Raw genomic sequence first — 134329 nt, forward strand, 5'->3', positions numbered from 1 at the left:
CTTGTGATGTGGGCTAGTGCTAGAATTACACTCAACCTAAATAACTTAGTTTCCCCAATGGACTTCTTTCCTTTCAGACAGAACATAGCCAACATTTGGGAAAGGAGAGTATGGTTCTTTCTCCCTTGACTTTTGAGTGCTCAGAGGGGAAAAAAATACATGAAGTATCTGCCCTGGAGATAATTTTGCTACCCAGTTAATAAAAAAGGGGTGGCAGGATGCTGGTGTGATGCAAGTATCCCTTCCTTCCCAGTATGCTGACCAAAATCTTGTCACTTGATGCTGGTTGCAAAGCTATCTGACACTGTTAAAGTTGTGTTTCATGTTGCCTGTCATTACCTGGTGAAGTTGTTCCCCCAGTACCTGCTGTATTTCCTCACCTCTGCTAAGGGCCATCCTGTGCTCTTCATTTATTTTCCTGCCCACTCAGGGGTTTATAGGTTTGAATTATGTTTGCCTGTTATGGTAGAACAACAAAACCCTCTTGCCTGTACTGGATATAGGACTTGCTGGACCCATGCAGTGCTGTGTTTGTTACACCTTGTAATGGCCACATTATGTTGAAAGCTTCTTCATCAATGGCCTTTGGAAGCTTTTTCATCAAACCATTTAACTACCATCAACATTTTTCTGTGTGTGTGTCACTCTACTTTCCTTCAAAAGCAATTTCATTCTCTTTATAACAATAAATCACATTTCCTAAGCTCTCAGCAGCGCTGACTGATCTTGTGTCTCAGCTAAAAGGTTGCAGTTAGCCAACTGTTGACACTAAACAGCCATGCAGAGGTAAAGCCCAAAAGCAAAGTCACATCATTACCTTTTGGATGTGATCAGATGAGCCTATTGCCACAGCGATCTCTTGGCTTTTAAAAAGCCAGTCCTGTTTGAGGCACGCCATGGCAATCAAGGCCATGGCCATGGCAATCAAGCAGCATCGGCAACACAGTTGCAGTCCCATGAGGTCAGAATGGTTCGTGCAAACACTAAGAGGAGCATTCACACTGCTCCTGCGCTTCCATGGCACACCCAGGCTGATTACACATCCAGAAATGCTCCATGGAAGAGCTGCAACAACTTTGCCACCAGGAAGTTCCCAGTAGTTGTTTGATCCATCCCTGGGCTGTCCTACAGTTAGGTAAGGACAATCAGGCTGTAGGGAACAGATGTGTGTGTGTGATTGCACACATTAAATCCAAAGGTGGCTATGACAGGCCAAAAAAACCCCTGTCTCATTGCAACCTTTGTTAGGACCAACCAAGATGATACAAAACTATGTGCAAACTTTGAACAGCAGAAACAGTAGCAAGCTAGAGCAAAGTGGCAGATCTGGAGTAATGAAACCATGTTTATCATTTAAAAGACAACAAACCCCATTCAGTTGTTTCCTCCTACTGCTCCATATTGAAACACCAGAAACACAAATAACTCACCACTACTTCCTTCTTGCCACCCCTTCCTGTAGCAATGTCACCACAAATACAACACCTTTCTGATGCCTGAAACACCTAGGACTGCTAACTCTTTAGTGGGCTGACTTATATAGTCCTACGTATTTCTATTTTATATGTAGCACAATGAAGCCATATGCTAAAGCATTATGTACTTCACTAACTGCTAAAAGCCTTTTCAGTCAATAGGACATCACTTAGTTAGCTTACTCACCCTTCAGACTTTTCTCCCCTGCCTAGCTAAAAAGGTTGCCCACACCCCCAATTTCAATAATTTCCCCATTTATTAATAGTAACAACCTTCCAGGTATGACCCTCATGCTGTTTGTTCTTTAACTATGCTCCTTGTGGCAACTATAGTAACAAAAGAGCTTGTCCAGTCATTGAATATATCCATACCAGATATTTACCTTATGTAGACTTTCTCAGCTTGAGTCTTGGCAGGTCTCTTTTGAAAATCTAAATCATGTCCCTGGCTTTTTATAGGGACCGGTCCCTTTGCTCAGCTTTGCTATTTGTGGAGAGATGCACCTGTCAAAGACGCATCCTTCAATTCTCCAGGGCCCTTTCAAGGCGTTAATGGATGATCTTCGTGGGCTGTGGTATTATCAATTGTCAGTGGACACTCAGCATCAGATATCATACAGATCAGGATGAACATGCTCTCCACCCCACATACAGCCACATAAACAAATTTATCACTGTGCCGCAGAACTGTTTCTTGCCCAAGCTATGGGTTGGGAGGAGGAAGATACTGCTATGGCTTCTGTGGCCATCTTTTTCTCTACAACCAGCTCTTCAGAGGCTTGTGGTCTCTTCATACTTGAGGCAGTCCCCAGATATGGAGAAAAATATGATCTTATAAATTAATCAAAAGGAACCCTCCCAAAAGGGAGGGCATGTTGAGAACTACATCTGCTCCAGAAAGAACAGAATGTTGAGAGCCCAGCTGAGTATCAGTTAAGGGGTGTGGGGAAAGCCAATCCACATAAGCTTCTGGGAACTTAAAGAAGCCTGGAGTAGAGATTTAAGGGTGGGATTTCCAAATCATTCATCCCTTTTCCTCCAGCAATTCCTCACGAGCTCTCACCCTGGCATCTTAAGCAGCCAGCCCTATTATGGTAACAACGCCATGCTATACACAAACAAGGTAGTGGTACTTCCAGGTATATGGAGAAAACGAGGTATGCACTAGGTATGTGTAGGTTTAATGCAAAGTAGCTTGATGAGGACTGAAAATGCTTCAGAAAGGATGAAATATTGGCTGAGTGCCTGTTGAAATCTGGGGTGATGAAGAAATCAACCTGTTCAAGTCCCTGAGAGCTTGGTAGATTATGGAGGGGGAGGTTTGAGGAAATGGCAAGGGAATATCTAAACTGTCACTTCTCCATTACTCCATGGCAGCTCTCAGGCTTGTAACTCCAAGCTCAAATCTGGTTACCTACACGCAGGTGGTTTGCCTCCAGCTTGGGTGCTACTGGGAAGTAAGATTTTTTCCACCTTGTTTCCCCAAAGAATTGTAGTTTCCACACACCCCCTGTAATAGTTATCTTTCTTTCTTACTATTTTTAAGCAGAGCCCATCAGTTTCTTGTCATTACTATTTATAATAGCAAAAATCCAGGAATTGGCTTTGTTATGGTGGTAGTACTATTATCAGTAGCAGTGCAACTAGTAGTAGTACAATGAGTAATAGGAGAAATGTCAGCCAGTCAGTCAGTTTATTTATACGGCACCAAGCCAGTTTGGTGTAGTGGTTAAGTGTGCGGACTCTTATCTGGGAGAACCAGGTTTGATTCCCCTCTCCACCACTTGTACCTGCTAGCATGGCCTTGGGTCAGTCATAGCTCTGGCAGAGGTTGTCCTTGAAAGGGCAGCTGCTGTGAGAGCCCTCTCCAGCCCCACCCGCCTCACAGGGTGTCTGTTGTGGGGGAGGAAGGTAAAGGAGAGTATGAGCCGCTCTGAGACTCTTCATAGTGGAGGGTGGGATATAAATCCAATATCTTCTTCTTCAACAAGAAGCCTAATAATTAAGCAAATTTAAATATCAAATGGCAAAATTATTTGTGGTTAAAACAGAATAGTAAAATTAATAAAAGTATCAATAAAATCAAGAGATATATGCCTTTCTAATACAGAGACAAGCATTACAAAACTTAGTTACCTGTTTTGTGATATTCTGATTGGCATCTGAGAGGAGATAGATTACTTAAGCAGACTCTCTTCTGTTAGCCCTGGCTTAGCCTTAACCCAACGGAGAATATATTTAGCACGGGCTAAACTATACCAAGGAAATGTTTGTTTTATTTACTTACAAAATATGTATGATGGGTAAATTGATTAAAATAAAGGATATCTAAAGTGAATGAAATCACACAAAAAAGGCTGAAATAAAATACTTCCATTTATTTACATAAGTCCTAAAAGAAAGTACATAAGAAAGTACCTATGAGGACTGACAAGGGAGGAGAAATCATATTCCTGCCTCCAGCTCTGATTTCCTTCTTTCTCTTTGTGATAGCTCCTTTCCTTCCCCCTCCTCCCTGGTTCCAGCTCTGTTTACCTCCCTCCTCACCTCCTGCTCCTCCTCCTGGTGGTGGCTGTTTCCATAATATGATGCTATTTTGGACTCCTATGGCAACCCAATACCCCATCTGAACAAAGTTTGTTGTTGTTGTCTGCAGGCATTCATGGAGGGGGTCTTGCTCCAGACTTGTTTTTTCCTTCTTTAACCAATAAGATTTTTCTGCAAATGTGGCCTGTGGCTATTAAATATAAGGATACTGATTCAATGCTATAACCACAAAACATCTTTACAACTGAGTAGATTACTGATATAGCTTCAGAGACATGATGCACTATATAGTCGTTGAGTGTTTTAATTTAGTATATTTCCCCATGAGGGTACAAAAATGCCACCCTGGTGGCAGCAGCAGTGAACAGCATGGAAGGGAGCAGGAAGGACATCCACGGCCACCCCACCCCTCTTGTGTCACCACCTCCTCCCCCTCTCTTTCTCTCTGTTGCATCAGTGCAAAAGTGCCACTCTGACAACAACTGCTTGGGTTCTGTGCAGCCCACCAACCCCCTTCTATTTCCTTCTTGAGCCACGGTTTAAAGGTGCACTCAGAGGAGTGAAAAGTGGTGGAAGGGGAGGACAGAACTGCACCTTGCTCCCCACACTGTCTGCAGGTGAGGAGCAGATAGGTTTGCAACCAGCCACCCGAAGCTGGATTAAAGGTTTTCTTAAAATCTGGCTTGTCAAAGGAGAATACAGAAGCCACATGTGTAATTCCTGCACTGGGCATATCATGAGGATGCTCCCAAGTACAGCACCAGTTTCCTGCTGTTCCCATGTGGGAAAATCTCCATATGGAAGCAGTATTTTTTAATATTTTAGAAAATGATATGCACTCCATTACTTATTTCTAGAAAAAGCTCTCTTTTTTTGACACATAGCCATGGCAGTTATTGTCAATGTGTGCAGGCTGAACTCTTTATAGTATTCCTTTCTGCTGTAGTCTTCTGCCTCTTTCCTTTAATAACACCTTTGCCCCACACAACTAAATAATCTCAATCAGAAACAATAGCTGGTAATAGTTATTAGCCAGAGTACTGTTGTGTATGACACAATAAGTATTTTCATTTAGCCTAGAAGATGGTCTCCTACTTTGATTTGTCTGATCTGGCCACATGGATCTATACTTATGGTTACCTTGAGTCTAGACTACTGTAATGCAGTCTATATGGGTCTGTCCTTAAATTCAGTGTGAAAACTCCAGTTGGTTCAGAATACAACTGACTGTTTATTAGCATGTGCTAGGCAGAACATGCATGTTGCACCTTTCCTGCAGTCGCTCCAATGGCTACCAAGCAGTTACTGGTTTCAGTTCAAGGGACTGATTGTCACTCCCATTAACTAGGACCACCTGGAACCTGGGATTATCACTTCCATGGCCACATACCTGTGGGACAACCTCTCCTGCTATGCTTTGCCATGACAACTCTGCACATCTGAGCAAAGCCTTCTGAAGGTTCTTCCTGGCAAATAGGTAAGATCAGCAATTGCCTATTCATATGCATTCTCTGCAGTGGCTCCCACCCTGTGGAATGGCTTTCCAGAGACTGATAGGAAGGCCACCACACTACTATCATTCTGCAAAATAGAAATGTTCAAGAGGGCATTCTTATTACAGAATTAGAACTGCAATAAGATGGAACAGTCTGGTAGGATACCTTCATATGGGAATAGGTCAGTAGTCCACCATAATTATTATTGTTGGAATCATGTATTTCTGTAGGTATCATCTGACTTTATTCCATTGGTTTATACCTTGTAACCCCACAGTCTGCACTGCTCACATGATACTGTGCTTTAGGTGGTTTGCTGTTTTCACTGTTACTCACATCATCATTGAACTGTGTATTCCTAGTCCTATTGCAATGCTCATTGGATGTCCCATGCTGTAGGTTTTTATACCACCCAGATGGATTGTTTGACATCTGTGATGACAAGCTAATCCTTGGCCCCCATTATTAAACCATAATAATATAAGTATATTTTGCTACATGACGATAGACAAAGTTGTTCTCCCCACAATTCTTTCTTTGCAAAGAAGAGACATTCTTAAATTAATAATAGTGTCATAAATTTAATTTTACAAGAGCAAATCTTTGCATTAAATTCAGATGTCATTTTAATCCATGTTATTTTAAAAAAAAACTTTAAAATTATTAAAACTTGGCTTTTAATTTTTTAGAATCTTATGCTTATTTTGTTTTTTAAAAAATCTTTAGTTTTTATCTTTGTGTATGTTGTTATACAGGGCTTTTTTTGAGCAGGAACGCAATTCCAGCTGGCTTGGCATCAGGGTGTGTGGCCTAATATGCAAATTAGTTCCTGCTGGTTTTTTCCCTACAAAAAAAGCCCTGTGTGAAACTATGGTGACATCAAGGTTGTGTGGTCTAATATGCAAATGAGTTCCTGCTAGGCCTTTTCTGCAACCCCCCCCCCGGTTATCAAAATAAAAATGTACTCATGGCAATACAGAATTCATAAAAATTAAAAGAACTCATTAAAACCAGAACTTAGAAACAATGAAAACAACAGCAGCAAAGCCTCCAAGAATGTGACTCTTATCTAGGTATTAGGTAACATATTCCATCTACTTCCTAATCCTTCTAATGATACTCTGGATGAGTTCTCACAGACATACACACACTTTCACATTCAAACACATCTCAAATGAAGTGCCACATGCAGAACTTTCATATCACCTCACTTCACTTCAAGAGCAATGACTTGCAGCTGAATGTATGAACTGTCTCAATTGAAAGACATCAAGTGATATATGCATATGTGAATGAGTGCTCATGTACAGAAGGTCTTAGAGAGGATAAGTGGCGAAAAATGTGCCCTCGCACCCCATCCACTTTTGGCTCACATTGGAAGACATCTGCTTCCCAATGTTGGGAAGCAGCAGCCTCTTGCTTTGTAGCTTAGATAGATCTCTTCCCATCACTAAAAGGAAGCCGTTTGTACTCTGTGCATAAGGAAGACACACTTTGTTACAGGGTCATGGGAAGGTCAGCACACCAGAGCCAGAGACTGTCACTGCATTGTCAGGGCCAGAGCTTCTTGTGCATGAGGAGACAAGACGTTCCATTCAGCTAGGTGCTTCCTCCACTCCCCCAGCCTTATTATCTGTCATCCCCATTCTATTGACAAAACAGCTTAAAAGGGTTCTTTCTTCAGAAACATGATACGTAGCCAATGAATCCTTGTGCGTCTACTAGCAGGCTTCCAACCCCTAAGTGCCACCTCTCCCCTCTTCTTCTACCCAACAGAAAGGGTGGGGCCACTACCAGAGTGGGAATAGGAATAACCATTATCGGACACGCTCGTCACTCTCTTTCAGCTTAAGCCAACCTCACAATGTTAACGTTGTGAAGATAAAATGGAGGGCAGAATGATATTGCAAGCCATTCTAGTTCCCCACTGTGGAGAGAAATTGGGTATTCATAACCACGTGCTTCAGTCTTGATGCAAGATTATGTCAAAAATCACTGAATTACTGTTTATATGGCGACTTCATTGATTATATATACACATTACTTTATATATTTCCATAGCAATCACACTTATTTTACTGTGATTTGCATATTACTCTTAACATATATTTTGGTTTCATTTTCTGATGGGTTTTTCTCTGATCACTTTAATTTAAAATGTTACAAAGTAGTAATTTTATTCAATGAGTTATTCACTAAATTATGTCATTAAAATTTGGATAAGTAAAATTTAAATTTTACAGGTATCAAACTACAAGATCAAAGCAAATCTTTTAAATAAAGCTAAATGCCTCAAGAGCTGATTAATATTACCATAAGAGACTTGAAGGTGGGTTACATAGAATCAATACACGACATTCCCTTCCTTCACACTATTTATGTGACATTTTCGGGGTTCCTGGCTCAGAGATCCTAAAATATCAAAAACCAGATAGGCAGTCTTCTATTTAATTGGGAAATCAGCTTTAAAGGAGACAAAGCAAGAGTGTGTGACTGGGATTCTCCGCCAGTGTTTATAGGGATTTTTCCCTCAGGAGAACTCTTGAAATGGACCACCTTGGAATACCAGGAGTCAGGAGGTGGGAGCAGGTTTTTTTCAGCCACCTCTCTGAATATCTTCCATGCCCCCAGCAAGGGTCATTCACCAGAGGTTACTATAACTTCCATATGCACACATACTCAAACATACACACAAAGTACAAAAATACCAAAAAAGAGAGAACTCTTGAAATGAACCAGGCAGATGTTCCACCTGTAAGGTTTTTATTAAGAAGAAACAGCAATGAGCAAAACACACTTAAAACATGCAGGCCAGCTAAAGGAAATTAGGAAGGAGTGGGAGAAAGCAATTTCAGAGAAGGCTATACAGTTACCAGTCTTGAAGAAGGAGGTCCACAGAGGCAGTCATTAAACAACCAGTGCTTCATGGAGAAGAGAAGGCCCACACACAAGTGGGGATGTACATATTGGTCCCAGAACACACACAAACTGCTATGGAACAGTTTATAGGGGGAATTATGGGGGAAATGCTTCTGAGGGCAGTCTGATGTGTCTGCCCCCAAAACAATGGCTTGATGGGCTTTTTAGAGAGAGACAATTATTTGGGTGACGTATGATGGGATTTCTGGAGATGGACTATAGGTGTAAATGGTTTTTTGATGACTCTGTAAGTATCAGATGGGAAAAGCTACCAGGTTTGGTGAATAGTGCTAAGTGTTGCCTAATTAAGGTAAATAGTTGAAGGGAAGTAAGACTGGATGTTTGTCAGGATTAGTCCAGTGTGAGGCAATAGGTTCTTGAGACACTCATCATTGCTAATTTATGCATCTCCTCAGGGTGTGGAAAGGGTTTGTTAGCTAGCCAGCTGCTCCTTTTCACAATTCTAGGTTATGTCCAGGCTTCTCTCTGGCTGGCATCCATTTCTGTGTCACTTTAGGCCAGGCAGTGCTTTGCATTTATGATAGTTGGGATGGTATTTTACGAAGGTTATTTATGATTTTCTAGCACCTGCTAGCATGGCCTTGGGTCAGCCATAGCTCTGGCAGAGGTTGTCCTTGAAAGGACAGCTGCTGTGAGAGCCCTCTCCAGCCCCACCCACCTCACAGGGTGTCTGTTGTGGGGGAGGAAGGTAAAGGAGATTGTGAGCCACTCTGAGACTCTTCGGCGTGGAGGGCGGGATATAAATCCAATATCATCATCATCATCATCATCATCATCATCATCATCATCATCATCATCATCATCATCATCATCATCATCATCATCATCATCATCATCATCATCATCATCATCATCATCATCGCCAGCACAGTAAGTCAGCAATGTATGTTTGGGCCTTTTAAAATCTGAGGGGCCATGGTGGAGGCTGGGTCTATCTGACTATCAGCTATTTCTTTCTCTTCCCAAGCTATCTTTGAGCCAGTTTTTTGTCTCCCCACTATCTCTCTCACACACACACCTGTACCTCCCTGAAATCTTAAAAACACTTCTGAAAATTTAGGAGATAATTCTTTGTTACTCCTGAGATTTGGGTTTGTGTCCTTTGGCGTGACCCTGAGCCAGTCTGAAACAGCTAATTTCTGGTTTAATTTTGGTTTTGGTGTATCTGAATGTGCATCCTTATGCAATTATCCATGTAGGGCTGACACAGCAGAGCGGAACAAAAAGATGTGTACATTCTGCTATGTATTTAAGGTTGCCACCTGGCCAGGAAAATATCTCCTGGCCCTTTAACGAAGGTTTAATATGCAGAAATGGGCAGTTAAAGCTTTTCATGGCATGGAGCTAAATAATATCAACCCTCAAGCACTCAACTGAGTCACTTGTACACACAGCCTACCATGTGATCAAAAATTTGCTCCTGGAGAGGACTTCTCTCCAGTAAAATCGGCATGCAATATGATTTAGTGTTTCTAGGATATGGGGTAGGTCTCATGCTTTCCTTTGGTGTCACTATCTTGCAGTTGCAAGATGAGATTAAGAGAGGCCCTCAGCTGTGAACAGCTGGTGGGTTGCTCTGCTCAGCATGCTGTTAACAGCTGGAGTCTCTGGTTCCTCTTGAGCAATTCCATTCCTCAGCACCAGGAGGTACCTTGATTTTTAAAACAATCTCCATTGGATTCCTCACTGTTACCAGATCAAAATTCTTAGCGGGCTGTTTAGCAGGAAATCTGGAAAGGCGAGTTTGGTGTTTGGTAGCAGGATGAAGATGAATATGTGATTCAGTAGTAATGTTAGAGATAAACAATCTTGGAAGTCAAGACCCAGGCCCTTGCTACTAGCTTACAAGTCATCTACAGAGACTAAACATCTCTTCCTATAGACTGCAGATCATTATGAATCATTCTTTACCTTATATCCTGACATGGATAGCCCAGGCTAGCCTCATCCTGGCAGATCTCAGAAGCTAAGCAGGATCGGCCTTGGGTAGTATTTGGAAAGATGAGCTCCATGGAACATCAGGGTCATGACACAGAGGCAGGCAATGGCAAACCACCTCTGAAATGTCTCTTGCCTTAAAAACAACCTAGTAATGCATAGCACTAAAAGAACTAGAACTTCTGGCCGCCAGACAATCTTAGGATCTCATTACTATACCACATGCAGAAGCAGACAACGACAATGATTACGATGATGATAACCCTTACCTTATATTTCAATAATGGTTGTAACATAATTGTAGAATTGTCTCTCCTGGAAATACCAGACAGAACCACTAAGCCTGTCATAATGCAAGTGTTCCAGTACTTTCTCATTTAGACAAACCCAAGTGTGATGCAAAGAGGAAGGGAGGTATATCAGCTGTGATTCTTTATGGTTTCACTTTGTGAAGAACATGCAGTCAAACTATGTTTTTAAGTGTGCACTTAAAACATCTTAGGGGGTCATCTAAAAATGTAATGTGGAAAGTAGCACATTGCAGCCTTGTAATGGCCAACATTAATCATGCTTTAATAAGGCTTTGCAACAAACAGAACGATACCTAGTATGTATACTTTTTCAAGCAAGATTTGGCACATTGTCTCAGGAATGTAGTGATGCCAATTAAACTCCTTGGGATAATAACTCCTGAGTTAATTTCAATTCCCTATTTGTTTGCATACTCTGGGGTAAACCAGAGATTGAAGTGAGTAGAAATGTCAGCAATACTTGACAAGATTAAGGGGTTCAGAGTTATCTTTCTTTCATCTCAGAATAAGAGCCACTTCTAGGGTTGCCAAGTCCAATTTAAGAAATATCTGGGGACTTTGGGGGTGGAGCCAGGAGACATTAGGGGTGGAGCCAAGATCAAGGCTGTGACAAGCATAATTGAACTCCAAAGAGAGTTCTGGCCATCATTTTTAAAGGGACAGCACACCTTTTCAATGCCTTCCTTCCATAGGAAATAATGAAGGATTGGGGCACCTTCTTTTGGGGCTCATAGAATTGGACCCCCGCTAATTAAGATACCAAAATGGGCGTTTGAGAGAGAACTTGGCTGGAAGTTTCAGTTGGCTTACAAGGAAGCTGCAGGAGCAGCGGAACGCAATCAAAGCCGGAGTTTGCGTGAAGGCAAGAATTTTTCCTTCAGAAGTCAACAAGCAACGGAGGGACTCCTGTGGAACTTTATTATTGAGTCTTAGTACTCTGTTTGGAATATTAAGAGACTGTGTGGGGTCCTCCCTGTAATACTGTATTTGAGACTCTTGTTTGTCTTTCATGTCTATTTTATGAATGCATGCCCACCTGTGTAGGCTGTTCATTATATGATATAATATAATTTTCTTAATTTTGTATATATTAGTCAAGAGTGTGTGTTTTTGCACAATATTTTTGATATTTTTGTATTCTATATATTGTGCTGCCACTGTTCTTTTACATGTGACTCCCGAGGCACAGTTTGGCTGCTCTTGGAATACACTTATGTGTAAGAAGAAGTGTAAACTTGTCCACTAATTGAGCTTGCTCAGTTTGAGACCCACAGATCCAAATTCAGCTTTAGCCATCTAGAGGGCAATCGACATAACTTGGCTGCATCTACATACCCTTGATTATTTGCTATAGCTATCATTTTTAGTAGCTCAGCTTGTCTACACAGGATAATCTAATTGTGAATGGTTTGTATACTGAAAAGCTAGTGATGTGTGCATGCAACCCTTTTGCTTTTTTCTGCATACCAGAAGTAAGTATCTGAAAAGCCATAATACATTGCAAATGGGCTTCATTTGCCTTGGTGGGCCATAGATTGTATAGGGCTAGTCATGTGATGATCACATCTATCTATATTTTACTATGTGATTTTCTCCAGACCCACTTTCCCTAAAACCTCATACAAGCTTCAGGGATCAGCTTTTAAAAAGCCACAAGTACATTGGTTTAGTTTGAGACTGCAAGCATGTAAAGGAAGGGTTCCTGCTTTGCCCCATGCCATTTTCCCAAACCAAAATGACCGTGGGGGGAGGGATTTGCCCCATTTAGGAGCTGCACATGAACAGACAATAACTCTGCCCCAGAACCTAGTTCTGGCTTTTAAAGAACATACTGTGTAGTTTAGCCTTCAATGTGGCTGTAAATGTAGGAAGAATCCAGGGCTTTTCTTTGAGCAGGAATGCACAGGAATGCAGTTCCAGCTGGCTTGGTGTCAGGGGGTGTGGTCTAATATGCAAATGAGTCCCTGCTGGGCTTTTTCAACAGATTTTACTAATGAAGCTGACATATATACCATGGTCACATATGAGTGTTTACATGTAGATTTCATGCTTACACATTAAATATACAAAAATGTATAATTTTTAAAGGACGCTTAATTGTTATTTATATATTTATTTAGACAATTCTTATGCCACCTCTTCAGGTGTCCCTGGCAGCCTGCAGTGAAAACATAAAACAAAACCATTCAGGAGGAATCATGTAAGCAATAATGGAACAGTCACTTTGCATTTCCCTAGAAAAACAGAAAGACACATGAATGACCTTCCAGACAGTTAAAAAGAGGATTGTTTATGAAATGGCCTTTGAAATGGTAGTTCTATTTTACTGCACAAAACAGGTTTGTTGTTTACAACTCTTTTTAAAAAAGTATTTTGTGTGTTTGTGAGTGTGTGTATGCCTGGAAGTATAGTGATTTCTGGCAATCCTAATGAAGCTAGGACGTTTTTCAGAAAGGTGGCTTGTATTGCCTGATTCTGTGTCCTGGTCCTGGTCTTCCTTGGAGGTTTCCCTTCCAAGTACTTGCCAGAGTCAGCCCTGATTAGCTTCCAAGATCTGGCAAGATCAAGCTTTCCTTGGCTATCCAGGTCAGAGCTAGGACAGGATTGTTCTAGGGACACTTCATTGTCCCAGCACTCAAATGGCAATGGGGAGAATGCTGATTCCCCACCATTTTTGTGATTTGGAATGCAGTGTGGAATTGGCTCTGCTAGTATCATGAGTAACAATTGGCTAATATTTGTGACATCTTTGGTGATGACCCCTGAGCTTTAAAAAGAATGTGTTTTTTTAGTAGTTATGTTCTGAGCTTCTTTTGACTACTCAATACTTTATCATCCCAGTGCAAGAGAGTCCATAAAATTATTTTGTAAAAAAAAAAACCTGAGACACCTTCAAGACTATCTTATCTTCCTTAGCAATACCCTACCATTTTAAAAGTTATTATTTACAGTTCTAGGCAGTGTTCTTCCTCCCTCCAGTTCTGCATATCATAGTCTCTCGTCCTTAATGCACACACCCATGACAAACAAGTTAGCCCCTCAGCAACAAGGCTACCCCATCCCTTTGCATGAGGATGAGAATATCCTGTGACATTCTTGCTAGATCAAGGCAACATATAGTACTGTGCAAAATTTAAAAACAAAAAAAAAGAGCATGAAGGAACATGGGCAAAAATGGAAGCATTTTTCTCCAAGGGACTGCAGTTCTCTGAGATTCACACCCAGTTCTTCCAGCTGGGGTCTTGTCTCAAAGCAGCATGATATTCACCTCTCTTAACTTGGAAGAGGTTGCTGTCTCCCTGCTGTTTGAAAGAAATATTACTTGAAACAGATTGTGTTCTTATGTATTTCTGCTCCCACTTAGACTAACTACCTCTGTAACCACACATTAAGAGTTCTGCAATTAGGTTTTACAAGCACGGATTGTAGCTGCATACAATGCAATATTATCTTGAGCCCCAGGAAGGAAAAGAACAAGCTTGAAAGACATCAGGGGCGGCTTCTGAGAGAACATTTATTCACAAGGAGACCTTTTGGGTTTTTTCCCCATCCTTCTCTCCCAATAGAAGATCTATTTATGGAAGGATGGCATCTGCAGCACCGTGTTCTTTGCAAGCTTGGCTCTTCTGAAAAATTAATAGTGTATGCAAATTCAGCTTTAAATATTAACATGGACTGTGGGAAAAAAATCTGTCTCATGTTAGAAATTGAGATATTTCTGGATGCTTGCTGCTGTGCAACAGCACTGAAGGTACCTTCCATTGTTAAAAAATTTCACTCACCATGGAGGAGAGTGAGAGCTTTAATTGAGCCCCAGAGAGCACTGAGGTCAGCTGGTAAGCACCAGCTGAATATCCCTGGGCCAAGGGAGGCCAGATTAAAGACCACCCGGGATCGGGCCTTTTCCATTGTGGCCCCACTGCTGTGGAATCAACTCCCGGAGGAGGTACGGGCCCTGCGATGTTTAGACCAATTTCGCAGGGCCTGTAAGACATACCTCTTCAAAATAGCCTTCGCCCATACCGAGCTAAGATAATGTCGCTGTGTATGTTTTCTTTTTCTTCCCACTGAACTTATGAAGACCTATTTAGCACCTTAATGTTAATTTTAATGTAACTGTATATTGATTTATGATGATTTTATTGCTATGTATGATTTTATTGTATTGTATTGCATTTATACATTGTGAGCCGCCCTGAGCCTGCTTGTGCGGGGAGGGCGGGATACAAATAAAAAGTATTATTATTATTATTATAAAATGGCAGGGTTTTCAGCATAAGATGTCTTTGCCAGCTGTTGTCTATGCTTGGTCCCAACCTCCAGTATTACATATTTAAAACAGTGGTATGCTATAACCTGTAATATGTGACAGAGCTGGTAGGCATCTGCTCCTGGGGCCCTGCTCTGATTTCAGAATGCCACCCAAGCCAAAGGGGGAGAGAAGGCAAGGTGTGGCACTGCTCTTTGCCATCATGTGTGGCTCCTCTAAAAGCATCCCAATTCTTTGCTACAGGAGGTTCAAAGATAGGGGTTGACAGCATTGTCGGTAAATCAGAAATGTTGAATGTTGACAGCAGCTTGTATGTGCAATACATTACATTACATCACTGAATTTGTAGTACTTGAATAGTGTTGTCTCAATTTTAATGCACTTCATTTCCAAATCACAGCCTGACACATATCAGAGTTATTTTTACATTCCACAGACGTAACTACTTATTTTAGGATAATTTCAGGAAAGGCAAAGAGGGGAAGGCACAACCACTGCAGCCAACAGGATCTACTTAAATATACTTCAGAAGAAGATAAAGAGATCGGATGTATACTCCGCCCTTCACTCAGAGACCAGTTTCCCACTAGGCTTGTTCTGGGCGGAGAGTCCTTTTGTTCCCAGTGCTTCTCTTGGTTTTCGGACAAGCTGCCCTGAAGCTGTGAGTTGGCGCGCCACTTTTCTGCAGCAAACAAGATCCTCTTACAAGTGGTTTCTGCTTGCCCCGGAAAAGCGGTGTGCCAACTCACAGCTTTGGGGCAGCTTGTGCGAAAACCAAGAGAAGTGCTGGGGGCAAAAGGGCTCTCCACCAGAACAAGCCTTAGTGTGAAATCAGTCAGAGTCTCAGAGCGGCTTACAATCGCCTTTCCCTTCTTCTCCCCACAACAGACGCTCTGTGTGGTAGGTGGGCCTGAGAGAGCTCTGAGAGAATGGAGTAATTGGCTTTTTTGTTTTTTCCACACTGTGTTGCTCATTGATTTGTTTAGCTCCAGGTGGGACTTGGAGATCTCCTGGAATTACAGCTCATCTGCAGACTACAGAGATCACCTCCTCTGGATAAATTGGTTACTTTGGAGGGTGGATTTCATGGCATTGTACCTTACTGCATCCTCCTCAGGCTCTATCCTCAAATTTCCAGGAGTTTCCCAACCTTCATCTGGCAACCCTGACTGTTCATCCCCCTGCTGGTGACCAGGGGGGATCTGACAACCCTACTCTTAGCCACTGCACCAAACTGGGTCTCTCAGATGTCTGTGACAGAAGAAAGAGTGGACAGCATGTCAAAGACTAACAAAATTATGCTCCAGCTTACATTTCCATTGACTAAAGCCTGCTCCTTCAAATGCAAAGGGTAGATCCTCACTAAACTGCCATTTATGTAGGTGGCATAGGAATAAATTGCAAGAAGATCAAATCAATCAGTCCTAAGGGAAATCAACCCAGACTGTTCCCTGGAAGGTCAGATGCTGAAGCTGAATACTTTGGCCACCAAATGAGAAGGGAGCACTCACTGGAGAAGATCCTGATGCCGGGAAAGGCAGAAGGCAAAAGATGAGATGGCTGGACAGCGTTACTGATGTAACAAATATGAATTTGAGCAGACTTCGGAGGATGGTGGAAGACAGGAGGGCCTGGCGTGACTTTGTCCATGGGGTTGCAAAGAGTCGGACTCGATTGTGCAACTGAACAACAGCAATAGGAATAAAACAAACAGCAGGAAGTACTAGGTGAAATGTTATATAAAACAAGTGGGAACCCACAACGATTTGTGGAAGACATTTCATTTCTCCCTCCCCAATTTTTTCTCTTTCCGTTTCCTGAAAACCCCCATATCCTCTCCGCCTTTCCTTCTCTCCTTCCCACTCAACAGCCAACCTATATCTATCTGCTCCTCTGTCTTCGCCCCCAGTAGCCTCTACCTAACTATAGCCCAGTTGTGTACTGCAGGTCACTGGCCAGGCCCACTTTCATGGTAGGGAGTCCTCCACGACTTGAAGGGAAGCACCTTGCTTTCCCCTAGATCCCCTTCCCTGTACTATTTCCTCTTTCCCTCCTCCCAGCAACCCCCATATCCTCTCCCTTCCTCATTTTCTCCTTCTCAGACTTTCAGCAACTTACCTTTCATCTACCAATAGGGTTGGCAAGTCCTACCTCACTGCCAGTGGGGGGATCCTGGAGCCTCTCCAGGAGTCTTCTGCCACACACACAAAGCAATGACATCACTCAGAAGTGACATCATTGCATTGCTGACATCTCGCGCGACATCTCAGGAGTATGCCAAATGCTTTCCCAATTAGTAGGTGATAATGTTATGCTGCAGATGTCAGCAATGCAATGTTATGCTGCAGTCTCTTTGCCAACAGTTTTGAGAAGCATACTTCACTGTATCTGCCACTAACAATAAGATGTTAACAGGGGTGTCAAACGTGCAGTCTGAGGGCCATATCAGACCCCCAGAGAGCTTTTATCAGGCCTGCAAGCAACTCACTGTCATCTGCTTCCTTCTCCCTCTTTTGCTTCCTTCTGTATCACAGCTTGCTTTGATTCAAAAAGGAGACAAAGGCAACACTAATTTTAGGCAACACTATAATAGTCAGGAGCTAATTTTGCTCTTTTTTTAGTCCCAAATATGGAAAATATTAGTTAACAAAATATTTTGATGTGGAGAATTGGATCTCATAAGGCGCTTATTCTAGATAATATCCCAGAACCTATAAGGGCTAATGCTTCTCAAAACTGTTGGCAAAGAGACTGCTTCAACGGGGAGGGCGGGATATACAGTAAATCCAAAGAATAAAATAAATAAATAAATAAATTTGTTGTTCCATCCACTTCCAATCTAGTTTAAGTTCTGAGTCTAATAACATAAATTCTTTACTTGGGAGGCTTCATAATATAGTTGTTGATCAGGGATATCTAGACCCCCTAATTTTGCAGGCTTTCGTAGAATATGAAAGTCAATTCTTGGGTGCTTGTATGACCAATTAAAATTGTTTAGCTCTTTTTGCCACCCTTGGATATCATTTTTGGGAACCGGAAATGGCAAGGATCTAAATAAAAATAAAAATTGTAGGAAGATTATGGATTTTATTAAAATGATTCTTTCTAACCAGCACAATGTTAAGATGTTCCAGTCTTTGGGTATTCATCATGTCGAATGGGATCTTTATGCTTACCTATTGCCAATTTGATTTGACCCATTTGTAGTGAAAATTTGCCTGAATAAAAGCTTTGGATTCTTGGATTCTTGTTTTATATTTATAGGATATAGTTCTGTTTTTGAATTATTTACTTTTAATTCTGATATACTGCCAAAATTCCTTAAAGTATGTTCTGTTGCATGAAGTCACACATTTAATTCCATAAAGAACCAATGCTCTCTACATGGGGCTGCCTTTGTGCCGGACCCGGAAGCTACAGCTAGTGCAGAATGCCGCGGCCCGGCTGTTGTTAGGACTCCCAAGAAGGGAGCACATCCGGCCAGGGCTCCGGGATCTGCACTGGCTGCCAGTAGCTTACCGAGTCCGGTACAAGGTGCTGGTTATTACCTTTAAAGTCCTATATGGCCTAGGACCTGCCTACCTGAAGGACCGTCTCTCCCCACATGTGCCCCAGAGAGTACTGAGATCGGGAACTCGAAATCTCCTAGTTATCCCCGGGCCAAAAGAAGCCCACTTAAAATCCACCAGGGACCGGGCCTTTTCTGTGGCGGCCCCCTCCTGGTGGAACCAGTTGCCGGAGGAGGTGAGGGCCCTGCGGGACCTTGCCCAGTTCCGCAGGGCCTGTAAGACAACCCTCTTCCGGCTGGCCTATGACTAGCTGGTACAAGAAATCCAGGTGTAGTTATATTAGAAGTTGCTGTCCCTAATGTTTTAAATGGTTTAACTGTCTTATAATTTTAAATATTGTATAATTTTAAATGTATTAATTAATTTTAACTGTTTTATGCTTAAATGTTATTATGTGGAATTTTATGCTGTGAGCCGCCCTGAGCCACTTGTTGGGAAGGGCGGGATATAAATTAATAAATAAATAAATAAATAAATCAGCAAAGAGAGATAATTTATATTAATTATCCTTATTTTTAAGGATAGCCAGTTTGGTGTAGTGGTTAAGTGGTTAAGTGTGCGGACTCTTATCTGGGAGAACCGGGTTTGATTCCTCACTCCTCCACTTGCACCTGCTAGCATGGCCTTGGGTCAGCCATAGCTCTGGCAGAGGTTGTCCTTGAAAGGGCAGCTGCTGTGAGAGCCCTCTCCAGTCCCACCCACCTCACAGGGTGTCTGTTGTGGGGGAGGAAGATAAAGGAGATTGTGAGCCGCTCTGAGACTCTTCGGAGTGGAGGGCGGGATATAAATCCAATATCTTCTTCTTCTTCTTCTTCTTCTTCTTCTTCTTCTTCTTCTTCTTCTTCTTCTTCTTCTTCTTCAATACCTTTAATTGCTGGGTCACATCTTAATGTCTCTGCCAATGGTGAAACTGTGATAGCAAAAAGGAGAAGAGAGAGTGGGCAGCCCTGTCGGGTTCCCTTAGACAAAAGAAAATCACTGAGGTTTAACCATTAACTTTGACTTGGGTTTTGGAGGCAATTTATAACAACTGAATCACTTGTAAAAAAGTTTTTGTCAAAACCCATGGTTCTTAATGACATTTTTAAATATCTGGTTTCTAACCTATCAAAGGCCTTTTGGATATTCAAGGCTAGGACAGCAATTTCAATCTTGTTAGTCCTGGAATAATTAATTATATTAAAGGACTTCCTAATATTATCTGTCAGATTCCTATTGGAGATTAAACCAGTTTGGTCTGTGTGAATGTATTCAAAACTAAAATTATTAAGTCTTTTGGTAAAAATTGTAGCAATTTTTTTTTGCATCCTGATTTAAAAGAGAGATGGGGTGATATGACTCAGTACAAGCAAGGCCTTTACCTTTTTAGGCAACACTATAATATCCCCATAGGCCAGGTGGAACTCTAGGCAGCTGCCTACCTGGCCTTCTCCCACACGCCAGCCATTCACATGTTCAATGGACGCCTGCTTACAGACCAATGCACTAGCAAGGGAGCCCCTAAGGGTTCTGTGACTAAACCAGCCTCCAATATGCTCAACAAATTCTCATTAAAGTTTATAACAGAAACATAAACAAACACTTAGAGCAATAAATTGTGCATAAGATGTGGAATCCTGTACACACAGATAAAAGATCCTGATTAAGCCAGGTGCCCACCCGACAATTCCCCAACCTCAGTTTTGAGGGCATTTTGGCTTACACTTGACCCTGGTCAACCCAGGTCAAGGCTTCTTTTCCTTTTGTCGCCAGGAAGCCACATCCTTGGCCTCTCTAGAATCTTACATTCCCAGCTCTCTGTTCCTGGCTAAGAGAAGAGAGGAGGGAGAAGGGGGAAGTTTGACCATTCCAAACAAGTGGAGGTAGGGCAAGTGGCAACTTTCCCACCAGGGCCACTTGCCCCGCCCCCAAGCAGCCTCCAGCTGGCTCCATACCTGTGTGCCTTCTTTGGTTTTATAAGTGCAGAGGAGCGGTGGCAGATTGTGTGCTTAGCTTGGGTTTTGGAGCTTTTCACAAGTCAAGTTTCTATCCCTTCCCCTCCCAGAGAGGCCCCCAATTCCTTCCCCTCCATCAGTGCCTCCTTCAGGAGGAGAAGGGGAATCACAGCAAAGGAGAAGCAGCTTGAACATGGTATGGGGGAAAGGGGGTGGGGTGGAGGCACCCCTAATTCAAAAAGGGCACCACCCTCTGTGCACCACCGCTGGTTATGGCCCTGATGACCATAAGGGCTGGACCTCGGCTTTTAGTGGCATTCACATTCAGGGAATCACCATGTGGGTGCTCCTTCATAAATCCAAATCAGAAGGAACACAGATCCCATCTTTTACTTAGATGTGCTGGGATCAGTCAGCCTTGCCCTGTTTCTGTCACTGGAGAATATCTTGCCATACACCCTTCTGGGCAAGGTCCTTTCTTCTTGCACGCTGATAGTTCCTTTCTTGCCTGCTTTCAATTTGCCAGCATACTTAGGACTGGGATGGCTTCCATGGGGCTTTTTTTCCTGGGGATTTTGGCACACATTGCTTTGGGATTGGCGCTGCCACCTCTGTCACTGAATGTAGGCTGTCCCCAACACTATTTGCTCAGTGGGCAACTGAAGGTTCTCGGCTTACTGTACCTAAGTCCACCCTTTCATTGGTTTTTCCCCATTTTAAAATTTATTTTATATTTATTTTCCAATTTTTATTTTCTTCAGGCTTTATCAGGATGTTAGTTGTAGATTTTCCAGGCTGTATAGCCATGGTCTTGGCACTGTGAGACCTAACATTTCGCCAGCAACTGTGACTGGCGTTCTCAGAGGTATAACCCAGAAAACTGGAGTTCTCTCTGGGTCAAAGTGAGAAGAAGATGGTAGGCAGGTAATTTATATCTACTCAGGATGGTTTGGATTGCTGGGTGGAGCATCATACACTGGGCTGCAGCCCTAGGAACTTTTGACAGGAGCAGGTAAGCTTGCCAATCCCCAGGTTCCAGCGGGGGTTCTCCTGCTTTCCCAGGCTCCTTCCCACCCCCAGTCAGCTGGCCGGCAGGGAGAAGCCCCGCCCCCACAGCCACCATGTGACTTTCCACCTCCGGAGGCTTCAGTCTCCGATTTAAAGGCTTCCTCTTGGGATGGTGTGTCTGTGTTACTCTGAATAAGTTGGAAGCAACTCGTGAGTAGAGATGCCAATCCCTCACTTCAGAGTTGCCAGAAAGCGGGGGGAGGAAAATGTCTGCTGGGCACTTCGTTATTCCCTATGTGGAGATCGATTCTTATAGGGTATAATGGGGAATTGATCTGGAGGTATCAGGGGCTCTGGGGGGGCTGGTTTTTTAGGTAGAGGCACCAAATTTTCAGTATAGCATCTAATGTCTCCCCCCAAAATACCCCCAAGTTTTAAAACGATTGGACCAGGGGGTCCAATTCTATGAGCCCCAAAAGAAGGTGCCCCTATCCTTCATTATTTCCTATGGAAGGAAGGCATTGAAAAAGTGTGCTGTCTCTTTAAATGTGATGGCCAGAACTCCCTTGGAGTTCAATTATGCTTGTCACACCCTTGCTCCTGGCTCCACCCCCAAAGTCCCCAGATATTTCTTGAATTGGACTTGGCAACCCTAGGAGCAGGGCATATGCCCAGCTCTTGTGACAATTTTAGACATTGTTCCAGATCCATTTTGTGGGGAATGTGCACCTGCATGACCATCTTCCCGGATGGGGACCTCCTTACAGCATGTCCAGCTCAGGGGCAGCTCCACTCCCAGGTGGCAAGGATTCCATGCATGGGCTTCTTGTCACTCCTGGTTTTCCCCAGCATGTGGGCTGTTATGTGGTTCATCAGCCAACAGTTTGATCCTGCCCTATGCTGCGCCAAAGGCTTTGATTGCAGTCATCAATAAAAGCTGTGGCCTGTCTTTGCTCCAATTGTTTGGTGCCCACTGCCAAGACAGACAGGAAGAAAGTTGATTCATTTGAAATGCGATGTTGGAGGAGAGTTTTACAGATACCATGGAGTTGCTAAAAGATAAATGGGTCCCAATTCAAATCAAGCATGAAGTCTCCCTAGAAGCTAAAATGACCAAACTGAGGTCATTGTACTTTGGCCATATTATGAAAAGGCAAGACTCAGTGGAAAAGACAATAATGCTAGGAAAAGTTGAAGGCAGAAGGAAAAGTGGAAGACCCAACATGAGATGGATTGACTCAACCAAGGAAGCCACAGCCCCCAGTTTGGAAGACTTGAGCAAGTCTGTTAGCAACAGGATGTTTTGGAAGTCATTAATTCACAGGGTCACCATAAATCAGAAGCAACGTGATGGCACTTAATGCACACACTCATTTTGCTCTGAATACATAAGGCAGTGAAGCTTCTGAGCTCCTGCACTAGCTGTGATGTGATATGCACAAGTGTGCTGGCACAAGTGTCTGCAGATTTCTCCCACTAGAGCAGGGGTGGGGAACAGTTGCTCTCTAGATGTTTTTTGCCTACAACTCCCATCAGCCCCAGCCAGCACAGCCAATTGGATTTGTAGGCAAAAAAAAAATCTGGAGAACCACTGTTCCCCACCCTTGCGCTAGAGTAATATTGTTATCTGGGGAAAAAGTATAATTGGTGGCATTGTGGACTATGAGTATTAACCATGGGCATTCCCTTAATCCATAACACCAGTGAAATGACAATACATAATCTATCACATTACTTTTACCTACAGGGAAACTGACTGGTTGTGGCTCCTCCATACACATATGATGTGTTAAACCCACTGATTTCCCACAGCTTCATTCACGTGCTGCATCAGAACAGTTAAGTGGCTGCCTCAAATATATCAGGGTATGCCTGCACCACCGGTTCATGTGCAGAATGGGGAGCATAGATGTTGTGCACACCAGCGTTTTTGCGGGAAACAGAACTGGTCTGTGTGGAAAGACACCCACATAGAAAATATAGGTGTAAGTCTGCACTTGAGCGAAGATATTCACTGAGCACCAACCATTTACTTTAGAACTCAGACTTTGGTTTCTTGATGCTTAGCCAAAGTAGACCCCTGACATTCTTAGCCAGTGCGAGAACTTGCCTGTAAGGCATCCAAGACCGAAGGGCGGGGAAGGTGTTCCTTGCAGTGAAGACTGCTGCGGGAGCCCCCCTTCGCCAGCTGTGAGTGCCTTAAACTCTAGCGTGGCTACCCGCCCGCGTAGATTTGTGCGCGCGCAACCTTCCTCAAGCGAAGCGCCTTCAGCTTGTGTGCGCGTGAGCTCCCCCGGCTCACACTTGGCTGCACGTGCAGCAACGCCCCTTCTTCACCCTTGCGCGCGTCAGGCCGTGCGACCTGGACGAGCGCTGCCCGGATCCTTCCTCCACCCCCCCTCCCCTTCCCTCTCTTTCCTTGCTGCTTACTGCAGTGTTAGGGGGAGGGCAAAGCTACAGCAAGATGGCGTTGCTTTTTCTCCTAGGGTCAGCACTGGAACAGCTCCTTCCTTTGCACTCCCACTAGGACCGGCAGCTGCTCTTGAATGGTGCACCAGCTCTGCAGCCTCCTATCTTACCCTGGTATTATCGCTGCCGTGAACGACCCCCGCCCTCTCCCTTCAGCGGCTTTTGTTTTGGTGCAAAGCTTTCCCTCCCCGTGTGACTGCCGGGGAGGGGGGGCCGGGGAGTGTGTGATAACATTTCCCCCCCAAGAAAACACTCACTAGGATGAATCTAGGCTGGACCCTGCACCGCGTCAGGTGCAATTCGATTTTGCAGGCAGCTTCTTAACAGTTTTTTGTATTAGGTTTTGGGTTTTTTTTAATTTTGCATTTGGCGCCTCGAGTGCCAGGGTGTTTGCAGTTAAAAGGGGGGGGGGCAGCTTTCTTATGTTACCACTTGCAGCTGCGGCAATTACAGCCTGAACCCCTTAATCTTCCCATGGAGGATCTAATCTGCTAAAAAAAAAAATACCTGAAGGAGACGCATTGGAATAATAACATGGAGGAAGAGGAGGAGCTGCAGTACTGAATTCCCCGGCTGCGCGATCCAGAGGAGAGATGGTGGTTTTTAATGTGGCACCAGTGCAAGTTCTGGAGTTGTGAGAGCTTTGAAAGCCCCCCTTTCCCACCGCCTCACCTGCCCAGTGCCTGCCGCCTCTGTCATTTATTTTTGATTCCTTTTCTCTCTTCCTCTCATCCCCCATAACCCCCACCCCCCTTTTCTGCTTTGCCATGGGAATGGTGGCAGATCTCTTGGCTATTGTCATGTCGGCTTCATTTTTCAACCCCAGCTTTGCCTTCAGTTCGCACTTCGACCCCGGTAAGTTGATTTATTTCTGTAGCTTTGGGGCAAAACCAGCCAGCTAATGATTCCTTTCTCCTCCCCAGTGGGGAACCCCCCCCCCTACTCTTTCCCGTTTCTTCTCCGGCTTTGATTCCCTTTCCTCCTTCCCCCTCCCCCCATCACAGAAGTGGTTTGATTATGGAGCATGTTATTCTTTCCCCTTGGAGGCACCTAACGCCCCCCCCCTCGCGCTGCGCTTTTGCATTGTTTAACCCTTTGCGTACCACATCCCTTGTGTGGAACTGTTTGGTAGTGCGCTAACACAAACGAACCGTTCATTCTCCCTGAACAGCTGGATTTGTGTTTTAAGAAAGAATCCAGAGGAATAGATTCCTACGGCAAAGTTACACCACCATTTGACAGCTCTTCCGCCTTTCCCTTCCCACCATCCTTTGTGGAAATGTAGGGGTATGTGGAAAGAGTTCCTGCCTGGGCATCTTGAGACGCTTCAAAGCCTGACTCTTACTGATGTTTGACTTCCTTGGAGCCGGGTGTTGCACCACACTCCCAGTAGTCGCTGTGTAAAGGTGGCCTGTGTGTGTGTATGTTAAGGTATGAGCCATTGCCTGGAATTTGCCAAAAGAAGCAATTGCATAAGGTTTATGATGACCCTTTCTGGGCCTTCCCTCTGCATTCTGGAAACCTTTGCTTTGGGTAAAGTCCAACCAAAGTGGGGCTGTCAGTAACAGTTTGCCTTGCGCAGGGCCTTTTCTGCCTATGGGATTACCCTCCCTTGGCTAGGAGATGATTGATAAACCTTTTGAATGGGTAATTGCTAGTCTTTGGATTTGTGGAGGGGCAGCATGTTGTCTTTGCAAGGTAGAATTGCATCCCTGAGGAACTTGGATTTCCTGGTGACAGGTTTCACCGCTTTTCTCAGCCAGAAGTTCTGAAAGGTAGAAACAAAAGCTCTTTGTTGATATCTTGGTTTGTTCCTGAAGTGGTTTTTATGTCCATTGTCTTACTGGCTTGTGCTTTATGGTTGAAATCACTTTGAGTGCCCGTGGGGGTGCTGTGTATGAAACTGCCACCTCATCTCTTTCCATGGGGTTGTGCATCCCCGGTCTTTACCTGCACGCTGGTGGAAAACGGATTCAATTAACTATGAATGAAACGTGAAATTGTCCTTGATATCGCCAAATGTCACAGTTCCAGTTTCCTGCTGGGATTGTTATGTAAAAGCAAACAGGCCAAGATCTGCACTGATTTTTTTTTTTTTTAAGATAGTGGCATAATTTTCTGGATTCCACTGCAGTTGCATCTTGTGGGCCTTGAGTGATGTACTGGACTCAGCTATGGGCTGAATTTTATCTATCTGATGAAAACTGTGTCAGAGAAATAGGGAAAGATAAACCAGCTAAATTCATCCCACATTAAACTTAGTTAGTTGGTTATACCTGGTTGATTTGGTGCTTTTTTTTCTGTGTTATACAACCTTCTGCAAAGACAATGAATGGTTCAATGCTAGTTTGCTAGATTACTGGTTTAGCATATGAGATAACTCACAAGTTCATCATGCAGGAAATAAGAAGCAGTGTGTTATATAAGTAGATATTTTGCAGCTTTTATGTTACAACTATAACACATGCCCAAAATGAATATAAGTCTAGTCCCTTATTTAAATTACTGTTGAAGTAGAGGTCCTGATCTTACATTTACCAATCTGGCCACAGATAGAGATTGATAAATAGAAGAGGATATGCATACTTCTTTGCTTTCATTGTAGTTCAATTCCATATGCAAAGATTATTTAGATTTTTGAAAAAAACCTTGTCAGTGTCCCTTTCCTAAAAGCAACAGAGACATCTAGTAATAATAGGTGTAAAGGAATGTACACTTGGAAAAGATTCATATTTTGCTAACATAGTGTTAACTATTACCACTCAGGGAAAAGATTTTGATGCAATTTGTGGTTCGCATCCTGCAAACATTGACTTAACACATGCAACCACCAAAATAGCAAACATTGTTAGATGCACTTAGGAAAAGAATAAGAAATTATTCAGAAAGAATCAGAATATATCTATATTAATCATTGGGTGTGCTGCATGTTTATATTGCAAATAGTGCATGAATTTCTGGTTACTTATCTTAAAAAGTATGTAGGAGAACCTGAAGGGGTATGGATAACAGCTGCAGAACTTCCATGGGGGTAAGGCAAAAAGACTTCTTTTTCAGTTTAGAAAAAAAAAATGGAGAAGAGAGCCTAAAATATGTATTCACTTGAAGGAAAGATGACCCCGAGTGTAAGATAACACCCCCCCCCATGTTATGTCCCAAAATATTATTATTGGTTATAGCTGTAATTTCTTTGTGAATTAAAACAGTGCCCCTTTTTTAATGGCATATTTTGAAAAAAGAGAGTTTTCCATTTGAGTAAATACAGTAGCATATGGATTGAAGAAAGTAGATAGGGAGCCATTGCTTAATTTTATATAATGCTGAAACTAAGGGAAACACACAGTGAAATGACAAAAATGTGTCCGTGGGAGGCATTGAACAGTTCTTTGCCATCAGAAATGGCAAATGGTCAGTTGTATGGAGCTGTGACTTTGGGCACAATTTTCCGGTTTAGTTTTATGTTGACAATGCACAGCTGTTCTGCATGATCTTCAATATGTCTGGGCTTCATCAATTCTCAAGTGTGCCAGGGGATCTGCATCACAATAGTGGTATAGTTGCTTCCCTGATGTTTTCTTGGCTTCAGTAATAGGGTTGCTCTGGGTCATCCCATACAACATCATTCCAGATTTTGGCATAAGTGTGCAGAGTAGGGTAGACTTAAATTTTCCATAGGGAGACTTAGTGGATGGATTTTGCAGATGCATAGAGTCTGAAAGTCCCCCCCCCCCCCTAAAATCAGATTATCAAGAGTTCTTGTTTGTTGTTTGCTTTCCCCTTGCTTGATCCATCTTTCCATCTTAAACAAAATAGCAAAAGAGTTTTAAGCATGTTTGTATTTTAAGTAAAAAAATCATTAAGAACATAAAAGAAGCCATGTTGGATCAGGCCAGTGACCCATCCAGTCCAACACTCTGTCACTAGGTGTCATCAGGAGATTCACCAGTGGGGCTCTCCCACTGTTGCCCGCTCCAAGCACCAAGAATACAGAGCATCACATGTCCCAGACAGAGAGTTCCATCAATACCCTGTGCCTAATAGCCACTGATAGACCTCTGCTCCATATGTTTATCCAATCCCCTTCTGCAGCCATCTATGCATGTAGCTGCCACCACGTTCTGTGGCAGTGACTTCCATACGTGAATCACCCTTTGGGTGAAGAAGTACTTCCTTTTATCCATTCTAGCCTGACTGCTCAGCAATTTCATTGAATGCCCACGAGTTCTTGTATTGTGAGAAAGGGAGAAAAGTACTTCTTTCTCTACCTTCTCTGTCCCATGCATAATCTTGTAAATCTTGATCATGTCACTCTTCAGTCGACGTTTCTCCAAGCTAAAGAGCTCCAAGCATTTTAACTTTTCTTCATAGGGAAAGCGCTCCAACCCTTTCATCATTCTAGTTGCCCTTTTCTGGACTTTTTCCAATGCTATAATATCTTTTTTGAGGTGTGGTGACCAGAACTGTACACAGCACTCCAAATAAGGCCACACCATTGATTTATACAGGGGCATTACGATACTGGCTTATTTGTTTTCAGTGCCTTTCCTAATAACTCTCAGCATAGTGTTGGCCTTTTTTATTGCAGTTGCACACTGTCTAGACATTTTCAGTGGGTTATCCACCACAACTCCAAGATCTCTCTCTTGGTCAGTCTTTGCCAAGTTCACACCCCATCAATGTGTATTTATAGTTGGATTTTTGGCCCCAATGTGCATTACTTTGCCACACTGAACCTCATTTGTCACGTTGACACCCACTTTCCCAGCCTCAGCAGATCCCTTTGGAATGCTTCACAATCCTCTCTTGTTCTTACCACTCTGGACAATTTAGTGTCATCCACAAACTTAGCCACTTCACTGCTTACTCCCAACTCCAAATAATTGATGATTATTAATCATTAAGATCCATAACTATGAATATTTTTATTTCCATTATTTCTTTAGATTAAGGCAACTTCTTCTGTGGTGGCTAGATTTACCTCCATGGAGAGCATGGGCTTTGGCATTACATGACTCTCCAAGATACAAGGTCTTTGTCATACCATCATTCGTCCAGGTAGAAGTCCACTGATGAATTACATGGTCATAGTATTGTTCCTTGGGATTATAGTTGTTTCTCAACTAACTCATGTGGGCTTCAAACATGAGTGCAGAAGTTTCATGGGTATTCCAGCAGAAGGAAAAATGGAGAGGCCTGCCCATTGTACATGCAGAATTTTTAGGGCTGACTGGATTTTGCCTGTCACCTCACTAGAGTGTGAGCTCCTCAGTGAGGCTTGGCACAATGACCATTCAGTAAATAAGACGAGTTCAAGATATTGATCTTATTGAAAGGAGTTTTTGTAATATCATCTTAAGGCAGCATGGGAAATGGGTTGTGCATAAGACTGCAGAAGGCCGTATGCATATCATGAGTCTTGAATATATTGGAAAAAAAGAGAAAGCAGTCAGTGTAGATCTTACTGAATAATGCAATGTTAACATTTTAAACATAGTTCCTAAAAACAGTAAAAGGCTGCAATTCTATTCCACAGAGGACTGCCAAAGCCCTCTCAGGGGTAGGTTAGGCCTTGTAGAAAAGAGTATTCCATAATAAGGGTGCTGTCACCAAATAGGCCCTGTTCCTTGTAGGTGCCGACCTCACCTCAGCTAGAGAAGGCTCCCATGACAGGACTCCACTGGCAGATCTTACTCCCCCCCCCAAAAAAAAAAAATTAGCCATCATAAATTGCTCTGGTCCTAGCCATGTAGGACTTTTAAGGTGAACATCTTAAATTTAACCTGGAGACAAATTGGTGGCAAGTGCAATGTTATTCATGTTAGCAATCTGTCATCCATTTGATTATCAAGAAGAAGAGGAAGGAGAAGACGACTGCTGATTTATACCCTGCCCTTCTCTCTGAATCTCAGAGTCTCAGAGCGGCTTACAATCGCCTTTATCTTCTTCCCCTGCAACAGACACCCTGTGAGGTGGGGGGGGGGGCTGAAAGAGCTCTCCCAGAAGCTGCCCCTTCGAGGACAGTTCTGTGAGAGCTATGGCTGACCCAAGGCATTCCAGGGGCTGCAAGTTGAGGAGTGGGTAATCAAACCTGGCTCTCCCAGATAAGAGTCCACACACTTAACCACTACACCAAACTGGACAGCTGCATTTTAGACCAATTGAAGAGTCTGAATAACCTTGAAGGCATTAAGTAGTCTAAATCTGGACATTACAAAGGCAGGTGTGATCAGGCCCAATTGGGGGGGCGCATGTCAGCAGCTGCATTGCACCAAGAGCTCTTGGGCCCAGAAGTGGCCCAAAGAGACCCAAAACAAGCCTGAGAGTTTCCTGAAGTACCAGGATGAAGTCTAGTATTTATATCTTACGTTGTTAGCCTACATAGCAGTTTTATCCTTTACATTGTTGTTACATTGAATTCTCAAGAGTTCTCAAGATCTTCCACTAGCTTCTGCAGAGACATCATTTAGCAAACTCAAGCTGATTAAGAATTTTTTAAAGTCTACAGTGTCTCAGTAATGTCTTGTAGGTTTGGCGAGGCTGAGTGTTGAATCAAACCTTGCCAGAATAGTTAATGTTGATGCTGTAATTACATTTTTTTCACACAAAAATGCAAGTAAATGCAAAGACTTTTAAAAACCCCTTTTTAAAAACCTTATGCCTAAAACCATTGTGGATTTTTGTTTTTTTTTTAAAAAGATGACTAAGGCAGCAGGAAAGGGGCCATGAGAATTTATGTTTTGCAGCACCTTAAAAAATTCCTCTGTGATGGTTGCATGGTCACTTTCCAACAGAGAGCATGGCTGGTGAATCACCAAAGATAGAAAAAGTCATTCCAAGCAACAGCTGTCTCCTGAATGACTAGGAAAGCACTGAATTCATGAGCATCCCCAAAACTGTTTTCTTGGTCTTACAGATGCCTCCATTCGGAGCAGCCAGTACATGTACTTAATTGCTCTCTCTATGCTTAAAATCAAGTGTACAGCTTTTATAAAATTCAGCTCTGCAGTGGCTGCTCATGTGTCATCAATGGCACAAAATACCTTTAACCAACATTGGATGGTATGTCAGTTGTGACCCTTCCTGAAAAACATTAATGGATCATGGTTATCCATGCTATGGTAACGTCCAGGCTACACACTATGACTTGGATCCCATGAAACATTTCCATTGATGGGAGAGAATTCTGGCAGTTGAGCAGCCCTTACTTGCCACTTCCTTCTTGCAGCAGTCCAAAATGCTCCTCTGAAATAATGCTCCTGGGTGGACAGGGAACCCCAAAGAACAATGGTGGTAGATGTGTGTGTGGGGAAGGGGGAAGCCAGAGGTCTGCATTGAGAGGAGGCAAACGGTATAATTTGCCCTTCTTCCGTTAGTAGAAATCCTTCATGAGATCCAACTCTATATGTGGAATTTCCTGTGCAAATTATTAGAAATTTCTGTTTGGTTCAGATACAGCTGTGAAGTGATTGCTTGAAGTGCTTAAAGGACTTTACTGGCTATGGAATGCTTCTTGGGCATAGTTGAAAGTGCTGTTTTTTAACCTGCAAATCCTTAAGTCTCCTTCATCTTTGGGCTTTATTATTACCATGTCTGTCAAGCTAGCCAATGATTTGCATAAATTACGCAAACTAAGTTCATTGGTGTACATGTTCTTAAGTTGCATAATTTATTTTGTTTCTGCTAGCAATGCAAATGAACAAGCTGTGTAGAAACGGCATTTCCCAATGGCAGGGTTGTGACCTGGCACCGGGCCACCTGGGCCTTGATCCCGGGTTGCGAGGCCTCCCGCTGATGTCCCCCCCCGCCTCCCCCCGCAGCATTGCGCTGGCCCCCGCCCCTCCTCCTCCCTCCCTTCCCCACCCCAGGACAATTTCGGGCTGTGTAAAGCCCTCCATCTCCCTCTCCCCTCCAACTACCCCATCAGCGGGGAAAATGATGCGCTCCAAGCGCTGACTCGTTGCTCAGGCAGGCCAGCAGCAGACGGAAGGGACGCGTCTAAAAAGGGCGCCACAACTGTTCCTGTCCCCACACTTCGAAGTGTGCTCCAAGCACTGACTTGTTGCTCAGGCAGACCAATGGCAGATAGAAGAGACGACGTTCGAAAAGGGTGCCACGATTGTTCCCGCCCCCACACTTTTCGGATGCTGTCTCTTCCATCTGCCACTGGCCTGCCTGAGCAATGCTGTGCCACGGGGTGGGGGCCAAACTTGGCCTGATTTCCCCCTGGCCAGAGTCAGCGGTTTAAAAGGTAAGTTGCTCCCATCCCGTTTCTTTCCATTTTTTCTTTTCCTTTCCTTTCTTCCTTTTGTCCCTCCTTTCTTTCACTCCTTCCCTCCCTTTTCCTTCCTTATTTCCTTTCTCTTTCTTTTTTCTTTTTTTCTCTATTTGTTTCCAACCCTCTCCTCCTCCTTCCCTCCCTCCCTCCCTTTCATTCATTCTTTCTATCTGTCTTTTTTCCCTATTTGCTTAATTTCCCACTCCGCTTCCTCTCTGTCAGTCTTTCCCCCTGTCTCCTTTCTTCCTTCCTTGCTTGCAATGCTAATCTGAGTAAAGTGTGTGGGGGGGGAAGAAGCTTGAAATGCCCTGCTATTTCATGTATCCCCAGTGCTGCCATTTCCCTTCCTTCCTTCCTTCCTTCCTTCCTTCCTTCCTTCCTTCCTTCCTTCCTTCCTTCCTTCCTTCCTTCCTTCCTTCCTTCCTTCCTTCCTTCCTTCCTTCCTTCCTTCCTTCCTTCCTTCCTTCCTCCCTCCCTCCCTCCCTCCCTCCCTCCCTCTCTCCCTTCCTTCCGGGGTGGGGAGAGAAGCTTGAAATGCCCTGCCATTTCATGTTTTCCCATGCTGCCATTTCATGTTTTCCCAGGCTGAGAGCATATATTTTTAGTTTTCTGCTGTGTGATCCTTGTGCTTTTTCTTGATGTTTTATTTTTAAAATTGCATTGCAAAATCCCACTATTCTCCTACCTTTCCTAAACAAAATATTGTAAGAGTTTTAGGCTTGTTTGTACATCATTTCCTGTCTCCCGGCTCCACCCCCAAATTTTAGTGGGCCACGAAGAAGTGTAAAAATAACTGGGCCACGCGGGGAGAAAGTTTGGGAATCCCCAGACTATTGGAAATTGTATTACACTTCCTTCTGGCTTACATGCACCAGTGAAGGCTCCCACTGCAGTTTTTAGAAAGGAATATATCTTGAGACAAGGAAAATGTCCAGAAATATTTAGTATTTCTGTTTGTTATAGCTTATAAGGATGCAGTTGTAGCAAAACCACAGTTTCTTTTAGGTATCATCTGACTTTATTACTTAAATAGGGTTACAAGCATCAGGTTTTCTGTAGGCATTATTTGATGGTAGGTTGTATTTTAGTAGATAGTAACATGTAAGGAAGTGAGAAGCTGAGAAGTTGAGAACAAGGAAGCTAGAAGATTTCACACTAACCCTTTACACACACAACCACCTGTTCTTTGGTGGTGATGTGATGGTGAATCAATGTCAATAAGTCCTTTCTGGCATTCCCACCCCCTGCCTTCCTGCCAGGCCAGTGACACCATTGGGAAAAATTTAATGCCATCTTCTGGTTACTGTTGTGTTTTATTGGTTTAATTTGTTTGGAATTATGTTTATATGATATGTTGTACATTGCCCGGAGCCTGGTTTCTCTGGGGGATGGTGATCTAAAATCAAATTGAATGAATGAATGAAACCAATGTGCCTGGAGTAGGTGGGCATGAGAGCAGTAGCTAGGTTTACGGTCTCCGGGTTGGTAAATTGGTGCAGATTCGGCAGTGGAACCTGGGGAAGATGGGGTTTGGAGAGGGAAAGGTCTTGGCTTGGCTTCGCAAACGAAGATTTAAGAAGGGTGCAATAGTCCACGTCTGCTGCAGGCTCGCTGGTGGCTGACAAGACCAATGCGGGACAGGCAGGTCCGGCCACTGTGGCTGCAGGGAAAAGTCTGATTTAGGGTTGGTGCTGTAGCAGTGCGATTCTTCCTCAATCTCCTTTTGTCCTCAAGACCAGCTATGCGTGCGTTCTCAAAGGAAGAGACAGCCTGGTGGATGGTGTGCCTCCATGCTTTGCGATCTGAGGCTAGGTCAGACCACTGGTGATGGTTGATGCGACAGGTGCCAAGGGATTTCTTCAAGGAGTCCTTGTACCTCTTCTTTGGTGCCCCTCTATATCGATGGCCGGTGGAGAGTTCGCCATACAGGGCAATCTTGGGAAGGCGGTGGTTTTCCATCCTAGAAATATGCCCTGCCCAGCGCAGCTGCGTCTTCAACAGCAGTGCCTCGATGCTGGTAACCTCCGCCCGCTTGAGGACTTCAGTGTTGGTCACAAAGTCACTCCAGTGGATGTTGAGGATGGTGCGAAGGCAGCGCTGATGAAAGCGCTCGAGGAGTCGCAGGTGATGACGGTATAAAACCCACGATTCGGAGCCATAGATGAGGGTTGTCATCACAACCGCTTTGTAAACATTGATCTTTGTGCCTTTTTTCAGATGCTTGTTGCTCCACACTCTTTTGTGCAGTCGGCCAAATGCACAGTTTGCCTTTGCCAGCCTGTTGTCAATCTCCTTGTCGATCTTGGCATCTGAGGAGATGATGCACCCCAGGTAGCTGAACTGCTGGACTGTCTTCAGAACTGATTCGCCCACAGTGATGCAGGGAGGGTGATAATCTTCCTGGGCTGCAGGCTGGTGGAGAACTTCTGTCTTCTTCAGACTAACTTCTAGGCCGAATAGCTTGGCAGCCTCTGCAAAGCAGGACGTCATATGCTGCAGAGCTGATACCGAGTGGGAGACGAGTGCAGCATCATCAGCAAACAGTAGCTCTCGGATGAGTTTTTCCATTGTCTTGGAGTGGGCCTTTAGTCGCCTCAGGTTGAACAGGCTGCCATCGGTGCGATAGCGGATGTAGACACCATCGTCATCATCTAGGTCTACTGCGGCTCTTTGAAGCATCATGCTAAAGAAGATCGTAAAGAGAGTTGGCGCGAGAACGCAGCCTTGCTTTACACCTGTGCCTATTGGGAAGGTCTCCGAGAGGTCGTTGCAGTGTCTGACTTGGCCTCGCTGGTCTTCGTGTAGCTGGATGATCATGCTGAGGAACCTTGGGGGACATCCTAAACGTTCCAAGATTTGCCACAGGCCTTTCCTGCTAACAGTATCGAAAGCTTTGGTAAGGTCGACAAAAGTCACATACAGAGCCTTGTTCTGTTCCCTGCATTTCTCTTGGAGCTGCCTGAGAACAAATACCATGTCGGTGGTGCTCCTGTTAGCTCTGAAGCCGCACTGGCTCTCTGGGAGGAGTTCTTCTGCAGTGGTGGGCACCAGTCTGTTCAGGAGTATTCTGGCAAGGATTTTGCCTGCAATGGAGAGCAGGGTTATCCCCCGGTAGTTGGAGCAGTCTGACTTTTCCCCTTTCTTCTTGTACAGGGTGATGATGATTGCATCGCGAAAGTCCTGTGGTAATTTGTCTTGTTCCCAGCAGGTGACAAGTACTTTGTGAAGTGAGCTATGTAGTACTGTGCCCCCATGCTTCCAGATCTCTGGTGGAATTCCATCAACTCCTGCTGCCTTGCCACTTTTCAGTTGCTTGATGGCTTTAACAGTCTCTTCTAGGGTGGGGATCTCATCCAACTCTGTTTTCACTGGTTGAAGTGGGGTGAGGTGGATTGCTGAATCTTGAACTACACGGTTGGCACTGAAGAGAACCTGAAAATACTCCGACCACCGGTTCAGTATGGATGCCTTGTCTGTGAGGAGCACTTGGCCGTCTGCACTACGCAAGGGACTCTGAGCCTGATATGATGGACCATATACTGCCTTCAGGGCTTCAAAGAACCCTCTTAAATCACCAGTGTCTGCACACAGCTGGGTTCTCTCTGCAAGCTTGGTCCACCAATCGTTCTGAATGTCTCGAAGCTTGCGCTGGAGGTTGCTACATGCAGCGCGAAAGGTTGCTTTTTTCCCAGGACAGGAAAAAAGGTTGCTTTTTTCCCAGGACAGAGGGAAAGGACCTCAGGACATAAAGCCATGGACTCCACTCTTCAAAGCAGCCATATTCTCCAAGAGAACTGATCTCTGCAGTCTGCTCCAAGAGAAATGATATTTTCCATATTCTCCAAGAGATCTCTGCAGTCTGGTTGTAGTTTCCAGAAACCTCCAGGCCCCACCTGGAGGCTGGCAACCTAACACAGGCCTTGTTTTTCAGCAGTGTGGACTCACCAGCTCCTAAGGCTTGATCTGAAAGAGTGAAGTTATTGTAGAGGACTGTAGGTTCTTGTTGCTCTCTGTTCCATTGTTACTATTTTGCCTATTCAACCACTGAATCTAGGAAATACATGCATTTCTCTATTCACACAAAATGGCAACAGCATTAATTGGAACAATAGCGGGTAATAAGTTCTATCATGACATTAGGCTGGAGCACCCAAACTGTAATGACTGAACCAAGCTACGCACTCATATCTGGTGTTTTTGAAACCCTCAACGAGGTTGTTATATCTTTTTAAGTGGGCAAAAGACAAGTCCACCTTCCTTATGGAAAAAAGGCAAGGCAATTTCTTTTCAGAGAAGTTGACATAAAATACTCTATAATATGTTATGCCCAGTCTAATCCACTGTTTCCATAGCAGTGTTGCACTTTGCAGTGTATAAAAACATTTCCCTAAAGTACAAGAATGTCTTTGTGCAGTCACATATGCTGATAGGCTAAGATATGTAAAGGCCGCTGTAATGTAAAATCTGCATTTTACCATCTAAGGCAGTTGGCTCCATACCTAGAGCGCAGTGACAGCCATAGTAATTCATGCAACAGTCACCTCAAGAATAGACTACTGCAGTGCCCTCTACATGGGGCTGCCCTTGACTTGGACCCAGAAGCTGCAACTGGTGCAGAATGCTGCAGCCAAGTTGGTACCAGAGCTGCCTTTACGGGTGCATATCCAACCTGTGCTGGAGATGCTGCACTGGGTGCCTGTGGCATTCTGAGCCCAGTTCAAGGTGCTGGTCATGACCTTCGAAGCCCTTTGTGGCATGGGACCTGTCTACCTCCGGGACCGCCTTCCCCACATGAGCCCCAGAGAGCACTACGATCAAGTTCCCAAAATCTTTTAAAGATCCCTGGGCCAAAGGATGCTCGCCTGTCCACCACAAGGGCAAGAGCCTTCTCAGTGGCTGCTCCTGCCCTCTGGAAACTATAACAGGGCATAGAAATTAATCAGCTGTACCAACTGTTGAATAGGGAAGCATATTCTGTCAGCAGTAATAGCTGAAAGGATCCTTCGTGTTCATTCATTTCCTGCAGGCAGTGGGCAATGAGCTGTTCACAGAGGGGGTAGCTTGCATCTTGGGAGGGGGGAAAGGATGCTGGCCGCATTGATGGTTGTGACTCTGGCTGTCCACCACCTTCATGAATGCTGTCCCCTTTTTCTGCAGGGCCAGGCCAGCTGCAGATGGAATGGTATCCCCTCCTGCCCTTACCTCCCATGCTTGGGGTGTGCCACATACACTAGCTACCAGTGCTTTACATCTGGGTGGCACAGCGATGGTGGAGGTGAAGAAGGCACTGTGCCCACTGGTATCAGGCTTGCATCAGCATTCTCTGTCTTTTGAACATTATCTGCTTTGATTGGTTTTGCCTAGACAGAGACTCCATCCAGGTCCTGTGTGAGGAGCTTGGGCCATCCCTCCAGGGCCAAGCTCCTATTCCCCTTGCCATCCACATATTGCAGAAAATACTTCTCTCCCTGAGGTTTCTGGTCACCATATCCTTCCAGGGGGTTGTTGCAGAGGGGCTTAAGGTATCACAGTTCTCAGCTAGCCGCTGCCCACACAGCTTTCTGGATGCCATGTTGGCACCCCTCTGGGGGCATGTGCACTTCCCCACTAAGGAAGGCAACCTTGAACTCATCAAGGCAGGGTTTCCATCATTCAGAGGCTTCCCCAGATAGCCCTTATTGCCCCACAGATATACTGTAATCATCACCACTTTTACAGCCTGGGCATGGTCTCCTGTGACCACCAGGGCATCTTTATGGACCTTGTGGAGAAGTTCCTGGTCAGCGTCCATGACACCCAGATCTTTGCTGCAGATGGCTGAGGTGTAACTTCTGCAAGCAAAATGGAGAAGGGCAAGGTTTCATGGATGGGGCTGTACATTTGTGTGAATTACTAACCCCTCCATGGTGCAGGCAACAAGTGGATGCCCCTGGCTCTGTGGGTGCTAGTGAGTTTCTAGAACCTCCCAACGAGCAGTGATGGCATTTACCATCATGGTTGCTGTGCTGCTAGAGGGCCATCTTGAAAGGGTGACATGCTTGTCATTCGCAGTGCTCATTGCTAGTGCCGCAGGAAGCTGACATTCCCCAGTTACCACTGTTGTTTGCTGTTAGAGCCCCTTATATTCATATTCCCTGGGGTGGCTGGGATCTGGATTGCCCTAGTGAGGCTCTGCAGGGCTATGCCCTCTGAAATTGACCATATCTGCTCTGCAGTGCTTTCAGATGTCGGTCCAACCTTTATGCCAATGGCTTTGTTCCAACAACAGGTCCAGCACTCTTAGTTGGGCCATGCCAGCCCACCATAATAATAATAATAATAATAATAAATTTTATTTATTTATATCCCGCCCTCCCCGCCTAGGCAGGCTCAGGGCGGCTAACAACAGTTCTGCCGGAGCAGGAACTCCCTGAGGGTCATGGTCTTATCACCAGGGCCATCCACCTCCCTCAGGGCCACTCCAGAAGTGCCCACCTATGGCATTGCTTCCATGGAACCCTGCCATCCCAGTACGCCTCCCCCTCTTGTTCCACAAGGTGAGTTGGCTGACCTGCCAACTTCTCCTCCCCTCAGCCCCATCTGCTGTGGATAAGGAAGTGGTGGCCTGTCCCCTTGCCTTACTGTCCCACCCATCTGTGTCTGTTTCTCTGCAGTCTTGCCAGGATAAGGCCCCTGGCCATGTTGTGTCCACCGAATCCTTGTTGCTTCCTCAACATCCTCCTGCAGCTGCCTCCCCCATGGTTCCCACACAGACACCAACAACTCAGAGCGGCACAATGATTCAATTTTATTAAAAGGATCCAGGAACAATGGAGTGGTTCTGGTGGTATCACAACCCCTGCAACCTCTCAGCCCTTTGCTGCTAGGGGTGCCTCTTTGATAGAAGTGGGGAGAGAATGGCCAAGATGCTGGATGTGTCTGGGTGCTTACAAGGAGTGGTTTCTGCTGCAGTGTGAGCAGTTGATAGTGTTTTGGCTGTGGAGTTGGGGTGTTGCCTCTCCCCATTGGATTGGCACATGTATATGGGCCAAAACAGATGTGGGAGTGGCTCACAATGTTCTGTTGTGGCAGAATACAGGGTCTTCTTGAGGCAAAAGGGGCACGGGGCCCCCTGGGTGGTGGCAGAATGCAGGGTTCAGCACTCTCCTCTCCTGAGTTGCTGTCCTGGAAGAGAAATGGCATGAGCACCTTCAGGGCATACTGCTCCTGGACAGGAAAGTGTGTAGCCATTATGCAGAAATGCTCAGGGCGTAGGTTGGTGGTGCTTGCTGGCTGCTGCAGGATTTTGGCCAGGGTATGTGCGTTGCCACCTGCCAGTCTAGTCCATGGCCATCACAGTGGCCCCCCTCCCTCAGCAGTTGCCTCAAAGTGGGCTCTGACACCCCTAACTACCTGATATGAGACATCCATGTGCATCTGGGGGCCAGCTGTTTGCCCCCATAGCTTCTGGGTTCAGGAGGGGGACACTCTGTCTAGTGTGGCTTGGTGCCACCATGGTAGGCCCAGGGGAAGTAGGGGACTGAGAGCCTTGCTTACTTCTTCACATGTGGCTGCCCCTCGGGATTCCAGTGGAGGGCCTGGTGTATGTGTGAGGTTGGCCATAAAGTGTGGGAGAGGTTGGCCACAAAGTGTGGACTTTGCTCTCCCTGTGGTAGTTTCTCAAGATACATGTAAGTGCCCTGTTTGTGTTGTGCCTGTCACTAGGGTACATGTATGCTTGCTCTAAGTCCACATATCAGGGAGCTGTCAGATTGCATTTCCTGTCATATGTCTTACCTCTGGAATTCCAAGGCAACCTCCTGGAACCATTTGTAAGGCAGGGGGCAGGATTGAGTCCCAAGGAGGGGCACGACTGCAGTGGGGGAGTGTGCTGATTGGGTTTACCCTTAGTATCCTGAGCTGCTTGGGGTCCAGTGGGCATGGCTGTGGCTGCATGTAGGGAAGTGGATTTGAAGTTACCATGGCTGTCAATGGGCTATGACACTATTTTTGCCAGTGCAGCTTTGCAACTCCTTTGGGAGGGGGGTGTTTCCCATGTTGAAAACACCTTAGAAGCTGCTTAAATGTCACCACATCCTCTGGAATGCCCACATCTATGCTGGTGGTGTGTTTTGTGCTGTTGCTCCAATGGCGTGTGTCTGTGGTGTTGCTGCAGTGATGGGACTCAGTGGCACGGCACTACTAGTGCCCTGTGCCAGCATAACTCTGAGTTACACCAGTGTAGGGATCAGTTGGGTCAGTATTCTAATTTGCCTCCCCCTTAGGATTGCTCTCTTTGTGTGAAAGTAACCTTGTTTTAAAAAGTATTTCACTCATTAAAGAAGAGAAAATATTTCATAGGAGTTTTTTTCAGTGCTTTCCAAAATTTCCATCAAAATTTTTTTTTGGGGGGGGGAACCTCAGGGAAAGACCTGAGAGAAAAACATTTTCCCCTAGGTTTCTTTTGGGTTCCCCCCCCCCCGGGCTTTTACATTTCTAGTTTTTCGTTCTTCTCTTTCCTTATCATTACTTTTTTTGTGGAGAAGGAACTGTAAAGACAGCATCAAGACTATTCCTTGGATGTTAGAAACAACACCCGCAGTTAAGAAGCTATAGGGTGGTCACCCATTTTCTGCATGGTTACTTGTCTTTCTGTTTAGACATAGAACAACTCCAGGCCTCACATAGCTTTGATCATTCTTAGAAGTTAGCTCTTCCTTCCACAGCCTTGGTCACTTCTTGATGTTGACTGGGATAGTAGATGCCATTCAGTTGTAAAAGTAGGTTTGCCAGCCTCCAGGTGGGTCCTGGAGATCTCCTATACCGTTTTCGCACACAGCTTACCTCGCAGTCACAATCCTGTTCCCTCCGCAGCGTCCGGTCGGATTTCCCACCATCTGCGCCGGAGTTACAGGAAGTGCCGCATCTTCTGCGTAGCAAACGTAAACTGGGTTTTAGCGGTTTACGTTTGCTACGCAAAAGCCGCAGCACTTCCTGTAACTCTGGCACAGATGGTGCGAAATCCGACCGGACGCTGCGGAGGGAACAGGATTGTGACTGTGAGGTTAGCTGTGTGCAAAAACGGTCCTACTTGAACAACTGATTTCCAGCTGGCAGAGATCAGCTCCCCTGAAGAAAATGTCTGCTTTGAAGGGTGGACTCTATGGCATTGTACCATGCTGAGGCTCCTCCCCTGCCCAAACCCCACCCTCTCCCAGATCCACCCCCAAAGTCTCCAGGTATTTTCCAACACAGACCTGGTAACCCTATGTAAAAGGCATATGTGATGTTGAGAATTATAAAGAGTTGTATGGTAGCAGTTAGTATAAAGCATGGGAGCCAGAGGCCACAACCTCCTTAGAAAAGGAGCAATTTCACACTATCAAAACTGGTTTCTGATAAGACAGGCCTGAGGGTGATTTTTAAAGGTATTTTTAAGCAAAACAAAATTTTGTGATTTCTTATGAGATTCACTGAAGTATAAGCTTTCATGGGCTACAACTCAATTGAATAGTATGTTAGTGATCAGATCATAGAGCTTTTATTATCATAGAATCATAGAGTTGGAAGGGACCTCTAGCATCATCTAGTCCAACCCCCTGCACAGGAAACTCACAAACACCTCCCCCTAAATTCACAGGATTGTCATTGCTGTCACTTGGTCATCTAGCCTGTTTAAAAACCTCCAAGGAAGGAGAGCCCACCACCTCCCAAGGAAGCCTGTTCCACTGAGGAATCGCTCTAACGGTCAGAAGGTTCTTCCTAATGTTCAGCCAGAAAATCTTTTGATTTAATTTCAACCCATTGGTTCTGGTTCTACCTTCCGGGGCCACAGAAAACAATTCCACACCACCCTCTATATGACAGACCTTCAAGTACTTGAAGATGGTGATCATATCACCTCTCAGCCGCCTCCTCTCCAGGCTAAACATCCCCAGCTCCTTCAACATTTCCTCATAGGACTTGGTCTCCAGACCCCTCACCATCTTTGTTGCCCTCCTCGTGACCCGTTCCAGCTTGTCTATATCCTTCTTAAAATGTGGTGCCCAAAACTGAACACAATACTCCAAGTGAGGTCTTACCAGAGCAGAGTAAAGCGATACCATCACATCACGTGATCTGGACACTATACTTCTGTTGATACAGCCCCAAATTGCAATTGCCTTTTTAGCCACCGCATCACACTGTTGACTCAAGTTCAGCGTATGATCCACTAAGACCCCTAGATGCTTTCCGCATATACTACTGCTAAGACAAGTCTCCCCCATCTTATAACCATGCATTGGATTTTTCCTACCTAAATGCAGAACTTTACATTTATCCCTGTTAAAATTCATTTTATTGATTTTAGCCCAGTTTTCCAGCCTGTCAGGGTCATCCTGTATCCTGTTTCTGTCTTCTACTGTATTTGCAACCCCTCCCAATTTAGTAGCATTTGCAAATTTAATAAGCATTCCCTCTATTCCTTCATCCAAATCATTGATAAAGATGTTGAACAAAACAGGTCCCAGGACAGATCCTTGAGGCACTCCACTTGTCACTCCTCTCCAAGAGGATGAGGAACCATTCACAAGCACTCTTTGTGTGCGATCTGTCAACGAATTACAAATCCACCTAACGGTAACAGGATCCAAACCACATTTTACCAACTTGTCAACAAGGATAGTGTGTGGAACCTTATCAAAAGCCTTACTGAAATCAAGATAAGCAATGTCTACAGCATTCTCGTAATCCAGCAAGGTAGTCACTTTCTCAAAAAAAGAGGTAATGTTAACTTGCAGGCTTGTACGGAAACTAATTCCTCGGGATGCATAAAACGTGGATTCCGATGTCTCTACACTAATGCACAGAGTATGGGAAACAAACAGGAGGAACTAATAAAGGAAGGAGACTATGTCCTAATAAAGGAAGGAGACTATGACATAATAGGCCTTACTGAAACTTGGTGGGATGACACTCACAACTGGAATATTAGGATTCAGGGTACAACTTATTTAAAAGGGACAGGCAAATGAGAAAGGGCGGAGGTGTAGCAGTATATGTGAAGGAGGTATATACTTGTGAGGAAATATGTGAATCTGAGCATGGCAGCTCAGTTGACTCAGTTGAGAGTCTCTGGGTAAAAATAAAAGGAATAAGAAATAGCAGATTGCAAAGTTCTCCAAGAGAAGGGATACAGTGATCATCAGAGATTTCAATTACCCGGACATCTGTTGGAAGTCCAACTCTGCTAAAAATAAAAGGTCAAATAGATTGCTGACTTTTCTTGCTGACAACTTCCTTTTCCAGAAAGTGAAGAAGGAAACAAGGGGGTCTGCTATCTTGGATTTGATTATCACCAACAAGGAAGAATTGATCGAAGAAGTGGAAATAGTGGCCACCCTGGGCAGTAGTGACCATGTGATTTTGGAATTTACAGTCTTAGGGAAGGGGAAAGCTATACGTAGTCAGACTTCTAGGCTGGACTTCAAAAAAGCAAACTTTGATAAACTTAGAACTATGCTGGGTAAAATTCTGTGGTCAGAAATACTTAGGAGGAAGGGGGTTCTGGAGGTGTGGGGGTTTCTGAAAAGCGAAATACTGAAAGCGCAATCACAGACGATTCCTATGAGTAGAAAAAATGGAAAAAACCTAAAGAAGCTGAAGTGGCTCCATAAACAGCTCTCGAAAGACTTGAGGAATAAAAAAGACTCCTTTCGGAATTGTAAGGAGGGCCTTATAACCAAGGATGAATAGAGAAAAGTGCTTGTAGAGAAAAAGTTAGGAAAGCTAAAGCTCAGTATGAGTTTAGGCTGGCCAAAGATGCTAAAAACAACAAAAAAGGGTTCTTTTCTTATGTTCAGAGTAAGAAAAAGAGCAAGGACATGGTAGGCCCATTGTGAGGGCAAGAAAGTGAAATTGTAATAGGTAATGAAGAGAGGGCGAAACTGCTCAATTCCTACTTTTCCTCAGTCTTCTCTTCTGAGGGAAACGGTGCTCAACATGGCAAAAACAGAACATATAAGGAGCGTATGATGTTCCAACCTAGGATCAGCATAGGGGTAGTACATAAACACCTAGTTTCTTTAAATAAAACTAAGTCCTCGGGATCAGATGAATTGCATCCAAGGGTTCTAAAAGAGCTTGCAGATGTAATTTCTGAGCCTCTGGCTATTATTTTTGAGAATTCTTGGAGAACAGGATAGGTGCCGGAAGATTGGAGGTGGGCGAATGTTGTCCCCATCTTCAAGAAGGGGAAAAAAGACAATCCGGGTAACTCCTGACTGTCAGCTTGACGTCTATACCTGGAAAAGTTTTAGAACAAATAATCAAACAGTCAGTCCTGGAACATTTAGAAAGAATTGATGTGATTACAAAGAACCAGCATGGTTTTCTCAAGAACAAGTCATGTCAGACTAACCTAATCTCTTTTTTTGAGAAAGTGACTACCTTGTTGGATCAGGGGATGATGGAAGGGTGCGAATTGTAGCATCATATGTCTGGATGCTGAAGTTCAAATAGTTTGGCCATCAAATGAGAAGGGAGGACTCACTGGAGAAGACCCTGATGCTGGGAAAGACAGAAGGCAAAAGAAGAAGGGGATGGCAAAAGATGAGATGGCTGGACAGTGTTATTGATGTAACTAACATGAATTTGAGCAGACTTCGGAGGGTGTCTGCTAAACTGGAGGGCCTGGCATGACTTGGTCTATGGAGTTGCAAAGAGTCGGATTCGACTGTGCGACTGACAGGGATGGGATTCTAGCAGGAGCTCCTTTGCATATTAGGCCACACCCCCTGATGTAACCAATTCTCCAAGAGCTTACAAAAAAGAACCTTGTAAGCTCTTGGAGGACTGGCTACATCAGGGGTGTGTGGCCTAATATGCAAAGGAGCTCCTGCTAGAATTCCACCCCTGGCGACTGAACAACAAAAATGTCTGCAAAGCACCGAACTATCATTCTCAGCTATCAGCTGCTCATCGTCCTATATGACTGAAGAGTATTGATTGCATGAAGTGCGTTCCAGGGTAATTATGTGTGGTGTTCATTCATAGTCAGTTTTAGCCTTATAAGCTACTCACTGGAACTGATAATCATGCACATCCCTGCACATATCAAGAGCTGGTATTTGTCCCCTACTGTGCTATCAACTGTCCTGAATGAAGAGAGAAACAGAATTTAACATTTGAAGGTTCTGATGCTCTTATTGTTCATGTTGATCATAGATATAGTATCTGTAGTCTCACAATTAGGCTTGGCTTAGAGCTCTAGAAATAACATTCTTTGGTCATTGCTAGTTTATTTCTCCTAGAAGAAAATGATAATTGGAACATTAGAGCATCAGCAAGGCATTGATTAAGCCAGGAAGGATTTTGAGCATTTGGCTGTTATGTGACAAGTTAGCCATTATGGCTACATTGACCATTTACCTTAAATAGGTACTTTACAGGAGGAGCTTGAATATGGGCTAGAAATAATTGGCAACATTTGTGTGTCGCAGGACAGGTTGTGTTCTTTAAGCAAGAGGGTTTTCCTGCATGTAAAAGTTGCAGGTTGGTTGCATGGGTGGGGTGTTTGGGGAAGAGGCAGAGAATATTCCCTGTTGCTAGCATTTTTTATACTGGGGGAGGGGGGTGCATTACAAAATCCCAAACTAATGAACCAGAAATGCCATGTTGCTTTTAAAAAGAGATGTGAATGAGCTTGTTCTGTCAAATTTTTGCAGCTGCAGGTACTAAATAAAGGCTGAAATACTGATTGTGCTTGGAGGATGTATGCCTTGTGTCAATTTAGGCTTCAAAAATATATTCTCTTAGTAGAATACAGTTAGGAGAGAGCTGAAAGTCAGAGTATATGTACTTGTGTTGCAGCTTGCCTAGCACGTCAGTGAGGGTTAGCTTGAATGAGCATTTTAATGTTTATACTCCCAATCAGGTTAAATATGAGTAACATGAGTATGTAACCCCCCCACACACACACACACACATACGTTTTCAATGCTTGACTGTAACTATGGCAACATCCCTCTAACTGGGGTGGTCTTTCCTGTGCGTAGATATACCCACAAACCCTGGAAAACCTTCTGAAGCTCCTAAAAGTACAGCAACCCAAAAAGCCAGACTTGGCATGAGAGATGACATGCAAGGAGACAAGGAGACATCTTTGGTCCTGACAGAGCTAGATATAGGCTTAATGACATGGCCAACACTGTTGCCAAATTCCTCCAAACAGTCCCCCTCCCTTCTTGCCTCTTCTCTATGTGAAACAAAAGGGTGAGCAATCACTGCCTCTGCCCCCAAGGTTCCAGAACCCAGGGCTTTTTTGTAGACAAAGTCCAGCAGGAATTCATTTGCATATTAGGCCACACCCCTGACACCAAGCCAGCCAGAACTGTGTTCCTGTGCATTCCTGCTCAAAAAAAGCCCTGCCAGAACCTATGGCTAAGATGCTGCCTATTGTCTGCCAATTATGCAGATAAGGAGATCATGCCTTAGCCCATTTTCTCTGGCATGGATGTATTATGTTTGTAATCTGATTTCCTGTCCCAACTCCTGTCATACTATAGTATCCATGGAATGTCCCACTTCTGAGTAATCACTTCATTTCTAAACACGACTCTTCCAGTTGTTTGTCCTATACCTGCATTTCTTCCTTTTTATGCCAAACTAACAAGAAAAACATTAACTTTCCAGATGTAGTGAACAGCCACCATCTAGCCTTATTCTGACACCTATTTGGAAACATCCCACCATTTATCTGGATACTTGGGAAACTCTGGACACCTCTTTTGTCCAGCGACTCAGATCCCATCACACTATGGTCGCCCTATCCCTCCTATTTTATCTGCTACTTCATTTTATTCCAATATTTTGTGTGTATGCTCTCCAATCTGTGTATATTTAAATTCTGCTATTTTTCTACAATAAAATTCATTTCTTTTTATATTGGCCTGGTTCTTGGTGCCAAAAAAAGAGTATAAAGGGAAAGATCTCCATAAACATGGGTAGCAGATCCTGTTTACATCCTACCTCTCTTTAGCGTTGCCTTTTTGCTAATTTCCCCAATATATAAAATCAAAGGCAACATCTTGAAATAAAACCATTAAGGGTAACAACTGGACTAGAGTGGGGCTTCTAATCTGCATTTGCCCTTTTCACTTGTTTGGCACTCCTGCCTTGGTTGCTGGAAGAGTGTGCTACATGCAGTTGTCTGGATATACATGTCTGCCATTTTGTATAATTTGGGCAATGAACACAGTTTTCACTTTTCAGTATGCATGAATACATATTAAAATTTCTGGCTTTCTAATTGTGTATTAGGGTTGCCAAGTCCAATTCAAGAAATATCTGGGGACTTTGGGGGAGGAGCCAGGAGACTTTGGGGGTGGAGCCAGGAGACATTGGGGCGGAGCCAAGAACAAGGGTGTGACAAGCATAATTGAACTCCAAGAGAGTTCTGGCCATCACATTTAAAGGGACAGCACACTTTTTAAAATGTCTTCCTTCTATAGGAAATAACAAAGAATAGGGGCACCTTCTTTTGGGGCTCATAGAATTGGACCCCCTGGTCCAATCGTTTTGAAACTTGGAGGGTACTTTGGGGAGAGGCACTAGATACTATATTGAAAATTTGGTGCCTCTACCTCAAAAAACAGCTCCCCCAGAGCCCCCAAAACCTCCAGATTAATTCCCCATTATACCCTATGAGAATTGATCTCCACATAGGGAATAATGAAGACGTTTCCCTCTCCTCCTCCCTCCCCCCCCCCCTTTCTGGCAACTGAAGCGAGGGACTGGCCTTTCTACTCACGAGTTGCTGCCAGCTTCTTTACAGCAGCAGTCACACCATCCCAAAGTGGAGCCTTGCAATCAAGCCTCCGGAGGTGCAAAGGCACATGGTCCTTTGCAGGCGGGGCTTCTCTCCTCCCCCCCCCCAGCCAGCTGACTGGGCGCGGGAAGCAGCTTGCGAAAAGGAAGAACGGCTGCTGCAACGGGGCTGGGTGGGAAGGGAAGGGAGGAGGAGAAGCATCGGGCATTGGAGTCCGTCAAGACCCGCCTGCGTTCGGCAGCCACCTCCACCCGCTCGCTGGCGAGCCAGCCTCCCTTCTCAAGATTTCCCTTGCCAGGCTCAGCACCTCCTCCCCGGAAGACGCAAATGCTCCTTGGCGCCATTCCCCCCTCCTCCCCCCGCTTCCAGAGTTATGGAAAGCGGGAAAAGAGGCTGAAAATCCAGTATTCTCCCGCCAGGGCGGGAGGCTTGGGAAGGCTATTGTGTATAGCAAAGCTGGAAATAGGGTTGCCAGGTCTGTGTTGGAAAATACCTGAAGACTTTGGGATGGATCTGGGAGAGGGTGGGGTTTGGAGAGGGGCTTCAGCAGGGTGCAGTACCATAGAGACTACCCTTCTAAGCAGCCATTTTATCCAGGGGAGCTGATCTCTGCCATCAGTTGTAAAAGCAGGAGACCTGGAGGCTGGCAACTTTAGCTGGAAATATTCATCTTCAGGACTTTTTTTTTTTTTTTTAGCAAGAACTGACAGGAACACAGTTCCAGCTGGCTTGTTGGGGGTGTGGCTTAATATGCAAATGAGTTATTGCATGAAACAATGGTGATGTCAGGGGGTATAGCCTAATATACAAATGAGTTCCTGCTGGGCTTTTTCTACCCAAAAGCCCTGTGCATCTGTAATGGACAATAAATGAATAATGTGTTAACCTGGTCTGAGAACCTTGAGTGACAGTGGATTCATATTGAATTCTACAGTTGAGAGTGGCAATTTGGAGTAGTAGTTAAGAATGACAATTGACAGTGAAGGGGAATTAAGCAAAGAGGGACTATCAAGAAGGATCCTTAGTTTGGAAAGTGAGACGAGTGGCCCTTCTCTGAGGAAAATAGCTCCTAGTAAAGCAGGGTGGTTGCTATCAAGTGGTTAAGAAGGCATATTGGAACTTGTGTGAATGTTCCTTGCCTTCACCAATTTAAGTACTTCAAAACAAGGAAGCTTATGCTTGTTTATTTAAGCAGAAACTGCCAAAAAATCTCTTTTCTCAGTTTTAAAGATCTGTCTGTAAAACTAAACAGCTACTTGAACAAAATGTTAGTCCAGCGGCACCTCTAAGACCAACAAAGTTTTATTCAAGATGTGAGCTTTCATGTGAACACACACTTCCTCAGACACATCGGAATAGAGGTTAACAGTTCATATATAGAGATAGATGCCTCTACATAAGTGAACAACAAATTAGTATACCACTTAATGATGATGCAAAGGCCAAACAGTAATAACAAGCTAAGTTCATAGTGTCACCGTTTGTTTGGATTTAATTAGGGCTGCCGTTCTGGATCTAAACAGCTACTTGTTTGTTACAAACTATTTATTGTTTATATTTATACAAAGTTACCTATTCCTGTTGCCTGTTCATCTTCTGAGTCTTAAATCTTACACACAGGGGTCATTTTGTAGAAAAAGAGGTGCCGGAGCTCATTAGCACAACTCATTTGCATGTGCTACACACCCCTGACATCACCGGAAGGTGTACTAAATTATATCAGCTCAGCATTTGCCTTAAAATGCTTCTTGAATTTTAATTAACATAATAAAACCTTACTCCCCTCATACTTTTAAAATTACTTTTTCCTATGCGGCCACAGTGGCATGATGAAGATTTCCATCTGTCTGCTTTATTCTCCAATTTTTTGCGGGGGGAAATATTAGAAAGTTTGTCAGATTTTAGAGTTCAGCAAAATTCTGACAGAGGGTTTGAACAATGGAGCCCAGAAGCAAGGGTTTTTTTGGGAGGGGGGGAGGCAAGAAAGAAAGAGCACAATAAAATTTAGAGGTTCCAGAGCTCTGCTCCTGTGAGCTCTTGCCCAAAATGAGGCCTACTGATACCTACCTGACCATTTCCCTTCAAAAATGACATAAAGCCATTTGTTAGTTTTGAATTACCATCTGCCTTTCACACACCATAATCAGCCAAAGACAAAAGAAGGGTTTTAGTCAGTTCCGTAGGCGGGGTCAACATATATCTGTATTATATTTAAACAATATAGTGCGTGTCTATATATATATATATATTTTAACAATGGGGTGGGACAGACAGAGAAACAAGGAAGAAGAAAAAATGGGCTGTTCAGCCAAGACAAAGAAAAAGAGAACTTGGGAAGTGGGGGAATCATTATAGCATCTTACCCTGTTCACACAAAATTGTAGAAGTGCCTGAAGAGGATATGAACATGATGGAACTGGGGTTGGCTGGCTGGCTATATTAGGGATGATCATTCAGATATCAGTAAATCAGATGAGTGCCAATGTGGACTATTGATCTGAAAATTGAACTAGACCTGGGAAGATTCACGTTCATATATCTACTCATCATTAACATGCTGGGTGACAGTTTGGGATGGATGTGGACTTGCAGTGGTTTCTTAGTTTCAGTAGAAGAACAAAGATTTGACAACATGGACTCAATTTAGCTTCCCAAAGAATGCATTATAAGGCGACAGCACATCAGCAATAAATTAAGCTAATTACCTGCTTGTATTCCTTAGAGGATGCATACAAGGTTGGACCTTAGCGCATGAACTGACGAATCTGTTTTCCATCCTTCTAAATTTTATAACATCCAGCCTGATAAAGAGTTCTGGTGAGCTTACAATCTTGTACAAAAGTATCACCTGGATTGCGTTCTTGTTTTTGGCCTTGGGCCAGTCATCCTCCTCTTAGGCTACCCTAACTCATGGTTATTGCAAGAATAACGAGGAGATGGTTGTTCATGCTGCCCCATATATCCTCAGCTGAAGGATGTGATAACAATGAAACAACCTTCAAATATGGTTTATCAAGGTTTTTTAAAACAGTAGTACTCACCAGTACTGAGCATTGGCCCCTTCAGGGGAGTCAGTCCCCTTTAGGAGAGGCTGAGGGGGGAAATGGTGGAAGTCAGGGCAACTTTATATATAAGTACTGATGCTATTTAGGTTTTTTTTAAAAAAAAGTAGAAAAGTGTTATGCTTTATTCTGACTCTGTGTACAGTTACTTGAAGCCAAGTCCCCATAGATTTCAGCAGCACTCACTTCCAAGCCAACGTGTTTAGGCTGTCAACCATAATCCCTTGTTTTGTAATGATTGATGCTTTCTTCATATGAACAAAGGCAAACAGCGCTGAGTATTGAACTGGTTATTTAGTACAATTTCTGTACAGTTTGTTGTGAGAACAGCAGACATAATATGAGAAATCTCTGTGTTTAAGCAAGGAAATATTGATCTACAACAACTTCCTTGGAAGTTACAGGGCAGAATTTGACCGGTGCAATCAACAGCAAAATGTATATCTCATTCCTGCTTGCCTTTTGGGGCTAGCTCCTCTTGTGTCATTACTCTTGAAAGCAATGTGCATTTTACTTACAATCTTTTTTTAAAAAATTGCTACAAAACAGCTGTAAGCTACACTGCTGAAAAGTACACAAAAACGACAACATGGTTTGTGTGCTCTTTATTTACAAGAATATTTTTTTCACAAGGAGGGTCAAGTTTATTTTAAGTTACCGTAAGTTGTTCTGGACTTCATCTCTGCTGGAGAGCCAGTTTGGTGTAGTGGTTAAGTGTGTACTCTTATCTGGGAGAACCGGGTTTGGTTCCGCACTCCTCCACTTGCACCTGCTAGAATGGCCTTGGGTCAGCCATAGCTCTGGCAGAGGTTGTGCTTGAAAGGGCAGCTGCTGTGAGAGCCCTCTCCAGCCCCACCCACCTCACAGGGTGTCTGTTGTGGGGGAGAAAGGTAAAGGAGATTGTGAGCCGCTCTGAGATTCTTCGGAGTGGAGTGCGGGATATAAATCCAATATCTTCTTCTTCTTCTTCTTCTTCTTCTTCTTCTTCTTCTTCTTCTTCTTTTCTTCTTCTTCTTCTTCTTCTTCTTCTTCTTCTTCTTCTTCTTCTTCTTCTTCACTGAGGAATCCAAGGAAGATGTGGAGCTAGTCAGGTTCTCCTAATCAGGGCCAGCCCTCCCATTAGGCAAGCTAGGTGATTACCTAGGGCACCAACCTTCTGGGGGTGCTGAACTGGGTTCCCCTCATATGACTTAATGACATTATCAGTCTGGGGGGAGTGTGTGTGCCAGAAGTTAGCCTTGTCTAGTGTGCCAGAAAGTCCAGGGCAGGCCCTGCTGCTAATGGTCTTCACTAAGAACAGATAAGGAAGGGCATAGGATACTGAGATTTCTCATAATTTGAATAAACAGTCCAAACTAAAATGGAGCCTCCGTTTGTTAGTCTACGTGAATGCTATTCTTCCATCATCACAGCTACTCCCCCCCACCACCACATAATTCTAAACCTGGATTATTAAGCCTGTGTTTAGAACTCTGGTTTGTGTGTGCGTGTGCAAGGGGGGGGGACCTGTTTCCATTCAACTCATGTGGTCCCATTGGTATATCACAGCAGTTAGTTTGTAATTACAGTTGTCTACACAAAAAGGGTAGCGGGGGTTAAGGTGTGAGGTGCATGTGCGAGCCTGGCAACGTACTTGGCTATGCTTAAGTAAGGAGAGCCAGTTTGGTGTAGTGGTTAAGTGTGTGGACTCTTATCTGGGAGAACCGGGATTGATTCCCCACTCCTCCACTTGCACCTGCTGGCATGGCCTTGGGTCAGCCATAGCTCTGGCAGAGGTTGTCCTTGAAAGGGCAGCTGCTGTGAGAGCCCTCTCCAGCCCCACCCACCTCACAGGGTGCCTGTTGTGGGGGAGGAAGGGAAAGGAGATTGTGAGCCGCTCTGAGACTCTTCGGAGTGGAGGGCGGGATATAAATCCAATATCTTCTTCTTCTTCTTAAGTAAAGTGCCTCAGTGCAGCCTGTGTTCATGAGAATGTTATCTGCGTGTCTCCAGCTGCTTCTGTTTTCCCTGCCTTGGCTTCCAAACCGGAACACTGTATTTCGGAGCATACACACAATGTCATTCTATTACTGTCCACTTTTCAGGTTTTCTCTGTCCTTGGTACACTCTTCTCAAACCCATTTTACTGTGATCTTTCCAGAAAGAAAGCAGTCCAAGCATGTTAGTGTGTCATCTGAATGAAAAAGTTTGCATTTTTAGGTCCCACCGACATCTGCTTGATTTTCCTTTGGTCAGTGTATCATGGCCAACATTTTCCTTGCCATGACACTAGAGAGCTTTTTGAGGGCTTTTTTTTTTTTTTTTTTAAAGCAGTAATTGCTAAAACATTGTAGTACAGTAATGAGTTTGGGGGGGTGGATACAGGGCAAATGGTGGATGATGGAGGGAAATGTGCAAAAACTCATGTTTGGATGCTCTGTTGCTAGTGTGAATGCCTGTAAGTTTTTTGGGGCAGTGAGTACAAAAGAGACAACTCTCACTCTGTGAATGCAGTCTTTTTCTGCGTGAGAGAGTGTGACTGTTTCCGAGCTAGGAGCACAGCAGAGAACTCTGGGCTATTATGAGCTTCCTTATGGGGGTACTTCATCATGTAAAGTATGTTTGAGCAGTACTCTAAAAAGGTTTGTGAATGAAGCTTAAGAAGAATATGACCATAATCTGACAGTAGGTTTAGCTTGGCAAATCAGTTCTGTGGAGCCACACATCCTGCTGCAGAACTGAGTATTTCCTATTCTTTCAGATCTTAGTAGCAAGAAACTGTCTTTAGAGTAGAATATGTGCAGTCTTGCCTCAGTGCTCTTATATATTTCAGCACCTGCTTACTAACTAAAGTCTTGCAGTGAATACTGCAGAGAATGTGACTGATCAGAGGCAGAGGTGGAAAAACTGCAGGAGGATGCTTGGCCACTTGGTGGTTTTTGCTAGTGGGCAACAGGGGCAGCAACTCAAGCCCCCTGCCTTGGGAGCCTGATCACCCATGGCTCTGCTCCCTGACAGAGGGGGGGAAAGGAGAAAAGGAAAAAGCTCAGATGTTGCCCCTCACAATTCCCACCTGTCTTGCATAGGGTGAAGGATTCCCCTTGCTTCACCCCAGTGGAGATGATAGTGGGGGGTGGCTATGTTTCTGCCCCCCCTATCTGGGGCCCAGGGCCCTAGAATCACCAGGAAAGGAAAGGTCCCCTGTGCAAGCACCAGTCGTTTCTGACTCTGGGGTGACGTTGCTTTCACAACGTTTTCACAGCAGACTTTTTATGGGGTGGTTCGCCATTGCCTTCCCCAGTCATCTACACTTTTCCCCCAGCAAACTCTGGGTACTCATTTTACCAACCTCGGAAGGATGGAAGGCGGAGTCAACTGGCTACCTGAAAACCCAGCTTCCGCTGAGGATTGAACTCAGGTTGTGAGCAGAGCTTAGAACTGAAGTACCACAGCTTTAACCCTCTGCACCACGGCGCTCTTAGAATCACCAAGGTCACCTTTATTTCTTAGTGCAAACTAAGCCTGGTGTTTGTAGATCAGTTGGACTTCTCTGGATGTACGCATATAACATCTCTTTGATAATATTACCAGAGTGGAGGAGATATGGATAGCACTGAGAAAAAAGGACCCAACCCAGCTGACACTTCCATCCTGCCCCATCCCATCATCAGTGCTACATTTCTGCTGTAGTAGGGCAGGTTGTCCTGTGTTGTTCTTCTCTAGGGTCTTTTGTGAGTTAACGAAATATTAAAAATCTGCTGAGCTGTCAAAATACAGGGCTGATTTCCAAAGCCATGCTGAGCGAGCACATGCTGAGTCCTGTTGAGTTCCAAAGGCTTCCTTGTGGCAATGGGTAACTGGGAATAGAGTTGCGCCGGAAATGTAACTAGTCTCTTTTTAAAAGCTGGTGAAATTCTGATGGGGTTTGGGATGTTGCAAAAATGTTTTTGTAAAGGAATGAAGAAAACTAGGGAGGATGGGCGAGTGTGCACGTTAAAAATGGTTTCTGGGATCATCCTTCAAATGTGTATTGCAGGAGCCATAGCGTAGCTAGTAGCACAATGAGGGATGAATCTCTACTTCTAAGCAGATTCTTGCTGCAGTGCTAGGAATGGTATGCTTTGCAAGCACTGCACTGCAGCAACAGAAGGCTGATGCCTCCAGACTATTCACAGCCTTAAAGATTAAAGTGGAGATTGGTGAAAAGAAGAAGAAAAAAAGTCTACAGTGGCTGCTTAAAAAACACACACACCTTAGTTTGTCCGTGCTTTTGGTGATCTTTTTCTCTTCTCCCACCCGCCCTCCTTTGCCTGGCACGGATGATTACGTTTTGGATGATGACAATACAAATTCCTGTCAAAGCAAATTAAGAGACATTAATATGTGGGGTTTGAAAAGGCTCAGATCTCTGGAACTGTTCAGAGTACGAATTATGAGTCATGCAATCTTGCCTTTCCCTGGCTATTTGGGATGCAATGAGCTGAAAAGCCCTGGGTGCTGGAGGGAGTAAAGGATTGCTTGCATTTTGCATTTCACTGGCAGCTATGTTAGCAGGAAAGGCTCTTGACTTGCAGATACTGCCATGGAGAAAGAGGATAACTTAATTGTAAGTGTGGATATATTACTCACTTTTGTTCAAACAAAGAGGCTAAAAAAGCCTCTCTAGCTGCTGTGTCTACATGCTTCCCCTTTCTTGCCTGGCTTATGCATAGATTAAGCTTTGCATACTATTGCACACATCTTTGCAAAGCATCCACACGTATTTGTCCTGTGTTCTGTGTAGAATCTATTTCTTTGTTGCTAAAGGAATGTTTCACTTCTAATCTTTGGCCTTTTGTTGACTGGCTGGAAAGGGGAAACAAAATTTGAAGGTCATGAGTAGGGATAAGCATAAACTGGGAAAATGGAAGTTTGTCCTGGTTCATGGAGTCTCATGAACCTTCACAAATCTTCCCATTTACCAAACCGGTTCATTTCATGAGGTTCATGATGAGGTAGAATGGCCCCCTGTGGGCTAGAGACACAAAACTCACGGTGACTCTCTTCTACCAAAGGGAGATCGCCTCCCACCCTTTTCTTCCTGACCCTGCAATCTTCCACTTCCTGAGGTCCCCCTTTTTGGTTTGACCTCATCTGCTGGCTTCCTTCTGTCTGCCCCACAGGCCAGTTTTTCAGAACTCCTGCTGCTTCTATCAAAAGAAGACCCCCCCTTTCTTTTTGACCCTGCAATCCTTGACTTCTGAGTGTCTGGCCTGGTCTAGGCTAGCCCAATCTCATCAGATCTTGAAAGCCAAGCAGGGTTGACTCTGGCTAGTATTTGGATGGGGGACCTCCAAGGAATACAAGGGTCATGATGTGGAGGCAGGCAATGAACATATGAAGCTGCCTTATACTGAATCAGACCCTTGGTCCATCAAAGTCAGTATTGTCTTCTCAGACTGGCAGTGGCTCTCCAGGGTCTCAAGCTGAGGTTTTTCACACCTCTTTGCCTGGACCCTTTTTTAGTGGAGATGCCGGGGATTGAACCTGGGACCTTCTGCTTCCCAAGCAGATACTCTCCCACTGAGCCACCATCCCTCCCATGGGAAATTACCGCTGAACATCTCTTGCCTTGAAACCCCTATGAGGATCATCTGTGACTTGACAGTACTATTCAACACCAGAACAGTTATTGTCAATGTCAATTGAAGTAACCAACTGTGCTGGAATTATAGCAGTTAATTATCACTGTGGAATACCACGAGGTTACAATAAAGTATTCTTGATCATGAGAATGCTTTATGATCATGAAGAGTTCAGTGGCACCTGAAAGACTCTCAGATATATTGTAGCACAAGCTTTTATGAAGCAGAGCCCACTTTGTCTGATGCACAAAATATAACTTCAGCTATATGCATGGATACAGATAAGAAAAAACAAATGTGGCGCCAAAGGCCATGCAAGCCAAGATTAGGTCTGTAACATTTTTATCCAGATCCTGTAATGGGAGGGGTGGTCCTATAAGTATGAGGGTCCCAGACCATTAAGGGTTTAAAGGTTACCACCAACACCTTGAATTGGATCTAAAGACTAACTGGTAGCCAGTGCAGCTGCTGCAGAATTGGAGTAATATGAGCTAACCATGATGTTCCAGTCAGCAACCTAGCGGTTGCAATCTAGACCACCTTCAGTCTCTGAAGCATTTTCAGTGGTAGCCCTGCATAGAGCAAATTGCAGTAGTCAAGTAGAGGTGACCATTGCATGGATCAATGAAGCAAGTTCTGACTCAGACAAACAAGGACCCAGCTGGCAGGCCGAGTGTAGGTGAAAAAACACAGAATGTTACTAGGGACACTTGTTTGTCTAATGATATCACAGAATCCAACTACACACCGAGGCTATTTACAGAGTCTACACCTGTATCCTTCCTCCTACCAAGAAGAACCTGCAGCAGTCTGATTCCACCCCACTAGGCATGCTATGGTGACAGCCACACTGTGTGGCTGGACACTTTCCTTCCCTTGACCCATGGTGCTGTCCTATCAAGGAGGGAAACAAGCAGGACAGTTACCCATGAGCCCTTGGGTAGAGCTGGCTCCCAACAACTTGAGGCAGGCTGAGAGGAAAGGAGGCAAGGATAATGTCAGCTGGCAGTGCCTCTGGTTAGAAGCCCAGCAACAGCTGAATGCATCAACCTGGCTGGCTGGAGAGGTGTAAGTGGGGCATGACTGAAGGTGCAGGGGTGTGGTGGCTGAGGAGGAGGAAGAGCTTGCCCTCTGGGCACTGCCAGTGAGCATTCTGGACACTCAAGTGCTGGATCAAGGCCTTCACTGTATGTACAAGATAAGAACAGAATAACCCATTCACAACAGACGGAGGTGGGATAAACAGGAGTCTTGCTTCACTTTTGTTCCTAGCATAAACTTTAATGGATTAGATAAATCTGATTAAATGGGCTGTAGTCTGGGAAAATTTATGGCAGAATTTAAAAAAGTATTAAAATGTCTGTAAGACACTGCAAGATTCTTGTTCGGGTTTTGCTGCAACAAACCTGCGTGGTTACCCCCTCAAATTATTACCATGGGATGATAAAGCCTTTCTAGCTATGTTTTTCATCTGTGGTAAGGAAGGAAGAAACCTTGATTTCTAGTTCAGTTTCAGTAAACAGAATGAAAACATCGATTTACTTGCAGCCTGTTATACTGCAGTGAATACTTAGTTATTGTAAGCATAAATATTTGGTGATGTTCTTCTATGTACTACTGCAGTGGAGTGATGTGCAAAAGAGGACATAGATTAAAGAACTGCACAGAAGGGTTTCGTCAAGTGTCTCTTTCTTGACTATCAAGCCACACCTGATGAAATTCCCTGTTCTGAATACCTGTTAAAGGTACTTTTCAACATCTCATGTGCATCAGATACCTGATAAAAGTGTGCATGCACACAAAATCATATTCCCAGAATGAAACTTTGCTGGTCTTAAAGGTGCCACTGGACTCAAACTTTATTCTATCACTTCAGACCAACACGGCTGCCCGCCTGAATCTATTTTCAGCATCTCATGAGCATAACCTAAAGTCCTCAGTAGTTCCAGTAATTACAGTGATCTAAAATAACTGAGTCACATGTCAGAGGGTACAGGTTGGATCCAGGTTCCTCACTCTGTGTAACTGTCACACATGAGTTGCAAATTCTTCTCAGTTCCTGTGTATGCAGTGCCAGATCTGTATCAAGACCATGGCGTACAGTGGTCTGGGGCAAAATAGTCCTCTCATAGTAGCTGGCCAGACAAGGATTTGGGGGTCCCAGGTTAATATTCCCATTCTGCCATGGAAGCCTGCTGGGGGACCTTGGGCCAGGCACACTTTTGCAGCCTAAGCTACCTCACAGGGTTGTTTTGAGAATAAAATGGAGAGGAATGCCTCTGTATAAATCGATGGTGCGGTCTCATTTGGAGTACTGTGTGCAGTTCTGGTCGCCGCACCTCAAAAAGGATATTATAGCATTGGAGAAAGTTCAGAAAAGGGCAACTAAAATGATTAAAGGGCTGGAACACCTTCCCTATGAAGAAAGGTTGAAACGCTTAGGGCTCTTTAGCTTGGAGAAACGTCGACTGAGGGGTGACATGATAGAAGTTTACAAGATAATGCATGGGATGGAGAAAGTAGAGAAAGAAGTACTTTTCTCCCTTTCTCACAATACAAGAACTCGTGGGCATTCGATGAAATTGCTGAGCAGACAGGTTAAAACGGATAAAAGGAAGTACTTCTTCACCCAAAGGGTGATTAACATGTGGAATTCACTGCCACAGGAGGTGGTGGCGTCCACAAGCATAGCCACCTTCAAGAAGGGGTTAGATAAAAATATGGAGCAGAGGTCCATCAGTGGCTATTAGCCACAGTGTGTGTGTGTGTATATATATATATATATATTTGGCCGCTGTGTGACACAGAATGTTGGACTGGATGGGCCATTGGCCTGATCTAACATGGCTTCTCTTATGTTCTTATGTTCTTATGGAGAAAGATGTAAGCAACTTGGGTCTACATAGGGGAGAAAGACAGGAAGTAAATGAAGTGAATAAATATATATTGTTCATGTCAGGAAGATGGTGCTGAGGGATGGGAGAAGATTGTGAATCCCCTTCTCCATGTGTTCTGCATTCACAATCCAAATCGGGCAATGAGCATGTGGAATCTGAGGAGAAGCTACAACTCACATGTGATTATTACACACCTCATTCCAACCTGTGTACTCTGTAATGTGTGAATCAGAAATATTCAGGTGTATTTGATATCACTGGTAACATACTAGCAGGATTTTTTAACTGATGCCATTATTAAGCATAAATATGTGATTGTTGACAGGGAAATAAATTTTAGTTTTGTTCAAAGAAGGGGTCCGAATCACTACTAATAACTAGAGTAGAAAACATTTTCTTTATTGTTTGATCATAATCAAGGAAAGTATCTATTCCTAAGAAACTTCAAGATGTTGACAACTTTACGGACAAAAGTGTAAATATATATAAGCAAATTGATATCAGGGTCTTGGACAACTTGTACACCAATTGCACAATGACAACATTGCACCAAACTGTAACCAACAGAAAAGCACTCTATACTTCCTTCTTAACATACTTTCTGTTGTACATTACAAACATAACATGAATTGCTAACTAAGCTATCTGCTAAAGGTTCGTTTGCCATATATATTTTGTATAATGTCTATGAGATCACCCTTGTCCATGTGTTGGTAAACCCTTTCAAAGCACTTAAGAAGGCTGGTGAGACACTACTCATGTTTACCTGTTTAGCTGGAACAGACATAAGACTATTTCCTAATTCTCAGAATCTCTCTTGGATCATTTTTAAACAATGGTTACATATGCTACTTTTCCATTTTCTACAAGGAAGGCCAATTTTAGCAACACTTTGCAATTTGAGGGTTATGGGATCATCAGTTTTGCATTTGAGTTCCTTCAGAACCCCCAGGTGTATGCCATCAGACCTGGTAACTTGTTAGTTTGTAATTTGTCCATCAACCCCAGAACTTTGCCTTTCACCACCTCTGTTTGACTCAGTTCTTTCAACACTCATCCTGAAACAACAGCTACAGTGTGGGCAACTGTCCCACATTTTCTGCAGGGAAAGCCAACTCAAATAATTTATTTTCTCTGCAGTTTCCCCATCTTTTTTTCTGCAGTGTTTTTGCCCTTTTGCAACAAAAACTGTCACAATGAATTCACTCAGCTTCTCTGCTCTCCCCATCTTCCTGCTCTCTCCCCATGCTTCTCTGCTCTCCCCACCTTCCTTTAGCAATCTTTTCACCCAAGGGCCTGTCATTTTCCTTGCTGGTTTTTTGCTTTTGATATATTTAAATAAATTCTTATTATTTGTCTTGCTGTTTTATACTCTTTCTTTATATATATATATATATATATTCTCTGTTTTATATTATCAACTTATATTTGCTTTGCCAGAATCAGTGCTCCTTCCTGTTCATTTCATTTGGGTGAGATTTTGACTTCTTGAAGGAGTCCTTCTGGCTCTTTATGGCTCTCTTGACATTTCTCCCTAATCACAATGACATGCTGTTAGGTTTGGTGGTATCCTTCTTAACCTGTGGTACACATGAGCTTCCATAATATGGATTTAAATCCTTTCCAAGCACCCTGGAAGGGTTTGACCCTCTTTCCTTTTTAGCTTGCTTTTAAATTACGCCCTGTATTTTTTGATGTTTCCTTTTCTGAAATCAAATGTGTTCTGTTGAACTCTTTGGACAACTTGCCATTTACATAAATGCTGAACCTAAATGCCCTGTGATCATCTAGTAGCACTGTAATCACTCTTCCCAGTTGAAGCTGCAACACTTAACACCAGGTCCAGTGTCCTGCTATTTGGCTCCTTGGTCACTGCTTCAAGGTCCTATAATTTATGGTATCTAGATACTCTATTCAGATAATGATACGCATTTATATATGGGTGGATATAATTAATTACGATATTGGGATGAATATACTTAAATTCTGTCTCTCTTGCAGACAATCTAGGGCAGATGTTACACAGCATGTTTGAACATATGGACATATGAAGCTGCCTTATACTGAATCAGACTCTCGATCCATCAAAGTCAGTATTGTCTTCTCAGACTGGCAGCGGCTCTCCAGGGTCTCAAGCTGAGGTTTTTCACACATATTTGCCTGGACCCTTTTTTGGAGATACCAGGGATCGAACCTGGGACCTTCTGCTTCCCAAGCAGATGCTCTACCACTGAGCCACCGTCCCTCCCCTTAAAGTTTATAGTTTGCATAATCCATAAACAGTATTGTGCAACAGAATCTTCACAATGGTTATAATTTTGACATCTTGACATCAGGGATGATATGGATAATATGGTGCAAATCTACTCCTGGAAAAGTGCAGATATATCAACAGTTTGGTTCTCCATAGGGTATGTGGCTTATACTAAACAACAGGTTGTTGTTGTTTTACAGCTACAGTAGGTAGGAGTGCAAAACAAATAAAAAGTAATGCTTTAGAATTCATTATGACCAGTGAGGCCAATACTCTGTTGCCGAAGGATCCCTTACCTATGCGTTTGAAGGTCTTGCTGGCCTGACTCCATTGTGTCTGTTATCAGTTCCCTCTTGACTTCAACCCAATTGGGATGAGCAGTCTGTAGTGTTTAGAGAGGGCTGAAGTTGGTTATCTGTCTCCCTCCACAATAGCGTAACTCCTCCTGCAATTAGAACAAAAGTGCCATACAGCTTCAGGAAGGTGCAGTCCTGAGTTGCTGAAATCTTGTCTGATATTCAGCAGTCTTTAAAACTCATCCATGGCACAAATGATTAGACTCTGAGGAGGGGTGTGAGCAAAAGTATCTGCTGTGTTCAGGTCATGAGAAGAAACATAACGATGGGTGGTTTAAAAATGTTTTTGCTAAGGAAGCTTTCCTCCCTGGCACCACAGCTCCAAATACTATTTTCTGCCACCCCTACAGCTGTACTATCCCTCTGGTCTCTGGGATCCCAAAGGTCAGCCATCCAGCCCCATCAAGCCCTGTGGTTGCCTTAACTTCTCTTTGGGCGATGGTGCTATGCATAACTATTGCTGCATCACAGGAATACCAGCATCAGACTGGGCTTTTTCTCACAGTGAAAGTACAAAATGTGGAAATAAATTATTCATCCTGTGAATAACTGCAAGGGAGGACAAAGTAGGAGTCAAGTGGCACTTTTAAGACCAACGAAGTCACTGTATCCCATCCCCTCATCTGAAGAAGTATGCATGCATACGAAAGCTTACATTCTGAATAAAACGTTGTTGTCTTAAAGGTGATACTTGACTCCTACTTTGTTCTGCCACTTCAGACCAACATGGCTGCGCGCCTGGATCTGCCTAGGATCTGTGCGCATGAGAAAGAAAATATTACATGATCTGCCTGAACTGGCAGCATTGTCATTTATCTGATTGTTTTATTGTTTTAATATTGCTTTTGTTTACTGTCTGTTTTGTGATGTCAACCGCCTTGAGTCTGTATAGAATGGGTGGGATATAAATATAATGTAAATAAATAAATGTTCTGATCAGTGTGGATGAGAGGTTGAGTTTGAGAGAACAGCAGCTTGCCTAAGAACACCTAGTGCATTTATTGCTGTGGTGAGATATAAACCAATGTCTTCTTGGCGTATAGCTTGAGCTGTTGGCTAAAAACTGCAGATACTTATGTTGGTTCACCAAAAGGAATCCAAAAAGCAATCAGAGTGTAGCAACTTTTGTTATAATCAACCACAAGCCACCACAAGGGGGCAAGCAAGCTTTTGAGTGTGATAAAACTCTTCTGGTAAAGCTGAAAGCTTGTTTTGGGATGTTTGAGTTGGTTTTAATAAAAGATATTTTATTCTTAACTAGTATATTTTGCCACCGTTATGCAAGGTGGAGACAATAACAGGTATTCTGTTGTTTGGCAGGCAGTGGGGGCAGGGTTGGTTGGTTATTTGAATATTTTTCCAGTGTTATGTCAGCAGAGCAGTGTGGTCAACCTCTACTGAAAGTTTCAGCTCTGTGAATCAAAGCAGGATGGTAAAAGAAACTGGAACAGCATATAGATCAGGGTTCATTTGCTTGCTTTGTTGTTTGTTGGTGTTCTTTCTAGCACAGTCTTTTGTTTGGCAAAGTTAGCAAAGTAGAACAAAGTGCTGTGCAGTCCTACTGACTGATTTCAGTATTAACTTCATCCTGCCTTTCTTTCTACACTAAATTGGGAAAGTACATTTGTCACTTTTCCATGCAAAGTATATTATTTTGCACCAAAACTTTTTTCAAACTTTGTGCAGACTTTTGTTGAGATCAGCAAACAGACTGGGGAAGATGAACATTCAGTTTTAAGAGGTGGGGTCATTATCTGTCCAAAGCATTGCTTCTGGAAGTTTTTAAAATATTTGAGTGTGACATGGAATGTGATAAAATATTTGCTGAGTGCCTTCCTGGATCTGTTCTTCTACATATCACTGTGAGGTAGGTTAGGCTGAGAGTGTGTGGCTATCCCAAAATCACCCTGCAGGCTTCCATAGCAGAGTAAGGGTTTAAATCTCAGCCACCAGATTCTTGTCTGACACTCCATACACTATGGGGGGTGGGGTGGGACTATTTGGCCAACAGGCAAAATATTGCATCCCCTGGATGGCTGCAGGCCACAGTGATGATATAGATTTGGCACTGTACATGCAAGAACTGAGAATAACCTGGAAATCATGTGTGACTGTCTCCCAGATCCTAGTCCTACACTCTAGCACCCATACCACACTGGCTGTTGTATGCTGACTTATGCCTTGGGTCAGTAAAGGATTCAGCATCTCCCAAAGTGACTCTGCTGCTGTCCAGTGATAACCCCCTTCAGTGATGGGTAGGGCATATGTGCCTTTTCATTTTACTTATTTTTTTTACTGGTATTCTTAGTTTTTAAAGTTTCTTTTATATCCTTTTTACACAGTTTATAAGTAATATGCTATTTATGTGTAGCTGCTACTGATCCAGGGTGTGTTATGAGACTTCTTCTTCCATCTTTGTTCTTTAAAAATAAAGTCCCATTTATGACAGACCGTAATAGTCCCCTTTATGTCAGATCTGGCCCTCATAGCAAATGAGTTGAACACTCCTGGTTTAGGCCCTTGAAGATTAATACCAGAACCTTTAACTTGATCTGGTATTCAACCTGGAGCCAGTGCTGCTGGCAAAGCATTGTTTGAATATGTGCTGTCAATAGGGTTCCGGGAAGAACTGAAACCACTGCTTTCTGGACCAGTTTTAGTTTCCAGATCAGTCTCAAGGATAGCTCTGCATAATGCAAGTTATTGTAGTCTAGCCTGGCAAAAAAAATTATACACACACACACTGATGGACCTCTGCTCCATATTTTTATCTAAGTGGCTAATAGCCACTGATGGACCTCTGCTCCATATTTTTATCTAAACCCCTCTTGAAGGTGGCTATGCTTGTGGCCACCACCACCTCCTGTGGCAGTGAATTCCACATGTTAATCACCCTTTGGGTGAAGAAGTACTTCCTTTTATCCGTTTTAACCTGACTGCTCAGCAATTTCATCGAATGCCCATGAGTTCTTGTATTGTGAGAAAGGGAGAAAAGTACTTCTTTCTCTACTTTTTCCATCCCATGCATAATCTTGTAAACCTCTATCATGTCACCCTGCAGTTGACATTTCTCCAAGCTATAGAGCCCCAAGCATTTTAACCTTTCTTCGTAGGAAAAGTGTCCCAAACCTTTAAATGTTCTAGTTGCCCTTTTCTGGACTTTTTCCAATGCTATAATATCCTTTTTGAGGTGCAGTGACCAGAATTGTACACAGTATTCCAAATGAGACCGCACCATCGATTTATACAGGGGCATTGTGATACTGGCTGATTTGTTTTCAATTCCCTTCCTAATAATTCCCAGCATGGCATTAGCCTTTTTTTATTGCAATCGCACACTGTCTTGACATTTTCAGTGAGTTATCTACCACAACCCCAAGATCTCTCTCTTGGTCGGTCTGTGCCAGTTCACAACCCATCAACTTGTATTTGTAGCTGGGATTCTTGACCCCAATGTGCATTACTTTGCACTTGGCCACACTGAACCTCATCTGCCACATTGACCCCCACTCACCCAGCCTCAACAGGTCCCTTTGGAGTGCCTCACAATCCTCTCTGGTTCTCACCACCCTGAAAAATTTAATGTCATCTCCAAACTTGGCCACTTCACTGCTTACTCGCAACTCCAGATCATTAATGAACAAGTTAAAGAGCATGGGACCCAGTACTGAGCTCTGTGGCACCCCACTGCTTACCGTCCTCCACTGTGAAGACTGCCCATTTATACTCACTCTCTACTTCCTATTAATTAGCCAGTTTTTGATCCACAAGAGGACCTGTCCTTTTACTCCATGACTCTCGAGCTTTCTAAGGAGCCTTTGATGAGGAACTTTATCAAAAGCTTTCTGGAAGTCAAGGTAAGCAACATCTATTGGACCCCCTTTGTCCACATGTTTGTTCACCCCCTCAAAGAACTGTAACAGGTTAGTGAGGCAAGATCTTCCCTTACAGAACCTATGCTGAGTATTCCTCAATAACTTGTGTTCATCAGTGTGCCTACTCATTCTGTCCTTGATAATGGTTTCTACCAACTTTCCTGGTATTGAAGTCAGACTGACTGGCCTGTAATTTCCCGGATCTCCTCTGGAACCCTTTTTAAAGATGGGGGTGACATTTGCTACCTTCCAGTCCTCAGGAATGGAGGCAGATTTCAATGAAAGATTACATATTTTTGTCAGGAGATCCACAAGTTCAACTTTGAGTTCTTTCAGAACTCTTGGATGTATGCCATCCGGACCTGGTGACTTATTAGTTCTTAATTCATCAATCAGTTGTAGGACCTCCTCTCTTGTCACCTCAATTTGACTCAGGTCTTTCAACACCCCTTCCAAAATTAATGGTTCTGGAGCAGGCAAACACTTCTCATCTTCCACAGTGAAGACGGAGGCAAAAAATGCATTCAGCTTCTCAGCCATTTCCCTATCCTCCTTCAGTAATCCTTTTACCCCTTGGTCATCCAAGGGGCCCACTGCCTCCCTGGCTGGTTTCCTGCTTCTAATATATTTGAAGAAATTTTTATTGTTGGTCTTTATGTTTTTTGCAATATGCTCCTCATAGTCCCTTTTTGCCTGCCTGATGACAATCTTGCATTTGATTTGCCACAGGCTGTGTTCCCTTTTATTAATCTCACTTGGACTAGCTTTCCACCGCTTAAAGGAGTCCTTCTTACCTTTTACAGCTTCCATTACTTTGTTTGTTAACCATGCAGGCCCTTTCTTATACCTGTTTGTGCCTTTACTAAGTTGTGGTATATATTTTATCTGAGCTTGTAGGATTGTAGTTTTAAATAGCCTCCAAGCTTCCCCAAGGGTTTTGACTGTATTTACCTTTCCTTTCAGTTTCCTCTTCACATGCCTCCTCATCTCAGAGAATTTACCCCTTTTAAAGTTAAACATGGTTGTGCTGGTCTTTTGGGGCAACTCCCTATTTATACAAATGGTGAAATCAATAACGTTATCAGTGCCATCTCTGTCCTGTGGCCAGGGCAGAAGCTGGACTAGAATGGATTGAGGGCTAATGTGTATTTTAGGTATACATCTTATCTGAGCTTCCAGGATTGTAGTTTCAGATACTCTCCAAGCTTCCTGAAGAGATTTGTCCCACCTTACCTTTCCTATCAGTTCACAGTCCTCCTCATTTGAGAGAAATTACATCTTCTAAAGTTAAATGTGGTTGTGTTGGTTTTGGGGGGCAACTCCCTGTTTACCTAAATGCAAAACTTAATAGCATTTCTAATAGGCCGTTTCTAAGCTGATGCTGAAACCCTGACTCCTGTGATAAATATGCTTGAAAACTGTTGTTGGGTGCAGAACTGCCCAGTCATTCTTCAGAGGGAGGCTGGGTAAGATTCTCCTTAGGGGTAGCAGAAACCCATCTATGAAAGGGTTTGAAAACCCCAATATCATGATGAGTTGTTTCCCTATAAGATATAGTGCATACATAAATACATGAAGCAACATCATACTGAATCAGACCATTAATCCATCAAACTCAGCATTGCCCACTTTGACTGACAACAACTCTCCAGGGTCTCAAGTAAAGGTTTTTCACATCATTTTCTTCCTGATCCTTTTAACAGGATATGTGAGGATGGGACCTGGGACATTCTGCATGCCAAGCAGATGCTCTACCACTGAGCTGTGACTGCTCTGTTGTGGATAGAAGCAGTTACAATCACAAAGCAACCATCATGTATAGACTGCAGTTGTATATATTAAAGTGATAGAGCAACTGTGAAGTCTCTTAAAGTAGTATTACACCAGCAATCAGAATATGCAGCATAAAAAAGATTCTTGCATACCAGCTTAAATAAGCTTAACATTATACAAAACATCCAATGCTTGCGTGTCCCCAAAGGACCCTGGAACAGATCCCTGTATCAAAAGTAATTTAGTTCCTGACATGTGCTGTACTGCAAAGGTATGCTGTGTCCTGCTGGGCTGATTTATGATTTCCTTCATGGAATCCTCAAATTCTTCTTTATAGGTCCTGGTGGCATCCTGTTTCTCAAAACAATCTTCAATTTCACCTCTTAAAGGGAGCAGTCAAAGGAGAAACAAATCCATTTAATAGGAAAGCATTGCTCCAGTCTTCAAAAAGAGGCATACATATGTTTTTGCATATAGGCATCTCAGGTTCATCTTTGCACATAGGCAACTTTGGCCTCTCTAGATTTCACTGTCTGAGTCTTTTGAAACCTATGACCAGTTCAGTCAGACCACAGTGAGCTAAGTTGGCCAGTAGTCTGACTCACACAAGATGCATTCGGCTGTTCTTGTTTGATTTTATGGTTCTTTAAAATTTATTATGTTGGTTGGGTTTATCTATGATATTTTTCTTCTGCACCCTGATAAGTAATTGATTAAAAACCGAAGTGGTAAAATGTGGGCTGGGCATAGCAGGGGAGGAAGTAAAAAGAAACTGAGCATAGTCCCAGCTGTCAGTCAGTGTAAAGTAAATGAAAGATTGGATCTCTTTTCCTGGCAGTATTCATGCCAGCGGAGTGACTGCCCTGTGAGGTGTAAAATTACTGTTCTGGGAGCTGCACACACATTTTGGCTCTTTGCCTCTGTGGGGATTAAGATATTTATGTGTCTGTGTTCATTTTAGAGAGGGAACCGATAATGGTCAGAACCTATGAATTGGAAGTGACAACCTGATTTTGGTTCTCTGAGTTTATGCAGTCACCATATTTAGTAATGAGCAGATGCTGAAGATTTTCCTATTTTGATATAGTAATCTGGAAAATAGAGGAACATTATGAGTTTAGATCTCTTATGCTGAATATGAATCCACAACGGCATAAAAGATCAAGGCAGGCAGATGTCAAACCAATGAATGAATATAACAGTTTGGCTGAATGCAAAGGTTGACTAGTGTAATCTGGCATAGGTGTTGTGCTCAGACGGGAACCCTTGGTTAGGAGTAAGGAAGCCGCTGCCTTTTGACAGTTCTTGTATGTATCTAGGTAATAGGACCATTTCCTGAAGGTGAGTGATAGCTTTCCCTGTTGATCTAGCTAAGCAGGTAGTAAAGTATTTAGGAACCAAACCTTTTAAAGCTTCTCCCCTTAGTCACTATATGTCGCTATAATGAAGCACCTCCTCTCCCCCAAGAAAATTTGTGGTGCGTATTATGTCACTTTTATAACTTTTAGGAATATGAATGAGAGGAGGCAAGGATTAAATCGAATATAAAAAGAGAGTAAGTAAGGGAAAGGAAGAAAATGTACCTGTGTATTTTAAAAGTGTGTAGAAGCAAATACTGAAGCATTAAATAGAGTTACCAAGATTAAATTTTAGGACTAATGGAGATATTACTACTTAACAAGTCATCAGGTCTGGACTGTAAGTACCCAAGAGACTGTAATGAACATGAATTGGTTGATCTTTTAACAAAAATGTGCAATTTGTCACTAAAATTTGTTTCATTACTCAAGGACTGAAGCTTGTCAATTTATTACCAAATTTAACAAATAGATCTGAAGGAGCCAGGAAGAAAAAGGCCCCTTAGCCTGCCCCAGCTAAATGGGCAGAAAGCAAAAATATGTAGATGAACAGGCTTTGATAAGGGAATCTGAAAAAAGGTAGTCCTACTCCACAATTTTTTAAAAAATACTTTGCAATTGTTAGCGAACACATAGATGGGGGTAATTCTGTAGACACAATCCAGCTGGGTTTTCTTTTTTGAAGACTTTGGACAAGTTCTTTCAACAAAGACTCCTAGATAAACCTATAAGTCACAGAGTAAGAGAACATGAAAGTTGGTTAAAGGGGGCAGAGGATACAAATAAATGAATAATTCTGACAACAAAGGGAAGGACCTGTATTGGGACTAGTACAATTTAACATTCATAAATGGTAGGTTTAGGGATGAGCAGTGCCCTTGTTTGCAAAAAACAGCAAATTATTTATGATGATGGAAACCAAAGTAGACTGTAGAAAGTTTTGAAAGGACCTCACCAAATAGTAAATGTAATTCAATGTGAAAAGGTGTAAAGTGATGCAGACTTGGGGCACACACACCCCCCCCCCACACACACATACACAACTTCACATGCATAATGATTCTGGTCTAAGCTTCAAGAAAGACATCTTGAGGACATGATGACAGCTTAATTAAAATATCAGCTCAGTTGTGAAAAGGGCACATTTTGTTAGGGATGAAGTGGAAAATATCAATAACAGCCCACCCAATCCTGAGGGTTGCTATGGCAGAGTTGGCAATCCATTAGCACAACAGCAGTGCTTCTGGACCGTATCCTAAAGGGACCAGGAAAACACCTCTGCAGTGGGCCTCCATGGACTCCAACTGTGTCCCCAGCAAGTGCACTGTCACACCCAAAAGTTGTCACAGTGGTGTGACAATGTAGTTGTGACAGATGAGGGGGAACCAGCCAACCACAACCAGAGGATAGCAACCATTGGGAGCCAGCCCTGGGGACATATGAGGAGGAATGGCTGCACACAATGCTGGGCCATGTCTGTGGCCTTCACTGTGCGTCCTTAAAGGTACAGATCTCCACTCAGTTGCATGGAGGCAGCAACATCCCCACACTCCATCACTGAAAGCATGCTCTCGCCCCTCCACCTGTCTGGGCCCAGCCCACCAAGTACCATCCCAGAAACCTAGGGCAAGCTACAGGCACCTGGTGATCATTGGTGGGGTCCCTCTCAGCATAACAGACATGTTGTGGCCACAGACTCTGGCTGAGACAGGATGTGGCTGGGAGAGGAGCAGGGTGTGGATGGGGCCTGAAGCCGTGGGGGCTATTGCACCTTTCTCCATGCTGGGGCTACTTGTACTGTGGCTGCTGGCTGGCCCAGAGTTTTGCTCTTGAGGGTCTGGCTGCTGCCTTGGCTGGTTCGGGTTGGCATGCCTGTGGAATGATCCTGGGGACTGAGGTGTGCCCATGCAGTAGGATTTTCGCATAGGCATGCTGATCTGGACCAGCCAAGGTTGCAGCTGCCCACCAAGAGCAAAACCCTGGGACAGCAGCAATGGCATAGATGCCCTAGCACGAAGTCCAATGGTTCTTCTATCTGTAGGGGGAGGATGAGGTCCGTGGGAGTTTGCTGGCCCTCTGTGCTGACTTCCACCCACAGTTCCAGCCCTGTTGGCTGTAGCTAATGGGAATTCTGTATTCAGAGGTACTATACTTCTGAATATCAATTGGTGCAGGACAATTAACAGGGGAGAGCTGTTGCTTTCATGCCTTATTTGTTGACTTCCCAAGTTGGTCACTTTTGGCAACAAGATTCTGGATACTTCCCTAATCCAGCAGGGCTTTAAAAAGATTCTATACCAGCACCCACCCTTTTGCCTAGTCATTTCAATATTGCGTCATCTCTTTTCCACTTGACGTGTGACTACTTCATGAATAATCCCAGCCTATGTAATTTATGAATTTTTTCCTGGACATGTTTTCATGTTGTGTACTGATGTCAGGTATTGGGTGCTGGAATTGTGATGTCCCAAAAATTTTTTACCTGATTTTGTGGGTCTGTTTACAAACAGTTTCTATTCACAAATGTTTCATATCTCAACCAGGAATACTAAAGGTGTTGCCTTCACTAGACTTGATATGCAAAAGATGCCTGTATTGATGTTGTGAAAATGGAGGCATAGGATAATCATGCTTTCTTATCTGCTCTCTCTTTATCATTGGCTAGATCTTTAGAAACTTTCACTTTAATACCTTTAAAGAAGTTGCAGTGAAACTGGAGAAATTTAAAAGAAACAGGGCGAACTCAATGAAAAAATGACAGGCTTTTGTACACATTTATTCTCTATAGATGATTATGGTTCAGAAACTGTATCATGCCGTTACTTACCTTTAGTATTGTGATCCTGTGTTTTAGAAGACTGGAAATAGCCAAGTGTTAATTAAATTGGGCTTACATTAAAAAAAACATTCAGATTATAAGGATAGCTTTGCAATGAATGAAGTCAAGGTTTCTCATTGTTCATGTTTTTAACATTCAGAAAGCAGAGCAGGTAAACCTAAATGATCTAGACACCATTCATTCTTTAATGTATAGAGTGGAAACCCTCAAGTTTTTTCTGTTCTACCAATGATTCTCAAAAACACCAGCAGTTATGAGGATGGATCCCTCTATCGAATGTATTTCAAGCTCTTCTTTCTAGGGTCTACAGAACATTCAATGCACTTAAAAGTTTGTACAAAGAAGGTTTTTGAGGGTTGTAATAGGCATTCACAAACTGGTATTATATATCTAAGCCTGCAGGGCTAAAAACATAAGTATGGCTTGAGAAAGAGAGGTTTTTTTGTTTTGTTATTTTTTTAAACCAGGACAATGAACTACAAGAACAAATTCCTTCTGCGGCTGCAAGTTGGCAAGGAAGTAGGTGGGAATGGCTCCGCACGCTGCTGTTACTTCCTTTCCCCCTTTTCCTTCATTAGATTGGTGCAAAAGTGTCCTTGTGCTGATAATCATACTGCTTACCCTGAATGCCAGAATCCCCATGTCCACTTTCCCAGTCAAGTTGAACTTTAGCTACAGCATCCCTTAAGTAGACTAAAAGGGAATGGGGAATGTGGCACTTAGCTCCACCATTTTCAAGGTGAAGCTTAGCTCTGCCTCCTCCCTGTATTGGCTGGACGCAATGTGGCTGTCTTCATAGATATAGATCTGCAACCACCCTAAAATTATCCTTTCAACTAGGTCAAAGGAGGGTTATATTTTAGAGGAGAAAGACTTGGGAGCCCCATGAGTAGTGCTCAGTTGAGTACACCATTGCATGAACATAAGAACATAAGAGAAGCCATGTTGGATCAGGCCAATGGCCCATCCAGTCCAACACTCTGTGTCACACAGTGGCCAAAAAACAAGGCGCCATCAGGAGGTCTATCAGCGGGGCCAGGACACTAGAAGCCCTCCCACTCTGCTCCCCCCCAAGCACCAAGAATACAGAGTATCACTGCCCCAGACAGAGAGTTCCAATAATACGCTGTGGCTAATAGCCACTGATGAACCTGCTCCATATGTTTATCCAATCCCCTCTTGAAGCCGTCTATGCTGGTAGCCATCACCACCTCATGTGGCAGTGAATTCCATGTGTTAATCACCCGTTGGGTGAAGAAGTACTTTCTTTTATCAGTTTAGCCTGGAGAGAGATGACTGAAATATGATCACCATCTTCAGGTATTTGAAGGGCTGTTATACAGAGGTTGGTGCAGAGTTGTATTCTATGGCCCCAGAAGGTTGGAACATGGATGCTCCCTTAAAATGCAGGAGTATGCTGTTTTCCCCTTTGGAGGAAGGGGGGAAATGTGTGGAAGCAGCCAAGGTTGAATTTTAAGTTGTGCTGTCTTTCTGAAGGTCACAGTGAAGTAATCAAACAAGTGTGCTGCACCATATCACTTCTGACATAGTCCATGAATAAGATGTGGAAGGGGGAGAGGAGGAGAGTCCAATGAGTCTTAGCCTTTGGGGGAGGTCAGGTTGGGGCTTTTGTCATTAAATGGCCCTTAAGTGTAGAATCTGCAGAGCAGCTGTTATGCTGCAGGCTTTCCCACTTTCAGTTGCTGACTGGCAGGCTCTTCTTGCCTTGCCCATTACATTTACATCTAGAACTTTTCTGTTTCTCTGTTGTGCTGCTTCCACACTCTGTCTTTGTCTTTTGTTGTTTGCTCATCTGTTGTTCAGCACTGCACGTGTTGGGCTCAATAGGAGACTTAGAACACAGGCAGCTGTAATGGGGAAGAAAATGGTGCATGGGGATTGTCAGAGTCTTTAAGGAGCTGCTTGCAGGAGGTTAGGCAGGGGTGTTTTCCAGAGAATAGTGGTACTGAGGATACTGCTTAACTGCTCGTGTCATGTTCCATTGTAACAATGCTCTGGCAAGTAACACACAAAATGTTACAGAGAGGTATCTAATTTGAAGAAGAAACCATGAACTCCCCAGCTGCTTTCAAAATTTTCATGAGGTAAACATATTACATATCTCACTTGTGAGACATGCAGTAAAGAGCCGTCTCTTAACTGTAGGTAATCGGAAAGACATCTGGTGCCAGCCTGGGAGCAGCAGGAAGGTGATGGGATAACAAGTGTGGTAATTTCAGCCTTCTCTGAGGGAGCATTCAGTCCTTATGACTCAGGCTGGCAGGGTGGTGGTGATGTAATACAAACGATCACACTGTTTCTGTATTGTAGTGAATGTCTACAATCAGAAAGTCAACAATGGGAGTGTAGACAATCCCAGATCATCAGATTTTGCGAAAACTCAGAAATGCACCAAAGTATAATAATAATAATAATAAACAACTTTTATTTATACCCCGCCCTCCCCGCCGAGGCAGGCTCAGGGCGGCTAACAGGACATGGTGAAAACCATGATACAAATAGACAATAAATAATACAGTTAATAATTTAAAAATAAAACAGTAAAACAGACATTAAAATACAGTCGAATAATGTATAAGGTGGCTCGGTATTACTGGTCTTATCAAGAGTTCTGTCTTAAAAAGCTAGCTGGAAGAGGGCAGTTTTGCAGGCCCTACGGAACTGGTTAAGATACCGTAGGGCCCGCACCTCTTCCGGTTGCTGCAATTCACAAAATGTGTCTGAGAGACTTCCCAAATTTTGGGCTTTTCCTGTCTCATGCACTCTTTGTTGTGGACTCATATCATTTTATTGGAAGTACTGGGAAGGCCAATGGCTGTAATAGTAAAATAAAAACAGGGTATATCCAACTGTTCCATTCAGTAACATATAGAAACCTTCTTCTTTCTTAAGGAGCCTCCTAAATTGGAGGGAGAATCCAAACTTTACTAAGTGGAATGACCAAGCCTTGAATTCAACAGGAGCTCATGGGAGCACAGCTCCTGAACCCCTCCTCATCCCCATCTACCTTGTTCATTGAATAGTAGGTGCAGCTGCATAACAATCCCTGGATTAGGAGAGCGGGCAGCCAGCCAGCCACCAGGAGCTTTGCCACACCTCCAGCAGCCCTCATTAACCTCTGGAGAAGTCCACGGCACCCTTTCTCCACTTCTTATGTGATTTTGGGCAGTGGGTGGCTTGCTGGCCTTTTGACTGTGGGGGAGGGTGGCCAAGGAGAGCTTCAGATGAGTGAGGCCTGCTTGGGCTGGCTGGATCTCTAGCCAGCCCAAGCAGGCCTCGCTCACCCGGGGCTCTCTTTTCTTGTGTCATGTTGCTTTTGGCTGGTGGGGGGGGGGGCGGCATATGCTAATGAGTTATGCTAATAAGCTCCACCACCTATTTTTCTACAAAATGACCCCTGGAAATGACTGGTTACAGACAATGATTTTACTAAGGATCAAGCCAGTTATGGCTCCTGCTGAAGGTGCTCCCAGTTCACACCCCACAACATCAAATATAATTTTACCTTCTGTTGTGGTATTGTGGCATTCTGAAATTCCCTACCTTCACTGTGAACAGCCAGTGATGTGAACCTGGACAAAGGAAACTGCGCAGTGTTGTGAAGTCCAGTGAGGTCTCCTATGTCAGCTCTGTGACTATCTTAAATGCAGTACACTTCTCATTTCCAAGAGAGGTTGACTTTATTGATGGATAGGTAACAGAAGCATAAAGGCTTGTGTCAGATCTGGCTCAATTGGGGAAGAGCCAGATTTTATACCCTGAATGGGCTGTTAGTTAACCCACCAAAAGAGTCAACAAAAAGCTTGCGAAGAGCAGTACAGATTATTTCTCACCCAGCCCCCTTCAAGCAGTCTCTGCCTTGTGACATAGGCACCAGTGTACACCGCAGTGCAGAATGGTTAAATGTGATGTAAGGATAGTGAAGAAGGCATAGCTATACTCCCCCGACATTCCCAGAGCAAAGAATACAAGTATGGACAACATAGTACAGAGTGAAAAGTAACTAACAGGGGAAAAACATTATGGCAAGGGCCCTTGGCATCCTAGGCATTACAGACTGGGAGGGCGGATGTGTGTGACTGCATTTTCTGGCAGCAGCCCTGTGTTTAATCACATGTCTATTATCTCTCAGAGAGCTAGTCCAATATGTCAACTGGAGTGTTGGACATGGCCTGGGGAGACCTGGGTCCACTCCCCTGCTTGGATCATGAAGTTTCCAGGTAACCCTGGGCCAGTCATTCTAACATGACATACAGGGTTGTTGTGCCATTAGTGTATGTGGAGTTGAGCAACTGAACAACAGTGACCCATATATCTGTCATTGCAACTGTGAGAGGTGCATCTGCCCCTTAACACTGGGCTGTGGAAGCCCAGCTCATAACCAATGTCTGCATCTCTCCTCCTTTCTAAGAACATAAGAGAAGCCATGTTGGATCAGGCCAATGGCCCATCCAGTCCAACACTCTGTGTCACACAGTGGCAAAAAAATTTTTATATATACACACACACTTCTAAAACTGAAGTGGCTGTGAAGGAAGCCATAAGGGGAGCAGCTACTTGTAGCACTAAAAACGTTGCTCTATTCACAATTCTCTTGTCGATTTTCTGGCTCTCTTCTCGCCTCCTGTTATGTCATGAGTACTTAACTGGTTAATAATATAGGGCTTATATCTAGTTTATTCTTTCCGTTGCTGTTTTGGAAAAGTGTACTTTCCTGGATGAGAGGCAGAATTTTTGGAAATACTCAAGCCATAGAATGGGGGGCGGAATCCCTGTGTTTGTTTGTTTGTTTTTGTGGGGTGAGGCAGACATTTTGGGGAGAATGGAAATATATGCCATTCTTTTTTAATGGAACTGTTTTTACTGCATAAAATGAATGATGTACCAGTTAGGTTATAAAGTGTACCATCTGGCATATTTATAAAATGCAAAAGTACCTTAGTATTCTACAAGCAAATATGCTCCATAGTAGAGTTTTACACTGTCTCTTAGTTTTAAAGGGCACTAGAAGTACATGTATCTTAGTTTTAAAGGTCTCTAGAAGAAGGCAGGCAGCAATCCACAAGCAAAGGTATCTCCTTTCATGAAGATAGCAGCATCTTATGGGCACAGAAATGCATCTTGGATTTGAGCATTTTATTGGTCTATAGTATACTTATCCAGTGCTCTGTGGATTGCTTTAAATGCTAAAAACCCATTCATGTTATACATTACAAGTAAGTTAGACCTTGTTTTAAAATGGATTTCACACATTCCAAAACATAAAAATATTTCACACAAGTCCCCCCTCCCCCACTGTTCCCCCAAATTACTAGTTTTTCTGTTGAAATAAGGAGGGAGGTGGTTTGGAAAACACACCCTCCCCTCAGTGTTTATCATTTCTCCCTCAGGTCTTTAAATGTCTACCTGGTGATGAGAGCTTCTGGAGTGTATTTGTGAGAAGGAAATGAAGCATTATTATTGAATGTTATGAAATACAGCCTTAATATACAGCAAGAGGGGGAAATCTTGGAATTTGATATGCAAAGTGTTTTAATAGACTCAGCTGGGCTGCTTCTCTTACAAAAAGGTTGGTGCTTGCTTCATTATCACATTGTTTATGGCAGAGCACTTGATAAAAAGATGAAAGAGTATTTCATCTCTGCATACAGAAAAAGTTGAGTAGAATCTTTCTACTCCTGCTATTGTAAGTAGCTATCTTTCTTTGCCTAATCTGAGTGAAGAGCATTGAACTATGTGTTGGGGAACAATTCAAAACATCTGTTAAGCCTCTCCACTTCCCAGAAGAAGAGTATTCTGTCTCAAACAACCATATATGGAAAAAAAAACCCACTAAAGAGCTTGTCTTACCGTTAGGCATTTGAAGGTGGGCATAGTCAAAGCTGCATATACTCTATTTTTTTTTAAAGGCACAGGAAATCAATATTCTGCGAAAAGCTGAATTTTGCAAGCTGCCTAAATTATTTACATTAAGAATACCTTTTTATTTTACATATTTGATCACACAGTGTTTGGCATTCTACATAATTTAGTTTGACTTTGCTAGTTGTGGGGAAGGAGCAAGACAGGAGAATTTCAGCTTCTGGAGTGTGGCTTTCTTGCTTCCCCCTCTCATTACAGTCCACAATTTCTTCTGAAATACTGCTTTTGGAACTCCCCTGTCCTCCAGGAGCAGTATGTTGGAGCCATTTGGGCAATAGTGGCAGGAGGAGGCACGAAAATCACACTCCGCAAGTAGAAATCCATCCACAGGAACCACTGCAGTTGCTCCAAGCCAGTAAACGGCCCATAATGTGTGAACAGCTGCCTTGTCCATGGTGCTGATTTTGTCTTTGCACATTCTTAACTGTTATACAAAAAGGACAATGGAATGTGTCCCATCCTTTTTGGATTGTACTGCTCTATGCATGTAGTATCCCATGAAACTGTCTACTCATCAAGTAACTCAGAAATTAAAGCCTCTGAGTTGTGTATCCCCTGTCCACTACCTTTTTTTTTAAAATCACATCGAGTGTTGTGTTTTTATCCTTGATGGATATCATAGGGGTATAGTCTGTATTTCATTCTATTGTAATCTCATATCTTAAACCTGTTGAATTACTTGGTGGAGCGCTACACACAACATTGTAGAATGGCCTCAAAAAAACCCCTAATGCTTACATTGAAAAATAAGGCAGAATAGTTGGGAGGTCCTTCAGTCAAAATGTTCTTATTATATGATGCAGCCTTCATCTAATAACCTAGATTACTGTTTGGGCCCAGAAGAGCCATTGAAGCAAATGGATGCTTTTTGACTGATGGAGATGGATCCTCAGCTCCCACTAATGGAGCATCATTGGAGAGGAAGGAGGCAATGTACCAGTGCAACTGTGCACTGGGCAATGAATTGCACTTGCTGTAGAGAAATAGCTAAGCTTAGTTTCTTCCAGGGATGGTGTTGATGAAGCGAATTTAAAAAGTGCTTCTCTTGAGAGCAATTCTGCAGTCATTTAAACTCTCAGCTTGCAAATGTTTACTCGACTTTCCATTTCTAGTATTTATTTCTGTTTGTGTTGGAAGCAAAGTCACTGAGATAGCGCTCTCTGTTTTGGAGGATGAGCTACCATTGTTCTGTGACATTACCTCATTGCATGTGTTTGTCCCTTTAAAGAAAGCTTGGTCCTGCAACAGGAAAACCCAAGGCATTTGTTCATAGCAAATTTTGCGTATCTTGTGTATCTTCATGCTTGCTTGGAGTTGTGTGTTTTGTTCTTATTGCTGTATTGGGATTTTTACAGTGCTGAATATTTTGGCAAATGTTCATTGTGCAGCAGAGATCACAGCCATTGGAAGATGAATAGACTTGACAATAGGCACATTAGCCCCATTCTTTGTAAGGCTACAATAACTTATAGTATGACATCATTATGTATTTCCAACCTATCTTTGTATCTGTGTGGATTAGAGGCCTGTCTGCTTGGTTTATTAAAATGAGAACTGAAATGCTCACAAAGCCAAATTTCACTTTGCACACTGCATGGTGAAATGTGCCAAATAATCTATAGCCATGTGATTCAGTTTACCTGCTTTATTAATTTGATGTATTTCTAAGGAAAAATGAAGTGGTAGCTTCTTTGTGCTCTCTGTGAGTCCTTGTGGGTTACCAGCTTTTGTTATTGTGCCATTTAACAGCTTTGCAAAAGGCGATGACTGCACAAAACTGAGACTACAATTCAGTGACATATTCTTACTGTTAAAAGGCATTAGCCATTAGGAAAACAGGTCATATATACATGTGTATGTGTGTTTGTTTGTGTGTACAGATTGTTATCTGAACATTTGCTCATGATTTAAGTCTGCTTTATATTCTGTATGGATTATTCTTGATTTCAGTAGAAACTCACAAAAATCTAAAATAAATTTGGTGGTACAATTTAAAATGCAAATTATCTTTCTTTTGGTCTTATCATCATTATTCAAAGCCTAGGAATAAAAAAAACCCCTGGCCCTGTTCACACAATGTGTTGAGTCCATGTTAAACTGTTCCGAATATTTTTGTTCCGGATATTATCGATCAGACTGCCATACTGCAATTTGAATCACTCTGCGGTAAAACCGTCTTCTTCCATCCACATAACGGCACCATACAGTTCTTTTTTGTTTATTCCCTTCACCATTAGGTGCATAAGAGCATAATGCACATGTGCACATTATGTGCATATGCGCATAAGTAAACCATTATGTGATTATACGCATATCGCTAAGTAGTAAAAAAAATGGCAACCGTAAACCAGATGTCTGAGGCTCCTTTTGCTTTGGGACAGCCTTCAGACATCCAGAAGTTGGTTAATATTGCAGCAGAACTATCCAGATGGAGAAAACTATGAGGTGAAACCGGACAACTCAAAAAACACCACAAAGGAGCAGGTAACAAAATAATCCAGTTTGGAGAAGGATTGGAGGGGGGCAACAACGATTGACTACCGGGTGGCAAATGTTGCTTTCTGATCTTTTAATCTGGTAGGAAACAGCAGCGACAACTGATTAAACTGTGTGTCTGAACAGGCTCCCTGTGTACTTTGAACTGGACAATATCTTCATTTGGACTGCTTCTTATATTCTGGGCTAAGTAAATCTATAAAGGACACTGGCAAGGTGGAGAGCAAATACAGTTAAGAGAAATAAAAAAAAATTGTACCTGGACAGCCTAGCAAAATGGGAAAGTGTGCAAAGAGATGTCTATACAAGTAGTATGTTTAGATGTAAATGAAGCTCTTGTGAAAGATGGGGGTGGAACTAGATTTCAAAGAAAGGTGTCAGATATGAAGAAGCACTTCCTGACAAGCACCCCCATGATTTTCTACTCTCTCAATCCCACCTTCAGAAACAGCACTCACAGAAGTCTTCTCTCCGTAACAGGCAACGAAAGTCTCATGAGGGTGCTCTTACCTCCTAGCAATGTAAATTATAGCAATATGGTGCCAATGAGTAATTATCTGTGTGTTACTGCCATTGAGACTAGTGAATTCCTTCTGTGTATCATTACCTTAAGCCTTTTGAGACTTCTCATAATCATCTGTTTTTTGGTTATAAAGAAAGGATGAGTTGCTTTTGTTTCCTTATGTTAGACATTCTCTATCATTCTTCAGTTCCTCGCTTCTTCCTCAGTTCTGCCATTCTTTGAACATTGTCTGTACTGATCTATTGCAGAAACATACTCAATAAGGGAGCAGTTTGGTACTCAAATAACAGGGAATGGGATGCCAGAGCTTTGGAACCCACAAGACAAAGCTCAAGAGAGTTATTAAACAGGAAAGATTTATTCTGAGGGGTAGGGAAATAAAGCATGTAAAATCAAGGATATGGGGGGGAAATGGCAAGGAACAGCATGTTTGTGAATTACATTGTCATACCATAGATTGTCCCATAGCTTTGTACATGTGGGTACCACAGTGCAGCTGGATCCATGTAGTATTTTTACCCTTTAGGTCACTGATGTACTGAATGTATGCCAGTGGGTGAATAAAGCAATTTCTGCTGAATAGCACTTTGCTCTCATGGGGTTTTCTCCCTACCAAATTGTATCCCACAAATTGCCCAGAACACTAGGTATGTGCCTAATTAATTCCCTGTAGATAAAATCAGGTACCAGTTAACAGTGCAAAGTTGCTATGCAAGGCGTGGCTTGGCAAAAAACCAGAACAGAACAAACAAGCTTACAACCCAATGTTAAAATCTCAAAATCTATTTGTCTAAGTGCAACCATGCTGCAGCTTATGTGACAGATAACCAAAGTGCTTTGAAAACTAACCGCTGAAGGACCAAAAGGAGACTAGCTACAGTTTTGTGTAGACAGAATGAGGGGCAGGGAAGGATCTATGTCTCTGCTTCTCAGTTTAGCTTAGTTTACTTTTTCTATCACTTTAGCAGTAACAGAGAATAAGAAGACATACATGCATATGGCTTTATCCCAAATTCAGTGCAATTTTGTGCTTTGAAGCAGGTGAGAGATTTCTCAACAAACAACTGGAGACTAATCTTTAACTACCTTAGTGAAGATGGGAACTTGCACCTAGGTTCTTCCTCAGGCAGTTTATATTGTAACAATTTCATTACTATAGAACTGCTAGAATACTGATATGACAGTTGATGCTTCAGTAATTACCTTTCCCTACATTTAGTGATGCTGTTAGAAAATAATTCAGTGATTTGAATTCCACTAGCCACTTTTGAATGTATGTAGCACCTGTGAAAACCTAAACAGATCTAGATTTTTTTCTCTACAGGGTTTTTTGGGGGGTAATTGTCACCAACTGGTTTAATTCTGTCATTTAATACATAAACCTAAGTCCGTTTGAGCGTATTGGCATTAACTAGTGTCAGAAAGGGTTCTGGTGAATTTTGCACTGTAGCAGTTATGTTATTTTTGTAATTGCACAGTTTGGTGTTCTCTGTCCTGATGGTGATGAACAGTAGAGTCTTCTTGACCTGTTTCATCTTCATCGAAAAGATCAGTTGCTGCTATGGTCTCTAGGGGGGTGGAGGCAAAGTAAAATGCCCTTTCCTCCTAAATCATCATTAGTGAGAGTGTTGTTAGTTTCCCTTGGCTGGGCAGCAGTAGTACACTCCCCTCCCCTGAATTCCCCCAACTTGGGAAAATTCAGTTTCATGACAAATATTACACCAGTTCTCATTAGCATAAGCCGAAGAAGTTTTGTTCCTCTGTTCAGAAGCCCGGCAAGTGGTTCTGTTCCCATGTATATGGAGTCACATCTAGAGATTATTTATTAACTATCTAGATTGTTTATTCACAGCATCCTAGGTGGCTCACACCCCCCAAGTCAACAATGCAGTGACAGTCTTGAAGCCCAATGAAACATTTATCAGTAAGAGCAGAAATAACAGCTGCAATAAAAATGTGAGCAGCAGTATAAAGCCAGCACTAAAATAATCTGGTAGCAATTAAAAACATAGCAAGTGGGGAAATAAGAACAATAATGCAGCATCTGTGGTGAGTTGATTAAAATCACCATGAGAGCTATACTTTAAAAGTATAACATTAATTAAGACTGAGTTAGGTAAATATCTAATATTAATAAAAACACCCCAGCACAACGTGATAAAACCACATTGTAATAAAACATTAGCAAAACATCAAAGCAGCAGAAGTACAGAGGTGGTGAAAGGAGAAAAACCCAGTAATGAATAGTTCAACAAGTTTATACATAACTTCTGTTTAGCCATCCAATAAAACTATCGATAAGCCTGGTTAATACAAATGTCTATTTATTTAGGAATTTATACCTTGCCTTTTTACTTCCTGGAGCACCCAAGGTGGTTTACAATAATAAATAATCACAAATCCTAGCTACACTAAATTACTATCAAACATAAAAGCAGATCAATGCTAAAAGCAGGAATATTGTTAATCAGGGTTTAAATAAAGACAAAGCTTTCACCTCCCAGTGTGATGTTAATACAGTCTTCCTAGTTTGCCTAAACCGCTTCTCACAAATTAGCACTATTTTGAATGACCACTAACACTATTCTAATCTTCTAGGTCTGAGTTTTGCATAGAAGTGCCACAGCTTGTACCTTATATTTTGTGGCCTTTTGACTCTACTGTTCACAATTTTCTGTGTGTGTATCTGCCTGAAGATGTACTTGATGCTTCTGAAACATGTCTATAATATGCCATTATATTTTCCTTTTGTTTTTGTTGCAACAAAGTAGTACAGCTCCTTCTCCCAAAGTAGAATCCAGTCCAGTATGAGACCAACAACATTTTTGGAGTATACCTTTTTGAGAGTTATGGCTCCCTTAGTCAGATACCTGATCTTGTTGGTCTCTAAAATGCTGCGGGACTCGATTCTGCTGTTCTGCTGGAGGCTGACACAGCTACGCTCTGAAACATCTCCCAAAGTAGTGTACAAGTAATAGGTCATTTAGATTTAATTTGTTCAGAATTTCAGGTTTTTGCTTCACCTCCACAACTAAAGTCCATATACCACTTAAATTGGAATTATTTGCTCTTGCAATCTCACATTGGTGGCTGTTCATAAACCCTTGGCTCTTAGGAGATGTACCAACATATTTTGTGCTTTGAAGGTCCTTAGAATAAAACTTGCTCTTTCGAAAAAACCCAGCTTGTACTTCTCTATTGTTCCTTTCCAATAAGTTCGTAATGACTTGCTTCTATTCTTTGGGCTTTAAAGGTGGCATTTTGCTCTCTCCCTCTTCTGTTCCTCCTTTACACATTTGATTTTTAAGTGGATTTAAGATTATGTTAGATTGTTTTATATCATCCTGTGCACCATTTGGCAGGGGTTCTCATTCTCGCTGTTAATTGTATAAAGTTCTTAATAATCTTAAGAACTCTGCACTCTGTAGGATTATTCCATATAATTCCTGTGTCATAAGTGGTTTGATGGATGTAGTTTGGACATTCAGCCCTCTGATTCTACAAAGGGCCTTAAAGACTGCAATAAAATGACTCCCTTTAACTCCTTAACAGATTGGTGAGCTGGACAGCTTCCCTTCAACAGTGCATTCATATGTTTCCCACCCTTTATTCCTTCTTGATTCTACCATGTCCATTTCCTTCTGTGATACCATCTTTGTAGCTCAGGCCCCACCCATCCTGTTTGCCTTCAGCAGCCTTTGTAGCTTAGGCTCCCAGTCTCCATGATATATATATTTGACACCTGGAGAGCCCTCAGTTTGCTTTAGGGAGCCAATATCCATATACTCTCTCCCTGGCTACATTAAAGAGTGGGGAATTGGGTTTAATGGCGAGCAGGAGGACCACTTCTCCATTTGCTGATGCTTTTATAGAGCTCAAACTGGCAGTGCTCAGAGTATTTTTATTTAGTTAGGTAGTTAGTTGCTCCCTTCCCCCCCACCCCGCTTCCTCCCACTCTGAACACTCCATTTGTTGTGAGAAATTCTGGAACTAGAACAGCATAGTGATAGCCCAGCTGCAGCTTCTAAGGCAGAGGAAGCTGCCCAATCAAGAGCTCACAAAGCAAACTCACAGCTGAGCAATAAAAGCCATGAGCTGCTCTCACTGCAGGTGCCCCACAAACATGGTGCATGAAGGCCCTTTTTGTCAGGAATCTGTGCTGTGCTCTGTGCTGGCAGCTCTGCTTTCCTCCTTACAGGACAGGTCCCTTCTGCAATGCCTAGCAGTTTAATGTATATCAATAAGCGCTGCAACCCCCCCCCCCCCCCCAGATATTAAGGCTATCTATAAGATGGGTTTTATAGCACAAGAAATGTGCAGCATATATAAGATTGAGGCACCCCCTTCCTTCTGTTTTGAAGAGATTGTCTTCTCTCAGTTACTCAAATATCATATAATATTGGTGGAAAAATCTGATTATTTTTACACCTCCTTGTGTGGCCATTGCAGTATGTAGCAAACTCACAGTAATCAGTAATGATGAGCAGCATAACCCTGTCCTTTCCCTGACTGTATGTTGTGTTGATATCTGCAAATGGTCAGCAGAAATGGGGCCTGTATGAAATCCATTCCTCTTCAGTAAGTGTGGGGAAGCCTCCTTGGAGAATAGCTTTGTGAAATAAATGCATGAGTTGTTTACACATTCACTTCTCCTATTGCAAAGATGAAATAGCACATGCTCCTCCCCCATTATGGGATGCATGATTTACCCCTTGTTCCTGTTGCCCATGCACTTTGCCAAATGGGAGATGTACTACAAATGTTCCAATGAAAATAGTAAAAAGTAAACTCAAGTTGATGTAATTCACACAAATGGTCCATGGTTTCCTTCCTTCCTTCCTTCCTTCCTTCCTTCCTTCCTTCCTTCCTTCCTTCCTTCCTTCCTTCCTTTCTTTCTTTCTTTCTTTCTTTCTTTCTTTCTTTCTTTCTTTCTTTCTTTCTTTCTTTCTTTCTTTCTTTCTTTCTTTCTGTGGACCAGTTCTTAGCTTCTCTCACTGCACCAACTTTTCATATTTGTCTTTGAGACTTCAGCTGATGAGGGGAGATACTATGGAAATAATATTGTGATATTGTACATGCTTTAATGTGGATTTAATGTCTTATAGGGTGTTTATGCCAATAAAGGTATTTGGATTTGGGTGTTTGCTTATATAAAGGCTGCATTGCATTAAAAACACTTCCAGTAAAGTATTAACTGAAGGACAGAGTGGGAGGGAGCAGAAGTTGATTGTTCTTCAACACATACACATGCACATAAATAGCAAGGTTCTGCCACAGTCCATTATGTGTACACTGATATTTTATGCCTTTGAATGCAAGCTTGTAGAACTATCCTGTAAAGGCTGAAATATGATAACCACTATTAACGCAGGTCCGTGCCAGGAGAGGTATATTATGCCTAGTGCAATCATCTATCCATCTCATCGTTATCCAGCCCAGAGGGATGTTTCTACAGAATCTCTGCATCTGCTATTTCATACTGTATTAGTGCTACTGCTATTCATGTTGCATTGTTGTAGGGCTAAAGATTATAAATAACGTTGACAATTGCCACTTGTCTTACCCTATGGTTCATCCTAATCAGACCAAGAGAAGGTGATGGGGAAATAGTAGAGGGGTGTGAGGTTTAGAGATCACACACAAAGGAAAAGTGGAAAAGGAAACTTGAGCTTTCTTCCTGAAATGCAATGTGCTAACCTGGGACACTGTACCCATTCATATAGCAAGTGCAGTTGAGAATAAAGGACACAGGCTTGGAGAATTTTCTGCTTTACATGCAGTACAATCCACCAGGGACTTTTTCTGTGCTAACCCCACTCAAATAAGTGGCACACTTCTGCCCAATAATCTTCCTAAGCATCACAGGGACAAGGCACTTTTTCTGATGCTAATAGATACAGAGCTGATAGAGAGCTCAAAGAACTGCCTTAGGCAGTGCAGTGCTGGTATAAAGACATGCAGCAGATAGAAACAGTTGGAAGGAAAGACAAGAGGGGCCTTCCACCTGGATTATCTGCCTTAAATTCAATACTTTGGGGAAGTGTCTCCCCACCTCCGCTTTTGTGCAGCATTGTGGTGCATTCATGAACCTCTGGCTTTTCCTCTGGCTTTTCTCCAGTCTTTCACAAACCTAGTTTACTCTGAAGCTTTGGGAAGGATCACAATATAGCCTGGATGGCTGCTATATGCGTGCAGGGGAGGGAATTTGGATTTCTGGCCCACATGGCAGCCATTTCCCCCAACCCTGTTTCCATGGCAACTATTTCCATCACCGGGGCAGCTTTTTATTTTTAAAAATTAGCACCTGAAAATCATTATGTCAGTATATCATTATAACAATAGTTGTAGCAGGTTTTCTGAATTTCCATCTTTCACTTTTAAAGAAGTGAATCTCTAGTAAACCCTCTCTCCTTGTAGAGATATAAGGGAAAAATGCATATCTTTGCAATGCCTTGCAAGGAGAAGGCAAAAGACTTTCTTTTAAAAAAAGAAAGCTGGGAATTCAGAGAATCTGTTATACCTATCAATACAATAGTAGACATAACCAGGTCTTTTTTTTCTGGAAAAAGAGGTGCAGGAACTCTCAGGGATATGAAGGAGAGACACATGGGTGCCCCTTAAGACCCTTTAAACATTTTTTGAGAATTCTGTTTCCACAAAGAGGTTCTGAAACTCTTCCCCTGCATCCCTCCAGGAGAAAAGCCCTGGATATAACAAAATCTATGTGCTGATTTTTTAAAAAAATAAAAATAAAAACCTAGGTGGCTCGGGAAGAAGGGGTGGTTACTTCTGGGGGATTGGTGCCAGGAAACTGTGTGGAAAGCCACCATGTAGAAGCCTTGTTGCTGGGGTGCTTTATCTGCAGTGGCACCCGTGATGGGGAAACCACAAAATCCTGTTTCTTTGTGGATTCACCAAAGATAAAGGTTGCTTCTGCATGGAGGCTTCATTCTGGTTTCATATCTAAACTGGAATGTCTTTGGGGGGAAAGCATTGTCCCTCCAAAATCATCCACTTTCAGTGTTTTTCCCTACTTTGTTGTGATCTTTCTCAAATCTGACTTATAATCTTTTGCAGAAGATTGTAGTTAAAGTGCCTTTGACATAAGAACATAAGAGAAGCCATGTTGGATCAGGCCAATGGCCCATCCAGTCCAACACTCTGTGTCACACAGTGGCCAAAAAAATTATATATCTTCCTACATCTTCCCATCCACACAGCATATATATGCTGTGTGGATGGGAAGATGTAGGTTCTTGTGCATCTCACCCACATTAGTGTCTTTTCCCTTGCCTCAGTCCCCTCCAACTGCCATTCTCCCCTTTGCCACAAGTGGAGTTTTACAGTGATTAACTTAACATTATGACTTTTAAAAGATAATTGAGGTATCTCTGTAAACTTAAAATCAGTAACTGACATGTCACTGTGGCGTAATGAGGCAATGGGGCATGGTGACAGCAGGGGGATGAGGCAAGGATAACATGAGGGAAGTGGGAAAACTACCATGTGCTTGCTTTGTTTCTGCTGCAGATATTCGCAGTGACAATGGAAGGAACACAGAAAATCATTACTGTGTGAATATATCCATTATGGACTGACATAGACCAGTTCCCATGCGGGCACTGCAAGTGAGCAGGAAGCCAGAAAGCTGCTGTAGGAGCACAGTGGATTGGGAGCCTGGACTCTCATGTCCTTATTTCTGAATAATCTCCTGGAGATTTTGGGAGGACAGGGACCTCAGCGGAGTGCAATGCCATAAAATCTAACCCCCAAAGCATCAATTTTCTCCAGGGGAATTTATCTCTGTAATCTGGAGATGAGTTGTAATTCTAGGAAATCCCCAGGTCCCACCTGGAGGCTGGCATCCCTACATGTTCTGCATAGTTTAGTGTATACTAGTACCTTGTGCCTCGTTTCACAATACAGACGTGGGTTGCGTATGTGAACACTTCCTGATATCAAAACCTCATTGTACATGGAATATGAGGATGTCAAAAAGAGGGCAAGGGGAGAATCCTTCTCCCTGATCTTCTAGCTTTTCTAGGGACCATCACTGGTAACAAGACTGGACTGGCACCTATAGCAAAAACAGCCAGATTAACTGTATGCATTTGGTGAGCTGATTGCTATTCTGTGTAGTTGTATTCTGTGTAGCTATGTAGAGATAACAGCAACTAGGGCTTTTCTGAATGCTCAACTTACTCCTGATTTTCTCCTTGTGTATTTTCACAGTTGTGGAGTCAGTTTACTTCCTTCTGCACGTGGCTTAAATAATGAGGATGTCAAGAGAGGGTACTGTCATCATCGTTGTCATAACAGAACCCCTCTTTTTTTAAAAAAGCCCTAAAATATCAATATCTTAATTGTGTTGTAGTGATAGTTTAAGTAAATTCTCTGAATTCCCAGGTTTAATTTTTTAAAAATTAATTCTCAAACACCCTCCTTTTCTCCTCAAGGGACAAGGCTACAAGCTTCCTTTTTTAAAAAATAAAATAAAATGAAAACTGGGAATTTAGAGAAGCTGTTTAATCGTTACAACTGCTATATGGATATATATATATATATATATATATATATATATATATATATATATATATATATATATATATATATATATATATATATTTTAAAGATGCACTCAAACTACTTGTTTTCATGGCATGGTGGGAGGAATGGCTTAATGATGACAAGAGTGCAGTGTTAAAGATGGTGGGAGGGGAGGGGACAAACAAACAGTGGGTGTGATCACACGAGCAATTTGGTTCATCCTAGCCACCCCTCCCCTCTGGATCAAACAGGCGTGATCACATGCACACATCTGCCCCCCACAGCCCACTAATCCGTACCTTGTTGTAGGATGGGCTGGGAATGGAATAAATAGCCATTGGGTACTTTCTGATAGCACCTCCATGGCATGTTTCTGGCCATCTGAATGCGCAGGTGCAGGTACATGTGTAGGAACTGTGTGAATGCTCCTCTGGTGTGTGCACAGCCTGCGCATGTCTCAGCAGCCAGGTATGCGCCATCAGATTGCCGTGATGTGCCTCAAACAACACTGATTTTTTAAAAGCTGGGAGCTGTCACAGCAACTTCCTAATGTGATTGCAACCAGTGTCAGAAACATCATGTATGAGGAAAAAGCCAACTCAAAATCAGCTTCCAGAAAAAGATCAAAGTGTTCTCAAAAGAACTGAGGAGGAAAGAGGGGAGGTGGCAGAGTGAAAATTGGAAACACAAAAATGCAGGAGATAAACCAAAGCAGTCGGGGTAGGAACCGATGGGGGCGGGCACATGCAACCCCACCCCCCTAGAATGGCCGTTTTGGCTAAAATCCCTTATCTACTTCTACTTCTCTGTGTTACTAAGGCCGCTTTTGGGATGCCCTTTCTTAGATCTAGCCCCATGTGCATAATCTGCTGCTTCAGGTTTTTCTGGCTGCTGTGGGTTCATTGCTGCTGCTCCTCCTGTATTAAGTAGTTTTAACTGGTAGATGAGCTTTCCCACCCACTCATCACAAAGATGCAGCTCCTGCCATTTCTCTTTTCCATTTTGTTGTGAAATTAATTTTTTTTTTCCAGTTTCAAATTTTTATTAGAATAATAGCATATATATCATTTAACAAACATCAACTATAACACTAACAAACACAGAATCTATTCATGAGCCATCACATTACAGAACATGCCAAGCAGAGTATAGTTCTAATATAAAGCAAAAGTCAAGTACTTATCCGGTAATTTACATAACGTATTTTGTTCAGATTGTACATAGTCAAAAAAATGGAACCATTTTTCCACAAACAAGTTTTTTACCTGGCCTGTGTCGGATGTTTCAGAAATTCTTATAGTAGTAGCTAATTTGTCCATTACTACTAGGTCCCAAATTTTTAAAAACCAAACACGTTTAGTAGGTAGGACAGAAGCCTTCCAGTGTTGGGCTATTACTAATTTTGCTGCTAAGATAAGTAGTGCAACCAATTCACTCTTGTGTCTAGGCACATCCACGTTTTTCCAAAGGTTGAGCAATATGGAGTCTGGAGTAAAGGGAACTTTATGAGCAATTATGTGTTCAATAGTGGGCAGAATTTTTCTCCAAAATTCCATTAATTTTATTGCTCCAGTTGCTCCATCTTCGCCATAAACTCTTGAAAATATCCAGTGTTTAAAATCTCCAGTATTTAAAAGGAATTTGACTACCTGGGCTTTCTGGATGCAGCAAGTGTTCCCCCCTCCATCTTGTTTCCCCCCCTTGAAGCTTGTATGGTTTCCAACTCTCTGAATATTTTAGGAAACAACTCTATTAACTTTGATGGAGAGGCTTTCCTCCCCCATGCCAGGCCTTTTTCAAGGCGCCAGGTGTCCGAAGACAGAAGTTCTGCAAACCAGCCAGCTACTAAATGCAACTCTCTTTTGCCCTCTGAGAATAACTGCATTTTCTGCAACTGATGATAGTTTTCCTCCAAGGCTAATGGAAATGGCTGCTTGTTTTCAGCAAAAAACATTGCAGAATTGTATGTCTAGCAGGGTGCTGTGGGGTCAGACTAAGGGGGACTTGCAACACAGTGCACAGAACCGTGGGCGAATCATGTAGCAGCTGTGAATTAGACTGGTGGGGCTGAAAGAAGCAGGGGAGAGTCATCCAGGACCTGTTGATATTAAATTTACATCACCTGTCAAGTTCTTCTACACAGGCCAGCCCCACGGGAGAAAACAGGAAAGGAAACTTACAACACCCCAGCTTGCCCTGCATGTGTTGGCTCTCTGCCTTTCCAGGCTGTAGTGAGTGGTCAGTGGAGGCCAGGCAATGCTCATGGGTGAAATAGCTCTCCAAGGGGCATCTCTTGGTTCCTGCCTTTTCGGCTTAGCCCTGAATTGCGTCTATAGAGAGAAGAATGAGCTTAGGAGGCTCGGCATCCCTTTCCAGAGCTGGGAGGTGACTAGGAGACAGGACAACTTAAGGATCCATTCTTTTATGTGAGAAGGTTTTGAGGTATAAAAGTTGGAGCAGGGAGGGTGCATTGGAACTGGAACCTCTGGGTTAACTTTGAGCTTATAAATGTATACTATATAAGGTGTAATCAGATGATCTCCTGGGTTCTGTTCCTGGCTGTGTATTTCTGTTTTCAATGAGATGCTCCCCTCTCAGTTTTTACTTCTTCATCCTTTGCTTCCTCTGCACTTCCTTTCTAATTAGTTTTCCCTGTTGTTTCCTTGTGTCTACCTACAGATGGCACTCCCCTGACTGAGCTTTCCTGGTCTTCTTCTCTGGTGGTTGTGGCCGTTTCCTTCTCTGGGCTCTTCACCTTCATCTTCCTCATGTTGGCCTGTCTGTGCTGCAAGAAGGGGGGCATTGGCTTCAAGGTAAGCACTAGTGGAGGCTCATGGGTGCCACGGATTTCTGTGCTCTCAAAACCTCTGCTCCACCATGAAGCTTGCAAGATGACCTTGAAGCCTTATTTACATTGTAGTGTTGTTGCAAGAATTAAATAGGAGCAGGAAGATCCATTAGCAGTATCCTTGAGAACCTTGGAAAGAAGGGCAGGTAAAAATGTAGAGAGAGATCATACTTGGGCAAGACAAAGTTTTTGATGAAGTGGTAACTGGGAAAAGCAGAGGATGAAGGATAAACGTGAAAGGACAAGCAATGGGCAAGGAATCATAGACTCATAGAATCATGGAGTTAGAAAGAATCTCCAGGGTCATCTATTCTAACCTGCTGCATAACTCAGGAATCCTGTGGGTAAGATATGGGCAGGCTTAGTGAAGCAGCTCCCAGAGCACAACTGGGAACAGTTATCTGGCAATGTGTGGGAACAGTGGAACTGAGGAATTCCCCACCCGAGCCCCACCCTTGCAGCCTAGAGGAAGAATCAAGATGGATGAAGAGGAGCTGTCAGACACACAAACTGAAGGGAGTCAGTGCATGAGAGGAGGCCTGTCCATGTGAGGGGGAGCCAGAGAACTATTCTCCCAGGATATCTTGTCTAGACTCAGGTTTGCTCACTTTGGCGTAGTGAATTCTTGGAGATTTGGGAGTGCAGTCTAGGAAAAGTGGGATTAAGAAGGAAGGGACCTCAGTGGCATATAATGACATAGAGTTCACCCTCCAAAGCAGCCATTTTCCCCAGGGAAATTCACCTCTGTAGTCTGGAGATTAGAGCTTCAGGCCCCACCTGGAGGTTGGGAACCCTAACCAAGAGCTGCTCTGGACTCCAGGGCTGAATAAACACTCACTTCTACAGAAAAAGAGCAGGTTTTAATTCTCATTGGGGAGCCAGCCTTGTTAATCCATAGCAACAAAATATAATAGTATTACTTAACAATAGTTATTCCTGCATAACTTTTGTTACTTGTTAAAGAGAAGGTTTTAAAGGCCCAAAAATGCAGAGCAGGGCGAGTGGGAGCTGTAATTTGGGTGATGGAGTTAGAAGCTTAGTAAAGAGGCATTCCTGTCATCATAGCTTTTTGTAGGCTCACTCTTGCCATGCAGGTTCTTGTGCTGTGAGGCGCAGATAAGGCCTCCACAGTTGTCTTCCCAGTGGTGCTGGCTCCATTGCCCTCACATGGTCTCAGAGGGTACTTTGGGCATTGAATTACATGTTGGCCCAGTAGGAAAGGCTTGTGATTTATTTATTTCACTCTGAAGGAGATGCCGAGGGCTGGGCCTGCAGGTCAGATAATAACTGTGGATCAACAACCACAATCTATCAACGTTGCTGAGTTGGTAGTTTGGTGAGGAGGGGGTCTTTCTCTCTTAAGTCAGCTGAGATTGTCCCCTCACCCATGCTTGACTTGGTTACAGTCTGCCCTGGAATGGCCCATGAAGGAGTGGGCAGTGATATGACCTCACAGGCACAGAATGTGCTGGAGAAATGTGTTCCCTCATTGCTGAGATTCTTGTGGAGGCTCTTGGCGTCCAGGCCATGGTGGAAGTGGGGTGCTGGAATTGGAGCTATGGACAGTTCTGTGGGCTAACTGTTTGGAGCACCAGCCAGATTTTGCTATGAGAACAATGAAACACTTCAGCCCCCCTACGTTGCCTATATAGGGACATGGGTAAAGGCTGTGAGTAGCCCTGCATGTTTTCCTCATGGTAATAGCACAGTGGCAGCAGCACAAGGGCACTATGGCGCCGGATGCACAAAGGTGATGCTTACCCTCTCTTACCTGATTGCTGGAGCAGCCTTCGGTGGGAAAAAGCTCACCCAGGTAACAGGAAGTGCTGGCTGGCCTCTGGCTGACTTTTGCGGGGATGGAATGGGGATGGAGATGGCTGTCGTTTTAGAAGGCTGGGGTGGGGGGACGGCGGTTGGGGAGGGGTCTAACTTGGTGGGCATGAGCTGGGGAGCAGGGCGCTTCAGGGTGGGTGGATTTATTAACACTCTTTCTCTGGGCACTCTTGCCTAGAGCTGGAGAAGCGAACCCCGAGAGAAGAGGCTGAGGATGGTTTTGAAGTGTCTGCCCTGCACGGGGGCCAGCACAGTGCCAAAAACAGCCTGTAATGTAGAACTGGGGAACCCTGGGCAGCCCTCCCCCTGCCCCCTGACCAAGGTGAGGCTGCTTCTCCCGCAACTGTATTTATGACTATGTCTCTCACTGGGGGCAGGGTGGAGGGAGCAGAGCAGCTGCCTGCAGGCCACATAGTGCCAAAAATCAGAGGGCCAACTGGAATGTGGAATCTGTTAGTCAGGAAGAGCAAATGGGCTACTGCTCTGCATTCAGATCCCCTGTGGCATGCCAGCAGTCACATATGGAAGGTGAGGCTTGGGGGGAGGGGGGGGCAAAGGTGGGAACTTTGTCCATTACTTGCCCTAAACTCTTCAGGGCTTGGCATGGGCCCTCTCTGAGAGTCTGCAGAGGATCTGGGCAGGCTTCCTCAGTTTCACTTGTGTCCTGTTTTTCAAAGCTTTCTCTTCAGCCACAGTTTCATGGAGCACACTTTTGTTTTCAAAGGAGATTGCAAATTGGCTATCCTTAAGTATCCTAGGAGCTGTTTCCTGTAGGCCCTCAGCCTGAGTCCCCACACAATTGTGTGTTGGAAGAAAAAAGAGGAAGAGTGTGAGTGAGTGCCCGGCTGTCTCTGTTCCTCCCCCCCTCCTCCGTTTCAGTAGGTGTGCTGGTATCTGGACAGAAGTGTATGAATGACTGTGTTGTGTGTGTGGCCCAGTTTGTTAGTGCCCTCCTTTGTGTGGGTGCCTGCTTGAAACCAGCACTATGCGGGGTGCAGGCATGATCCCATATAGGAAGATGTGTGAAACAGTTCTCTCCATATATGTCATCTGCCCCCCCCCACCTCGCCCAAGCACAGGCTTTACTTTGATGTGTTGGAGTTTCCAAAAAATGTGTGGGAATCGGTTTCATTCAAACAGCTTGCTACACCAGTGAAATACTTAGGCAATTGCATTTGAAATGGTAACCCCTAACTGTAGGAATGAATGGAACCTGTGTGGTGTGAGAGTTGTAAATATTTGTTAGCTGTGTCCCCCCCCCCCACCTGCAGTCTGTTAAGGCCACATCCACAGTACTAACTGAAATTAGTTTAATAGTAATTCTCTCTTTTTAGGGAATCCTGGGAACTGTAGTTTGAGGAGAGGAAGGGGGGGGGGTTGTAACACAGAAGTGACAGCTGCTCACAAAACCACAGTTCCCAGGATACTTTGAGGGAATCCATGCCTTTTAAAATGGTGTCACCAACGCAGGTTAGGTGTTGATGGTACCCATGTGTGGAGGGGATGTGGATCTATATACCTGTATTTTCCTCTAGTGTGCTCCTGTTTAACTATGCATGCATGGTGTTCCATGTTTTTGGAGATGGTTTGTGCCTGTCCCCCCCTCCCCATGTTTGTGCACATTATTTCCCTTTACGCATACAGGAAGGAAAATGCATTCTCCATACTCACATACACATACCCCATACATATGTATTGGGATAATATGCGTGTGTCTGCTTCCTCATCTTGGTGTGAGATAAGAAGCCTTCAGAGTCTTTCAAGAATTTCATATGCATTCTTTTAGTCACTGTGACAATATGTGTAGGAGTATGATATTTCTGCTCCGCTTCTTTCTACATGAGTGGTTAAAAATACCTCCCTACCCTGTGGTGGGCTCTTTCCCTCCCTTCCATCTTCGCCCCCAGGAATTTGAGAATGCTGAAGGAGAAGAATATGCCAGTGAGTTCTCTGCCCAGGGATCACCTGCCACGCAGAATGGCCCTGAAGTTTACATTCTGCCTCTCACTGAAGTCTCCTTGCCCATGTCCAGGCAGCCTGGACGCTCAGGTAATCCAGTGTGTTTATTTATTTGTGTTTATGTATGTGAAACCTCTGTGTTTATTTATGTGACTCTTTCAGTCTACGCTAGCAACAGCACACCCTTGTACAAACGTGGAATTACTGCTAAAGTCCCATGCTCGCAGTGATGGGAAAGAATTCAATTTTTTTACTTACCAGTACTCGTGCACTGAAAAGGTGAACGGAAGGCACTCCCCAGTGATGGTGAGTACATCACTGTGGATGACTAATCAAACCTGAAGGGTGTTTTGAGGAGAGGCTTTGGATGCTATGTTGCAAATTTGGTGCCTCCACCTCAAAAAATACCCCCCCCCCAGAGTCCCAGATATCTGTGGATCAATTCTCCATTATACCCCATGGGAATTGGTCTCCGTAGGGAATAATGGCGTGCCCAGCAGACATTTCCCTCTCCCCGCCCTGCTTTCTGATGACCTTGAAGCAGTGGGAGGGCCTCCAAAGCAGGGGATCCCCTGCCCCCAACTGGGGATTGGCAGCCCTAATGCAGAGGTAGTCAGACATTATGAGTTATATGAAATGCATACTCAAGACAGCATCTGTTTTGGGTAACACAACAGCATTGTTCTTTTACCAAGAGTTGTTGGCTTAATTTTTTTTTAGTCATATTGTGTTTTTATTCTCTGAGGAACTAATACAGGAAGAATTCCTTCTACTGAACAAATAGATGTAAGGCAGCCAGAATGAGGTAGTAATAAGTTTGTTGTGGTACGAATCCAAAGATCACAACTGGGGTAACCCATGCATTCCCCCCTCATAAAGCCCAAGCTTCAAGTGACTTCATTGTACAAGTAGTCTGCTTATGTGCCCTTTAGTCCTTAGATCTCAGCGACCTTTCTTTTTCTCCCCTTACTTCCAGTTCAAAGACCCCCCACTCTCCCCTCCCACCTTGACGACTGTGAAGCAACTGGGCTTTCAGTCCCACTGCCCAGAACACACTGGCAGCTGCTTGCTGGATACTGTAACTGGGTGGATCAGATCCTTGTTTGAGTCTTCGCCCACATCTGTCCTGTGGTGGGTGTTTGGTTGCCATTGGCAGCAGCTGCAGTCAAGGAGTGGGCAGCTTTTCTGGCAACTTCCTTGGAGTGCCAAACAGTTTGCTTTTGAACCATGTCACACCAGCCATGTTCACTGGTCACTTTAATTTTTGTGATCCTCTTGTATTGAAGAGTCTCTCTGCAGCATCTTAAAGGTGCTGCTGAACTCCTGTTTTATTCTTTGCAGTATGTGTCACAATGGCATCTGCCATGGATGTGATGCCCCCCCCATGCATCTTGCCCTCTCTGCCTCCAAGTCAGAGGTCAGAAAGATACCACAAATTTGGTATTGAAAAGATTTTGTGCAAGAGTAATAGAAGGCCCAAAGTGGAGGACTGGTGGCAAGCTGGCATTCTTTTTGGGATGTCCTAGAGACCCACATCACAGGAGTGTTGTGTTTCCAGATTGCTTCAGCATCACGCTGCTGTTCTTTAAACCACTCTCCAACTAGTATCTCCTGGATTGTTCTGCCTTGTCAGATGCCCTCCCCTCAGCCTGTGACTCAACAGTGCCATCTTGTGGGGCCAGCATGGCAGGGCATTCCCATTTAGAGGACATGGTAGGTTTTTCAGGCAGCTCTTCTAAGGGCACAATATCTGGAAAAAAGCTTCCAGCCTAAGCATCCTGGACCCTCCATTAATAGGCAAGGCAAGAGCCTGAGAAAGGTATGGTGCCCTGGGTTTCTCAGAAAGGGAGCTGACTTTCTAATTTCAGCTGGAGTTTCTCTCTTCTCCTGACTGGAGCAATTCTCTCCCCCCCCCCCCCCCCCAGAAACAAAGGCTCTTTGGTCCCCAGCTCCCACAGACACTGCATTCCTTCCCATGTGAAGTGGCTGAGGAATCCAAGGCTTGCTTTAATGGGCAGGATGGAAGAGGAGTCAGGCCAGCTAGCCAGGCAGTAGGTCCCCTCTGCTCTGCCCACACAATTTTGTCCTGTGCAACTCTGTGTGATCTAAATGGAGGCCTAAAGAATGGGTTCAGTGTCCAGCTGCAGCTACCAATGCTGGGCTGAACAATAGGGCTTTTGCAGCTGGGAGTGATGGGAACAGTGGCGTCTGGCACTGAGGGGGAGAAGGGATGGCACTGCCTGCTTGCTGGGACATGCCCAGTGGGGTGGGCACTGCACAGCCACATTCCATTGTCTGGGGGCTTGGACTGGCTCTGGCAGATGCCTCCTTGTGCATACATGTGTGCGTGCATGGGGCCTCTTACCTGCAGCCTCAGCTCTGCTCTGTCAGTGGATGAAAGATGCATCAAGACCCTTCAGCCTGGCCTCAGGGCCTGGGGTGGCTACTGCTTTCTGTAGGCTTCCCTGCGCCTGATTATTTAGACTGCCTTCTGCCCCAGACCCCCATCTTTTGTGGAAAACTAAAAGGAGTCAGCCCACTGGGGTCAAATTAGCAGAACAATGAGACTGTGAGAAAGGACATGTGGAAGCTCAGACCATTTTATGTGCTCCTTCACAGTTCAGCTCCTCAAATCCACTGACCTCGGACGCCACAGCCTGTTGTACCTCAAGGAGATTGGCCATGGATGGTTTGGTAAGGTAAGCTACTACTGTGGGTTTGACCTCTCGCTCTGTCATTGATTTACAGAGTGGCTCACAGAGGATGCGTGGAGTTACTGGAAAGTAAGGGAGAAACAGGTACTTTGGTTCCTGTGCATTTTTACCTTAAGCGCTTCGGCCACTGCTGCTATAGAAGCAGGACTGGAATAATGTGTTTCCCCTTTCAAGCTACTATTGAAGATCTCTACTTTGGCATTGTTGTGGGGCATAGAAACAAGGAATGAATTGGAAATGGCTGGAATGAGTCATTAGTGTGCAAAGTGTTAGGAAGATTGCCAAGGCAGGAAAGACACAGGTAAGGGAAACTGGAGACTTGAGACACAGCATGGATTTTCGATGGCCCTAAAGACAATGAGTTGTCAATACTTCGCATATGTGTATTTATTTCTATTATTTACCATTTGGCATGAGGTGAAAAAAATCTGACTCCCGGTGTCCCTGCCCCCCCCTCTCTCTTTTTAAAAAAAGCCTGCTTGAGAACTTGCTGTGGAATGTCTGAACTTCTGAAGTATAAGTGGAGGCAGGCCAGAGAGGTGAAATGGCTAAGGGAGGAAGGCTGTAGTGCTGGAGGGGCTTCCATGTTATTGTTTTTAATAGATGTCATTTATGCATTTTAATCTTATATAAACTCTATTGAGAGCTCACATTATCAGCTAGAAGGGTATAAGCTTTCAATTAAATAAAAGAATGAGTAAATGCGTCAAATCTGTTCTGTTGCAGTGTGGATTTAGCCCAGGAGCATGTACGAAACAAATAAGGGCCAAACTTTACAACCAGCTTATACTTTATCCTGGAACATTTTTGTCCACAAATGATTAGCTAACAAATGGATGACTCTTGCGTTGAAAAGCAAGCTCACAAAGGAATACTCTGTGAATACTCACAAAGGAATACACACTAGGTGAAAAAAAATGAAGCAAGGAAAGGAATTAGTTTCTTGTTTTTTGTTGAAGAATAGTGGGGTTTTGATGCACAAGCCCAGTGGTTGACTAAGCTAGCTTTTAACTTTGCAGTCTACATGATGTTTGCGCTGGCAACTATCTTGTTAGGTCAGCTTTCTCAGCTCCCATCTGAGCAATGCTGAGAATTGTCCTAGCACATTCAGTGTAGAGTTTGGAGGGGGGGGGGGGATCGCAGCGGAACAGAATTCTGGAACCTCTGTAGAAACAAAATTCTTGGGGGGCATTTGTGTGTTTCTCTCTTGAGAGTTCTGGCACCTCTCCCCCCCCTCCCCCCCCCCAAAAAAAAGCCCTGGCTGTAAGAGTGTTTCAGGGTTGTACTTCTCGCTCTTGCTTTTTAGGTGTTCCTCGGTGAGGTGAATGCAGGGCTCAGCAGCACTCAGGTGGTAGTTAAGGAGCTAAAGGCCAGTGCCAGTGTACAAGATCAGATGCAGTTCCTGGAAGAGGCTCAGCCATATAGGTAAGTTCTTGGGCCATTCTGTAGTGGGGAATGCAGGAGGAAGATTCCCTGGTTCTGTACCTTTGATCATGTTCTCTGGTCCTCTCTGCATGTGAATTCAAATGCTCAAAGTATCCACTAATACTTCCATCCACTGATGGGAACCCCCAGCCCAATAAGTTAGACATAGCTACTCTGCCAAGTTTGCTCTGTGCCCTTCCATCATGTTTATTTACAAAGTCAAAACAGTTCACAGGCAGGGTTGCTAAAAAGGGTACAGAGGCTTGGAGGAGACCCTAGTCTGAGGAGCCACGGAGCTGTGCAGGTTGTATGATTTGTTTCCGTGTGATGGTGGTTTTGGGGATGGATATTATGAGGTGAGAATTCTTGTCTGGGAACCATGATAGCTCGTAACTGTCCTAATTACAGGTGACATGCAGAGGACAGATATTAAATATATTGGCAAATCACATAATAACAGCTTTATTGGAGACCCAAAGAGAAGAAGATATAGGATTTATTGGATTGGACCCAAATCAGCTTTATTGGAGACCCAAAGAGAAGAAGATATTGGATTTATAACCTGCCCTTCACTCTGAATCTCAGAGTGGCTCACAATCTCCTTTACCTTCCTCCCCCACAACAGACACCCTGTGAGGTTGGTGGGGCTGAGAGAGCTCTCACAGAAGCTGCCCTTTCAAGGACAGCTCTGCGAGAGCTATGACTGATCTAAGGTGATTCCAACAGATGCAAGTGGAGGAGTGGGGAATCAAACCCGGTTCTCCCAGATAAGAGTCCACACACTTAACCACTACACCAAACTGGCAAGGAGCAACACTTACTTGTAGACAACTAGGCCTGGAGCACACTGCTAACTGCAGCCATCAAAGCTCATACTCCCAGGCCAGAACAAAAAAACAAAATATGCTTAAAAGTACAGCACAAGTAAATACAGAACTGTTCCATACATCACAGCAGATCTCATTCTAATGGAAGATAAAGAATTGTCAGCATGATACATGAACCACAAGGAGTTACTGAGAAGATCCCTTGACTATAATTTTGGGACTGAGGAGGAACTTCAGAACTATGTGACAGTCTGACTAAGGACTGATAGAATGGCATTGGCAAAGAAATGGAAGCCATAAAGATTAGGAGGACAGGAGGAATTTTGTGAGTTAGGTTTGTACATGTTCTATAGCAGGGCCATGGGCCATGAACCAGTACCGGACAGTGGCCTGTTAGCAACTGGGCCATGAGTTGTATAATTATTTCATTATATATTACAATGTAGTAATAATAAGAATAAGAATAAGACATTGGATTTATATCCTGCCCTCCACTCTGAATTTCAGAGTCTCAGAGCAGCTCACAATCTCCTTTACCTTTCTCTCCCACAACAGACACTCTGTGAGGTGGGTGGAGCTGAGAGAGCTCTGATAGAAGCTGCCCTTTCAAGGACAACTCTGCAAGAGCTATGGCTGACCCAAGGCCATTCCAGCAGCTGCAAGTGGAGGAGTGGGAAATCAGACCCAGTTCTCCTAGATAAAAGTCCGCACACTTAACTACCACACCAAACTAATAGAAATAAAGTGGACAATTGTATCATCCTGAACCCCCCCCCCACACACACACACAAACCGGTCCACGGAAAAATTGTCTTCCACAAAACTGGTCCCTGGTGCCAAAAAGGTTGGGGACCACTGTTCTATAGGGCTGAAGTGGGGATCTGCTTAAAGACACATCCTCAACAAAGCTGGGAAGATCCAGTCAGCTAAACAGTTGTGATTAGTACTTAGCAATTTGTAATATGTTTTTTTATCAGGATGTGGAATGGTATAATTGTGAAGAAATGTATTTTTCTTTGGAAGTTTGAAATGATCTAAACCAAGGGTTTAAAAAATGTGGTCTGGGAGCCAAATGAGGCCCCCAGAGGCCTCTTATCAGGCCCCCAAGCAACTGGCTGTTATCTGCTCCCTCTCTCTTGCTTCCTTCTACATCACAGCTTACTCTGCCAGGCTTACTCATTTGCACAGGAGCTATAGAGCAAAACCTCTATTTTCTCCATTGGCTGAGGCTCCTCCCTTGGGGAGGAAGGGGAGGAGGGACAGCTTGCTTTCCCAGGCTCTCTCAATTGCACAGCGGAGCCACCGAACCAAGCTTCTCCTCCTTCTATTGGCTCAGACTCCTCCCCCTCATTGTCCAGGAAAGAGCCAGAGCTGCCTTTCCTAGTCCCCTGGATCACACAGAAGAATACAAAGAAAGCCCCATTAAGACCAACAAGTTCTAATGTATCATGTTTCATTTTAAGTTGTTTAAAAATCTTTAATTGTGTTTGTCAGTGTCCTTGATAAAGTTTATATCTCTGCTACCTGACATTACATTTTATGACACACATGGCCTGGCCCAATGAGGTCTCATTTATGTCAGATCCGTCCCTCATAACAAATAAGTTCAACACCCTTGAAACCTTCACTTTGAGTTTTAAAAGGCTTTTCTCTCCTCTCTGGGCAGAGAACAAGCAGGGAGGAGGAAATCAGTTCAATTGCTTTCCAGACTTACCTCAGCCCACCTTCATACAAAAGCTAATTGATCTAGCCTGAGAGATAAGGAGTGGGTCATGCTCCCCACTTTCCACGCAGGGAACAGAAACTTGGAGGAATTGAGGCTAGAAAGTGTTCAGGGAGAAATTTCTGGAGATGTCAGAAAAGCTTCTTCAGGCTTGTAGCCATGGAGGGGGGGCTGTGAGGGCCCTGCCCTGACTTCTAGGTGGGCCTCTCCAACTGACGGCCTTTGCTCTCCACTGCCGTGTCCACACTCCGCACTATCCAATCGCGACGGAGAGGTGACAGGAGCAGCTGCTGACTTCCGCATGCCATTTAAAGACCCCACCGGCTAGCTGATTGGTAGGTTCTTTAAATCACACAGGGAGGTGTGGTTCTGCTACTGCAGCCTCTCCTGCACAATCTGGATTACTGGCGGGGGCAAGAGCTTGAGAGCTGCCTCTGCCAGCAATTCAAATCATTCAGGAGGGCTGGGAGAAGCAGCTGCAGCCTCCTCATGTGATTTAAAGACCCCACTGACCAGCTGGAGGAAGCTCTCTTTCTTTGGGTGCTGAGTCCAGGAGAGCAGACAGAACTCTCAACTGAGGAGGCAACCATTAATAGGCCATGTGCTGGCCTAAAGAGCTGGAGAAAGCTGCAAGCTATTGCAAACTCTGTAGAGATCTGTAACTCCCTAAGCAAAAGGAACCTATCCTATATTTTTAACATCTAATAGGACATGTATAGAAAGAGGGACAGGAATTGTATTTTACCCATTTCTTTGGAATCCCTTGCTCAATCTCGTGCTGTGCTAAAAGTATGCTTGTGAACATTTTCTTTTAAATAAATATAACTTTTGATGTTGCAAATGGTTCTCTATATCAGGGGTGGCCAACGGTAGCTCTCCAGATGTTTTTTGCCCACAACTCCCATCAGCCCCAGCCATTGGCCATGCTGGCTGGGGCTGATGGGAGTTGTAGGCAAAAAACGTCTGGAGAGCTACCGTTGGCCACCCCTGCTCTATATGCCATCTCAGACACACTATTTTAAAAGGAGTGCCGGGGGGAAGGCAATCAGTAGGCAAGTGGCTATTCCTCTAGGGATGCACAAGGCAGTAAACTGTCCCTGTGGTGACCAGGCATTGGGAAATGGGAAACACAGAGGCAAGGCCTCAGAATGTTGAAGGGAAGCTGGGAGCCCTGACCTTATCAGTGGGTAATTCCTGCAAAGGTCAGGTAGCTGTGGTGAGTTACCAGAGAGAGAGAAAAGCCATTCCAGGTGTTGGAAAACCACATAACATAACCCAGATAAGTAGGGTCTGTACTTGGGTGGAAGATCACTGAGGAAGACTTTGAAGAGGAAGGTAATAGCAAACCACCTCTGCTTAATTACTTGCCTAAAACGCTGTGGAGTTGCCAAAAGTCAGCTGTGACTTGATGGCACTTTACACACACACACTCAGTGTTTTTACCAGTGTGAAGGGCTGGCACTTAAAACCTTGCTTCCATTTCCTAAGAACACAGAAGTAGTTCTTTTGCTCCTTGATACATATTATTTTACTCAGAATTAATTAAACCAGAACAGCTAGCAAATTCTGGTCACATATCCATGACAACAAAAGGGTTGTTAGGTCTGCGTTGCATGCATGGAGGCGCTTTAAGCAGATCCGTGGTATCTAATTTGTAACAGATAAGCTGGTTTGGAGCACATGTCCCAATGGCAGAAGAGCTGCAGTTCTGACCCAAGGGGCATTGATAAAGGTGTGGGAGGGGAAGGGTGGTGCTGGAAAGCAATGAATGACTGCACTGACTCATGCACAAACAACTCACAATTGTTTGTGGACATGCTGGGATGGCTGGCACAGCTTAGGACCCATATATTTATTGTCCGTGCAGGGCTGTGTCATGGGAGCCCCTCCCTGCCCCCAAATGAACCTATTGTTAGAAAAGGGAAGGAAGGGAAATTGCACACGCTGAAACAGATTTGTTTCTCAGCTAAACCTGGTTAGACCATCATCTGTAGGCCTAACCTGCTGTTCTCCTGACTACCCCGGCCCTTGTTTTTTTCAACTGCTTTTTGCTCAGATAGTATCCTATTTGTATCAGAGGCTTGGTTTCCCTTACTCTGCCATGTCCATGATCCTCATTGTATCCTGAAACCCTCTGTCAGCATTCCTCAGCCTTCCCTGATCCCAGCTCTGGACTCGCTCCCTTGCACTTTCCCCCTCCAATCCCATTTCTCTCTCTCCTCTACTGCACAGGGCACTCCAGCACACCAATCTCCTGCAGTGCCTGGCCCAGTGTGCAGAAGTCACACCCTACCTGCTGGTGATGGAGTTCTGTCCATTGGTGAGTCACTAGTAGAGGGAAATCCCATTGTTTCCTTTTCCCATACCTCCCCAGTCATGTCTTAGCCCCTGGGTTTAGAGCCAAGGAAGCGCCAACTGTTATTGCATGTTGCTGGCACAGTGCCCAGCTGTTGGGGGGCTGTGTCATATTAGGTGAGCCACCTGAAGCCGTGGCTCTGTTGCTGCCTCTTTGCAGTGGATCTGCCCTGTCCACAGTATGGTCTGGCTTGCTTAGGCTGAGCTTTAGGGAAATGGTGGGTGAATGTTTCTGCTTTACATAAGGGAGGTTGGACTAGGTGGTGACAGGGAAGGTCCACAATTTAGTCGTAGATCGTCTTCTTTGCATGCAGAAGGTCACAGGTTCAATTGCTGTCATCTCCAGTCAAAACAAAAACAAAAGGCAGCAGATGATATGAAAGACCTCATCCTGGGACCTCAGAGAACCACTGCCAGTTAGAATAGGCGACACTGACATTGAAAGGCCAGTGGTTTGAGTCAGTATAAGGCAGTTTCATGTGGGCTCTGCCTTTTCAAATTCAGCAACGTTTCTTCTCCATGTTGCTGTGATGCTTTAGTGTATATGACCTTTCCTCTCCTCTCAACCTGGGCTTTCTTGGGGTCTCGGCATCATCCCCTTTGACTGCGTTGCAGAGATGCTTTTTCTCTCTTGTTCTTCTCCAACCCATCCATTGAGACCTCACAAGAGAGGTCCAGAGGCAGCGGTTGCCATGGGTAACGCTGCTGCTGCCACCCTGACAGGGTGACCTGAAGGGCTACTTGCGGAGCTGCCGTGCGGCCGAGGCACTGGCACCTGACCCCCTGACATTGCAACGCATGGCCTGCGAGGTGTCCTGTGGCCTGCTGCACCTTCACCGCAACAACTATGTACACAGGTGAGACCTCCTGTCTGATTGCTTTCTGTGTGGGAGTGTGTGCATGTGTGCTTAGAAAAAAAACACTGGCAAGGGGCTTGAGTTGGCCAGGAACCAAGTGCTGAGCCAGAAAAGGAGTATGCAGGATTTTGCCCATAGTAGGAAATTAAGCAGCCACTGTGGCTCTCTCAGCCTGCCTGTTTGTGACGCAGGAAGTATCTGGAGCCCACTCCATGGCTAGGTTGTCCACTCAGATCCTTGGTTTTGAAGCTGTCTGACTTTCTGGAAATTTGCAGAGACCTGTCTGAGGGACCACATGGGAGTGTGAACATGTTATAAAAGCTTTGCTGGGGGTGGGATGCTGAGGCCTACTAAGTAGCAGTGGCAGGGGACCACCAAATGCAGAATGAGCTATATGCTGGCATGTCTTTATAGGTTTTCCTGGAACAAAATGGGAATAGGAGATTTTGGATTTTTGGGTGGAATGTGTGAGCTGTGAGAAAGCAAAGGGCTGAACCCTGAGATCTTGTGCAGAGTCTGCTTTGTGTTTTACCAGCCCTGCTCCCTTCTTTTTCTTTCTCTTTACCCTGCTTGGACATATGGGGATGTGGCTTACAGCAAGAAACCAGCAGGCTCTGGATATTTCTGCAGCTTCTGCTCTTCTTTTACCAATTGCTCCTCGTCCCCAACAATATCCTGGTGCTGAGTGAGTGGCCCTCAGAGACTCCAGCATCAGTGATTTTGTTGAAGAGGGTGAGCTCTATCATCTGATGAAGGAGCATACTCTAGGAAGACAAGGAGAGGCCACACCGGACATCGAGTTTTGTGTAGTATAGTGACTAAGAGATTAGGAAACCCCACCTTTAACATGAATTCATTAGGTAGCATCCAAATGTATGGGATTAATTATACTGACTGACCTTTCAAGGTTACTATAAAAATTGTTTGAAGTGTTCTGAACACTCAAAAGCCCTATACAAATTCTACTATTCTTCTCTCTTGATACCTTCAATCAAGCACACATACGGAGATAACTCCATATTCAACCATCCCATGTGGATGCTCCTGCTTCCCTTGCAGTGGCTGGTAGGAATTGTTCTCCAGGAACTCTAGGGGACAGAGAAGGTGTTTCCACCTGGTCCTGTTTCTCATTGACATCTGGTGCTTTAAGAGGGATATTTTTTGAAAAGAGGGCTATTTAAAAGGGTAGTCAACCATTGGAGCTAAGATTTGCTAAAAGCAATCATACCTCTTTCTGTTTGATATGTTTGAACTGACCCTTGAGATGAACCAAGTGTTCTCTACTGCTGGTTTACTGATTGATGTTTTCTCCTGGAGATAGAGAGAGAAACTTGTGGCTGCTGCTGAAGGCATTATTATCTTTATTATTTTCAACTCAGTAACTGATGACTAAGCTCTGTGTTTAAGGTGAACAACTCAACTAGTAAGTGAATCATTTCCAGCAGATATTTTGGAGAGCAAAATCACTTTTTTATTTTTAGGTTAAAAATAGTGGTATAGGGGAGGTATTTTTTTGTAATGGTTTGGACATCAGGCATAAAAAGGAAAATCCTCTAGGTCAGCAGCTGCTAGTCATATTTGCACTCCTAAGTTACAGATATCTGCTGTGTTTATAATCCTTGTTTTGGACTCTTCACATAATTCAAACACTGTTATTCCTGGGAGCTTGCATGTGAGTACATATTGTTCTTGGATGAATGGCCAAGTGAGAGCTCCAACAGAAGAAGGAGATATACTTGTTGCAGAAAGGGTGAATAAATTAGACAACAGCTCCCCATACCTCTCCTAAAGGAATAGAAGCCAGTGAGTCCTACATTCCATATCCATAAAGTAAGGATAGTTGGGTCATTGTACTTTGCAAAATTTATCACTCTAAACTTAGGTTATTGTGATCTTCATAAGGGCATCCCATAAACACTAAACACAGCAGCAGCAGCAACCACACATTTGACAATACTGTAGTGTGCACTGTGCATACTGTGCGCCCCAAAGCCCTGCATCATCTACGAATGAAATCCAGATAGGCCCACTTAAGCAAAAATACATAATGCATTCTGATTGAAATTCCAGGTATATTGCTAGGTGAGAGGTCATAGAGAAGAGGGGGAAGGAATGGAAAGTGCACAAGAGAACAGTGGGTATTTGGGCAGGGAGGATGGGTGAAATGATGTGGTTACTGGGAAGGATGGAAGTCTCACTCAAGTGGAGGAGCTAGGGTTCTAAAAAGGCACACATTCTACAACCAGAAATTCCAGTATGCGTTCACTTTTTTACATTGCGTATTTTTTTTAAAAAAAACCCTTCATGTATGGATGCAGTGGTGTTCTTGAATCCTCTGTAGAATGTAGGAGGAAAAAGGCAAACTTGCAACAATTAGTGTATTGAGGTAAGGACATAGGGAGGAGGGCAAGCCAGGCCTGCCATGAGCATACGTGAACTTCAGTTTACTGACCAGCTATCTAGCTTCCCATTTGCGCTTGCCTCTCTATTGTGGGAACTTAAGAAGACCATCAGGAGAAAGAGGTGTAGCAGGATGCAAAAGCTCTAATGAACTCAGGCTGGTGTGTGACTAAAGGGTAACTTTCAGGCTTCCTCCATTTTATTGGCTAGTGAGATCTTCATGTTGGAGTTCAGTATGCTGAACAAACCTCACGGGGGGAGGGCAGCAGCCTTGGGATTCTACCCAAATCTGAACGGTTCTTCCTGGCTCTGTGCTTCTGCTGGTCTTAGTCACAATACATGCATTCCCTCTGGCCTGACTGGTGCTTACCACTTTCCGTTGAATAATCTCAGCTGGGTGTTTCTTTTGTTTAGTGACCTTGCACTGCGGAACTGTTTACTCACAGCTGACCTGACTGTCAAAATTGGCGATTATGGTCTTTCTCACTGCAAGTACAAAGTAAGTCTGCTTTAGGGTAGGGAGCCAGGCAAAGGGACACGCAGGGTTGGCTGGGTTTCTAGTACAGGGCTTGATTGAGAGGGAGCGGCTGTGTTTGGGTGAGGGGAAGCCTTGCTTGGACTGCAGATGTCAAGGAGGAGAGTAGGAATATGCGTGTGGTGGTGGTGGTGGTGGTGGGGTGGAAACAGAAGTGTTATATCTATAGACACTTAGACAAGACTCAGTGGGCTTTGTCATTATCCTCCACAGTAGTGCTGTCTATCAATGGCTGGGTAGGGGAGGTGACAGAGGGAGAAACAGGAACAGGTGGAAAGTAGCCATAATGAAACCTGCTATATTTTCCATCAGGAATGGCTTTTGCATGCTCCCATCATTATTGGTAGAGCATAGAGTTTAGAGCAGGCATGTGTGGGGTCTGGTCTCCCTCTGACCATTTGGCAGTTTCTGTTGGTTCCAGTTTGATGTGGTCTGGCTTTCTCTCTGCATGCCTGGCAGGATGACTACTTTGTGACAGCTGACCAGCTGTGGGTGCCATTGCGCTGGGTGGCTCCTGAACTCATCGATGAGGTACACGGCAATCTGCTTATTGTTGACCAGACCAAGACCAGCAATATCTGGTGAGAAAATCAGGGGGTTGGTGTGATGAGGAATGTGGCCCTGGGGACAGGATAATGGCAGAGTGTCGAGCTGATGTCTACATGAGAGAGGAAGAAACTGTATCAGTGCAGCCTGATCCATAGATCAGGTTCTGAGAAAATGGGTTGCTGGCACAGCTAAGATGGTCTAGAACCAAGTAACTGGGCTTCTCTGAGCCAAGCGAACAGGAATGCAACCTGTCATAGCTAAGTGATCGCTTATGGTTCATGCCCTCTAGGCTTTATTCCCTAGGCCCAGTCTCAGGCATGAGAAACCTTTGTTATCAGTCTCAGTCTCAGGCATAAGAAACCTTTGTTATCAGTGAGAACGTAGCAAGTTTATCCAAGCTGAGAAAGGGGAGTGTTGCCTCTGACATAGTACAGCCTGGAAGAGACCTTCCCCAATATGATAAGGCTGAGGATTGTACCTGCTGAGTTTGTTCCTTTTGAATGTAGTTACCCTGGCTTTAGAGGAACTGGGCATGTATGATATAGTACTCTCTGTCTATAGTGTGCTGTACCTCTCTTTGTGTTTTGACTTACTTGTTTTTGGCAGGTCATTGGGTGTGACCATCTGGGAGCTCTTTGAGCTGGGAGGCCAGCCCTATTGTCACTATTCAGACCGACAGGTGCTCACTTATGCCATCAAGGAGCAGCAGCTTAAACTTCCCAAACCAAAGCTTTCACTCTCACTCTCTGACCGCTGGTGAGTGGAATAGCATCACAAGGGATAGGAACAGTGAAAGGCCCATTGGGATAGGCATGGCAAAGGCTAGTTTGAACAGGTGGGACCAGTTGAGTGGGCAGATGTTTGTAAGCTCTCTTTGTGCCAGGCTCCCACATTGGTTCACCAACACAGCCCTCTATATAGTAACAGTGGGCATGTCAGCCTGCTAGGTTGGGTAAATTGCACACCATGGGTGATTACAGATCGGCACTTTGGGCCAACTCAGAGATGCCTCAGAATTGACTAGAAAAATCCTTCCAAACACAAACATCTGCTGCCCATCCCCATCCCGTACTCACCCCATCCTCTGGCATCCTGAGAGTGACTCAGAAAACTACCACTTTTAAAGTGGTAAGAAAATTTTTGAGCCACACACCAGTCACCTCTTCAGTGTCCGGAAGTGGAAGGGTGAAAGCGAGGTGCCTTGGTGGTGTGAAACCGCCAAGCCAACCCAAGCCGCATCCGGCTTTTTTTTTAAAAGCAAAAAACTGTTCAGAGCACTTTTGCACATGAGTGCATGCATGCGCATGACCACTAAAAATGTATGGGGGAAAACCCCCAAACCTAGCAATAGGAATGGTATGCAACAGCTGTCTGATCGTACCCATGTTGCCCCGTGGATAGGGACTGTTTGTGGGGGAGTGTGTGGAGGGTTCGAGATGGGTTTTTTTGAGCCTGCCCGATTTGGAACACTTCCTATCTGCCCCTATATGCCTGCCTGTTATCACCCTTAGAGTCTGTGTGCATCATTTTGTTAGAAAGGGTCAGGAGGACTGAAGGTTCAGACTCTATGAAGGATCAGAATGGAGGCTTAGCCGAATGCATGAACCAGGCTGATCTGATGGACTCACTTGTTGGTCAGCATGCGGCTGATTCCTGGGGTGCTCTACCAGGTATGAATTGTACCTTGGTAGGAAGTCAGTGTAGGGCACAAAGTGATGTATGAAAACTGCTCTGCTTTCCCTGAGCACTTGACAGTATGTAACATTCTAGCTTGGCTCCATGGCACAGTGTGGTAAAGCTACAGTACTGCAGTTCTAAGTTCTGCTCACAACCTGAGTTAGATCCCTGCGGAAGCTGGGTTCAGGTAGCTGGCCCGAGGTTGACTCAGCCTTCCATCCTTCTGAGGTCGGTAAAATGAATACCCAGCTTGCTGGGGAGAAAGTGTAGATGACTGGGGAAGGTAATGGCAAACCACCCTGTAAAAAGTCTGCCGTGAAAACATTGTGAAAGCAACGTCACTCCAGAGTCAGAAATGACTGGTGCTTGCACAGGGGACTACCTTTACCTTTTTTTTAAAACATTCTAGCTGCAGTTCTTGAGTGCTTAGAGGGGTGTTGTGTGAGGCTGGAGTGTAAGGAAGGGGCTAGGTTGCTAGGAGAGGAGACGCTCTCTCTCTGTAAAGTCACTAGGTAGTAAGTAGTGAGATGTGCGGTTGGGGATGCACTTTGTGTGGTTGCATACTCAGATGGAGACTGTACTCTCTCTTCCCTCCTCTCAGGTATGAGGTGATGCAGTTCTGCTGGTTGCAGCCAGAGCAGCGCCCCACTGCTGAGGAGGTGCACCTGCTGCTCTCCTACCTATGTGCCAAGGGGGCTTCAGAAGCTGAGGAGGAATTTGAGAGGCGCTGGAACTCCATGAAACCCGGCGGTGGTGGAGGCTCAGGCTCTGGCTCCAGCCACATGGGTGTTGAGCTTTCCTCTTTTCCACTGCTGGAACATTTTTCCAACGATGGCGATGATGTTCTGACTGTCATGGAAACAAGCCATGGCCTCAACTTTGAGTACAAGTGGGACCAAGGCAAAGCTGAACATCTCCCAGCCTCAGCCTTGAGCCCTCATGGACCTGCCCACTATCAGGAGCTCTACTACTCAGCCAGCAGCAGCAGCGGAGGGGGCAAGCACCTCAGCCTGGGCGTCTCACCCTCCTGCTATGAGTGCAAGGCACAAAGCTGCCCTGGTCTGCACACACCAGGTGTGGTTCCTGTGCTGAGTGCCCACAGTCCCTCACTTAATAGCGAGTACTACATTCGCATTGAAGAAGCAGCCTCAGAGGGTAGTGGGGCTGACTTGGATTACACTATGTGCTCCTACAGTCCTGAGTTTGGCTGTTCAGCCCGAAGCTGGCAAGTCAAGGAGGGCCACTACGAATCAAGCAACAGCCCTACTGTCTCACTCACCATGGAGCCTCTTCTGGGCCACTCCGCACACACTGACAGTCACTGGGAACCCCCCGAATACTACTCCTATGGAGGACAAGGGGACAAGGAAGACCCATACTATGAGGCCTCCCCAAGGGAAAGTGCTGATGACTACCTGCTGAAAGAGCCCAGTGGCTCTGAGTGGCCTGTTCCAGTTTCACAGAAGAGTGTCTTCACTGACCCACTGGGTGTGTCGCCGTCAATGACCTACAGCTACAAGGAGGCCACGTCAGAGTGTGTCACTCTGGACCTGGATGAGGAGAACTCTTGTGGCAGCCCCAGAAGTGAAGTGGGTGAGAATGATGAATCCCCTTCCTCCAGCAAGCATTGGAAATCCAACACCTCAGCCAATAACAACAGCTGCCGCTCACTATCTCCCTGTGAGCCGCCTGCCAATGACAGCTGGTGCTACCGGCGCATGATCACCTTCCAGGGGCTCATGGCAGAACCGCTGTGCACGGTACCCCGGGATGAGCCCACTCTAGGGCTCAAGGATCTGCGAGCTGCACTGCTGGGTGGGGAGTGCGTGGCGTCATCTCATGCAGGCTCCCCTTGCTTAGATACTGAGTTGCTGACAGAGGAAAAAGAATTGGCTGATGTTGCTAGTAATGAGGTCAATAGAGAGGACTCCACTGATTCCTGGACTGAGAGTGGAGAAGGGGGCCCCCAGTCCACTGGGCCACTGCTGGAGGAACTGCACGTGGGGACATCGTTATCTGTGCCAGAACCAGCTGTCAGTATAGACACTGGGGATACAACCACACCGGCCGAATTAATAGATGACACACCAGTTGTTGGGGAAGATCCTGCCCTTATAGAAGAGGCTTCAGTTGAATGTCCACCCAAGATGCTACAGGAGATCAACCTAGAAAATGGCAAAACTATCAGCAGTGAACAGGACCAGACACCAGACAAGACAGTGTCAAGCGCTAGCTTCCCTGATATGGATGAGGCTAGTGATGAGGATACAGCTGAGGATACTTTGGGAGGTTTTGCTGACTTCTCAGTTGATTGTGTTGAACAGCAGGATATACTGCCTGCCTTCAAGTCTTTGCAGAAGCAGGTGGGGACTCCTGACTCTTTGGAGTCATTGGACATTCCTTCCACCACCAGCTCCTGTGAGGCATTCAGCCCTACAGCCTATGTATCCTCAAGCCAGCCTAAGGCCCTGGACAGTGGGTATGATACAGAGAACTATGAGTCTCCTGAATTTGTCCTCAAGGAGCCTCATGAGGCACGAGAGCCTGAAAACTTTGCCCAGGTAGGAAAGTTGCAAGAAGACAGGGAGGACTCAACCAAAGAGCTAAGTCTGTCAAGTTCTTTCAGTGCTGAGCTGCATGTCTTAGATGAGAAGAACCCTTACCGTGACTCAGCCTACTTCTCTGACTATGATACTGAAGGGGGAACTCGGGAGGATGGGGAAGAGGACAGTGATGGCTCTGAAGGGCATGAGCCAGAACCTGCCCAGGTAGTCTTTGAAGGGGTAGGGAAGGCCCCTAACAAAAATGGCACTGAGGGTGAGTCTGTGCCTCCCTGCCCTGAGTCTACTGCCCCCTGTGGAGACAGTGTGGGCTGTACCTTTCCAGAGGATAAGGAACAAGTCATGAGGGAAGGAACTCCTAGGGAACCACAGGAGCTGCTGGTAAATGGAGTTGCTGTTGAGGAGCTGGAGTTAAACTCAACAGGGGATGAGTGTGAAGGGACTGTTGTTGTTCCCTCTCAGTTGGCTCCCACCAGATCTTTTTTCTTGTCACCTGTGGTCATAAGTTCAGAGGTGCCCATCCTGGTGGTTGAGGGAGATGTGGGGGCAGGAAATGCAGGGCTGGAGAGTGGGTCAAGAGAACCAGAAGGTCCTGGAGAACTGCAGGGGACTGGCGAGAGTGAGGAGCTACAGAGCAATCCTGCACTCTCCAGTCTCTCACTGGACCTGTCAGTGGTGCCTTCCCAGCAGTCATCTGTTCCCACTGATCCTGAGGAAGAGGAAGACGACACAGAGGACAGTGATGAGTCTGATGAGGAACTGCGCTGCTACAACATCCAAGAGCAGAGTGAAGAGAGTGAGGAGGAATCGCCTACGGTGCCCATTGTGGTGGCAGAGAGCCACAGTGCTCGCAACTTGCGCAGTCTGCTCAAGATGCCCAACCTGCTGGTGGAATCCTTCTGTGATGACCTTGAACGCAAGAAGAAAGCTGTCTCCTTCTATGATGATGTCACTGTCTACCTCTTTGACCAGGTGACTTGTCTTGGGGTGGGAGCTGGAAGGGAGAGAGGAGCCTGAAAAAGTGCCAAGTAATAGAGGAGTCACCTTTTGCATTTGTTTAAATTGTTTGAATACTGCCTCATAATAAGATTCTGAAGGAGTCATTGGACATTCCTTCACCACCATCTCCTATGGGGCACTAGGCCAGCCCCAAAGCTGAAAGGATCCTGGGCTTAAAAATTCCTAAACCTGTAAACACGAGTGCCCTCTACTGGCATGTAATTCTAGTACACCTGAACATATTGGTGCCATTCACTACAAGTACTTTGTAGCAGAATACCATCATATTTAGGGATGGGCATGAACTGAATTATGAACCAGGTTTGTCATGAACCAGGTCAGTTTGCAGTTCACAAACCCACCTGGTTCATGATCTGCCCACAAACCACCATGGTTTTTGTGGCAGTTTGATTGGTTTGTGGCCACTGGATGGTGCAACTCGCCAGTGAGCTTAGAGAGCATTTAAATGCCTTCTGAGTTCAATTACAGGAGCAAGATGCAATCCAGTTCAGTGATGCCCCACCCCGGGAAGCCACAGCAGCTCTTACAGTTGAACTCAGAACAAACAAGCCAATTCAGTGATCCATTTTACTCCTCCCCACAGAACACCCCCCCTCCCCCGGACAGTGAATTCACCACTTGCACTTTAAATGGATTTTGCAAGTGGGTGCCACAAAGGAGTGAAGTCCAAGTGGCAAATTCACCACTTCTGAGTGAATTTGCTGCTAGGACTCCCATGTGGCGCCCAATTGCAAAACCCATTTAAAGGGAGCATTCCCTTTAAGTAGGTTTTACAAAACCCATGAACACAAGCTGGTTCACAAATCCGCAGAGGCCCGAACCAGTTTGTGGTTCATGCAACATTACGAACCAGGACAAACCTCCATTTTCTTGGTTCATGGCCATCCCTAATCATACTAATCCCAGAAAAAATGACAGAATTAATCAAATGTCAACCTGAAGTCCAGCCATTAATTTAAGCCCAACTGTAACTTTCCCTCAAGGGTGGCATGGAAGTGACCTAGGAGCCTGCAAAAGTGAGGCTAGAAGGGAAGGGCTGGGAGCAGAAAAGGATCTGGCAGACAAAAGAGTGAGCTGCTTCTCCTCAGCAGGGTAGCCTGAATTGTATCAAATTGTCCCATAACATGTGATACTTATCCATTGTGTCTCTTGTGTACAGGAAAGTCCCACAAAGGAACTTGCAGACCAGTCTTTCCCAGAGGTCACAGAGCCAGGCCTGGCCCACTCTGTGCAAAAAGAAGGCGACAGTCTTGCAAGCGCTGCAGGCGGGACAGAGACACCAAACAGTTCCTCAGAAGGGAGCACCTCTGAAGAGAGTAAGGGTAGGACTTGGGTGGGGAATGGAAAGCCAGCTAAACCTATGGGTGGGGGGAGAGGGGAAGTGTCACATTATGTTTCCCTGCAGCTTTGTGAACAGTATTTTTGAGCTCAGGTTACCTTACGTTGTTCCTCAGGACTGTGCATTACTTTTTATACACCCTCTATGGGATTGGGAAGACCTAAGAATGTATTTTTCTGAGCTCTTTCTGGTTGTGACCTTGGAGGTCTCTTTGTCAACATTATCATTGGCTACCATTACCTGCATTGGTTGCATGATAGTTTCACTGTCTGCCTAACTGGTTCAGAATGGGAGCTTTCCCCTGCTATGTTCATTGGGAACAGAAAGCATTTTTTTTTTATTCCTGCACCAAAGCTTTCAGATATGAATTCGACCTCAGGAAGCAACTCAGTTAACGTTCTCTGTTTTTGACCACTAGAGGGGGATAGAAGGTGGAACTACATCAGTAGTATGGCCTTTTTTGCTGTGGTATATTAGCAGATTGAAGGTTCAAGAAGAAGGAGAAGGCAAAGGATGAGAATGGTTAGACAGTGTTATCAATGCAACAGACATGAATTTGAGTGAACTTAGGAGGACAGTGGAAGACAGAAGGGCCTGGCATGATGTGGTCCATGGGGTTGTGAAGAGCTGGACTTGACTGTGCGAATCAACAGCAAATATTAGCAGGCAGAAGCCAGTTTGGGGCAAGATTCCTGACTCCTCCTTTGTGTCTCTTTTCAACTCCAGGTGGTGGTTTTGAATGGGATGATGACTTCCCTCTCATGCCAGTGAAATCGTCTCTCATGCAGACATTAACATCGGCAGTGTCTGAGCCAGCCCTCCCCAGACTGCCACCCACACTAGGGCCCTCTCAGAAGCAGATGCTGCCCATTCAGTTTTCACGCTTCACTGTCTCACCTGCCCCAGTGTCACGGTTCTCCATCACACATGTCACTGACTCAGATGTCAAGTCTGTAGGAGGTAAGATGCCTTCAAAAAGGAAAGGACCCTAATGAGGAGTGAGGAACCTAGATGGCTCCAGAAATATTTAGGTCTTGAGCAATGGGACAGTTCTTGTCAACACACATGATATGGAGTAGATGTCACATGACCAGAACCAGGAAATAAAGGAGGACTACTACTGAATTGTGGGATGGAAAAGGCAAGGCAGGGTGGGTCTAACTATTAAGAAGGTGCACTTTACTTGCTTTCGTTGTGAAGCTAAGGGATTATATTCTAAGGGTTAATATTCACATGTTAACAATCTAAGGGTTAATATTAGGGTTGCCAGGCAATGCACTGGGGGGCAGTTGGGGGGGGGCATGGTGGGACCGTAATACCGCATGCACCATTATGTCACTTCTAGTGACAACCTCTAAGTGACATAAGGTAGGTCTAGAAATCTCCAGAAACCGTATGGTTTTACCAGAGAGCTTCTAGCAATTCCTAGACCTACCCTCCATTGCTTCTGAGTTTTCACTGGAAGTGACAAAAAGGAACACATAAGATTGCCAGGTTTTGTTTTTTGCTTCCATTGCCACTTGGAGGAGCAGCAGGCAATGGGCACTGGGGGCGGGAGATCCCCTGCCCCAGTCAGGGACTGGCAAGCCTGGTTAACACTGTGGAAGACATGTTCATGTGAGATGATTTCAGTTACCAGATGTAATTTTAAATACTTTTTGTAATGTTTGCACTTAGAGGACAGGAAGAAAGAACAGGAATATGGGTTCCTCTTTAATAGGTTTATATAGACCTAATACATAGTTGTCCAGTTGCATGGTTGTTAAAAAAGAGGGTTGTCCCCCTCCCAACGTGTCTCTGGCCCACATCTGAGAGGGAGATAGCTTGTATAGTAGGGAGGTGAGCCATGGAAAACTCTGAAATATGCCCACATGACTTTATTTCATTGATCTTGGAGGGAAGGGGATGACTTGTGGGGGCGGCTTTACCCCTTAAAATGCATGGGATTAGCAGAGAAGGAAATAGTACTATCCTAATTAATTTTTGCATAAGGAGGCATACTCTAACACCTGGCAGTCTGTCTCACTTCCTGTTTGCTAGTGGTTATTGGTCAGTCAGTTAATCAATTGGCTTCTTGGCTATTTGCTACCTTCTCACGTCAATTCACAAGAACAGGCTATTTGCAGCCAGTTGTTGAAAGATCAGCTGGGAGCTGGCTTCCGATCTTCTGCTGGGAAAATTTACTCTCTACTCAGCTGGGTTTTTTTGTTTTGGGGGGGTGGGATCAGAAGCGGACTCCCAGTTGATCAGCTAAAAGTCAGGCTCTTTTAGGCTGCAAAGAACAGGAGAGAAATTAGCTTTTTCTCCTCTCACTTTTGTAATCAGGAGCTCAGAAGCTTTGCTTCCTTCTCCATACAGAGGGATGAGATAGCTGTTTTTCTGAGGTTTGGTTGTGCATCAATCAACTGCGAGTTAGCTTCTGACCAGCAGGCAGCTGCAAATTTGTTGGGTAGCTGTTGGAATTGCTTTACGCAATCTGAACATATCCCTGATAAGCTCACAGTCTGATTGCAGGTGTTGAGCAGTATAAGTTCAACTGCTGAACAGTTTTCCTGCAAAATTCATGGCATTCCTATCCATAAGTAACGGAACAAAATAAAAGTTTTATGTGAATGGAGCCAATCATGGCCAGCGCATTGTAGTAGGACATGTAAGCAGCGGCCTGGGGCGGCACCTTGCGTATGGGGCATTGCTTCCCTCGCAAGGAAAGCCGAACTCTGAGGAGAAGAATGCACTCAGCCCTGCCTAGCTGCTCTCGCCTTCAAGGGCAGTTTCATATTGCTTCTGAGAGCACAGGCGTGGCTCTCCCAGAACCCACTCTGCCCTCCCCTGCTGCACCGTCACACCTGCCCTCCCTGTGAGAGGGTGGTGGTGGTGGGGGGCAGGCATGGGGAGGCACAGAGGCAGGTGACAGCCTGGGACACCTGAGGCCCTAATGCTGGGCCTGGAGCCAATACATTCGCACCATTAGCCCAATGTCCTGAATCTCAAAGGCACAGTTAATGACAGGCAAAAGAATGGATGAAACAATAGGAAGTCATAAGGCACGGTTTCATACTAATTCAGAGGTTTGGTGTCCTTGTATAGTAAGCAGTTATCGATAACTTGCTTTTGTTTCAGCATTTAAAATGAAAGGGTTTTTTTATTCTTTAGCTTGTAGAATAATCTATAGATGCAGCCCTTGTTAGTGCTTTCTTGTTAAAAGAGATATAAATGAATGCTGCTTTAAAGGCGCATGCCAGATTTCTCTTTGGTCCTCTGCTGGCTTTACAAAGAGGTGGTTTTCATTGACTTCCAAATCCAATCACTTTCTTTCACTGCCTTCTCACTTACATTGTCACCAGCTCTAATTGTGAATGAAAACATCCAGCAACTGAGTGCCTAAAATGGAAGTCCAGTGGTATTTTAAAGTTTAACAAAATGTAATCTTTAAAGTGCCACTAGACTTTTGTTTACTTTTGTGCCTGTAATAGACTAACCTAGCTACCCCGCTGGAATGATTACGATAGAAGTAGCCTGTCTTAGGTCATCAGTTGCCATGTGCCTTGTTCTCCAACACATGGAAGGGTGAAGTGGCAAGCCAGTGGGTGTAACTTATCAGCACTAAAGTCACTGATATGCTACGATCAGATGTACTTTTAAAGGAAAGCTCAAATCATGTTCAAGGCTATGAGCCTCTTTTTAAAATGCTGTCAGTACAAAATATGTTTTGTCTGATATGGTTGTCTTTCTGACAATATTAATGGCAAAACTGACCTAGCAGTGGAGAGGTGGGCAGATTTATTCTCTTACTTTCAGGGCTTTGAATTTTACAGTTTGGTGGTTAGAAGTCTATGGTTCTGGAATCTGTACAGCCTCTTGGTTGTGATGTTTCTCTTTCTAACTTGTCCTGTTCCCTTCTCCAGGAAGCAGTGAAGATGGCGACCGAGAGTGAGCTTGGCCACATGTTCTCTTTTTGGACTTTTCATCCTGACCCCATAGCATCAGTTTCTGCATCGGGGCAAAGGAGTAAGAATTGTGACCCAGAATCTGGGTGGAACAGAAGAACTCTGTGGGGGCCTCGCTCTATTTTTTTAAGAGGCAGATTTTATTGGACAGATCTCAACTTTGGGCTGCTAGGGCTGGAGTTGCCACAGTGAGGCAGCTTGGGATAAGTGCATGAATGTGTGGATGTGTGAGTGTATGAGTGTGTGCGTGTGTATGTGTACAGATAGACATATAGAACCTATAGCATTTAAAGGGTAGAGCTGTGACCTCGTTAACATCGCTGCACCTCCACCCAAACCATTTTGTCACTCCTTTCTCCAGCTCACCCTCTTGATCTCTTGACCCACATTGGCTTCCCAAGTTGGGCCACTGCCTTGAGACACCAACTTCTGCCTGTTCTCTCAGCTTGTCACGTGTCTTTTCCAAGTCCTATGTTGGGTCTAGGGAGAGCATGTAGCCATGCACCCTGTGCCATTCAGACATGCTTCAACTAGGCACTGGTACTCCTGTACACCTTCTGTGCCGCTCATTTAACATGCTTTAACAGGCAATCAGCTGGAACTGCCAGGCTTGGCTGTGCAGGAAGGGGAAAGGCAAAGGAAGAGTAGAAGACCAAACGCAAGGGACACGTGGGGCAGCTAGCCATGGAGGTGTATTATTTTATTTGCAGGGTGGGGGCACACCCATGTTCAGCATCCAATTCTCCTTTTTGCAATGGATCCCCCTCTTTCCCCAATATAAACATTCTTGCTACTGTCAATTTGCTGCTGTTTGCACAACTCAAGTATTTGGGGATTTTTTGGTTTCCAGTCTGTTCCCTGTATTGCAGTGAGCCTTGGTGAGTGATCATCTCGTCCTGATAACTCAGCTGCAGGGAATACCTCCACCTCTGTGATGGACAAGATCACCCTGGGCCCCCAGAGGCATGGAAGCTGTGCCTTAATGATCTTAGGCACATCGCGTCTCTATCTTACCCTCTTGGGAAGTAACATTTTTGGAGCCTAGGGGAGTTTTTTGGCTTGTTTGTTTGGAGATGGCATAGGCAGGCAATAGAGGGGAGGTGCAAGAAATATGATGTCTGAATTCATAACCAGCTGGGAGGGACCATGTGGTATTGGGAGCCACATACGGACTCCTCCTCTTTCATCATCCCCCACCCCGCTTGCCACAGTCTTTGTGTTCTCTTTGCCACAGTATTATGTGGGTTGAAGTCTTTCTAGGTGCCATGAGGTTGCACCCTGCAGAGCAGAATTATACCAGAGAGCCAAGCCGTGCAATGTATAGAGGGTCTCCTGCTTCCCTCCACACCCCTTCCAGTCATTCACATGCAGGAAGAGTCTCCAGGTAAGACATATAGCAAAAAGCGGGTCAAATTGGCACCCAGACTATTTGTCTATGAAATGGACTGTGCCCTTGCTGTATCACCTGCTCTAACAGAGCTGTGGGTTTGTTATTGTTGCCAAAGAGATGTAAAAGAAGTTAACTTTTAGCTAAGTCCTGGGGAAGAGAAAAGGGGAGATGCAGAGGAAGGGGGAGGGGGTTTTTTATTTCTATATTAGCAGTTTAAAGCTTAGGGTAATTGTGCAATTTGGATTGGGAGAAGAAAGAGGATACGAGAGTTGCATTCTGGGGATTGTGGCCTTTTGGAGCTATAGACCAAACATGGATGCGGGAAACCGGCAGGCAAGCATGCAGATACACGATCAACTGCTGTAGCGTGTGGTTAAAGAAGTCCCCGACAATGCTTAGGCAACAGGAGAGTAAGTTTTGTATACTTCTGTGGCTGTTGTCCTGCACTGTGCTGATATCCGATTCAGCTGTAAGAGGCAGGCATGGCATTGGGGCTGATACTTTCCCTCTCCTTTGGGTCATGTCCACATGGAGCGTAATGCACTTCAATTGACATACAGCCTCCACTGCTCATTTTACTGGGTGGTGCTCTGTGGCAGGGTATGGCAGCATTCGAATTTCCCTCTCCCTGCCAGCCCTGCTGTTCCTTTTAGCCTGTGGGAGCTTTTCTTAGTCTGAAAATCCCGTGCATACTTCTAAGACCCATTGAACTCTATGGAACTTCCTTCTGAATAAATGTATTTAGGATCCTGCTGTTTATTTTGAATGGTGTATGTAGGCTGGGTGACCTGGCAGATGCCCAGAACTCCTAGAACCCAGTGTAAGCTTTGTCATTCTTCTTTCTCTGTAGTCAGGACACTATCATTTGTGTGACATTCCTCGGTGGGAAATAATATTTGCTCCAACCTTGGTGAGAGCTCTGAAAACATCACCACTGGGTGTGGCAAATTATTTAGCCTTTGCCCTCAGGTGATTCTGATGGCAGGGAGGGAGGAGCTCACCTTCCTCCTCTTTCTCAGCCCAACAGATGCATCAGACTTGAAGTGACCTGTATGCAGTTGCCCAAGGTTTGGAAAGCAGACAGCATTGCCTTTACCTGTCTCCCCCCTCCCCACCCTAGGTAACTGCTAGAAGTGTGTGTCTCTGGGGATGGGCTTTTCAGGGGCTCTTGCATTCACAAACAGCTGTCTGGAGTTTGATGCTGGCAGAAGAGCGGAATCAATAGTGCTGCTTTCAGCTCAGGATATGTCTGCTTGTAAAGAGGCAAAGGCAGCTCAGGAGGAAGTCAGGAGCAAGAGGAGAAGCCGGGAAAGAGTTTGCAGCATTTGTATAGTCAGCATGATGTAATGCTTAGAGTGTTGGACTAGGATCTGGGATACTCAAGCTTGAATCTGCAGTCTTCCATGGAAATTCGTTGGGTGACCTGATCGACATCACAGGGTTGTGGTGAAAATAAAATGGAGGGAAAAAGAACAATGTAAGCCACTTTGGGTCCCACTGGGGAGAAAGGTGAGGTATAAAGTAAATAAACAGATTTAAAAATTCACATTTGGCCATCCCACCAGCTGTTCCTGAACACAGGCAACATGTGTGACCCCAGTTAGATTACAAGCCCTGAGTGCTTTCCTGCAAAGGTTTATCTGGCTACTGTAGCTTATGCCCCAGGGGGTTGCATTTCATATACAGTTTTCCCAGAGCAGCCTGTGCCTGCCTCTGGAACTCTCCTAGGGGACACAGTGCATGTGGGAAGGCTGCTCCTGTGACTGTCTGCATTTTGCCAAAAGACATCCATTGGTCCATTTCTTACAGCAGCTATGCACAGCCAACACCTGCAGACAAGGCTGTCTCTTGCATAGCAGCACAAGGTGTTCAGCTTTTAATGGTCCAAACAGGAACCTCCTACCGAGGAAAAAAGGACTTCCCCTGCCAGTGGAGGTTAGGCAGTAGCCACTCCCTCTCCAGTATGAAAAGAATATGAATCTTAAGCAAATCTCCCTGTTCACACTGAATAATTTCCGATACCATAAAACATGTCCCTATCAGGTGCCCATGAACATAATGGTGCCTTCCCATACCTTTTTTGGTGCCTGCCAAGTATTTGCAGGGAGTGGGCAGGGCCAAGTGGGGCTTCTGCCCAATAGTGCTTCTGATTGGCGCAAGGATTTTCACTGTGTGACCGAAGCTGCAGCAGCAATTTTGTGGCTGGCTCTGCCTCTTGTGGTAGCCATTTTGTGGCTGTGCCTACCACCCTGTGTTAGAATTCCAAAAGTACCCATATGCTCAAAAAAATTTGGGGATCCCCTGCCATAAAATTCCCTTTATCCTTTGGCTTGTGGATATGCATCATAGTCATATAGAGATGTGGCTGGCTGCGTATACTTTTCATCGTGCAACACTTGCTATATCCACCCAAATGCTACCTGGAAAAACCATAAAGCCAGATGGCATGGAGATAATGGAGCTTATCAATTGGCCCAAACTATGCTTGATCTGACTGTACTGTGGAAAGAGGTCCTCTGCTTGTTTCACAGACTCCAACAACCACTTCACTGTCCATTGTTTCAACTCAGAGTTGCCATATGGCTCAGGAAATCTGCAGAGCTGAAAGACCTGCACATGTACAAACTGCAAAGATCTGCTTTTTTGTAGTATCAGCTAATCCAGAGGTCTAAGCAGTGTTAGCGTCTTTGCCAGTCCATTAAGCATACCACCGTTCCTGCAGCCTTATAAAACCAAGCTGTTGCAGTGGCCTTTCTGTGAAGTTTTACAATTGGGCTGGGCTCCTGTTATGCCCTGTGGTCTCAGTGTCAGAAATAATTAGCCCTTGAACAGCTCTCCTGCCATTCTTAGGAGAACCAGTTTGGTGTAGTGGTTAAGTGTGCGGACTCTTATCTGGGAGAACCGGGTTTGATTCCCCACTCCTCCACTTGCACCTGCTGGAATGGCCTTGGGTCAGCCATAGCTCTGGCAGAGGTTGTCCATGAAAGGGCAGCTGCTGGGAGAGCCCTCTTCAGCCCCACCCACCTCACAGGGTGTCTGTTGTGGGGGAGGAAGGTAAAGGAGATTGTGAGCCGCTCTGAGACTCTTCGGAGTGGAGGGCAGGATATAAGTCCAATATCTTCTTCTTAGTGACCTTCACAAAAGTCCTCCCTAATCATATGTTTCCAAGCTTTGAGACCAAGGAGGATGTTACTAAATAATGCAAGATGTCTTTTGTCTTGCCAGAAAGCACCAAGTAGACCCAGCCATCCATCTACACTGATGGATTGGCCCATTCCACCCCTAGAGAGGACTTTCAGGGCTTTGAATACACTGCAGTTCTGCAGCACTGCAAAGAATCCACAAATAAGTCCTAAGAGCCTGTGTTTTAATTTCAAAAGAACACAGCCACTCTCTCTTGCAGTTGTGAAGGAAACCTTGAAAGTGTGCAAGCAGTGTCCAGTGAAATCTCAAACTAATACTAAATTCTTAGCTAAGAATTCTCATAGTTAACGGTAGGGCTTCAGTGCCCTGTAATAATACTTTTCTTTTCTCCGCTGTTTTGTCTATCAGATACCAAATAAGTACTGCAAATATTGGGAAGCATGCAGATTGGTTTAACTTATATTACACAGGTAGCAGAATCCAGCTTGTCACAGAAAGCATGATACTTTGACCACCTTATCAGCTTAAAGAGGAAGATGAAAGACTCAAGACTGATTCCTCACTAGCCGTTGCTCCACCCCCAGGCTTCTGCTTTTCTCAGCTCAAGTGATTGATTCCCCACCAGTTGCTGCGCAGGCGCATTTTGACCCACAGCTCCCTCCAATTCCCCTTGCGGCTTCTGGATTTCTAAAAAAACAAGATCTAGAAGCTGTGGGGGGAACTGAAGGGAGCTGTGGGTCAAAATGCGCCTGCACAGCAACTGGTGGGAAATCGATTGCTTGAGCCTGGGAAGGCAGAAGCTTGGAGCAAGAGCAAATGCTGGTGAGGAATTGGTCTCTGTCTTTGTTGCTCAGAAGTTTGTGTTTCAGTTCTTGGCTTTGTCATATGGTGCTACTCCCATGTTTACTATTTTTTTCTTAATCTTGACTACTGTAGGTCACACAATCCAGCTTTTCCTGGCACAGAATTTAAATATCTGTTTTATTCAAGGTGTGCAGTTGCCTGGTAAGGAGACGAGTACAGCAAGAAGTGCTGTAAAGGCAATGAAAGCCACTGAATCTTGGAGTCACTTGAATCCAGTGGGTGGCCAACTTGCCTATTCTCATGTGAAAAATGTATGTCCCTCAGTGTAGATGCCTTGGTTGGTTGGGTGGGATATAAATCTCATCATCAATAAATAAAAAATAGATGATTATTGCAGGAGAGCTGCCCCAGCTAGAACACTTGTGTACCTCTAGATCAAGAAGGCAAATAAAGATAGGGGTTTTTTTTGTAGGGGAAGGCTGGTGATCAGCTCCGTTAAAGGCTCAAAACAAAGTGGGTGGAGATAAGACACTTTGCTGAGCTTTGCATATGGTTATTTGGTTGGGAAGGCTAAGCCTGATCCATTATCCACAACAAAAATTAGCTGTGGACATGGGGAAAATGCTCTCCCTTTATCTACGGGTGTTCAAGGAAAATGAGATTGCATGCCACAGAGCCATGTTATAACTTATTGTAGGGGGGGTGCATATAAGAAGCCATGAGTAGGTTTTTAGGAGGCCAAATACAAGTTTGAGGCACAAAGTTCCAGGAATTTTTATCACAGAAAGATGGGCTGGATGCTTCCCACACAGGAAAAAACAATCTGCATTGCTTCTACTGCTTCAGATGTTAGAAGCATAAACATTGGTGACACAGCATCCACATGGGGGCATTTTATGTGTATTTTCCTGTGTCTTTTAAGGACTTTCCCCCTTCCATGCATGCTCCACCCTGTCTCTGCATTGGCTTTCTGAAGTGGTGGTTGTCACAGCTGGTGTGACAATTTGCTGCCCCTTTTCATGTTCTTTGCTGTTCATATGCACAATAGGACTATGACAGTTCTATTGAAATTTGGAATATACAAATGGCAGTAGATTGTTATAGTACTACAGCACAGTAGTGATGCAATTAATATTCTTCCAGCCATCTTGCAGCATTCCCTCCTCATTCCTTACCAGGCAGTTGGGACTAATACTGCTTGCACCTTTCACCTGTAATGAAAAGGGCTGAAGACATCCTAGTTTTAATTTAAAAAAAAAAATGAATTCAGAGGAATCAAATTTTGAAGCAGAAATATATGTGGTATTATAGAGCTATGACATTTTTAATGTCATAAACCTTGTGATGGCACAGCAAGAAAAAACAATGGTGAGAAAAATATCACAAATGTGGATGGGATCTTTATATCAGGAAATTGTACCCCATGATGTTTAAATGCACTTGAACTGCATTCTGTGAGCATTTGGGAAAGAATTCTGGGAACAGGGAAAACCTGGAAAGAGCACAATATTGTATGGGATGCACAGCCCCGCCCCCAACACTCCAGTTTGAAACAAAGGTAGAGTCCAATGGAACCTTTAAGATCAACAAAGTTTTATTCAGGATGTGAGCTTCTGTGTGCACATGCACTTCCTCAGACAGTCTGAAGAAGTGTGAGTACATGTGAATGTTCACACCTTGAATAAAACCTTGAATAAAAAGGTGTCATTGGACTCTTAACTTCGTTCAGTTGCTTCAGACCAACACAACTACCCACCTGGATCTAACTCCAGTCTGAAGTTAAAGTGGGAGGGGAACCCTGTGTGGAAGCAGCCACTGTAGAACTTCATAGGATCCTCCTGCTAAGGAAATGCAACAGGCTGTGCCATTTGTATGGGTCCCAGGTCTGCCTAATGTTCACATCTTTCTGTACAGTACAGTGCTGTCAGGCATGGCTGTGGCCCATCTGGGAGTATGCATGGTAGAAGCATCAACATATAGTGGTGAATGTTGGCCTCCTTTAGTTTAAAGAGGAATAATTTAGAGGTGGGAGGAGCACAGCAGACATTAAGGGTGGCTTCAGCCTGTCGCTTCAAAGGCCCAGCAGGGAGAATTCCAACAGAGGATAACAGCAACCTTGAACCTATTTGCAGCAGTGTCTGACCACCAGTTGCATCCCTACTGAACCGTATTTGAAGGGGAAAGATCCTACAGGCGTATGGTCTATAGCATCAAAATGCTTTCAGCCCCATAGTGGCTGCATGAGGAGAGCTAGAGCTGCATTTTGGATTTTTTTTTTTTTTTGGAGAAAGAGAGAGGCTATTTACAGTGTATATTTTATTGATACGGGTCATAATTGCTGTATTTTTTTATCAGTGCTGATTTCCATACCGCTCCTAGCATGTGTGTCAAATACCATTGGTCCAGTAATAACAACAATAAAAAGTTTTTAAAATAATGTAATCCTTGCCTGCTCTCCTCATACATTTGTGTCTCATAGGCAGCACGCTGTCTTGACAATATTAACCGTGTTAGTGAAGTAAGAGGCCCTAGTAGTGGATGGATGAGCTTGCCTTGTGATAGCGGCTGGGATGTAAGATAACCAAGTTATTTCTGGACAAAAGCTTCTGTGCCTTTGGCAACTGCCTAACAAGAAGCTAATTCAGGGAAGCAGAAAAAGTCACGCTTGCTGGATTTCTTCATCTTGTTAAAAGCACGGAAACTTTGTAATGGAGTGCGGATAAGAAGATGATAGCTTTAATACGATTATCTTTTGGTCACTTCTTACTCTAGGGATTCCATGCTAATTTTATGGATGATGGTGGGCAAATTAAAATAGGAAATATTGGGTTATCCGGTGGAGGCTGGCTGTCCTGAATTAACAACACAGTTTCTAGTTGCAAAAACAGACTTCTTTTCAAATATGTACAGCTACTGTTCCCAAAGGAAAGTCCAGCAGTTGTATCCTGCAGTAACTCTGTGGCCCCATAATTGCTAAGACGTTTCCGTTTATCACACTTATATAGTACCAGTGAGTTTTCAAAATGCTTCTGTAATGTTGTATACAATCACTAAAATCCCCATAGAGTGAAAGGGGCAGAGGGCTGAGTTCAAAGGAGATACATTTTAAACCAGGGACTTCTGTGGCATGTAGCTCAGTCCCTTAGCCACTATGCTTGTGCTCTTACATTGAAGACAAGGTCATGCCCACCTCTTATATTGTATAAAGGATCAGAAGAATGCCTGGAGAGTGGGTAGAAACCATACTTCACTTTAGGTCTAACTTGCAGACCAAATGACACTTAACAGCAAAAACAAAATGTTGCCTACTATGCATCTGACACACACACAATGTTTTGCAGTTGCTTGAAAAGGTGCTTGTTGTTGTTTAGGGCTTTTAGAGCCTGCCCTGCTTGGCAAGAGGGCACTAGGTGCTATGGTCAACTTCTGCTGTAATTACAACTCATCTCCAGACTACAGAGATCAGTTTCTCTGGAAGACATAGCCACTTCAAAGGTACACCACAGAACCTAGGAAAAATGGAATTTGGAAGTGGAGCCAGAGAAGGCAGAGTTTTGGGAGGGGCGGGACTTTAGGGGAGGTATAATGCCATGGGCTGCATTCTCCACTGTTCCTCTAGGGGTGCCAATCCCTGTAGTCTGGAAATCAGTTGTAATTCTGGGAACTCTTCAGGCTCCACCTGGAGGTTGGTCAACCTTTGGCGCCATCCCCAGATCTTCAGGAACTTTCCAAGCTGCAGTTGGCAAACTTAGCATCAGGCCTATCCCTTCACTCATCTGGTGATCAGTTAGAGATCTCTACTGTGTGCAAGACAGCCTCATGGTTTAGGACTTCAGTAATTAGCTACTGAGGAGACGAGTAAACTACCGCAATGCTGGGCTGGGTCCTTTTGTTAATCTAATGTCAGTGTGGACATAATCTCTAGAAGTGATTTTCTCTCTCACCCACAACTACCATTGGATAGAAATGCTGCAGGGAAAAGGTTATATGCCTGTCTACATGGGGCCATAGCAGATACAGTGAGGATCACGGATCTCCCTCGCATTGCAAGAGGTAAACCACAGGTACGTGTAGCCCCAACTTGGATCAGGCCCCTGTGGGGAGAAAAGAGATTATTTAACTCTTCAAGCCTTGCTCATTTTTGTTAACTGAAACTATGGAGGGAAAAGTAAAACTTCAATTTTTTTGTACTTAAAAAAATGCTGACAGTTGGAGCGGGCAGTTTTGACTTTCAAAACTCTATGAAGTTTAAAGCTTTAAATTCATGCTCCCCCACCCCACCCACCCCCACCCCCGGCCATATCTGTAACCTATTTTTCACAGACTGATGGGAAGTTTTGGATCTTTGCACATCTATTTTTTCCCTATCCCCTTTTGTTGTTGCAACCATTCTAAACTAGCTATTCCTTCTTTCCATTTTCTCCCCATCAAATATGTTGTATGAAATGAAGGGAAAGAACCCCTTATATTGTGAGCCGCCATGAGCGTGCTTCGGCGGGGAGGGCAGGATATAAATAAAATAAAATAAAATAAATTATTTTTTGCAACTGGAAATAACATAAATGTTTCACTTGTAAAATATAGCAGAAACTCACTAGACTTCTGGAGATTTAGGATTACAGTAGAGATTGGGGAAAGTCCAGAGTGTTGCCTGACATGCTGATGTCACATCCAGGCCTTTACCTGGAAATGACAGTGGCACATTTCTCCCCCATGCATTTCTCCTGCTGGACAAGATGCACAGCTGGGTGGGGGCGGCAGTGCCCATCCACTAGGAGGTTGCCCACCCAAATCTGACAAATGACAAGCCTAAAATTCACAAATTCTATGCTGGTTGCAGCATCAAAGCAACAGAGAACAGCTGTGACAGCTTTAAACGGTAAATAGATTTGGGGGAAACAGCCCACTTCAAGTGAGGCATGAAGTTTCTGCCATACTGGGATTTTTAATTTTTTTTAAAAAAAAAAAAAACAATACCTAACTCTCAAGCACTAACTCTAAGGAGCTACAGCTGCTGCAAAATGACACACTTCAAGCAGCCCCATAGCTAGAAAATTATTGGTGGGGGTACATGCCCCAACATGCCTATGTAACCTGAAAGTGACATAGGTACGGGGCGGTGGGGGGGGGTGTTGTTATGCTCTGGATTTTGGGCAAAACTCTTGCAGTAGAAGCTCTTATGGAAGGGATTGGCAAAGTTTTTCTTTCTGTGTTTTCTTTCTGAACAAAAGGAATGCTCCCCCCCCCTCTCCACTTGCACTTTTGTGCGGCCACATTTCCTGCAAAAACACATTTCTCTCTCCCACCAGCTCTGGCTGGCACCCACAGCAGACATACCTGTGCAATCTCTCCCCCCCACACACACACACCCCGTTCAGCCTCAGGTTACTCTTTGTTGCTTTGTTCTGATATGCAAACAAGGCACAAACACATGAAGGGCAAAAGGTGCTTTAAAACAAAAGGCAAATCTGCCTGCACAACAGTGAAAATACAGCTTGTGTGAGCATGAAATGCTCCTGAACTGGCATTTTTCAGGAAAATGCTCCTGCCTCACCCTTGCTGCTAATCCACAATCTGAGCACAGGTTGCAGCCTTTAATCATTTATGCTCTCTGTTTCTTTGCTTTAAGATGCAACTGCTATTTTCCTCTATATCCTTCTGTTTTGGCTGCTGGGGCAGGGGCAGGGGGCTGGAATAAAATAAATCTGATACCATAAGCAGCTACTAGCAATACATTCCATGCCGTCTTGCAGGAGGAGTGGTAGGATATCACAGGACACTTTCCCACATCATGGAATTGGCTGACTGATTATTTCTGCTGATTGTGAAGAACATTTTAACACCATCCATTTATTGTACTGAGTTATCTGCACTGTATATTTTAAAACTGAAAATGGAAGATTTACATCTGCTCTTGTCTGTCATATAATGCCAGGAGGTTGGGATGTATGTGTCTGTCTTAAGCACGGATGGCATTTAAGTCTTTGGACACAGCATGTTTTGAGAGCTACAGGGAACTGGCAGTATTTTAATCTGAGAAAACTACTGACCACCAAGTGAGGCAAAGGGCAGCATAAAAACCAATATTCGCTAGAACAATCTCGTTCAGCCTTCAAACAGCACCAGAGCTTTGGACAGTGTTACAAGAGTTTTAAGGGCATGTTCTAAAAAAACAAAGAAAAAGAGGTTGGGAATGGTAAACTTTAATGCAGCTAAAATTAGTCGCATAAATTCCATTGCAAGTGATAAATCTTAAATTAGTTCCAGCAAATTTAAATTCTGTTGAAACTGAGGGAATTAAGTGCAGAACACTTCAGCTGGTTATTGGGACTACTAATACGTTAGTGCCGCAAATGCACTCTGGTTGCCCTCAGGAAGTGTTTTGCTGGAGAACTGCATTTTTTCTGCAACAAATGGAGGCTACTGCATTTTTCTGGAGGGTTTGTTGTTCTATATAATTTATTTGGTTTATTTATAACCCTACTTTAGGAGGATAGCATTTTGCCACTGTACTACTCAAGCAGGGAAACATGTAGTTCTGAACATGCAGTTCTGAACAGCAAGGGAAACAGAAATACCTGAAATCTTTCTTGCATCTAAACTCAATCACTGCATGCCCATTTAATCCTTTTCTTCCAGCCCCCCTTCCCAAAGGTTGAGCCCAAACTGCTCCAGTAGCTCTAGAAAACTCCCATTCATTTTTCCCCTGCATGACCAGAAGAAAGGCTGCCTGGTTTGTTCGAATTGCACTCCCTCTCTCCTTACACAGTTAATGTCATCATACAGCTGAGTGATGACTTGTTGATCAAAAAATTCCCAACTGAGTGGGATCAACCATGTGGCAAATCCAGTGAGTAGGAAGGTAAAGCAAGCTGCAGGAAGGTAGCACCATAGCAACCAGGGGAAACAATGGCACCTGTTTTCATAGAAGGGGCAAATACAAACAGTCTTTTTTTCCACAGGAAATTTACCCACATGCACACAGCCAAAACTGCTACTTCTACCACTATCCACCCCCTTCCCCCGATAGACTCTTCAGCACACACAGAGCATTACCATTTTCACTGTGTATGAGGCATCCAAGAAGGTAAAAGTCAGAATGACAGCACTTTCTGAGCTTGCTGTCCCTTGTTGGGTCTGCATGCTGGTGCTTAAGGGCCCACACCGGGGACCCAAGTCCTCTATATTTCTAGAACTGGTGTGCTTTTTTTTTCTTTTTCTTTTTTTAAAAACCCTTAGTCCAATGTTATATACTGCTCTTTTTCCAGGTTAAAGCACAAATCTCCCATAGGTTATTTGGAAGAAAATAATAATCACACCATCTCTTTGCTCCAAGACTGGTGTCCTGAAAGCAGTACTAATGATGGAATATGCCGCCACTGATGCTGGATTGAGGTGAGCAGTAGGAAAGAGTCCTAAATTCTCCCCCGTTAAAAATCATGTGTGTCGAGGGGAGGGGGCTCCAGGTAGAACCTGTCCTCCTTTACTAACTTGGCTTGTGGGCACTTCTGCAAATATAAAGCCTTTTTTGAGAAATCCTGTAAATTCCCTGTCCCTGGTAGTAATATTAATCAGAGGGGAAAAACAGTCCTAAAGGAGGAAAGTAGTAGAGGCAAGGCACAAGCAAGCAGGCTGGCTCTAACTGCAGCCTAAGCCTATGCATGTAAATGCAGAAGAACGACGTAATGAGTTCAGTGGTATTTCCATTCTGCTAAGTGTGCATAAGACTGGAGACTTAGTTAAGAGCAATGGTCTTATTCCGATTTGCTGCTTAAAACGTATTATCTTTCTATCTAAATACAGAACCGTTGATACGTACAGGTGGTTTCCTTCACTATTTCAAGGAAGCACATTAGTTACCTTTTAAGTTTTTAAAAAGCAACAATACATTTCTATGACTGGCTTCTGTAAAAATGCACGATCAATTCAGTCTCCCCACAAATCAGATTGCCAGTATATTACATCAACAGTTCGCAGCAGTTCACAAGAAGGAACAGACAGGAAAACTTGTGTATGTGATCGTTGTGTCCTTGATGCCAGGCATCAGAATAAAGAGGCAGCACAGTCTTAAACAGGAGCACAATTTAGTAATACAAATTCTTTCTCTATGTATAGCTGTGGTAACAGCTTCCCCCTCCCCCCCCACCCCGGTTCTTTCTAAGTCCTGGAGTGGATTATGGCAGTCAGAAACACTGACCTGGGTTACAGGAGCAGTTGTCACAAACACCATGGAGATAAAATCTGTTGACCTTTGTGTGGCTACTTTAGCTGCAGGATAAGCCTCACACACATTATGGTCCCATGAGTGTACTGAACATTCCCACATATACCCAAAACCAAGCAGTCACATGTGTCTTCAGACTGAATGAGATCTTGTGTGTGTGTGTGTGTGGGGGGGGGGGGGTTAGTGGTCCTCGTGAGACATTTGTCAATTCAAAGCCACCAATCTGTGAAAGAAGACTTGAGGAAGTGATTTTGGCTGTACAAGGCTGGCACTCATCCCAAGACCACTATAGGCTACCTTCTGTTTAAACAACACACACATACTGGAACATACTGGAACCTTGGTGCACAGTTTCTTCTTACTGATGACAGAACAAGATGTGGTACCTGAACTGCTATTTGAAGTCAGTCAGAAAGAGACATAACTAGCACTTTCCAGTGAAGCTGGCGACAGAACAGATGTCATTTTGCACAACAGCATTCGGAAACAGAATGGCTATTCTTTACCAGAGAGGATGATGGTTCTGTATCAGAACCAATAATCGAAGTCTAAACAATCAACTTCTTTGTTGACTGCACCTGAGGGCAGATTACATTTGAAAATGCCAGAGGGCAGTAACCAAGAGATCACTTCCAACTTCACAATGACAGGGA

The 134329-nt window shown here is 44.2% G+C and overlaps 2 protein-coding genes across 8 annotated transcripts in view; one reads left to right on the forward strand and one right to left on the reverse strand.

The window, feature by feature from the left end:
- Positions 1 to 2105, reverse strand: part of PVALEF (parvalbumin like EF-hand containing) — a 22138-nt gene extending 20033 nt beyond the window's left edge. Inside the window, exon 1 of one of the 2 annotated variants that reach the window (XM_060252210.1) lies at positions 1859 to 2105. The gene's annotated coding sequence lies outside the window, so the exon portion shown is untranslated. Of the gene's footprint in view, positions 1 to 1430; positions 1578 to 1858 lie in introns of those variants that run through there. The other variant, XM_060252211.1, reaches the window with a different exon arrangement.
- Positions 2106 to 23853: 21748 nt separating this feature from the next.
- Positions 23854 to 121669, forward strand: AATK (apoptosis associated tyrosine kinase). Of its 6 annotated transcripts, none has more exons than XM_060252212.1 (15): positions 23854 to 24812; positions 92225 to 92358; positions 94405 to 94548; positions 96134 to 96275; positions 98805 to 98884; positions 100206 to 100324; positions 105107 to 105194; positions 105953 to 106086; positions 108901 to 108985; positions 109481 to 109602; positions 110177 to 110326; positions 111849 to 114780; positions 115988 to 116150; positions 116894 to 117127; positions 120073 to 121669. In XM_060252212.1, the coding sequence occupies exons 1-15, from the start codon at positions 24725 to 24727 to the stop codon at positions 120099 to 120101; spliced, it is 4644 nt and encodes a 1547-aa protein (XP_060108195.1). In that variant the 5' UTR covers positions 23854 to 24724; the 3' UTR covers positions 120102 to 121669. The 6 variants fall into 6 exon arrangements, with proteins under 6 accessions (XP_060108195.1, XP_060108196.1, XP_060108197.1 ...); XM_060252213.1 differs by having other exon boundaries at positions 115988 to 116144; XM_060252214.1 differs by lacking the exon at positions 94405 to 94548.
- Positions 121670 to 134329: the final 12660 nt, after the last annotated feature.

This window comes from Heteronotia binoei, chromosome 13 (genome assembly GCF_032191835.1).
Source record: "Heteronotia binoei isolate CCM8104 ecotype False Entrance Well chromosome 13, APGP_CSIRO_Hbin_v1, whole genome shotgun sequence".
Classification (NCBI taxonomy): Eukaryota; Metazoa; Chordata; class Lepidosauria; order Squamata; family Gekkonidae; genus Heteronotia; species Heteronotia binoei.

Bases quoted from the DNA above. Each gene is read 5' to 3' on its own strand.
- AATK (XM_060252212.1), top strand. From the start codon at position 24,725: ATGGGAATGGTGGCAGATCTCTTGGCTATTGTCATGTCGGCTTCATTT. The intron at 94,549-96,133 runs GTGAGGCTGCTT...CTTCGCCCCCAG, and splicing joins CCCCCTGCCCCCTGACCAAG to GAATTTGAGAATGCTGAAGG. The intron at 109,603-110,176 runs GTGAGAAAATCA...TGTTTTTGGCAG, and splicing joins ACCAAGACCAGCAATATCTG to GTCATTGGGTGTGACCATCT.